General features: G+C 45.8%; 1 protein-coding gene across 1 annotated transcript; it reads right to left on the reverse strand.

The window, feature by feature from the left end:
* Positions 1–7,985: 7,985 nt before the first annotated feature.
* Positions 7,986–84,648, reverse strand: LOC119162291 (uncharacterized). Its single transcript, XM_037414743.2, has 5 exons — positions 84,548–84,648; positions 63,650–63,711; positions 54,152–54,262; positions 17,241–17,354; positions 7,986–8,216 (listed from the first exon to the last, which is right to left on the reverse strand). Exons 1-5 carry the CDS (start codon positions 84,634–84,636, stop codon positions 8,104–8,106), a joined length of 489 nt encoding a protein of 162 aa, XP_037270640.2. The 5' UTR covers positions 84,637–84,648; the 3' UTR covers positions 7,986–8,103.
* Between the last annotated feature and the right edge of the window lie 47,949 nt (positions 84,649–132,597).

Raw genomic sequence — 132,597 nt, forward strand, 5'->3', positions numbered from 1 at the left:
CCGTTATGCCCTTTGGCCTCTGCAATGCGCCTGCCACTTTCGAAAGGATTATGGATACCGTCTTGCGAGGTCTGAAATGGAAAACGTGCTCTGTTATTTGGATGACATTGTGGTATTTTCAAGCGACTTTGGGACCCACCTCAGCCACCTCGAGCAAGTTCTTACGTGCCTTTCCACAGCGAGACTTCAACTTAACTTGAAGAAATGCCACTTCGGCGCTCGCAAGCTTGTAATTCTCGGCCATGTGGTTTCTAAGGACGGCATTCTCCCGGACCCTACGAAACCAAATGCAGTCGCGGCGTTCCCAAAGCCAACCACCATCAAAGAGCTTCGAAGCTTCATCGGCCTATGTTCTTACTTCCGGCGCTACGTCCGCAATTTCGCCTCCATTATCGCCCCCTTGACCAATCTTCTTGTCGGAAGTTCTGATTTGTCAGCGTGGTCGCAGGCGTGTAATGATGCATTTCAGGAACTCCGACGGCTCCTCACCATACCTCCCATACTCCGACATTTCGATCCGTCTGCTCCAACGGAGCTTTATACGGACGCTAGTGTTGTCGGGCTAGGGGCCATACTGGCCCAACGCAAGGAGGTCTTTGACGAGTACGTCGTTGCCTATGCCAGCCGCACCCTCAGTAAAGCCGAGAAGAATTACAGTGTAACTGAAAAGCAGTGCCTCGCCATTATTTGGGCACTCGGAAAATTTCGGCCTTATTTATATGTACGTCCGTTTGATATTGTAACAGACCACCATGCGCTTTGCTGGTTATCTTCACTAAAAGATCCTAATGGTCGGTTCGCTCGTTGGGCATTGCGGTTACAGGAGTTCGATATCCATGTTATCTACCGTTCTGGCCGGAGGCATTCCGACGCCGATGCCCTGTCACGTTCGCCATTGGCTTGAGAGCCTGCCGGCTCGCCTATCTCGACTAGTGCTGCCTTGGCCATCAGCATTTCGGACATGCCTTCCGAGCAACGCAAAGATGCTTGGATTTCTTCTCTTTTGGACTTTCTCTCAAACCGGACGCCCGCTCCAGTTTCCAGGACGCTTCGCCGTCAAGCAGGAAACTTCGCTATTCGGGATAACCTGCTTTACCGCCGAAACTACAGCTCGATCGGCCGTAAGTGGTTGCTCGTCATCCCCCGACATCTGCGCTCTGACATCTGTGCCACGTTCCACGATGATCCGCAATGTGGCCACGCTTGTGTGTTAAAAACATACACCCGCTTGCAGCTACGGTACTACTTGCGCGGTATGTACCGTTTCGTTCGCCGTTACGTAAGGTCTTGCCTTACGTTGCAGCGACGCAAAATGCCCACTCAACATGCCATAGGTCCCTTGCAGCCGTTGCCATGTCCAGCACGAGCTTTCAAGCGTGTCGGGATCGACCTTTACGGTCCGCTTCCCTATACTTCGAGTAGCAACCGCTGGGTCATTGTCGCTATCGACCACCTAACGCGGTACGCTGAAACAGCTGCGTTACCTTCTGCTACCGCAAAAGACGTTGCGTGTTTTATACTGCAAAACCTGGTTTTAAGGCATGGAGCACCTCGGGAGTTACTAAGCGACCGCGGCCACGTTTTTCTCTCCGATGCCATCAAAGCGTTGTTGAGCGAGTGTCGCATCATACACCGCACTACCACAGCCTATCACCCGCAAACTAATGGGGTGACAGAGCGTTTTAATCGTACACTTGGGGATATGCTGGCCAAGTACGCTTCATCCGACCAGTCAAATTGGGATAGCATACTCCCTTTTGCATACTCCCTAGTATAGTATACCAGGTAAAAACACAGTATACTATAGTGATGGGCGACTTTAATGCAAAGGTAGGGAAGAAGCAGGCTGGAGACCAGGCAGTAGGAGATTATGGCATCGGTACTAGAAACGCCAGAGGAGAGCTACTGGTAGAATTCGCAGAACGCAACAATTTACGGATTTTGAATACCTTCTATCGAAAACGAGAAAACCGCAAGTGGACATGGAGGAGCCCTAATGGCGAAAATAAGAACGAAATAGACTTTATAATGAGTGCACACCCTGAAATCGTGCAGGATGTGGAAGGGATTGGCAAGGTACGATGCAGTGACCATGGAATGGTACGGTCTCGAATTCGCCTAGACTTGAAGAAGGAACAGAAACTGATACGCAAGAAGCCAATCAATCAGCTAGCACTGAGAGGGAAAGTACAGGAATTCAGAGTGTCACTGCAGAACAGGTACTCGGCTCTTAGTGAGGAAACCAACCTTAGCGTAGATACAATGAATGATAATCTGACGAGTGTCATTACGGAGTGTGCAGTGGAAGTTGGAGGCAGGCTAGTTAGACAGGACGCTAGCAAGCTTTCCCAGGAAACGAAGAACCTAATTAAGAAGCGTCAAATCATGAAAGTGTCAAGTACAACAGACAAAATAGAACTGGCAGAGCTTTCGAAGTTGATTAATAGACGTAAGGTATGCGATGTAAGAAGGTATAACATGGAGAGAACTGAACACGCTCTGAAAAACGGAGGAAGTGTCAAAGCATTGAAGAGGAAACTTGGGATAGGCAAAAGTCGGATGTATGCACTAAGGGACAAAGAAGGCAAAATAACTACCAATATGGATAGGATAGTTAAAATAGCGGAGGAGTTTTACAGAGGTCTGTACAGTAGCCGAGACAACCACGACCTTAATACTATAAGAACTAGCAGTAACCCAGATTGCACCCCACCAGTAATGATAGAAGAAGTCAGAAAAGCTTTGAAGAGCATGCAAAGGGGCAAAGCTACTGGTGAGGATCAGGTAACATCAGATCTGCTGAAAGATGGAAGACAGATTGTGTTAGAAAAACTAGCCATCCTGTTTACGAGGTGTCTCCTGACGGGAAGAGTACCAGAGTCTTGGAAGAACGCTAACATCATCTTAATACATAAGACAGGAGATGACAAGGACTTGAAGAATTACAGGCCGATCAGCTTGCTCTCTGTAGTATACAAGCGATTTACAAAGGTAATTGCTAACAGAGTAAAGAAAACATTAGAATTCAATCAACCAAAGGAACAAGCAGGAGTTAGAACAGGCTACTCATAAATTGACCACATTCATACTATCAATCAGGTAATAGAGAAATGCTCAGAGTATAACCAACCACTATACATAGCCTTCATAGTTTACGAGAAAGCGTTTGATTCAGTAGAAATATCAGCCGTCATGCAAACACTGCGGAATCAGGGCGTAGATGAAGTATATATAAACATTCTGGAAGAAATGTACAGGGGATCAACTGCTACCATAGTGCTTCATAAAGAAAGCAACAGACTACCAATCAAGAAGGGTGTAAGGCAGGGGGACACAATTTCCCCAATGCTATTTACCGCGTGCTTACAGGAGGTTTTCAGAAGCGTAGAATGGGAACAGTTAGGAATAAGAGTCAATGGAGAATACCTTAGTAACCTGCGCTTCGCCGATGACATTGCATTGCTGAGTAACTCGGGGGACGAATTGCAACTCATGATTACAGAGTTAGACAAGGAGAGCAGAAAGGTGGGTCTTAAAATTAATCTGCAGAAAACGAAAGTAATGTACAACAACCTCGGCAAGGAGCAGCGCTTCGAGATAGGTAATAGTGCACTTGAAGTTGTAAAAGACTATGTCTACTTAGGGCAGGTAATAACCGCAGAGCCGAACCACGAGGTTGAAGCAATTAGAAGAATAAGAATGAGGTGGAGCACATTCGGCAAGCACTCTCAAATTATGACAGGTAGATTGCCACTATCCCTCAAGAGGAAGGTATATAACAGCTGTATCTTGCCGGTACTTAGCTACGGAGCAGAAACCTGGAGACTTACAAAGAGGGTTCAGCTTAAATTGAGGACGACGCAGCGAGCAATGGAAAGAAAAATGGTAGGTGTAACCTTGAGAGACAAGAAGAGAGCAGAGTGGATTAGGGAACAAACGGGGGTTAAGGATATCATAGCTGAAATCAAGAAGGAGAAATGGACATGGGCAGGGCATGTAGCGCGTAGACAGAATAACCGCTGGTCATTAAGGGTAACTGACTGGATTCCCAGAGAAGGGAAGCGGGTTAGGGGGAGACAGAAGGTTAGGTGGGCAGATGAGATTATGAAGCTTGCGGGTATAAATTGGCAGCAGCAAGCACAGGACCGGGTTAACTGGCGGAACATGGGAGAGGCCTTTGTCCTGCAGTGGACGTAGTCAGGCCGATCATGAAGATGATGATGATGACTCCCTTTTGTGACATATGCTTACAACACTGCAACGCAAAGAACCACTGGATTTTCGCCTTTCTTCCTTCTTTATGGACACGAGCCATCATCAACAATGGATACCATTCTTCCTTATCGACCGGACCCTTCAGAGATGACTACCGTTTCTCGAGCAGCAGCACAGGCTGAAGAATGTCGGAAGCTTGCTCGTGCGTTCACGTCACATGACCAGACGTGCCAAAAACATCGCCACGACGCGTCAACCACGCATATGAGCTTTGCTTCGAACTCACTGGTGTGGTTATGGATTCCTTCTACTCCTCCAGGGCTCTCCCACAAGCTTTCGTCCAGCTACCATGGCCCTCATCGAGTTGTACGCCGAACATCCCCTGTCAACTACGTTGTCGAGCCGCTGGATGCATCTCCGGACAAGCGCCGTCGGCGAAAAGAAATCGTACATATCTCTCGGCTCATGCCATACCATGACCCTTCTGTGTACACCTGTCCTTAGGTCGCCAGGATTGCTCCCTCATCGGCCGGGGGTGATTGTAACGAGGGCAGTGGGCATGGAGCTCGAGTATAAAAAAGAAGAAGACTTGCTGTGATCGCAGGCTTGCGTTCAGTTAGCCCTTGCGCTAAATAAAGCTCTCCTTCGCCGAGTCATTTCCTGCTTGTTCAACAACCCGTTTCATTACATACTCCGCATCGGCTGAACGTATTCTCTTTCGTGCGGAACCTGCAGTCGGCTGGACAATGGTCTTTTTTGTCACACAGGAAACAGCGACTTGCAGGCTTCTCCGTGTTTTTCGCGGACTCCGGCATGGACACCGAAGGTCCCAGATCCTTAGGAATCCATTTTCTTCCTAAGCTTGTGAGCGCGTGTGTTTCCACGAAGTTATTGGCAGTCTCGCACAGTGAACTCAGGGTTTTTCAACTTCTTTCCTTTAGAAAGATTCTGAGTGTCAGAGAACAACCCTTTAGGAATTGCTCCCTTATCATCAGGTCTCGCAAGCCAGCAAAGCTTGTCTCCGTTTTTCTCATTTCAAGCTAATGGCCAAAGTAGCCCGGGAGTCTCGCAGCATACTGCAGACCAGTTTCGTTTTCTTCGAACTTCGCTTTACGAAATTTTTTAGGTAGCTATCCGAAGTATAGCGGAACCTCGGAAGAAGCGCCGCTTTCAGCTGATCATAATTCACCGCATCTGTTGATTATAACCGGGCTATGACTGTTAATGCTTTAGCTGTCACGCATAGGCTAAGCGAAATAGCCCACTTTCACGCGGCCACGCTTGACACGTTGCGACCCGCTCAAATCGCTGCATGTACGCGGTGAGGTCATCCTCAGCTTGATTGAAGTGCGGAATCAGTTTATGAGGACTGCAGACCTCTGTTACTTTTCTGGAGCTCATGCTGGATTCTCCTTGTTCGTCAGCCACCATCGACTGTACCCTGTTTGTGCTCTCTTGAAGTCGAAGCTTCAGCTCGAGGATCTTTAGCTCTTGTTCCTGCACCCTCTGCTGCTGCTCTAACAGCTTCTGCTGGCGCTCCGCGTTTTCTTTCGTGAGCTCGCGCTCATTAGCACGCTCATCTCGAGCTTCAACGCACTCTCGTTCGACCCACTCTCTAGGCTCCTCGTTCTCCAACCCGACCTGTCAGCCAAGTTGTCAGCCAAGTGCAATAATTTTTTCGCTAACCATGACAAAGGCTCTCTCAAAGTCATGACTTTAAATTTTAATAAGCCATCCTGGCATAGAGTTGCCAAATGTGGTGTTTCTTGGGCCTTCAGAAGCAGAAACTCAAAACAAGGACAAGAAAAACATTTATCGACTTCACACACAAAACAGTCACAACACTGTGGCTATCTATACAACATACTGGCTCTATGATCAACACAAGAACTCATGATCAAGCTTCCAGAGCCCTCATTTTCTGCGTTATTCGTAAGAATATTGTAGTTTTAGTACGCAAACACCGAATAATTAATATTCAGATTACGCTCAGTACGCACATTCTTCATTATTCGCGAGCTTACGCTTGCACGAGTGATAATGCCAAAAGGTGCAATCGCTGCTGTAGAAATAGACGCGTTCTCCCGATGAACAGACTACCGAAGGCCAACGACACTTATTACCGCTATGAGTACAGCGCGCTTTGACTGTACTTTGACCTATTTAGTTTTCTAGGAACAATTTCGCCTACCAGTGAGGCTCCTTTCTACCAGAATGACAGCCGCTTTCTTCATAGTCACCGTTACAGGACAATACAATTGATCTGACGCGTTTTATATATGAACATGTTCTCTCGATTATGAAAAATGGTAGCAAACCAGTGAGTGTAAGAGTAACCTATAATTTACGCCAGCACATAAACAGAATAATAAAGTAGTAACACCTCCATGCACTCGGCACACGCCTATGTACGCTATATTCCACAACAATGTCACTATCATCGTTGTTGCTGCTGTAAAACAATAATTTGGTATATCAAAACAGCTTCTTGAGAACAAGCAGAAACTGCATAGCGTTCTTTGTGCCATCATGGTAAGGCAACTGAAGCTCATGTGGTTACATGTCAATCCGCTGCCTGGTGGCAAGCTGAGCAGCGACTACCATTATTTGCAGACATAACAAGTACACATCGCCGTCAGCTAAGTGTCTGCAAAGCTGTTCTGATAACTAAGCAGCTAAATTAAAAGATGATATGTTATTCGGAAGTAAGCTAAGTCACTTTTGGATAAAACTTTTGAGGCCCCGCAACGATGGTCTAGTGGCTAAGGTACTCGGCTGCTGACCCGCAGCTTGCGGGATCAAATCTCGGCAGCGGCTGCGGCATTTCCGATGAAAGCGGAAATAATGTAGGGCCGTGTGGTCAAATTTGGGCGCACGTTAGATAACCCCAGGTGGTCGCAATTTCCGGAGTCCTCCACTACGGCGTCTCTCATAATCATATGGTGGTTTTGGGGCGTTAAACTTCACATATCAATCAATGAATCAACAAAGCCAATCGTTAATAAGATATTGGGCACATTCAGAAACTTTCAAGCGCAATTTTCGTGCGTATGCATTCGCTTCTACATTGAGTTTGTGCGTCACAACACAAGTTTGAATTCATCGAAGTATTTCTAGATAAAATTGCGAAGTATCGCATCGGATAAATTTTTTGCGCCAGTATCTTCTATGTGTATCTCCCATGCTGTTTTCCCGAGTATCTTGCATTGCATCACGATACACGTTTAAAGTATCTTTGCCCAACCGAGCCTGCTCAACTGGTTGAGCATCAGACGCGTTATTTGCAGGTGGCTGATACAGTCCCGGTCGGCATCCCAGCTCCGTTTCCTCGAATTTAATTCCTTCACATTGATTTCTTTATTACTAACACTGCCATTTCTTATACCTTTCTTCGCTTCATTGCCTCTTTTTGCTCCTTGATATTTTGTCTTACAAAGAAAAGGAATCCTTACAAGTCCCCTTTTTTAATTTCTAAAAAGCTTGACATGACTTGATTTGAGGCCACCGCAATGAAAGGCAACACTCAGTTTTTGCACCATGGTTGCGCGATCAAGATTATAGCAGCAGTTTCTAAAGCCCCCTGTTTTCGTAGCTGCACTAAGAGCAGCATAAACACTAACAGGGAAACATTATGCAACTGCGATTGCTTGACTATACACGAGTATGAGAGGCAATACACGAGCACATCCAGGCACAGCATCATTCTAAAGTAATTTTGCGTGAATATGGCTGGAGATTAGCGTTTAGTAAGTGAAAAAAATGACGCAATGAAACAAATGTACTGTATTTTTTGCATTTTGCTCAGCAGTACAGTTGCATTGGAAACACCAAGGCAGCCGTAATATTGCACCGTGCATCTATCCGAAGAAGTTCCAGCACGTCCTTGATTTATGGTACACGCCGGCACGTACATTCCCCATCTATGCACTGTCCTTTGGCTCTGCTGGGCCTTCCTGGATATTTTTTCTGGCACGCTCCGTTACACTCCTGCTGATCACAATCTGTAAGAGTCACAAAAAAAATTCTTAAACATGGGTATGGTTTTCCAGAATTGTCAAACTAAGTGGCAAAAAGTGGCGAAGTGCACGTTGTAAAGGGTACTTTTTAGGCAATACGGGTTTAAATAAAAACTTTTTTTGAAAGTCATGCTCCCGTAGTTTTATCACACATACCCTACGTCGAGATGTCAATACACTGGGACACAGAAATGACATTGATGGTGCTAATTAAGAAACGGAACTGATATCACGAGCAATTAATTTTTTAGAACTTATCATCATGGAGTCTTGAGGGCCAATTCGAAACATCGCCCCCAGAGAACAGGAAACGTAAACTCTGTTGTAACTTGATGTAACAGGGAAATGACAAAATTTGAGTCAAGCTGCAGCGAAGGAGAATATGTTCAGAAAATACTTTAATAGACTGGTTATCTTTTGGGTGCACTGTGTGGTGCATATTTGTTTTTTATTTAAAGGCAGAGGCGACAAACGATTTTGCGTGCCTTCAAGAATAGATACCACAGCGTCTGTCCCCGAGTTTTATGTTTCACAGAAAATGGAAAGGTTCTACTTGCCCTTCCTCTGCTTTCGCACAGCTTGGAAGAAACAGCAACACTAAACACCCCAAGCAAAACTACGGCGAACCGCTCCCGCAAGTGAGATGGTCGGCCGTTTTTCACGAAGATAGGGCCCGAACATATCGTCACCTCCTTTTCAATTTCATTTTTACTCTAAAAATTTTATACAGGGAGGAGTGGCATGGAAGAAAAATTTGTCACGAGCGCCTCGTGACCTTGAGCACTCCTCTTTTCTTCTCTTTTAACACGAAAGTGTTTCATGCGGGGTTCCGCTGACGGCTCTAGTAACCTATTTCCGTCACGCAAGTGACTTTGAAAATATATACTAAGAGAACGCAAAGAAAAATACCAGAAGGCAAGCATTTGTCCCGTGGAATACAACCAGCAGCCTCTTGATTTTCAGCACGCGGTTCTAACTAGTACACCAAAGAACACACGCTAACGGCAAGCGCTTTATATACACCGTAGGAAGCCAAAGCAACGCATGGTGGCACTGCGACTCCGGACAGGCAGTGCCATCTCTGTCAAAAAAGTGAAAATAAGGAATGTATATCATACGTTTCCTTTTACCGCAAACGCACTGCCGCCCGCTTACATGGTCGTGAAGAGAAAACGTGGTGCGTTTGAGTCAGTTCACAATGTACCGCCTGCAGTGCGGCTTCATCAAGATCTCTGAGCTAGACAAGCACTTCCGAGAAGCGAATATCACAAAAGGATCAAGTTCCTGATGGTCAAGTTTCGTTAGTCAAGTTTCTGATGTGGAGCAGGCGACAGAAGATGAGGACACCCGAGTCACTGCGAGATGCATTTCTCAGGTCCGTGACATTAGCACGTAGGTAAGTCACATTCTGTCGACATGAAGCCGCGTACTCTATTGATGTGTTGCATTGACGTTTATGAAAACCACATAATTGTTGCTTAGATGTAGTATCTAGCCGTAGCAGCTGTCTACTGTCATGTGCAAACATTTGCAGCCGGCTAAAATAAATAAAAACTAAAGGCATACGGTCATTGCATTAAAATGTCCGAGAAGTTTAAAAGTTATGTCTTTTCTGTCGTGGAAGCAAGACGCACCGATTTTGCCGTGAGGCAGCAAGCTGAGCTTTAACCACTGCAAGTCAAGTTTAAGTGCTCATCTCATTTTTTGGGGGGCTCTCGTGTTATGCTCGCTCTATCATTCACGAACGCGGCTGTGTTGGCCGGCTGCGATTTGCCGCGGAAACGATACAGCTTCACGCATTGAAAGCATCTCTTGGTGTTGTCTGCATTATTGTAGCAGCCCACTACACAACAGCACTTTAGGCCTCGCCAACGCTTCCGTGGGGCTGCTTCTTCCATTGCAGAAAGGCAACTTCGCACAGCGAGCGTCTCCTTTCAGCGCGCCAAGCTGTCAGCACGGCACCTTACTTGTCCGCACTGACTGCAGAACGCGTTCCGCGCGTGTCGCAAGCGATTTCGTTTCGGCGAAACACACAGAATCGCGTACGCCCTCTCCCGCGCCTATGCTCCCTTCCGCGGAGCTCGCCACCAAAGCCATGCCCGGCGTTGTCGTCGCCCCGCAACCTTGAGCTTTGGTTTCTTATACACCGTTTGACACTCCTCAGAGCTTCGAAACTTTAGCGCGTGCTCATTATTAGTGGCGAGATAGCGTGATGGGCTCACGCTGGGCCCACTCTAAAGGTCGTCGCTCCACGAAGCTCCGATTTCATCGAGCGTGTTCTCATCTGCGCGCGCGCATGTCAGACTCATAATTCGGGAGAGGACGAATGTCGCTTCACACGCTACCCTGGCCGCCTTTAGAAAAGGCTTGTCTCGTGTATATTTTTGCAATCGTTTCGTGCGTCTTTGTGTTTGACGGGCGTGCTTCATGCATTGAGCTGAGGCGGTTGTTAGTCCGCGTTCGTTCTGTGTATGCTAATTTCTCGCGGGATTTCTGCTTGAGGTGTGCGCTGCAAGCTTCGAGCTGCCTGTCGTTCTTCATGTGACTTAGCAATTTGTTCCTGTCGCTGAAACAGTGCAAAATGAACGCTCAACTACCTCTCTAAAGACACGTTTCCCTTTAGTGTCATACTGATAACTATATAGGGGTATCAGCCATGTTTTTTTTTCTTCGAATGCGCAACTTAGCGGTGCGATTTCATGCGCACGCGTGGAGTAGTCATGGCCTCCCGTGCCGGCTGCAAAAACAGGAAACGCGGACTGTGTTGGTGATGGTAAAATAACAGAATACCTTATACTATAGGCCTGTGACGCAGAAATTTTTAGCCTGTTGTGTCATTTGCAGAGAGAAAGGAAAGCGATTTTCAGCTAACTTTGAGAAACTACGGTAGCATGAATTCGAAACGTGCTCTGTGTCATAATATTTTGCTCGCGTGTTCGCTGCAGCCACGACTACCAATCGGCAATGCTTCCTGAGCATGCTCAAAAAGTGTTACAGAAACCTTTAAAGTGCAGAGCACTCTAGGGGGTCAGGCTGTCGTACGATATTGCAGTCACTTGGCGAAAGGCTGGCACAACTACGTAGCGCGTAGCCAGTTGTTGCATATTGAGCGCGCACTCACGCCAAGGGTAAGACTTATTCATCTTATTCTTCGAGCCCCTTGATGATGATACCAAGTGCGGACATTGCTTCTATGGCAGGGAAACAAGATAACGCAAACCACGTACACAAATTTAAAGAGGAAACAAGCAAGAACTAGAAAAAGATGAAAGAAAATCAAGAACAATAAACAGAAGAAGAAAGAAAACAAAAAGAACGGAAAGTGAAACAAAAAAGGCTGCCCAGCCCATCACTATTATTAGGCTTGGCCTTACTAGTGAGTAGCTGCCTTTGTTTTCATGATAAAGTGCCATCAGCAACCCTTCAAGTTTGCAGAGATGACGCCTTGGCAGCAATGAAAAGTTTGGAAGAGTGTCAGCCTGGAGACGTACGATCAATGGCTCTGAAAGGGAACGACTCTTCCGTGCGACAGCTTACGTAAAGGGACTCCTCAATTAGGTTATGATTGCCAAATTCCTTCGTCGAATTTTCTTATCGCCCCAGTACATAGTAAGTGATTCTCAGCGCACATCCAGACCTGCAGTGTTCGAGAACCTTCAGGACTGTAGTAGATCTATATGTTAACATTCTTCACACTACACGAACTTTACAGATAATTCTGGAGCCTACATACTGCTAGTGATGATGCTCGAATATTCGACGGCACATGTATAAATGCCGACGCGCTTCCCCGCTTCTCAGTTGACCGATGGCCGATGCTCTGTTCATCACTATCAGTGCCAGTGTGTAGTGCTGTAATCTCACTTTGCGTTCACCGGTCACAAGTTCTGCCGAACAAACAGTTTCATCTTCGTCGTACAGCCTGGTTCCTTCATCGACGTTGCATCGACGTGGCATTATGAAACGAATTTACTTGTGCTTGATTATTCCCGAGAGTTTTGATGTGAGCACATGTGATTAATACTTCCGCATTGTCTAAGAGATGCATTATAGTTGTGTTACAGCGATCAAACCAGCCAAGTGTGTATGTTTACGTGATTTTTGTACTGCCTGAACTGGGGCTATAATTTTTGTTGTTTCTAACGCTTGACTCGGAGTCGGTCCTTGAACACCAACCGGCGTTCACTAACGCCCTAAATTGTCGTACACCTCAATTGTCCCTACTTTTTAGGTATCCTTTCGGGGATCCAATACGCAAGCCCTTAGAATATGCCCGTTGAATATGCCTGTCTAGAATTCTCCGGGGCCGCGACAGTGACCAGATAACAGAATTATCAAGTGAAAAAAAATGCCGAGGAGTGCCAAAGCTGTGACGTTACAGACTTGTGTGCCATCTGCTGTACTTTACACGGGTGCTTCCACTTCGCTGCACTGGTTCAAACAAATGATAATGCTACGTGCCCTGCCAGGGAGACCATGCTTTTACCGGTATTGGCGTCGAAGGAATGTGACCATGAGCATATATTCCTGGACGTGAGCTAGTGGTGGTGGAAAACCGTTTTGTTGTCTATCAATTCACATTGGACGAAGGAAGTTCTAGTACTACATGTGGTCACATTGATCATAATCGCAATGCACATCTCTCACACCACACATTTTTCAGATCTTCGCTGGCGTTTTCACTAAAGCTTATCGTGATAATTCCGCATAAAAAGCCACGCTTTGTTTCCGCACAACGATGTACAGATAAACTCGCTTTAAAATGTGTGTTGTGTGCTAAACATGTCACAGCAGTTATTACAAGCCCGTGAAGCCACTTCTGTAGTTAATTTCATGTCAAGTTTTTGTGTGATTTTGCCTTGTACACATTTTCTTTATTTTTATACAGTGGATATAACATCTAGAGGGAAATCATATGCACCAAATGAAAGATGAACTTAAAGCCGGCAAAAATCTAACTCCCAATCGTCGAACATGCTTGCCCACCCGGGAACAGGGCACGCGTTGCTCGCCTCGGCAGCGCTTGTGAATGGCGGCACGTACGCCCCATTTTCTATGTCAACGGCTACAGTCTCAAACACTGTGCAAGTGGAGATGATCGCTGGCTTCATGTGCTCTTCCACCTCGTGCAGAACGCGTCAGCTCACATTGTTCTAATGAATCGAGAATCAATTTAGCGTGCTTACGCACGTCCCTTGGTGCTGAAATTTCAGCACTATGAAAGCCAGTATTCGCGCTCGATAAATAAGACGAGTCCGTTTTTGCTTGCGCGTGCGTAAAATAAATCTCACTCACTTAGATAGTCAGTCAGTGTTTGCTGACAACAACAAGTACCGACATAACTGAGGACATTACTTACATTTCAGGTGTGCATCGGCAAACTCGTTTTTCGCCTCTCGGACAAAGAGACAGCTTTTTTTGCGTTACTTTTTTAGCCCACCCAGATGAATGACAATTACCCTTTCTGAACTAAAGAGGCAATACAATCCTTTATTGAAACGCCTCGAAGATTACTCAGAAAAGTGTTACAGGGCCCCTTTAAGAGCGGGACTTTTTAAGATTTTAATTGCGACAGGTTGGGCGAAGAGGAATTATTATTATCATGAAGGAGAGTCAGAGAAATATTCTAGAAAGAACAAGAAAATTAAAGAACGCTATCTTCTACCTTCCATTATGGGGGCAAGGCTCAGCGCCGTAGAAAGAATGGGAAGTGCGAAGGAAGGCAGTGACAACTGCATAGTAGAGCACCATAGGGTATCTTGTCGCTCCAGGCAGGGAGAATGAAGCGAAGGCGTTCGTATATAGGGCGTCGAGGTCCTCAGGAGCCGCAAATTCGAGAAAGGCTTGCAGGGCTGGTATCCTAGACCATGCGAGAAAAAGAATATCCTCCACAGTATTTACAAAGAGACTGAGCAGGCGGTAGCGGTACACCACCTCGCATCGTTCACCGGCCAAAAGCAGTACAGGAAGAATATATGTGCTCCCGAATTCATCACGAACCAGTACGCGCTAGCTGTGGTCTCTGCTTTAACTATTGTTTCGCTCTCACAACACGTGCACCTATTTATCCGGCGTTGAACGTAGTAGCGACTGTGGGAGAGTCTGTTACGTGACTGAAAATCATGTAAAATCAGGTACGAACTTGTCACGGCACTAGAAGGACGTGACATTACGTTTAGAAGAGCCAAAATTTTGAAAAATCAGTCCAGGTATTATGTACAATCTGTGTTTTTCTGCTTCCAAATACCATCATGACATCATGTAACATCTAGTTACGTGACTGAAACGACGTAGCATCACATAACAACACGCATATGTTGCATGATAAGAGGTTTTCACGTGACACGTTCCTGTCGAAGCCGCATGACACGTGCATAGTGTGAAGGGCCGACAAAAACCGCAGAACAGCCAAATGAAGCCGTGCTATGTGCTACTAGCAAAACAAAGGTGGCATCTTCAGCAGAATCCTGACAATATTAGCAAAACTAGCTCCACGGTTGGTTCCTGCGCTGTGCCAGTATAGTACAAGCTGTGCACTCTCGTCAGTCCAAAAAAAAGAAGAAAAGAAAACGCCAGACCTGCGTGGAAGGCGCAGCACAGTTACAGCGAATGCTAGAAGAGCGGCTTTCCAGAGCCTTTTTTAAACACTCATTTGGGAACTGCTGCAAGAACACTTACTTGGCACCCACTACGGCATTAGGATTTAAAATTGCTGGGTATTTCACCGGCATTCGCTATGCTATTTTTTGTCATTATTCTGCGAACCAATGTATCCGCTAAACACTTGCAAGGACATTTGTGCCAATTGTTCGAGCAGTGCCTGACAACAATGAGGAATTATGCCTCAATTGGGTCTGGACCACTGTTAATAGGTGATCAAAAACAAGCTATTGTAGTTAATTAGAGCATAGGACAACCCAGTCGTTAGACTTTTCGCATTGTGTGATGCATAGTTCTTCCTTTGCAGTTTCAAAACATTTTATTACTCCTATTAACGCGATTTCTTTCCTGACATCAAGCCTATCTAACTCAAGTGTGCGAACAAGTCCCAAGCACCGGCGTGGCTCAGTTGTAGAATACTGGGCTGGCAAGCAGCGGACCCGAGTTTTAGCCAACCTGTGTCCTTGGTATAGGTTTTTTTTCTTTTATTTCGCGATAGTGGTTACGGGCACCGGTGGTGGTGGTGGCGGTGGCGGTGGACAACTATAGACACCACGCGTGTTCCGAGTTTAGATCTATAACAGCTTTCGCTGTAAAACATTCTATTGGCATTCACGCCTGAGAACTCTAAAATTGATTTTCCATGTGAGCAGGAATCAAACCGTTATTACGCTATCAAAAGGTTTTTTTTTTTGTAAAAAAGTGCTTCATGTTCGCATTAAGCCGAAAGCCTTCACTGGCTGGGCTGGCACTTCCATCCGCGAAACTTGCGCGAATCATTGCGAGGCACTGCGAGACCTTGCGAGGCATATTCTTAGAAGACCCCGTCAAAAAAACTAATGGCACTTGCGCCTTGATGGACTCACATCACATGACTTCATTGTGAAGTCACATATCGTAAAAACTGGGATGCCGTCATGGTGTAACGTCATGGCGTAACTATCTCATATTGTCAATAATTTAAATATTGGCAGTGTTGTAGGCCGACCTATGACCAATTGATTGCATAAAACAATTGCGCATAACCACGTGATATGCAAAACGCTTGCAATGAATATGACCTCGGAGGCCGTATGACACCAAGTTAAAAAGCGAAAAGCTTTCGAGAGAGGGCGGAGAGGTGGGGTAGATGGGTAAAGAAAAAAAACAAAAACATTGTGGCTTTCGACTTTTGAGCGACCGAGCTACTCTTTTCTTTCGCTATTGTATAAAACACTTTTTAACTTCCTCAAAGGGCTTCTGCAACAATTTCTGAACCTCATTGCAAAACGCTGCCAATTGTTACTCGAGGAATGAGAGAGCATGTGAGGCAAACATTATAGTGCATGCAACGCGGGGCCTAGAAAATTCCGTTGAATCTGAAAGTCAGCATGAAATCTTGAAATCACCCTCTCACCTCTCAAAACATATTGCCATGGACAATAAATCTCTGCACCCCAAACTGAAAGTTCACGGCTATTGGCTGACCAAAAGACCGTCAGTTGCATAGTAGCCGTGGCTGCAGCGGAATGGCGCGACGTGCCCGCGCACTCACTCACTTCAGCGTGAGTTACAAGAAGAGCCATTTTAGCCGTGCCTTCCAAGGAAAAAATTAGGCTACATTCCATGACGCGTATGTGACGTAACATTTTTCTTTCGTGCTATCCCTGCCATATTTGCTTCCATCGCGTTGTTCAGGATGAAATATTAGGTAGGGCATGCAATTCTAGCGTGTGACAACCCTCCGTCTCCGCTCGCTCGTACTTGACGGATTCTGGAAATTTTAGTGGCAATAATTGATTCGTAAGGCAGAAGATCTCCTTCAACGAAACCATACAGCGGTTACTTGTAAAATTGTTGCAACAATTTCTTGAGTTACAGAAAACATGATGCGCATGCAGCCGTATGTCAGCTGCCGATGTTACCTGCCCTGTCGTATTTTTCTGGCATTTTTATATCCATGTGCCCTAGATGCACGTCTTATATACGAGTACACGAAAAACAAAAAGTGGCTCAGTTTTCGCAGCGATTTCGCATTGACGCTTTCATCTCTTTTGTAGAAGAACAGATCGGAAAATCTGCAACGCTATCTTCAGTGTGACGCAGGTTCAACAACATCACTTACAAGTTTTTCATTATTGCAAATATCGTTTGTACAGAGTACCAGTTCAAATAAAGTCGGGTGGTCATAACGAATCTTCACTTTGCGCTTTTATCAGAAGCACTTGCATAAAAATGCTCGAACCATTGACTAACCGAGAATAAAAGAAAGAACATTTCTCCCAGATATATATATTTTACCCAAGTAGAGGTAGCAAATGGGCAATCACGCTTGACATCGGACTCACTAGGAGAAGACAACAGACTTACCATCTTCAATAAGACAAATGCACTGTGTTCGCTGGCACGTTCCGTTTGCGTTTGGCGCACGACGTTTCCTCGCTTCGTCCTGGCAACGCTTTTGGCATTTCACCGGCCTGCACGCTGTTAGAGCAAAAAGAACACTGCTAATCAGTCAGCTCTAGCTCATCGTGAACTTCACTATGTACAGGGTCTTTCAAGATATTTATTTATTATTCTCTAAAACCTACAAAAGGTGCTATTTGGTAGCTATCTCCATAGTTGCTTTTTTCTGTAGCGGCAGGCATTTTAAGAGGGTTCAAGGCGCCAGTTGGAACAGTAATTAGGAAACCTGAAATATTTACCTTTTTGATTATTGCAGCTACGTCGTTAAGTCAAATGGGAGAATCAGAGTCCCTCATGCGAAGAAATCATTGCCACTTGAATTTTTTTAAGTGGCCTCTATTATTAACAGTGAAATAATAAAGTTCCCGTGAATTCTGCGGCAATACCAAAACGCGAAAGGGCGCAAGTGTCTTATTCTTCTGAGACGTCCGCAATAAGGGAGCTTAGATATATCAACCATGAACCAACTTTGTTGTGCGGGTGTGTGGGCTTCGATTGCAATTACAGCACGCATGAAGCACATTCGTTAGCGAAAGAGCAAAAACTGCACCCCTGTAACCACTGTTTTGAACAGTGACATTACCGTAGCCGTCTGCTTGTTGCACTCATCGCACCTTTGGTTTCAGTTTCGCGGTAGAATTGCCGAGAATTTCATAATTTCGCTGTTATTACTAGAGGCCGATTTTCCTAAATCTCAAAGTGGCAAAATCTTCTTCCCATGAAGGACTTCAATACTCTCGCTTGACTTAACTCCCCAACTCCCCTAAATGAAAAGTTAATATTTTAACTTTCTTAAATGCAGTTCCAAATGGTGACTTCAAATCATTCACCGTAAACAAAAATATACCCAGCTGGGAGGAATCGGGAAATGATGGGCCCGCTCTGCTCCGGTGGCTTCACTTAAACCTGTTTGTACCGAAGCAAATACATTTGTTTTCCACTGTTTTTTCTCCGGTGGGTGCCGGACGAAAAAAAAAAACCGCGAAAACGGAGCCAATCTCTTAATTATTCTCCCGTGGTTGCTCCGGAAATAATCTGGCACATCGCTTTTGCCCATGTGGATGCTCCCGAATCGCTCCGGCTCATCGCTCAATGGCATTAATTGGCTGTTCGAGGAGTGACGTAAGCAGCCTCGCCTCCGGGAGGCCGTACCCCGCAAACCAACATGGCGAAGACCAAGCCGGTACCATGAGGATTGTGCGAAGCGTTCGGCCGCGTTCGGGAAAAAGAAATCGTTCTGTGCGCCTTCTGGATATCACAAGCGACTACAAGCATTAACGAAGGTTATCATCGACAGAAGGCAGTTGTGCAAACGGTGATCGTGTGATGGTTCCTGGCAGCGAACGACACGTTCTGATCCCCCGAGTGGTGAGAGACTCGGCGTTCGCTGGTGCGGTGCGAAATTGGCGAGTGAGCTCTTCTTGGATTATCTGTATCGTTTGAGTTATATGTCACGTAGTGCTGAAATAGGTAATTTTACCTTAATGAGGAAACAGGTCATAAAAGGCTAATTTTACAGGACGTCAGTGAACGTCAGCTGAACTTTCAATAATGCATTGTATGGCATAGGAGTCTTTTTCTTAACATAACTTCGATAATTTTAATCACACCACTCTGGTATTTAGAGCACTGATTAGATATGCAATGATGGAAAGTTTCATGGTTGTTGGTTGATTCCATAAATAGGTAATAATTGCAATACGTAAATCTAACTGACTAGAAGACTTTTTGGTATTATCACAGAAAAGCGGTAATATTTGCTCACTTTCCATATTAACAAACTCCGGGCCGAGGTCTACCACTGCGTATAAATTATTTAAATCTATCATGCATGCTGTACTATTAAAACATGAATAACTGAAATCAGTCCAAATTATTTTTAAATATAGTGAATTGAGCAAGGTCAGTTGGTCTGGTGCAGACTTTTAGAACTTATACACGCACCAATTTTGGTCAAATTTTTTTTATTGTATAAGCGTTATCTCAAATGTTAAATTTCGAGGGTCGTCTTTCTTTTAGAACAAGAGAAGGAAGAAAGCAGCTGACGAGACCAGTGGCAAGTAATGCGTAAAGAAGAAATGGTCGGGTCGCTAGGTCAAACAGGTTGTAGATCATAGAAGAACCGAACGTTGGGCGAGTAAGTATTTCAGTGTAGATGAAGTTTCGCGCAAAAAAGGAAAAGAAGAAAGAGAGCACAGACAGGCACAGCCTCTGCTCTTTTTTTTCTATATTTTGTGCCAAACGCCATCAACAAGGGTTGCGGGACGCCCGAATTTTCTGTGCAAGAGGGTGTGTGTGTGTGAATAGTTACTTCAGCAGACCGCTTGACCGCACAGCTCAACGTAGGACGGAGGGGCATGGTTAGGAAAGTAAGAGAAAAAAGGGATTGATTGATTGATTGATTGATTGATTGATATGTGGGGTTTAACGTCCCAAAACCACCATTTGATTATGATAGACGCCGTAGTGGAGGGCTCCGGAAATTTCGACCCCTGGGGTTCTTTAACGTGCACCCAAGTCTGAGCACACGGGCCTACAACATTTCCGCCTCCATCGGAAATGCAGCCGCCGCAGCCGGGATACGAACCCGCAACCTGCGGGTCAGCAGCCGAGTACTTTAGCCACTAGACCACCGCGGCGGGGCAAGAGAGAGAGAGAAAAGGGAGGGCACCACCGTCTCGAAAACTAAGCCGTGTTGTCTGTGTTCTTCACGGGAGAGAATAGTGCCACGCTGCAGCATTTTTTGTCTCTTTTCAGTCCCGCTAGCATGGCCGTCAATGAAGGTTTTTTTTGGGGGGGGGGGGGAGAGTCAAGTTTTTGCGACCAAACAGGTAAAACTGAAAATGTTGGCGGTCCTGCCCACCTTCTCGCCGAAAAGGAAAACGCTTGTTTCTGTCTCTGTCTTATGAACAGGGCTCGAATAACAGGAGCAACAACGATGACCTGTGAACAGGACAAGGGAAAAGAGAACTCCTCGAATCCTGGTAAACTCGTTGTGACGCCTCTATGGATCACCTCCTTTCATGACCTCCGACGTTTGCACGAACCTGTAAGTTAGGTAAACTGGGCGACCTTCCATTATTTCTACCAGTATATGATGAAAATGTAGTTGGCATAGGCGGCATGATGTTAGCACCTTTTATCGCTAAGATATTTTGTTACGTATTGATGAAATTTTCTTTATTTTTGTCATTGAGGCTGTTCGTTTTGAAGCAATACATGATCATGCAATAACTATACTTTGAAAAATGCTCACTACAACAAGTAGCAAAACAGAGTGAACCACACTAATTAAAAAAAACAAAAATAATGAGAACTTTTCTCAAAGATTACTTTTCAAAGCAGAATGAAGGTACGCTTTTTTTAAAAAGCAAGCCGCAAACATACAAACTGTCAGGGTATAATTTGCTTGAAGTATGACGATGAGCGCAAACTAAAATGCACGTGTATTATCAGCAATACTGTCTGATAAAACTAGGAAATGGTCTGGGGAGGCATTCCCGATGTTGTCTTCAAAAGTACAAAATTGGCTCATTTTAGTAAAAAAAAAAGCGCTTTGAAATGTTTAGCAGGAGTACGGCTATCAATGTAGAAATACATAGGAAGCTTTCGTCTGCTTTGAATTTTGTTCGTGTCACGTATGCGCGTTTTTATGGCGTACTGGCTGTCTGACCCCGGAGTAGAAAAATCAACTTGCTGATATTGAACGCCAGTTCTGTGTTTCTGTGTGTGGTTGGTTTACGAGGCTGGTTATTCTTCTGTACTGGGAGACTCCACAGAATATAAAGAGTACCCGTGGCTTCAGTGTAATCAGAATTCGTGGCGCTCGCATTAGTTTCAGTTTCCATGTGCAGACATTTCCATGTGCAGATTCCATGTGCAGAAATCTATCTATGGGCATGTATAGATTTTCATGTGCAGTTTTCTTGTGCATTATTTGCAGTTTTCATGTGCAGAGTTTCCATGTGCAGTTTCCATGTGCAGTTTCTAAGTGCAGACATTGCAGGTCTGTGTTTGCCGAAAAACTCGTATTTGGTTACTGTTGATGTGTCTTCATGTTATACAAATACTCCTCATGATGACGGCTTAGCTGCATTACAAAACCTGTACACAGATCAAAGACAACCTGACACCCCACATATTTCTGCCATCGCAACTTTGTCGAGGATGGTCCTGGAAGTAAATTCATTAAACTTTTACTAAGAGTATTTTTACAAATTATCGAGACCGCTATGGGCATCCGAATGGCACCCAATTATGCAAACATATTTATCAGAAAGCTAAAATTCAAATTTCTTGCACAAATTTCCTTGAAATCACTCTTATACAGAACATATATATAGACGACAACTTTCTTATTCAAACCTACAGCGAAGATGAACCTCTCATTTTTATTGACACTTACAACGCTGTACATCCAAACATACATTTCACACACACCTACTCGCAAGCAACCGTAACGTTTCTTAATATTACCATAACAATAGAAGAAGACAAGTTCTCTACAACCCTATATCGCAAAACCAACGGATCGACAACAATACCTCCATTATCAAAGCGATCACCTGCGCCACTGTAGAAACAGTATTCTGTACAGCCAGTTTAAGCGAATCCGATCAAGAGACGCTGATTTTGGCACTAGTTCACAGAAGCTAAAACTCCTGCTCTATAAACAAAATACCCCACAAGTATAGTTGATGACGCCGTTCAGAAAGCTAGAAAACTAAAACGTGATGACATACTTATAAATTTTGGCACTAGTTCACAGACGCTAAAACTCCTGCTCTATAAACAAAATACCCCACAAGTATAGTTGATGACGCCGTTCAGAAAGCTAGAAAACTAAAACATGATGACATACTTATAAAGCGACCACCGCAAGAAGACCAGCAACAAACAAACCCACGCTTAACTTACAGCACAAGCTTCCCCAATGTAAACGAAATCGTTAAATGACATTACAACATTCTGGAAAAAAGTGAACGTCTAAAATGCGCATTCCCATCCACTCCTTGCGTCGTTTACACACGACCAGGCAACCTAAAAAAGAACTTGTCCACTCTGAAATCAATACTTCACCACCTAATAAGTCTGGCTGACCTTGTTCAAAATCACGATGTCGTGTATGTAAAACGAAGCGAGAAACAAACAAAGCAACCAGCACACAATTCAAGTTTTTGATTACCATATGAGGAAACCTAACAAGTGACTCCTCTAATGTAGAATACCTACTCTAATGCAACGTGTGCAGTAAGCAGTACATCGGACAAACAAAAACACCATTTAGGATTTGTTTCAATAATCACAGAGCCCATGCAAAGTCAGCCCCAAGTCTACCTGTGCCAAAACGTCTCAAGCTTCCTGATCATGCATTCGACAAACTACCAGTATCACTCTTAGGAACGGCATATAAATCAAACCGAGCTCATGAACGCCTTTAGAAACGGGATTTAAATCAAACGGAGCACGCGAACAACGAGAATCATAGCTCACCCACCAATAAGCAGCTTAGACAGAAAAATAAACGAAAATACGGGGACCTTTTCAGCAATTAAAGCATAAGAAAACAATAACGGCAATAGTGACAATAATAACAGAGTTCACGGCACTGCAGCTGGGACGGGAACTGGACATCTGAAAATAATTTAAAGTGTAACTACTCTTCCTAAGTACAGCTGTCGTCTGTTTCTGTTGCTATTTTACTATCCAATCTATTGTACCAAGCATGACATGACCAAAAGCAACCCTGTGCACCACCAGGAAGCCTCTACTGCGTTATCCACGAGCGGGCCAGAATTGATGTTGCATCCGCTTGCAGCCTCTGCGGCAGTGCGTGGTGCCCCTTTTTCAATGACCAGACGTCCACAAGGCACGGAGTAATTAAAGGCGTAATCATATTAAAAAGCTCTTTTTACACATTCGAAACCGTCACCGCTATGCGGCGCCGTCTGATTGGGAACAATACGTTATTGGAAGGAAGTATATGCAGACCACGGACATTTTAAAGGTGCTCGTCGGAAAAAAAAGGCGGAAGGGGCCGGCCAAGGGGGGGGGGGGGCGAATTAATTCATGTTTTCATAGCTTTTTTTTTCTTTTTTTCCACGTACACTCTTTCATCTATTATTGTATAAAGCTGAGCAGCAACAAACTGTGCCCTCATTCTTGATGAAGGCCAAACTCTGGCTGAAACACCGAAATAAACCACGTTGTGACTGCTCACGGATCGCGGAAAGAATGTACTAGAGTATAAATAAATAAATAAATAAATAAATAATATATATATATATATATATATATATATAAATAAAGTATATATATATGTAAATATATATATATATATACTTTCTTTTTTCACACATGTTTTTCATCATTAGTGGTCGTCATCTTCATCTGCTGTAGGAAGTTGGCTTGCCTGGGTTCTGGCCCTAATAAAGGTTGCCTTCACCGTTGCATCACAAGGGGTGAAGTGTGCTCTGCGATCTTCCGTCTTCTCCCAGCCGACTCTACCTCCTGGAGCTCCGCTCAGGTCTTCGTCTGTGCCAGGTGTCCGGTAACATGCCTCAAAATGAGCCAACCGGTACTTCTGCGTCTATCTCCATGGCCCCGGATACCACGGCCTATCCATCGCGCACCAACATGATACGCCCACGCTCGCCGGACTTCGAAGTGAAGCTGCGGAAGATTGGTTGAACCAATTCAATTGAGCGAGTTCCACTAACGACTGGGACGATCCTACCAAGCTTTGCCGTGTTTCTTTCTATCTGACAGGCGTAGGAAAAACATGGTTTGATAATCACGAAATGGACATCACGGACTGGACACAATTCAAGCAATAGCTTCGCCAAATCTTAGGCACCCCGGTGGTTCGTTCAGCTCTCGCGCAGAAGACACTGGACGCTCAAAAGCAACAATGCGGTGAGTCTTACACCCCGTACATAGAGGATATGCTTGCTCTCTATCACCGTTTCAGCACGTTCATGTCCGAATCAGAATGGGTTCGCCATCTATTGAAAGGGATCGGCACGGTCGCGTTCAATGTTGGTCATGCATAACCCGACCACAGTCGCTGACGTTGTTGCCATGTGCCAACGCCTAGAGGAACTTGAGACCCAATGGTTACCATTACACAGCCCTGAAAACATCACCATGACTTTTACCTCATTGCGTGCTATGATCCGGACAAATATACAGGAAGAGCTGCAATCTTTCGGCCTTTTAGTGACACTGAGTACACCTCCCCCCTCCAACACTTCTTAGCGCAAAGTTATCAAACAGGAGTTGGTGTCCATGACCGAGCCAGCGTATGCAGACTATCCGGTACCTCGACTCCAGCCGACGTATGCACTTGTCCTCGCTGGTTCACCACCCTTCGTACAACCGATGCCTGCGCAATTGACGCCTGTCCTACTGGCTTCGAAAGCTCCGAGTGCGCCTAGGTAGCCCTTTGACCCACCATGGCGGCCACCTCTTCCGATCAGTTATTACTGTGGCTATCGGGGCCACATTGCACGCTTCTGTCGGAAGTGTGAGCAGGACGAGCGTAGCGAATTCAACGCCTACGGACAGGATGATCGGACAAGCGGGTCCACTTTCCAGCACTGTACTTGATCCGCCTCTACGCCACTCACCACCGCCAACTGCGACATCTGAGCCAACGCCTTCGTACCACTCTACTAGACACCGCTCACCATCACCACTCCGCAGCTCCACGTCTCCATTGCAACCTGTCTCGCAATTCACCAACCAACGTCCGGAAAGCTAACCTCTGCATCTTTTGGAGAAAAAGCTGCATCGAACGAAAAGACAGAAACTCCTCCAGTGCGTTCATATATTACGATGTCTGTTTAAATAGAAAGCGTGTACGTGGACGTTTTATTAAACACAGGTGCTTGTTTGCCTGTGATTGGTCATTCTTTGTGTTCACGTCTGCAAAAAGTCAACAACCCTTATGATGGACCTACACTGCTCGTTTCTAAAAGGGGCGCCATTAGACTTGCCGCTATGTGCACCGCTCATGTTTTCATTGATGGTCTTCTCCATTTTGTACAATACGCCTTGCGGAGTTCGTGTGCCCACCAGCTTATATTAAGCTGGGATTTTCTGTCTATGGTGAACGCTTCCTTCTGCTGTCGAGAAAATGTTGTTAATATGATGAAAGCTGACAATGTCCTTTATGCGAATGACAAGCCCGTTTTCTCACTCGCTGCGGAAGATACCTCGCTACCTCCCGGTCATAGCGAATTTTTACCGTCGCTTCTAACGTGATCGAATCTGGTGACGTGTTTGTCCAACCATCTGCTCACTGTTTCGCAAGAGCTATAGCCCTTGCTTCAGGTCTAGTGCAGTTTCACAATGGCACCGGACTTCTCTACACTAGAAACCAGACGTCTGAGAAAATTCTCATTTTTAAAGGCACCCCAACGGCTTGCGTTACCGAATCCCAGCCTGTCTCAGTTGTTCCGCTTATGCCAACGTGTTCTGACCTTCCTTCTATTGGACGTTAATTATGAGTTCCTGTTCTTGCTGTGAATATTAGTCCAGAGCTGACCTCTTCACAGACAAATGAGTTGCTTGCCTTGCTACAAAAGCATAGGAGATTGTTTGATGCCCATTCCTCATCTCTGTGACAGATGTTCATTATCACGCATCGTACCCAGACAGATGATACAATCATTCTACGCCATCGAGCATATAGCGTCTCTTCATCCGCGCGTGACGTCATTGAAGAAAATGTAGCTGATATGCTGCAACGGAACATCATACGTCACTCCGCAAGTCCTTGGTCATCCCCTGTTGTTTAAGTAAGAAAAAAAGATGGCTCCGTGTGATTTTGCGTAGATTACAGGGAACCTAATAGGATTACCCGCAAGGATGTTCACCCCATGCTGCGCATAGACGGTGCTTTGAAGTCACTGCAAGGTGCCGAGTACCTCTCAAGCCTAGACCTGCGTTCGGGTTACTGGCAAATACCCATGCACGAGAACGACAAAGAAAGGATAGCGTTTTCAACACCAGATGGACTGCACGAATTCAACGACATACCATTAGGCCTTTGCAATGCTCCAGAAACATTTGAGCCATTGATCGACTCAGTCTTACGAGGCTTGAAATGAAAGGCTCACTTGTGCTATTTATACGATATCGTTATTTTCTCGTCAACCTTTCTTCAGCACTTGCAACGATTGCACGAAGTTCTCACGTGCCTTGCAACCGCAGGCCTTCACCTGAACACCAAGAAGAGCCGTTTTAAAAGGACGACAATTTGAGTGTTAGGCCACATCGTAAGCAAGGACGGTATTCGTCTCGATCCAGACAAGATTTCCGCTGTTCAACACTTCCAGCGTCCTGAAAACGCCAGAAATGTGCACAGTTTCCTCAGGCTCGCTTCTTGTTTTCGCCGATTCATTCGAGACTTCACCTCAATTGCTTCGCCATTGCACAAGTTGCTCGGATCAGGCGTCGCCTTTGTGCAGTCTCCTGAATACCAAGTGGCGTTCGCCCAACTGGAGTGTGCACTCACATCCGAACCGGTCCTCTGTCATTTCGACGAAACCGCGGCTACGCTCCTGCATACAGACGCTAGTGGTCAAGGCATTGGTGGTATTCTCCTACATCGAGAGAAATCTTCACTTGAGAAGATCGTCGCATACGCGAACCGTGCACTGACCCCTGCCGAAAAGATTTATACCATCACTGAACAGGAGCGCCTAGCGGTCGTGTGGTCAATACAAAAGTTTCGATCTTATCTCCACGGCCGCCACTTTACTGTGGTTACGGACTATCACGCCTTGTGCTGGCTCTCGACACTCAAGAACGTTTCCGGCTGCCTTGGTCACTGAATTCTTCGCTTACAAGAAAATGACTTCACTATTACATACAAGTCGGGAAACAAGCATCAAGACGCCCACGGACTTTCGCGTTGCCCGCTCCCTTCGGAGCCACTTAACAAACCCATTTTTGCAAACTCGAGGAGTTTTCGGCCGTCCATTTCCCGCATGTTTCGTCCTTAGCTACTCTGCACCCAACTTCTCCAAGCGAGTGTGGTTTGTTGTTATGCCACCAACGTGCTGACCCTTACTGTCGCCGCCTAATGGACCGTCTTGACGGGACATGACGGCTTCTAACGCCCGTCTTCGCCGACAGCTGGCGCAATTTATGCTCGACAACCACGTCCTGTACCATCATATGTACCACCCTGATGGTCTACGCTTGGTGCCGTTCTACCTCGCTCTCTTCGGGCTCAAGTCCTCAAGACATATCACGACGACATATCTGCTGGACAAATAGCTTTCCACAAAATGAACTACCACATAAGATGTCACTACTACTGGCCGCGCTTGTCCACCAGTGTCACGAAGTAGTTGACCTTGACCTGTATGGTCCGCTTCCTATGACTGCCACGGGCAATCGATGGATAGTTACAGCTGTCAACCACCTGATCCGCAACGCCGAAACAGCTACCGTGTCTTCTGCATCCGCTTCGGAAGTAGCTGACGTTTTCCTTCGAGCAATAATCCTTTGTCACGGATTAATAATCCTCGTGTATTCCTGAGTGACCATGCAAAAGTATTTCTTTCAGAACTTGCCGAAGCAGTGCTCAAGGCATCCGGCACTACACACAGAACAAGCTCCATCCTAAGACGAACGGGCTGACTGAGCGCTTTTATCACACCCTGTCAGATACGGTAACCATGTATATCGAACCTAACCACAGAAACTGGGGCACTGTTTTGCCATTTGTCACTTTTGCCTTTAATACCTCTGTACGGCGAACAACCGGGTACTCACCGTTCTACCTCGTCCATGGTCGCTTCCCCTCTTCTTTCCTCAATGTTTCGTTCTTTGCGCTGTGACACAATTTTTATCCTGAAATAAAGAATACGTGTCTCGTCTAATTCATCGCCGCCAGCTGGCCCGCGTCAACACTGAAGCCAAGCAACAGGATCGCAAGCTTGAATATGATGCCTCTAATTGTGCCGTGTATTTCAGCCCTGGCGATGAAGTCCTCCTAGTTACACCTATTCGCACTGCTAGCCTGAGCTAGAAGTTTAAATTACGTTTCATTGGCCCCTACACTGTCTTGGAGCAAACGTCTCCTGTGAATTATCGCGTGGCGCCCGTTCTTCTGCCAACAAACCGCCGCTGCGAGGCAGCAGAAATAGTTTATGTATCCCGCATGAAGCCTTCCACATGGCGTTCTTCTTCGCTTTAAAACTGCGGCCAAGATCTGCGGTCAGGATGGCCGCTTTCACGTGGGGGAGGAGAGTTGTGTAGGCATTCATTAGACACATCCACTTTCTTCCCACATGTTCATCATCATGAGTGGTCGTCAACTTCATCTGCTGTAAAAACGTGGCTTGCCTGGATTCCGTGCCTCGGATGCGGTCATCCGAGGCACGGAATCCTGTCATCCTGTCGACACTTCATCCTGTCATCTGGCTTGGCCTAAGAAGGTTCCCTTCACCGTTGCATCACAATATATATATATATATATATATATATTGTGTTTCTTGTAGTGCCCTTCGTTTGTGACCAACTACAGGGACGATGTTTAACAACGAGAGATGACTGTCGCACAAGCGCTCTTGCGAAGTGGTCCGCTGTCAGTGGCTATGTCTTCGTGATGGCCCTTCCTCTCCATACCAGCCACTAAACGAACATTTCCCACTCCCTCTCTTTCGTTTTCTTCTCTCGTTTCTTGTGTACACATAAACGAGAATTACCACGAAAACTTCCTCTTTTTATAAAGGTCAGGCTTTCACCGAAACGTCGACGTAATAACTGAAGCTCGCTTGAAGTGCCACCTCTCGTACTTTTGTCAGACGTGAACCAAAGCCAACCACTTCCACTGTACATTGTCATGAGGTCTTGACGTGAAACAAGGCGGCAGTTTAGACAATCAGGCGCAATTTTTATTCGGGCTGAACTTGTGGCCAACAAATGGAAAGTAAAATTAAAGTGATACACACTGGCACTGATAGCGGCGAACACAGCATCGGCCGTCAATAAACCGATAAACGGCGAAGTGCGTCGGCATTTATACGCTTGCCATCAAATGTTCTAGCGTTATTGCTATTGATGACGAAGCTTACAGAATAATTTCTATAGTTTGTAGAATGGGCGTGATCTTTTCGAAACAATCTACTACAGTCCTGAAGCTTCTCGAAGACAGCAGGCGCGGTTCGTGCTGAGAGAATACGTAGTGTAACGGGGCGATAACAACACTTGTGAAAAGGAACGTGGCATTGCCCCCCTCGAAATAATGTGTCGTCTCGATGCTTTAACAGAAGATGAAAGTACAAGTACAAGCAATAAATTACGATACGGCAGTAATACAACAAAATACACTGTTTCAGTTCAATAACGTGCATGAAACGGCTTGTCGAGCGTGACATGAACGACTTCAGGTCGCGATCGGCGTCGTTGAGAGTTCGTGATGCCGCCGGAAACAACCTCGTAATCGAGTGGGCCGAGAGGTCGACCCAACCTGTACGGTACGAAGTACCGTCGCAGAAGCTTTTCACTTAGTCCGCGTCGGCCTATCGGCGTCCTCACCCAAACATGTTCCCCTGGCAAGTAATCCACGAAGCATCGTCAAAGATTGTAATGGTGGCTGTCGGTTGTCTGTTGGTTCTTGACACAGACGCGGGTGAGTTATCAGGCTTCTTCAGAGCGCTGAAGGTACTCACTCACATTGAGGTTTTCTTCATTGGTGACTTTACGTAACAAGGCGTCGAGCGTCGTTTCCGGGCTCCTTCATAAACAAATTTGTATGGAGACATTCGCGTCGTCACCTGCACCACCGTGTTGTATGTGAAGGTCAGGTACGGAAGGATGGCGTCCCACGTCTTGTGTTCGATATCGAGGTACATTGCCAGCATGTCGGCGATGGTCTTGTTTAGCTGCCTGGTGACACCGTTGGCATGTTGGTGGTACGCTGTTGGCCGGCGGTGGCTTGTCTGGCTGCATGCGAAGATCACTTGAGTTAGGTCTGCAATAAATCCCGTTTTTTTGTCGGTGACGATAACCTACCGGGCGCCGTAGGATGATGTTCTTGACGAAGAATTTGGCTACCTGAGATGCATTGCCTTTGGGCAGTGCTTTTTTTTCGGCATAGTGGGTGAGGTAGTCAGTAGCTACCACGATCCTCTTGTTTCCAAAAGCCGACGTCGGGAACGGCCCCTGAAGGTCCATACCGATTTGCTGGAACGGCCGGCGACGTGGTTCAATGGGCTGCAGAAATACCATTGGCCTTGTAGGCGGTGTCTGGCGTCGCTGGCCGTCCCGACATGTCCTCAAATAACGAGTGGCGTCAGTGGTTAGGACGTGGCTAGTAGTACCTTTCTTCCATCCTCACGAGCATGCGAGAAACACCGAAGTGCCCTGCCGTCGGATCGTCATTCAGGGCCTGCAGGAGGTCTGGCCGCAGAGCTGAAGGCACGACAAAGAGGTACTTGGCTCGAAGCGGTGAGAAGTTTTTTTAGAATACCATTTCGCAGGAAGAACGACGCAAGTGTGTGCTGGAATACCTTCAGAACTGCGGTGGTCCTGCCTTGGAGGTATTCTATTAGGGCCCTAAGCTCTGGGTCGGCCCGCTGTCATTCAGCGAAGTCGTCGGCAGTTGTCGTTCCCAAGTAGACGTCACTCGCGTCGTCGGGTGGTAGTGGGTCGACAGGCGCACGAGAGAGACAGTCGGCGTCAGAGCATTTCCTGCCGGGCTTGTAAACGACGGTAATGTCTTATTCTTGAAGTCTCAGGCTTTATCGAGCGACGTCTTTCAAGGTAGCTAGCCAACACAAGGCGCGTTGGTAGCTCACAACTTTGAAGGGCCTGTCATAGAAGTGGGGTGAAATTTCAACGTAGCCCACATAATGGTGAAACACTCTTTCTGTGTTGCGGAGGAATTAGCTTCCGCTTTGGATAGCGATCGGCTGGCGTAACCAATAACCCTTTCCAGTCCGTCAGGCCTCTGCAAAAGAACGGCGCCGACACCTACGCTGCTTGCGTCAGTGTGTATTTCTGTCTTGGCATATTCGTCGAAGTGGGCAAGTGACGGAGGCGCCTGGAGGCGTTGTTATAGTTCCTGAAAAGTGTTTTCTTGCGGTGTTTCCTACTTCAACTCCACATCAGCTCTGACAAGGTTAGTGATCGGATCGGCGATGCAGGCGAAGTTTTGACGAACTGCCTGTAAAAGGCACACCGGCCCAGAAAGCGGTGCACTGCCTTCTTGTCAGTGGGCGGTGGGAAGTCGGCGATGGCAGCTGTTCCTTGCAAACTTAAACATACTCCAGAATTGCTAATCACTTATCCAAGGAACAAGAGCTCCTCATACACAAATCTGCGCATTTCTGGCTTCAGGGTGAGTACAGACGTCCTCATGGCTTAAAGTACAGCTTCAAGGTGCCGTAAATGCTTGTCGAAATTTGAGGAAAACGCGAAGACGTCGTCCTAGTACACAAGGCAACTCTGCCACTTTAATCCTGGCAGTACTTTATCCATAACGCGTTGAAACATGGCAGGTGCCGAGCAAGAACCGATAGGCATCGCGTTAACCTTAAAGAGGCCGTCTGGTGTTATAAACGCCGTCTTTTCTCCGTCGCTTTCGTCTACTTCAATTTACCAATAAACAGTCTTGAGTAATACCGACAAAAAGTACTTCGTGTTATTGAGCCGATCCAGTGCATCGTCTAGTCGTGGGAGAGGACACACATCGTTTTTTGTTATTTTGTTCAGGCGGCAATAATCGACGCACAAACATAGTGTTCCATCCTTCTTCTTCACTAATATCACAGGGGACGTCCATGTACTCTTGGACGGCTGGATGATGTCATCTCGTAGCATTTCATCAACTTCTCTCTTTACCGCCTCACGTTCTCTCTCGAAACACTGTACGGACTAAGACGCAGTGGTCTGGCATTTCCCTCAGTAATGACGCGATGCTTCGCGATTCACGTTTGCCGAGTTTTGGAAGACGCCAAAGAACAATCTTCTTATTGCAGGAGCAGGGTCTTGAGGTCTTCTTGCTTATGGTACGGAAGGCTGAAATTATTGTTGAAAGCTAAGAGAGGGGCTTGGTTCCTCTGAGCAGGTTCCGCTGAAGCAGCGAGGGCGAAAGGGCTGGTGGCTTCCACAATTTCTTGGATGTATGTGACCGTCGTACATTTGTTCACGTTTTAGTACTCATTGCTGCAATTCGTAAGCTAACCGTTGCTTCGCCTCCCCGAAACTCAGCAATTTCTCTTTTGACGCAAATATTGAGAGTGACCAACAGATGCTGACTGCCTTCAACGACGCCTTCCATGTCAGGTGATTTCGGAGCGCCGACTGAAATAATGACGCTGGAGCGAGGCGGAATGGTGAGTTGTTCTTCAGGCACATTCAAGGCGTGGTTCTCTGACGGCGTGCGCGGTGGTAGTGCTTTTTTCTGTGGATGACGTTCTCGACATTGTTCTCAGGTTGATGACTGCACAATGGAGGCATATTAAGTCCATGCCAAGAATGACATTGTTCGAGCAACGCTGTTACACTACGAATTCGGCCGGTAATGGTGGCTCTCACTGTGCAGATTCCTGCCAGTGTTACCAGATGATCTCCGGCTGTGCGGATTTCTTGGCCTTCCCAAGCTGTCCTAACTTTCTTCAACTTTGCGGCGAACGACCCAGTGATGACAAAATAGTCGGCTCCAGTATCTATGACAGCGGTCACACTGTGGCCGTCGATAAGAATGTCGAGGTTGCTAGTTCGCCATCTCGCGTATCAGTTAGGCCGTGGCGTCGGGTCACGTTGGCGTCGGCTAGATCCGCTGCTTTCATGTTGCGTCGTCAGGTCGCCTTCGGTAATTGAGGCTTGATAGTGAGGACTTTGCCTGGTTGGCATCGTGTTCGGAAAACTCCGTCATGGCGTCGTTGTCAGAGGAGGATCTTCGGTAGTTCATCGCGCAGCAACCGCATCTCCATTGGTTACTGCCCTTATTTTTCCGGAGGCCAGGAGACCGCCCCGCGTTGGGCCAGGGTATAGCCGATGGTGCGGTGACATATGGCGGCTGGGTGACGGTGAACGGGAAGGACTTTGTGGTGTTCATTGCGTTCCTGATAGGTATTCGGTGATGTCACGTGGTCATTCCCCTGGCCGTGGACGTGGTGCATTGACGGTGAAGCCACGCAGTTTCATCTGTCGGTACTGGCAGCGACGGTAGGTGTGGCCAGCTTCTCCACAGTGGTAGAGTAGTGGGCGGTTGTCGGGCGCCCCTCTAAACGTCGGTTTTACTTGTTGTGTAGCGCTGGCCGAGAGGAGAACAGTAGGGCATGTGTGGTGGTCGCTGCGGTGGCGTCTGGCGACGGGAGTTTCGCGGTGCGGTGTCTTGGTGTGGGCGCGGCAGCTGGACGTACGGTAGCAGCGGGCTGCAGCAGCGTAGCTGATAGCCGGTGGCTGCGGCTGTTCTGGCTGAGGAACACCCCGTGACTGCTGATTCTACTCACGTACGGCTTCAGCAATCGACGCCACTCCTGGCTGTGGCAAAGAAAGCTTTCGGAGCTCCTCTCGCACGATGACGAATAGTTTTGCGCAGGTATTCGGAGCCAAGGGCTTGAACAGCTGCAAAGTCTGGAGTCATGTGACTATTGTACTGTCTGGTGCACAATTTTAGCATCTTGTCAAACCTGGTTGCTTCCTTGACGACTTCTTGGACTGTCGAGGGTGGGTTCCGCATCAGCCCAGTGAAGAGCTGTTGCCTAACTCCTCGCATGAGCAGGCAATATTTCTTGTCCTCGGGCATATTTGTATGTAATGGCGAAACAGTTTCGTCATTTCCTCAATGAATAGTGCAGTGCCTTCGTTTGGCAGCTCGATGCGGGTTTTGAATAAAGCCTCGGCCCTCTCCTTACGGACAAAGCTCGTGAATGTGGCGAGAAACTTGGTGCAAAATATCTCCCACGTTGTTAGCGTTCATTCTTGATTTACAAACAAGGTACGAGCTGCGTCCTCCAAAGCGAAGTACACGTGTCGAAGCTTATTGTCAGTAGATCAGTCATTGAAAGCAGTGACTCGATTGAATGCTTCAAGCCAGCTTTCTAGGTCCTTGATTTACGATCCGCGGAAGGTTGGCCACTTCTTGGGCTGCCGGAGATTAATTGGGGCAGGCTGCGTGGGGGTGGTCATCATCGCCGCCGTCGTTGTCGTATGTGATTCGAGGCTGCCTGTTTTTATTCAGGAAGTGGTCCGTACTATATACTACTGTCCCCGCTGCTTTTGTGTGCACGCTGTCCAGAGTTGGCGTTGCCGTCTTCCTTGCCCCTTGTGCTGAGTTCACGGCTAGAGGGGGGCACCCGGTAGATCAAAGAAACAGCACCTCCACCAGATGTCACAAAGTCGTGACGTGAACCAAGGCAGGAGGCTCCCTGATCAGATGATACTCTATTCTCTGGCTGAACATGTGGCCAACAAATAAAAAGTAAGAATAAAGCGATACACACTGGCACTGATAACGGCGAACAGAGCATTGGCCGTCGATCAACTGACATGCTACATAGCGCATTGGCATTTATGCACTTGCCATCGAATGTTCTAGCGTTATCCCTAACGGTGACGCAACATCGAGAATAATCTGTTTAGTTCGCGGAGTGGGCATGATCGTATGAAAATAATTTACTACAGTCCTGAAGGCTCTCGACGACCGCAGGTGTGGTTCGCGCAGAGAATATATAGTGTAACGGGGCATGAACAAAACTTGAGAAAAGGAACGTGGCAGTGTAGATATTCATATTGTAGGCATCTATTACACGCTTCATTCTCATCTGAACAGCAGTCAATCATGATCATATGTTCTGGCTGACAATCATCATCGTCTTGACACGAGTGCTTTTTTGTCGGGTCCGTTGCGCTTGTTCGTTCTTGAGTTCACGACGAATAAACCTCGTTACAACCGAGTCGTCATACGTGGTGGAGGTGGATTGACGTTCCCAGTACCTCTCCTTACAACGCCTACTCGCCGGAGCTCCGTTCAGGCCGCCGCTTGGACCCTCAGTCCGCCAACATGTCTCAGAGTGAGTGGGTGGATGCCCTCTCTGCTGCCGTCTCTGCGCCGCAAGCCGTCACTGCGCCGCAAGCCCCTCCTCTTTACATCGTAAACCACCAGCGTGACCCTCCGATCTTCGCTGGTCTCCGCGGCGAAGATGTGGAGGACTGGCTCGATAACTACGAGCGAGTAAGCGCAACTAATCACTGGGACGACTCTAACAAGCTCCGCCGAGTATCGCTTTATCTCACGCGCGTTGCCAAGACATGGTTCTTGAACCATGAGATCGACCTCACCGACTGGCCTGCCTTCAAGCAGCAGCTTCGCCAAGTATTCAGCATGCCAGCCGTTCGATCTGCTCTAGCTAGGAGGGCCCTAGATACTCGCCAACAACATCCCGGCGAGTCATACACATCTTATATCGAGGATGTCCTTGCGCTTTGCCGGCGCGTCAGTTCTTCGATGTCCGAGTCGGACAAACTGCGCCACATCCTGAAGGGCATCGGAAGCATTGCCTACAATGCCCTTGTTGCCCAGAACCCTTCCACTGTCACTGACGTCGTCTCTACGTGTCAGCGTCTCGACGAACTTGATTCTGTTCGCCTTCAGTCAGGCAATAGTGAACACCGTACAGCAGACCGGGACCTGCTTGACATGATACGGGAGATCATACGAGAAGAACTTCAATCAATAGGCATCTCACAACCTTCTCCATCTGTCACACAGCCGTCAAGCATGGCCCTCCGTGACATCGTAAGGGAGGAACTAACATCATTCACCGGTCCAGCCTACCTCCAATCACCTCCGTCTAGCCCTCCAACGTACGCGCAAGTTGCGGCCGCGCCTCCTCGCAACGTAAACTCTACTTCACCGCTGCCGTCATTCACGCCGGTCGCTGCTGCACCACCGGTCCACTTCCGGCCAATCCCACCCGACCCTCCGTCAGTCCACTTGAGTGCGCTATCTCCCGGTGCGCTGAACGCCCTCTATTACCCGCCTTGGCGCCCGTCCCGCCCAACATGCTTTTACTGTGGATATCGTGGCCATATATCTCGCTTCTGCCGCAAGCGCCAGCAGGACGAGCGTCGCGGGTACGACATGCGCGAACGGGACTTTTCCAGAGGGGATTCTTACGCTCCGCGTTATTCATCTGGACAGCAGCAGTCTCCATCTCCGCCCGCGTCGACTGAGACGCGGAACACTTACCGTTCAAGCCGACGCCGATCACCTTCGCCCTTCCGTCGCTCCTCCTCTCCTCTTCGGCCAGCCTCCTTTACTACTGACAACCGGTCGGAAAACTAAATGATGCAGTTTTCGGAGGAGAAACTGCATGTAACAGTAGGACTCATATTCCTCCAGCACGCCCGTTCAACATGGTTTCTGTTACGGTAGAAGGAGTTCTCGTGGACGCTTTGGTGGACACCGGTGCTACAGTTTCTATGATTAGGTATGATTTGTGCAAACGCCTGAAAAAAGTAATGACACCTTATAATGGACCCAATCTAGTCGAAGCCCAGGGGAATGCTATCCGCCCTTTTGCTCTTTGTACTGCTCGTGTGTTTATTGATGACATTTTGCATTACATCGAGTTCACTGTGCTTACCCGGTGCTCTCACCAGCTAATTCTAGGGTGGGACTTTCTATCTTCTTCTTCAGCCGCTATATGTTGTGGTGAACGGATTCTGCACCTAACTAATACGGACTCCATGTTCGACGAAGGCGTCTACAAGCCTCTACGCCTGTTCGCTCGCGAAGATCTCGAACTACCGCCACATCAAGAACGAATTGTGACCCTGATCTCTAAGGACATTGACCACGGTGACGTCTTGGGGTCCCCTTCGTCGACTTTCGTCGCAAAAGGCACAGCCCTTGCATCAGGTGTCGTACGCTTTCACCATGGCTCCGCGCTCGTGATTTCTACGAATGAAACGCCAGAGAAAGTTCTCCTGCCAGAGGGCACTGCAGTAGCCTGTGTTGTGGATGCTGAGCCTGTCAGCGTCGCGCCACTTAACCCTGCCTCTACCAACGACCGTTCTATGAGTAAGCCTGTCTCATCCTCTCCCTTCACAGCTCTTATCAGTGATGACTTAACAGATATGCAGGCGCAGCAGTTGCTTGCGTTATTAACGAAACACGCCGATTCTTTCGACACCTGCTCCTCAACGTTGGGCCGAACTACCACTGCAGCGCATCGCATTCAGACGTAGGTAACATCTATTGTACATCGCCGCCCGTACCGCGTGTCTCTCGCTGAGCGAAAAATCATCGAGGAAAACGTCGCTGACATGCTCCAACGAAAAATAATTCGTCCATCAACTAGCCCTTGGTCATCCCCTGTTGTTTTGGTACGAAAAAAAGATGGCTCCGTGCGCTTTTGCGTTGATTACCGGGCACTTAACAACATCACACGCAAGGACGTATACCCCATGCCACGCATCGATGACGCCCTTGATTCACTGCAAGGCGCCGAATACTTTTCAAGCCTTGATTTGCGTTCGGGATATTGGCAAATTCCCATGCACGATGACGACAAAGAAAAAACGGCATTTGCAACTCCCGATGGCCTATACGAATTTAACGTGATGCCTTTCGGGCTCTGCAATGCGCCCGCGACGTTTGAACGCATGATCGACACCGTCCTGCGTGGTCTGAAATGGAAGACGTGTCTCTGCTACCTAGATGACATTATCATCTTTTCATCAACGTTTTCTCAGCACCTTAGCCGCTTAGATGACGTCCTAACATGCCTCGCCGGTGCGGGTCTGCAGCTCAACACTAAGAAGTGCCGTTTCGCCACCAAATCCATCAAGGTTCTCGGTCATGTCGTCAGCAAGGACGGTATTCGCCCTGACCCCGAAAAGATCGCTGCCGTCTTTCGATTTCCATGCCCCACAAGACTTAAGGATTTGCGAAGTTTTCTTGGCCTCGCATCATATTTTCGTCGCTTCATACGAAATTTCGGTTCAATAGCTGCGCCACTTCACAAACTACTTGCATCTAATGCACCCTTTGTGTGGTCCGAGGAATGTCAGTCGGCGTTTCACCTATTAAAGAAAGCTTTGACGTCAGAGCCTGTACTCTGCCATTTTGATGACACCGCCCCAACACTCCTGCATACCGACGCCAGCGGCTGCGGTATAGGTGCTGTTCTCCTCCAACGCGATAACTCTGGACGGGAAAGGGTCATCGCATATGCTAGCCGAGTGCTAACTTCTACCGAAAAAAACTATACCATCCCTGAGCGGGAGTGCCTCGCTGTGGTTTGGTCCATACAAAAGTTCCGTCCTTATCTGTACGGCCGTCAATTCACCATTGTAACGGACCACCACGCCTTATGCTGGCTTTCTACAATGAAGAACTTGTCCGGACGCTTGGGTCGTTGGATTTTACGCCTACAGAAGTATCGGTTTGAGATTATTTATAAATCGGGCAAAAAACATCAAGACGCCGACGCTCTTTCTCGTTGCCCACTGCCTACGGCGTCGTTCGACACTCCAGCTGCCACCTCCAACGACACCAGTGCGGACGTGACTCCCACTTCTGTTGCCTTGCTCGCCTCACTGCACCAACCGCCAATTGACAATGAACAACCCTTCAGTTCTCGCCAGCAGGCTGACCCGTATTGTCGGTGCATTATAGACCACCTTTCAGGAGCTTCGCGTCCACCAAATGCACGCCTTCGTCGACAACTCGAGCACTTCAAGTTTCAGGACGGTGTGCTGTATCGTCACATATATCATCCTGACGGTCAACGCTGGGTACCTGTTCTGCCACGCGCTCTTCAACATCATGTACTTAACGCCTTTCATGACGATTTGACTGCTGGCCACCTAGGCTTTCAGAAAACCTACGACCGCATTCGAAGCCGCTTTTATTGGCCTGGGATTTCTACCAGCGTAGCAAAGTACGTGGGTTCCTGCTCTCCATGCCAACTTCGCAAACTTCCGACATCTCCCCCGGCTGGTCAGTTACAGCCAATGACGTGCCCTACAACACCTTTCGAGGTCGTCGGTGTCGATCTTTATGGACCCCTTCCTGTTACTGGTGGTGGAAATAGATGGATAGTCACCGCCATAGACCATATGACAGCTACGCCGAGACAACTTCAGTAGCTACTGGTTCAGCATCGGAAGTGACTTCGTCCTTCAGGCCAAATACTACGTCTTGGTGCTCCTCGTGTACTTCTGAGTGACCGTGGAAAGGTGTTCTTATCACAGCTTTTAGGTGAAGTTGTTCGCGTTTCTGGTACCACACACAAGATGGCGTCTAGCTACCATCCTCAAACAAACGGTCTGACCGAGAGATTTCATCGAACCCTTGCCGACATGATCGCCGTATACATTCAACCGGATCACAGAAACTGGGATAAACTTCTACCGTTCCTCACTTTCGCCTACAACACCGCTGTTCAGCGCACAACCGGCTACTCACCGTTTTATCTCGTTTACGGACGTTCACCTACTTTCTTTATCGATGTTTCCTTCTGCACCAGCAATGGCCCTATATCACCATCTTCTTGCGAAGAATATATTTCTCGCCTTGCCCAGTGCCGCCAGCGCACTCGTATGAACACGGAAGCTACGCAACAAGCAAGGAAGGCCGTCTACGACACCTCTCATCGTGTGGTATTCTTCCAACCGGGTGACGAGGTGATGCTATTGACACCAATTCGCACATCTGGTCTCTGCGACAAGTTCCAGCCTCGATTCATCGGCCCATATGTTGTTTTAGAGCAGACTTCACCTGTCAACTATCATGTGACGCCTCTTGTCGTGCCAACTGACCGCCGTTACCGCAGCACCGAAATTGTACACGTTTCCCGCATGAAGCTTTTCACACGACGTTCCTCGTCACCTTGACTACCCGCCCGCAGCGGCCAGGCTGGCCGCTTCCACAGGGGGGGAATCAGTGTAGGCATCTATTATGCGCTTCATCCTCATCTGAACAGCAGTCAATCATCATCATATGTTCTGGCTGACAATCATCATCGTCTTGACACGAGTGCTTCTTTGTCGGGTCCGTTGCGCTTGTTCGTTCTCGAGTTCACGACGAATAAACCTCGTTACAACCGAGTCGTCATAATATATATATATATATATATATATATATATATATATATATATATATATATATATATATATATATATATATATATATATATATATATATATATATATATATATATATATAAATATATATATATATATATATATATATATATATATATATATATATATATATATATCGTAAAGACGTTTATTCTCGGACACTGATGCTTGACACCGACAGTCAATGGGGGACCGACTCTCTGCACGAGCTGCTATTCTTGTTGCTAAAAGGGTGACGACCCACTAGAAGGCGCTGGAGAGGACAACCCACTGTTCGAAGGCTTCGCCACAACTACCCCGGGTACGAAGAGGGAGCCGCCTGGCGACCTAACAGCTGGTTACTATGAGCGGGTCGTGGTAGTCCTTGAGGCACTCCACGTTGACAATGTCGCGCCCTCGACGGCGCATGTCCGCAGATGGTTTGATGGGTTCAATCAAGTAATTTACCGGGGAAGTACGTTCGACGACACGGTGAGGACCTTCGTAACGGTAAGGACCTTCCTAGGCCATGTCAGTGGTAGAGATCCAGAGCCAGACGAGCGCTCCATGGAGGAACGTGGGCGCAGTAGTGCTGGTGTCAGTGCGAATGCCTTTTTGGCGCTCTTAATCATGCGCTGTAAAAGTCTGTGCAAGCTCTCAACAGTTTTCAGCAAGCTTGGCTGTAGCAGAAGTAGGCGCCCACACGGACAGTTCTGGCTTGTACGGTAGTATAGTGTCACGGGGTCGTGACGTTGCCGAAGACAGGAGACTTCGTGTTGGGATTTAACTGTTTATTTGGGCGAACCTGGCGTCTCTCATAATCATATGTGGTTTTGGGACGTTAAACCCCACATATCAATCAATTATTTGGGCGAACCTGTGCCCGGTAAACGGAAAGTCCAATTACAGCAGCAGTCTCGCACAGATAGCAGTCTCGGACTGATATCGGCGAACGGAGCGTCGGCCTTCGATCAACAACTGACAAGCGGCGAAGCGCGTCGGCATTTATACTCTTACCGTCGAATGTTCTAGCGTTATCGCTGGCGGCGGCGTAGGTTCCAGAACAATCTGTACCGTTCGCACAGTGGGCGTGATCTTATCGAAATGATCTACTACAATCCGGAACCTTCTCGAAAACTGCAGGCGCGGTTCGCGCTGAGAATGGTGTGGTGTTTTGGGACGATAACAAAAACTTGGGAAATGGAACGTGGCATTGCCCCCCTCTGAAAAAAAGGCATCGTCCCGATGCCTTAACTAAAGATGAAGGTACAATAAAAATGCTAGAAAGTACAATGAATAAATTACAATACAACTATAATACAAAAAAACACTGTTTCAGTTTGTTAACGCGCATGAAACGGCTTGAGGCGCGCGAAATGTACGACTTCAGGTCGCGATCGGCGTCATTGAGAGTTCGTGATGCCGTCGGGGACAACCTCGTAATCAAGTGGGCCGAGACGTCGAACCACCCTGTATGGTCCGAAGTACCGTCGCAGAAGCTTTTCACTTAGTCCACGTCGGCGTATTGGCGTCCACACCCAAACACGTTCACCGGGCTGGTATTCCACGAAGCGTCGTCGAAGGTTGTAACGGTGGCTGTCGGTCGTCTGTTGATTCTTGATACGGAGACGCGCAAGTTGTCGGGCTTCTTCGGCGCGTTGAAGGTACTCGCTCACATCGAAGTTTTTTTCGTCGGTGACGTTGGGTAACATGGTATCGAGCGTCGTTGCCGGGCTCCTTCCGTAGACCAGTTTGTATGGAGATATCTGCGTCGTCTCCTGCACCGCCGTGTTGTATGCGAAGGTCACATACGGAAGAATGGCGTCCCACGTCTTGTGTTCGACATCGACGTACATTGACAGCATGTCGGCGATCGTCTTGTTAAGCCGCTCGGTGAGGCCGTTGGTCTGTGGGTGGTACGCTTTCGTCCGGCGGTGGCTTGTTTGGCTGTATGCCAAGATCGCTTGAGTTAAGTCGGCAGTGAATGCCGTTCCTCTGTCGGTGATAAGGACCTCCGGGGCGCCGTACGTAGGACGATATTTTCGACGAAGAACTTAGCTACCTCGAATGCACTGCCTTTTGGCAGGGCTTTTGTCTCGGCGTAGCGGGTGAGGTAGTCGGTAGCTACCACGATCAACTTGTTTCCGAAAGCTGACGTCGAGAACGGCCCCAGTAGGTCCATACCAATCAGCTGGAAAGGTCGGCAAGGTGGATCAATTGGCTGCAGAAGTCCCGCTGGCCTTGTCGGCGGTGTCTTGCGTCGCTGACAGACCCGGCATGTCCTACATAACGAGTGACGTCGGTGGTAAGACGTGGCCAGTAGTACCTTTCTTGTATCCTCGCGAGCGTGCGAGAAACACCGAGGTGCCCTGCCGTCGGATCGTCGTGCAGGGCCTGCAGGAGTTCTAGTCGCAGAGCTGAAGGCACCACAAGGAGGTACTTAGCTCGAAGTGGTGAAAAGTTTTTTCACCGCTTCGAAAGGAAGTGCGACGGGGCGGCATTTTGGCGTGGACGGGGAGGAGCGTTACGGCGCACTGCAGCGGCGTAGCTCATAGTTTCTGGCTCGGGCAGCGGTGTTTGGGGAATTCGAAGTGATTGCCGAACTTCTTCTCGCACAATGTCGGCGATCGAATCCACTTGAGGGTGCGCCGAAGGCAACAGTTTGCGCAGCTCTTCCCGCACGATCGCTCGGATTGTTTCACGCAGGTTGTCGGAGTCACTGGTTTGAGCAGCAGCGCATTCTGAAGTCAGGCGACGATTATACTGTCTGGTGTGCATGTCAAGGATTTTTTCGATGGTGGTCGCCTCGGATACAAATTCTTGGACGGTGTTCGGTGGATTCCTCATTAGTCCGGCGAAGAGCTCCTGTTTTACCCCTCGCATGAGGAAACGAACTTTCTTCTCCTCAGGCATGTCTGGGTCAGCGTGACGAAATAGGCGGGTCATCTCCTCTGTGAAAATTCCAACCTTCTCATTTGGTAGCTGAACCCGGGTCTCTAGTTGAGCAGCGGCCCTTTCTTTGCGAGCGATGCTCGCGAACGTTTGCAGAAATGCGCCGCAGAAGACATCCCACGTTCGGAGCGTGGACTCACAATTCTCTAGCCAGGTCCTTGCGGTGTCTTCCAGGTAGAAGTACACACGACGGAGCTTTTCTTCGTTGTCCCAGTGGTTGAGGGCAGCCACACGGTCGTATGTTTCTAGCTAGGACTCCGGGTCTTCGAATGATGACCTATGGAAAATTGGTGGTTCCCTGGGTTGATGTATGACCATCGTGGGCTGGGATGCGGTGGTTGTCATTGTCGCTGCAGCCGCGTTCGTGGCCTTGGTCTTCCGCGCCTTATCTTCTAGAAGCCCGTACTCCGGTGGTAGCCTTTGCTGTCGGCGGCTTGTTCGCTGCTCCTGTTTGGCGTCGGCGTCTTCTCCGCGACGTGGGCTGGGTTCACGGCTTGACGGGGGCGTCCGGTACATGATCGAAGCAGCACCTCCACCAGAAGTCACGGGGTCGTGACGTGGCCGAAAACAGGAGACTTCGTGTTGGGATTTAACTGTTTATTTGGGCGAACCTGTGTCCGGTAAATGGAAAGTCCAATTACAGCAGCAGTCTCGCACAGATAGCAGTCTCGGATTGATAGCGGCGAACGAAGCGTCGGCCTTCGATCTACAACTGACAAGCGGCGAAGCGCGTCGGCATTTATACTCTTGCCGTCGAATGTTCTAGCGTTATCGCTGGCGGCGGCGTAGGTTCCAGAACAATCTGTACCGTTCGCACACTGGGCGTGATCTTATCAAAATGATCTACTAAAGTCCGGAACCTTCTCGAAAACTGCAGGCGCGGTTCGCACTGAGAATGGTGTGGTGTTTTGGGACGATAACAAAAACTTCGGAAATGGAACGTGGCAATAGTGTCGATGGTGTGCGACTGGTGCCTTCCATATAATAAAAAGAAAGGTGAAAAGCCAGTAGTGCTCTGAGGGGTGGTGTTATATGCGCAGGTGACGAAGTGTAGAATGGCATCCCAATTTGTGTGATCGGCGGCGACGTACTTGGAGAGCATGTCGCCGAGCGTACGGTTTAAGCATTCAGGGAGGCCATTCGCCTGTGGGCGGTAAGCAGCAGTTTTGCGGTGAACAACGTTGAACTCTTTGAGAATGACTTCGACGACTTCAGGCATGAAGACGCAGCCTCGATCACTGAGCAGTTCCTGAGGTGGACCGTGTCGCAGCATGAATCGTTGGAGCAGCAAGGAGGCCACATCGCTCGCTGTAGCCGTGGGGAGAGCGGCAGTGTCGGCGTATCGCGTAAGGTGGGTGGTCCACAGCAACAATATATATATATATATATATATATATAGAGAGAGAGAGTAAATATACTGAAGAAGCTCTTTGAAGTACCAAACGTACTTCAAAGAGCTAAGACACATATTAGCGGTTGTGTTAATTGTATTTCTGACTGTTTCGACCGGTGGACCGGTTTTCGTCAGGGTTTAAACAGAATACTTGTTCGCAAACCCTGATGAAGACCAGTCCACTGATCAAAACCACTAGAAATAAAGAAAGAGAGCCGCTAAGTTGTGTCTCACCTTTTCCCATATATATATATATATATATATATATATATATATATATATATATATATATATATATATTGTGGGCATTTAGTATACCAGTCCTCTTCATCTGTACATTATCATCATTATTATGTATTGCCTATGCATCCTCATCGTTGTCACGTATCATCATCATCTTGGTTCGTGCATCTCCGCTGTCGGCTGGCGGTTCCTCGGGCCTAATAAAGGTCTTCCAAACCAAGACTTCATACGTGGTGGAGCGTGCTGTTAGATCCCTCGTCATCCTCTCGACCACTCTACCCCCTGGCGCTACGTTCAGGTCGCCGCTTGAGCCAGGTGTCCGGAAATATGTCACACCAAGAAGAGGTCGGTGCTCCAACCGTTCCCACTCCGCCACCGCGTGCCGCGCCTTTTCACGTCATTAACAGCCCCCAGCGTGAGCCCCATCCCTTCGCCGGTATGCGCGGGGAAGATGTGGAGGAATGGCTGGACGATTTCGAACGTGTCGGCGCTGCTAACTGGTGGGATAACACCTACAAACTCGCTTACGTGTCATTCTACCTCACGGGTGTCGCGAAGACGTGGTTCCTCAACCACTACATCGACATCCCCGACTGGTCCGCCTTCAAAGATCAGCTTCGGCATGTCTTTGGCACACCGACCGTTCGTTCGGCTCTCGCAAAGAAAGCTCTCGCGGCTCGGAAACAGCACATCGGCGAGTCGTATACATCCTACATCGAGGATGTCCTTTCACTTTGCCGCCGGGTTGAAACCCCATTGACAGTGTCAGACAAGGTACGCCAGCTTCTTAAGGGGATTGCACCCGTCGCATTCAATGCCCTTGCAATCCAGAATCCAGCTACTGTTGCTGACGTTGCGACAACCTGTCAGCGCCTCGAAGAACTCGAGTCTATGCGCCTACAACCGGACAGTGACGCGGCCCGTATTACGGCAGATCCAAACCTACGAGACACAATAAGGGTGATTATACGCGAAGAATTAGAATCATTGGGATTCACACTTCCTTCAGTGTGTCCGATGCAGTCTTCTTCAACGTAATTGCGGGATGTCATCAGGGAGGAGCTCACGTCCATGACCCACATGGCCCACCTGCAGCCCACTGTCGCGCGTACTCTCCCATCGTTCTCGCATGCCGTCGCCGCACCATCAGGCACCGTCAGCTCAACGCCGCCGCCACCAACGTACGCGTCGGTTGCTGCCGCACCTTCCAGAAGCTTTCCCACGAGCTTTCCATCACCACCGCCTGAGCCATCATCTGTCCCTCTCACTGCTCTCTCTCCCGGTGCATCTAACACAAGCTACTACCCTTCTTATCGATCGACTCGCCCTACGTGCTATTATTGTGGCTATCGTGGTCACATTTCACGCTTTTGCCGCAAGCGCCAGCAAGATGAGCGCCGAGGGTACGACATACGCGAACGAGACTATACCGCAGGAGCCTTGTACCAGGGCCGTCGTTATTCGTCACCGCCGCGTCGGTCTCCATCTCGGCCAGCATCCGGTGAACTGCGCAGTAGTCATCGATCAACCAGACGCCGTTCACCATCGCCCTACCGTCGCTCCTCTTCTCCTCTTCAGCCTGCTTCCCTCGCTTCTGATCGGCGTCCGGAAAACTAAGCGATGCAGTTTTTGGAGGACAAACTGCATTCCAAAACAGTACTCCAATTCCTCCAGCGCGCCCTTACAATATGATTGCAGTCTCAGTACAGGGAGTGGACGTTGATGCTTTGGTGGACACTGGGGCTGGGTTTTCTATTATTCGTGCTGATTTGTGTACCCGTCTTCGAAAAGTCACGACGCCTTATGATGGACCAACACTGGTTACAGCCCAGGGAACAATGATTCGCCCTTCCGCTCTCTGTACTGCCCGTGTGCTAATCGACGACATTCTTCATTATATACAATTCGCTGTGCTATCCCCGTGCTCCCACGAACTCATTTTAGGCTGGGACTTTCTTTCATCTGCTTCCGCGGCTATTTGTTGTGCACAACGTGTCGTCCATCTTACTGACACAGACCACTTGCTTAGTGACGAAACCTACAGGCCACTTCGACTCGTCGCTGCTGTAGACATCGAGTTACCCCCAAATGAACATCACTTAGTCACTGTTTTGTCCAACGACGTTGACTCTGGTGACATTTTGGTCACTCCATCGCCCCGTTGCCTCAATAAAGGCATAGCTCTCGCATCAGGTGTGGCTCGCTTCAACAATGGATCAGCTGTCCTCGCTGCTACGAACACCACACCAGATAAAATTTTACTGCCGCGGGGCACTATTGTCGCCTGCGTTGCCGATCTGGAGCCTGTGTGCGTCGTGCCTCTTACCCCTGCCTCCCCTAAAGGCCATCTTGGAGATCATACTGCTTCCTCGTCCTTTACAGCAGCCATCAACAAGGACTTGACAGACTCACAGAAGCAGCAGCTGCTTGATTTGTTGCAAAAGCATGCAAACTCTTTTGACATTCATTCATCCAGCCCGGGTCAGACAACTGCTACAGCACATCGTATTCAGACCGACGGAACATCCATTGTGCATCGTCGTCCTTACCGCGTCTCCCTAGCCGAACGGAAAATCATTGAGGAAAACGTAGACGATATGCTGCAACGGGAGATAATCCGACCCTCAACCAGTCCTTGGTCGTCTCCAGTGGTTCTGGTGCGTAAAAAAGACGGTTCCGTACGGTTTTGCGTCGATTACCGAGCACTCAATAAGATAACTAGGAAGGACGTATACCCCATGCCACGTATCCACGACGCCCTCGATTCCTTACAAGGTGCTGAATTCTTTTCAAGCCTCGACTTGCGTTCCGGCTATTGGCAAATCCCCATGCACGAAAATGACAAAGAAAAAACGGCATTTGCAACCCCGGACGGCCTATACGAATTCAATGTTATGCCGTTTGGTCTATGCAATGCGCCCGCAACTTTTGAGCGCTTGATTGACACCGTGCTGCGTGGCCTGATATAGAAGACTTGCCTATGTTACCTCGATGACATTGTTGTCTTTTCGTCGACGTTTCCTCAACATCTGCAACGCTTGGACGAGATCCTGACTTGCCTTGCGGGCGATGGTCTTCAAATTAACACCAAGAAGTGCCATTTCGCCAGCAGATCTATCAAGGTCCTTGGTCATGTTGTGAGCAAGGACGGAATTCGTCCAGACCATGAGAAAACTGCTGCGGTGCGTCGCTTCCCTCGCCCTGAGAAGCCGAAAGATTTGCGGTTTCCTTGGTCTCGCCTCTTACTTTCGGCGATTTATACAAAACTTTGCCTCCATAGCCGCACCACTCCATAAGCTACTTGCTTCTGGTACGCCCTTTCAGTGGTCTCAGGAATGTGAATTGGCTTTCGAGAGGTTGAAGAGTGCCCTCACGACCGATCCTGTACTTTCTCATTTTCACGATGGTGCACCGACCTTCCTCCATACGGACGCTAGCGGCCACGGTTTAGGAGCCATCCTCCTCCAGCGCGACAACTCTTCGCGAGAGCGAGTCGTTGCGTACGCCAGCCACGTCCTCTCCGCAGCCGAGAGGAACTACACGATCACCGAGAAGGAGTGCCTCGCCGTCGTTTGGTTAGTGCAGAAATTTCGTCCCTATCTTCACGGCCGCCATTTCACAATTGTGACCGACCACCACGCTTTATGTTGGCTTTCGACACTCAAGAACTTGTCGGGACGCCTCGGCCGCTGGATTCTACGCCTACAAGAGTATGATTTTGCCATCGTATACAAGTGTGGCAGGAAACATAGTGACGCTGACGCTCTTTCTCGCTGCCCACTACCAGCGACTCCACTCGGGGTTTCCGCAATCAATTCGCACAAGCCGCCCTCGGAGTCCACGTCTACGGCGGTTTCCTCTCTCGCCTCTATGGACCAGCTGCCTTCGGACGACCCGCACGATTTTTCTTCTCGACAGCTGGCTGACCCATACTGTCGACTTATTATAGGCTACCTCACTGGCAGTTCCTGTTCACCTAATGCGAGGCTCCGTCGCCGATTCTCGCAGTTTAAGCTGGACAACTCGGTGCTGTACCGCAAAATTTACCATCCTGACGGTCAGCGCTGGGTTCCCGTTCTACCCCGATCGCTTCGGTCTGAAGTCCTCAGAGCACTTCATGACCATCCGACGGCTGGTCACCTTGGTTACCACAAAACCTATGATCGCCTTCGAAGTCGGTTTTATTGGCCAGGTATTACCACTAGTGTAGCTCGGTACGTTGGGTCCTGCACTACCTGCCAATGTAGAAAACTACCCACATCTGCTCCAGCCGGTACACTACAGCCTCTTCCATGCCCAGCCACACCATTCGAAGTTGTAGGCATCGATCTTTATGGCCCCCTTCCAGTCAGTGCTGCTGGAAACCGATGGATAGTAACAGCCGTTGACCATTTGACACGCTACGCCGAGACGGCATCTGTCACTACCGGTTCAGCTTCTGCAATTGCCGACTTCATCCTCCGAGCCATTATACTGCGTCATGGTGCTCCACGTGTATTGCTCAGCGACCGTGGAAGGGCCTTCCTTTCACAACTAGTGAACGAACTTCTTCGCGCCTCTGGCACAACTCACAAGACTGCCTCTAGTTATCATCCCCAAACTAACGGCCTCACTGAGCGATTCCACCGCACTCTTGCTGACATGATCGCCGCCTACATTCAACCAGACCACAAGAACTGGGATGTAGTTCTACCATTCATCACTTTCACCTACAATACGGCTATTCAGCGGACAACCGGCTACTCACCATTTTACCTAATATATGGACGCTCCCCTACTTCTTTGCTGGACGTCTCCTTCTTTACCTGCCATGCGGATTCATCTCCATCCTCTTCAGAGGAATACGTTTTGCGGCTCGCAGAGAGCCGCCAACGTGCTCGTATAAACACTGAAGCCCGACAGCAAGACAGAAAGCTGGTTTATGATGAATCGCATCGTGCTGTATCCTTTCAACCTGGAGACGAAGTGCTCCTTTTGACGCCTATTCGCACACCTGGTTTGTGCGACAAGTTCCAGCCACGATTTATCGGGCCGTACACAGTTCTTGAAGAAACTTCACCAGTAAATTATCGCGTGACGCTACTTGTAGCCCCAGCAGATCGCCGTTATCGAACTACTGAAGTCGTCCATGTCTCCCGTATGAAGCCCTTCATGCGACGTTCTTTGTCCCCTTGACTTGCCGCGGCCAGGCTGGCCGCTCTCACGTGGGGGGAATCAGTGTGGGCATTTAGTATACCAATCCTCTTCATCTGTACATTATCATCATTATCGTGTATTGCTTATGCATCCTCATCGTTGTCACGTATCATCATCGTCTTGGTTCGTGCATCTCCGCTGTCGGCTGCCGGTTCCTCGGGCCTAATAAAGGTCTTCCAAACCAAGACTTCATAATATATATATATATATATATATATATATATATATATATATATATATATATATATATATATATAGGCAGGCATGGTGATTGAGTGGCCGTAGCGTTGCATATAGTCCAGTAGATCCTCCGTGAGCGGTCACAACGTGGTTTATTTTGACGTTTCGGCCTAGAGTCTGGCCTTCATCAGGATTAAAGGTACAGTTTGTTGGTGCTGTGCTCAGCTTTATACAATCTCAAATCAGAGGGAAAGGAAAGAGGAAAAAAAACAGAAAAAAGAAAAAAAAGAAAAGAAAAAAAGAAAAAAAGAAAAGAAAAAAGAAAAAAGAAAAAAAGATAGAAAGATAAAAAAAGAATATAAGGTGGACTCCCCTCGGGTGCCCCCCTTCCACTCTTGCATTAGACCATCTTCCATTAGGCCATGTTTGCATTAGGCCATCTTCACTTCATACCTACGCCGTGCGTGCTTATCACTTGATTATAGCAAAAAAGCGTCCCGTGAGAGCTACATGGGAAGTCCGAATATGGTGCCTATATATACACGGTGACAGAACCCTAAGTGTGCAAGGCGGGTGGTAAGCTGGGGTGAGTGCAGCAATATTACGTGAAAGTTATGTGGATGTTTGTGTACTGTAATCATTATTGTGTCCTTCGAGGCTAATGCAATTAAAATTGTGCATGCGCATTGCACGGCTGCTGATGTAATTTTTTTCTCGGTTGATGTAGAAATTTACTGCCATTCTGACCTGAAAATGTTCCCCCATGTAAGTAAAAGCCCCACCTGGCACCATGCAAAACCCGTACAGATGGGGAGTAAATTTTTACTCCGCCCGGACGATGTAGAGGACAAGTAATTTACTCCCAACTCGGCTTATTTTTGTTTGCAGTGTAGGTGAGGCTCAGGCTCTTGTCCTGAAGCTTTGTGCATACTAAATCAATGTTTTTTTTCGTTTAGCTGTGAGTCCAAACTGTGGCTTGATTAGACGCTTCCACGTGTTTCTTAATTCTTAGGCCAGAGCAAGTAATTCGTTGCCTAAGCACACTGAGTTTTTCAGTACAGCAATTTTAAAGATTCCACGGTCAAATCAATATCACGCCTGTGCTTGCAGGCATCCCATTTTATTATCGGGTATTGTGGCATTCACGGACATCAGTTTTTTTTCTTTTCATTTTTTACCATGATTGATTATCAAGTTGTTGTCATCAGGATTCCGAGAAGAAGATATTTGGTGTTTACAAAAATATAGAAGTTGCTTTACTGTGAGCCAAAACACGTGGTTTCACCACAAATAAGTTTTAGCTTTTGATAAAGTGCGCGTCTCGAAAACACTGTTTTGCCGCAAATTTGCAGGTATTCATGCGGCCCAATGTGTTGATGTGCCTCAATGAACTTGACTCTCAATTTCGTGTTGCCCACAGATCGAAGTTCTTAGGCTGAATGACAATTTCTTTCTATTACGATAGCCAGCATGCTGCTCACTAGAGCGCAAACAACGTTGCAGTGAATTGAGCACACTGATGTTCATCTTATAGGAAGCCAAAGCAACGCATGGTGGCAGTGCAACTCCAGGCAGGTAGCGCCATCTTTGGTAGAAAAGTAGAAATTGGGGATGTAGATCGCGGTTTTTCCTTCGCTTCAATGCGCAGCCGCTCGCTTACGTGCTAAGGGGTAGACACGGTATGCAGTGGGTGTGGAGAGGAAGAAGAAACTGCCGCACACTTGATAATGTTCTGTAAAGGGCTTCACCCTATAGTTCAGGATGTGGCGCAAAGTTTTTCAAAGTTTAGGGACAACGAGGGCAAAATAAACTTTAAGCGGGTAGAACTAACTAGAGGAGATTATCTGATTGGTGGCTAAAGTTAAGGCACGAGTGAAAATTAAACCCTTCACTACAAAGTACGAATCCTCAGCCTAACTATTTAAAGGAAAAAAAACCTAGTTTTTGGTTCATTGAGTATTACGGCTTGGTGTCGCTAGCCACCGCCCGATCTAAAGGGTACAGCCATATCCATCCATCCATCCATCCATCCATCCATCCATCCATCCATCCATCCATCCATCCATCCATCCATCCATCGTGCTCGTGCAGAGAGCGCGCGCTGCAATTGAGTCACTTCACAATGTACCGCCTGCAGTGAGGCCTCACAAAAATCTCTGAGCGGGATAAGCACTTTCTAGAAACGAATTCAACAAAAGGAGTAAAGCTCGTCGGTCAAGTTTATGATGTGAAGCAGATGACGGAAGAGGAGGACGCCCGAGTCACTGCGAATTGCATTTCTTGGGTCCTCCCTGATAATACCGTGTACGACGTATGCCTCGAGGTAAGTTTCATTCTGCCGACATGAAGCCGCGTACTCTATAGATATGCTGTGTTGTCGTTTATGAAAACCATATAATTTTTGTTTTGATGTGCTATATAGCAATAGCAGCCGTGTACTGTCATGTTTAAACGTTGGCGGCGTGCTGAAAAAACAAATAAAAACTAAAGTTGTACGGTAATGGCGTTAACTGTCCGTGAAGTTTCAGTCATGTCCTGTTTGCCGCACATCACTCGCTGACGTCGCCGCGAAGCACCAAGCTAAGTTTAACCACAGCCAGTCAAGTTGAAGTGTTGATTCCGCGGCGGTGGTCTAGTGCCTTAGGTACTCAGCTGCTGACCTGCAGGTCGCGGGATCAAACCTCGGCTGCGGCGGCTGAATTTCCAATGGAGGCAGAAGTGTTGTAGGCCAGTGTGCTCAGATTTGTGTGCACGTTAAAGAACCCCAGGTGGTCGATATTTTCGGAGCCTTCCGCTACGGCGTCTCTCATCATCATATCATGGTTTGGGGACGTTAAACCCCCCATATCAATCAAGTTGAAGTGCTCTCCTTTTTTTTCCCGGCTCTCGTGTCATGCTTGCTCTGTCTTTTGCGAACGTAGTTGTGTTCACCGGCTATGACTAGATGGTAAACTGATACAGCTTTACACGTGGAGACTGGCCCTTGGTGTTTTCTGCATTGTTGTGGCAGGCAACAACACAATACATTGGGCTTCCCTAACGCTTTCGTGGGGCCGCTTCTTCCATCGGGGAACGGCAACTTCGCACAGCCAGCGTCTCGTTTTAGCGCGCCAAGCTGACGGCAGGCCACCTAAGTTCCCCGCAGCAACTGCAGAACGCGTTGCGCGCGTGTCGCACGTGCTCCCGCTTCGGCGAAACACACTCACTCGGCTATGACCTTTCCCGCGTCTCTCCTTAAGTGTTCTGGAGCTCGATGCCAGGGCTAGGCGTGGCGTTGTCATCTCTCAGCAAACTTGTGCTTCTGTTCCTTATAGCCCCACCCCTTTTTTCGGAGCACCAGTACAATGAGATGGTGCGTGCAATACGTCTTGTGGCAATCATGCTATGCTTTACGATCTGAGATGCTGTATGCACGAGAGCTACTTCTCATCAGCACCATTATTCCACACACAGTTTGTTGTAGTCGCTAAGTGTTTCTACCCCTCTCTTTCAATGTGGGTCTGGTCACACTGCACCACAACTGCTTCATTCACCATCTGATGCTTTGTACAAGTGATAATACTACTAAATCTGAGAGCAATACTTTGCTTAACATTCGTTAACGTCATCAATACTTTGTTCTAGTGACAAAACTGGCTTCTTGCACACGATCATGATAACGGGGCCAACTACACTGATGCCCACAACAAAATATGCGTAGAGCTCGTCGCATCAAAAAATATATGAGAAAGTGAATGGATTGGTTGCTCACGTTCTTTGAAGAAGCACTTGCAAGCCGCATACTCGCAGTGGCCTGTCACGTCCACGTAATCGTTGCCCAACTGTGCTTGGCAAAGTCTCTTGCAACCTTCATATGTACACGCTGCGAAGACCAAAAAAAACGAGTATCAAGTTAAGGCACATAAGGCATTGAAAATCATTTACGAGCCTGACCATACTTTCCAAATGTTCGGTACCGTTTTGTGTTGTGAAAACACTTACCGAGCGCTTACAGTCGCCTAATGATAAGAGTTAACAATAATGGCTAAAAGGAGAGATCCACATTGTCAATTTCGCATGTTATATCGGATGCCACTGCTTTACGTGCTATACTGGGTAACAGCAAACAGCACGTGCCCTTCCTCTTAGCCTACTTTGGTAGGTTCCTATTTGAATATTTTATAATATATAGAGTGTGACACCTCCACTGTAACTCACTAAACGCTAACGCTAATAAGATCTATAACGAGCTGTTGAGCTACATTGGCTCACCAGCGTGCGTAAGAAAGGTATGAATGCATGTATTGTTTTCGTAAGCGTCAGACGGCATAGGTATGGCATCGTTTTCTTTTTAGCGTTTGGGAAGTTCTTTTAACAAGAATGTTTAAGGTCAATTTTCAAGCAATTTGTGCTTTGCAAACAGAGAAGCTGGGACGTGAAGAAATTCAAATGTGGTTCTAATTCAACTCGCCTGCCATAAAATTCTTAACGAGAAGTGAAAAAAATTGTTTGCGACTTTAACGCTTTGACAGCTCACTGTCTGATTACTCTGAAATGGAAGCGCAAAAAATGCCCAAGCCTACAGTCACATTTATGCTAGCATCATTCATTACGACGCGCATGTTTCAAAGCGCCTCATGCCGCTCGCCTACTAACTGAATAAACTGGCGCTGAATGGCGGTAAATCGCAATAAGAACGCCTTCTTCACCACCCGACCCCGCTCAGACAAGCATACACAAGCTTTTGACGCTCCACGCGTCTCGTCATCACCCAGATTTCCGTGCTGCCTCGCGTCGCCCACGTTAATACCAATCTCTGAAGAGCAGCACAGTCTGTCGGTACATACGGCAAACCAGGATGGTAGCTTGCTGGGCTACTTGGCTCGTTTAAACATGTGTAGCAGTGCCTAAAACTGATTGATTGATTTGTGGGGTTTCACGTCCCAAAACCACCATATTAGTATGAGAGAAGCCGTAGTGGAGGGCTCCAGAATTTTGACCACCTGGGGTACTTTAACGTGCACCCAAATCTGAAAGTACCTAAAACTAGAAAACACGTTACGCACAGAGAGTAAGAGCACTGATTTCCAATGTTTTCATTCCACCGCCGATAACAAGTGTAAATACATGCTGTAGTGACCGGGGTTTGCGGCACCGGAGATTCGGGATCAAGATGTCGAAGCAGGAGGAGGTTGAACTTCGCAGAGAGGGTATATTTACATTATTTACATGGCATGGGCTCTCTCGCCCGAAGGTATACATTGAAAGCTCTATATTGAAAAAGGCAGTCGATTGAACAAGTTCCGTGAGCAACACAAAGCAGCCGGCCAGGGCTGAATAAAGACAGTGTCATATCCCCAGATCCCTAGATCGGGGATTATGTCCATCCGGAACTCTTCAATAACATGTGCCGCAGCACACACGAGTGTAATTATGCCAGCACTGCCCCCAACAAACACACATGCACACTAAGCAGCCCGGCAGGGCTGAATAAATACAGTCTCATCTCACCAGATCTCTACATCAGGGAATAAGTCCATACGGCACTCTCTAATAACATGTCCCGCAGCACACACGAGTGTCATTACCCGGCACCACCCCCAACGTAGACACATATATAAACCGAAGACGTGTATGGTCCCGGCAATGCTGCCTCCTCTTGATAATCTTGCTTCCAGCGAATGGGGTGAAACGTGTTTGTCATCTTGCCACTTGCGTCAACCACCCTAGCTTTGTCAAACGGTGATCGATGTCTAGGCGCCTCCGAGGCGCCATACCTGGACATCGGGTACTGATTTGAGCGTCGGCGGCTCATCATTGGGTTGCCCGCCAAACGCAACAGCTCGTCTACCGGCGGGAAACTCGTGACCTGAGGCTGACCAGCCATACAGGTTGCCCGAAGCGCCGTTGTTTGGTGGCAACATTCATGCCACTGCCGATGACGCAATACGGCAACCTTCAATCATTCGTGGGCCTTTCTGCCCAGAGATTTCACAGAAATGCAAACAACCATAGGCACGGGAGAGCACCCTGCCCACATTGAGACACATGAAGTCTAAAAAATGTTGCGAAAAGAACATTTCTTAAACAGTAAAACTAAAGCGCAAAGCAGCAATCAAATCGTTTCTCTGAGTTTTTGCCAAGCTCCCAATTGCTATTCGAAAAGAATCATCTTATCAAATTGCCTTCAAGGAAAAAAACTCCCAATTGATGCGCTCTCCGTCACATACTTGTGTGCCAGCGTTTGTTATCTGCTGTAAACTACCAAGCCTCATACTCATAAAATAATGCATTTTGCGTCACGTTATCTTTTAGTCCCCAAAACTTTGTGCCTGCCAAAGCTAGTCGTCAGTTGCGTTTGAGCTGACAAAGAGAAAGCTGTCATGCTGCACAAGCATCAGGATCATCCACATTGCACGTCCGCAAACGCACGCTATAGCGCTACTGTGTGGATGAACATCTAATTAACTTTCGCTTGCGGTTACCACTCTTCTAAAACATCTCCCCGCTTGCTTAAACTCCGTTCGAAAGTAACTCTTACTCGACAAACGCTCCTAGGCGTGTCGTTATGCAACAGCGCAGCGCGTAGCCTTTTAAACCGAAACATACAAAGCTTTAGAAATGAACAAAATGTAAAATCAGTTACCTAAACACTGTTCAGTAGCCAATATACTTAAACTGTTGCAAAATAAAAACTAAAAGAAGAGTCCAAACAAAATTTCAGGACATAAAAATAAACAAATCTTCTAACAAGCTTTTCCGAACGCTTACTGCTGTCACTCTCTTTTGAGACGAACGCGTGGCGGTCGAGCCTTGTGTGCCTTTCTTGGTGAACGGGAAAGAAAACAACTGAAAAACCGATTTGTTTCACCACCGAGCCCCGCTAAGCTACTCGCTGGTGACCTGCATTGCTCTCCTCGCTCGGCTACTTCTTGCCAGCCAGCGATCTTGCACTGCCCTGTCCCATCAAACGTGCCATGAATATAACTACAGAACGGTGACGGCCCCTTTTCTTCTTCCTGCATTTTGGCCAACGCATCCTTCTTTTTCTCATCATTCGGCAGCTCGGACGCATGCAAACCAACTTCGTCGCGGATGGCAAAGACCTCATTCTGCTTACTATGCCCTTTTCTTGTGTTTGCATGATCGCCCATCGCGCTTTTTGTTTTCATCTGGCAGTTCGGACACAGGTGAAGTAACTCCGGCGCCGATGACAAACGCCTAATTCAGGTAACTGCCTCTGAACGTTTACTACCTTTCTTCAAGTGGGCTGTGCTCATTAAAGCACTTTTCGGTTTACAACGCTACTTCTGTGGACACTTCTTTTTAAGGGGCCTTTCTGAGCCTGCCACTCGTACCTCTCGCTCTCCAGTGCTCTCCCTGGATTCATTATCTATCTTGTATTTGGCGTCTAAATAATTTGCGCACAAATTATCTTCTCCATCACTCTCCAGACTGCCGGACAGCCTAACGCGTCTCATAACACTGAAGCTGTCTTTTTATGACGACGCTAGCTCACATTCAAGGAAGCTACCCATAACTGCATTGTCCTCACCCATCTCTATCATAACTTCATCTCTTGAATTCGCCCTGGTGTCAATGACAAACGCGTCAAAATTCTCTTGAACACCGCATGCAGGACCTACTGTTGCGATACTCTCACGTGAACCAGGCTCACCTACCTGGGAGCTGTCCACAACTACTCTACCCAGCGCTACTTCCGTACACTCTGCTCGCCCGACGCTGGTGTTCTTGCCTAGCGGGTTTACATTTCTTTGGACTCCGTGGGCAAGATTCCACATCGGGACACCCTCAATTTCTGTCTGTGCCAGGCTGTGTACAACTACCTTAGCTGTTTTACTAGAATTCCCTGACACAGCACTTCACCACATTTACTATGGCCTTCGTCAGCCTCTCCTCTTATCTCAGCTGTGAACCTTGGTTCATACGTGAACCTATTGCCACTTTCGTAGTTTCTAGCTTCTCCTGCGGTTCCAATTTGCACCGCACTCGGTTTATTTGTTAATCTACTGTTACCCTCATAGTTGCCAGCTTTTCTTGCGGCTCCAATTGGCACCGCACTCATTTGTTCCTGGCACTTCTCGTGTGCCACCTGTACTGATTGACCAGTCCTGCAAGGGCTGATTGCAAGCAGCCTGCAAGGGCTGAATAAGTAAAGTCTCATCTCCCCAGATCCCTAGATCGTAAAATGGGTCCATACAGCATTGTCCAATAACATGCCCCGCAGCACACACGAGTGTCATTATGCTGGAACAGCCACAACAAACGCACATACACAAATCAAACATGTGTAAGCTCCCGGCGATGCTGCCTCCTTCGGCGAATCTTGCTTCCTGCGAGCAGCGTGAAACGTGCTTGTCATCTCGCCACACACGCCGACCACCTAAGCTTCGTCAAACGGTGATTGCGGTCTAGGCGCCACCGAGGGGCCATACTTGGACATCTGTTAATGATTTGAGCGTCGGTGGCTCACCAGTCAGAGGCGCACAGCGGGGTGGTCCGATGTCCATAATAGGTAGAATCTCGTCATTTTGGCTTTTACGACGGCACGAATACGCCACGTGTCGCATCTCTGCACGGACCCAAAGGACAGCGGTGCTCCGTAGAGGTATTTCAGCCACGCAGCGCCCAGCCGCGCAGCGCCCAGTACAAGGAAACAGCCGGGCGTTTTGGCACTGCTCCTTATCTCCACAAAATGAGGCATCTGCCTTTCTTCTGTTTTGGTGACCGCGGCAAAACGGTGGCCCTCCAAACGCAACAATGCGCAGAGCCAGTGGATAAATAAATAAAGCCAAAGAAAAAAGCAATCTGCAATTATCAGTGAAATAAAACAGCTGGAAGCCAGCGCTCTTTCCTCTCTGTACGTATCATCTTTTCTACTTTTACGCGAGGTTGCATATGCTGTAAGGAAAACGTTGTATGTTTGGCAGAGAGACTTGGGCTAGACATGTATATGTTTAGCGCAACCCAGAAACTCTATAAACAACTTAAGAGCTGCTCACAATTAAGACGTTCTTTATTGTACTAATTAAAAACGTCACTGGAGTAATCAGCGCACAACTCTTTTACGACACTTTGTTACGCAATTCAGTTGAAGTCCGCGCTTCGAGCTTCCACACGCTGATGAGCACATGACGAACCATTCGAAGCGGCATGGCGAAGACGCCTGAGTTGAGACAAACCAACCAAGAGACTGCAGACAGGCAACGCCACCAGTCGACACCACGATTGATAATGCCCAGATGGCCGATGGTATTGTTACCACAAACTTTCCAAGAAAATTTACTACAGAGAACTCCGACGCTGTTGTGGTGCAGCCACCATGGGAATTGTGATATAGTACACAGACTTGCCTAGTCTGTGTTTCCAGCTTTGAACGCAATCGTGGCTTTCTTGTAGCAGCTTGAATTTTGTTTAGGAGAAAAGAAATGATAATTGAGGAATTCCTCAATGTGGTGCAGTCGAACTGCTCACATATTGCTGAACCCATTGTGACGAAGTGGAGGCAGGCAGCACGGAGCCACATGGAACCAAAAGAACCAAGCTTACACAAACACGCGTATTCTCCCTCATTTTCATGCTGAATGAAGTGCTGTAAGGTGTAGCTCCCATAGACACTAGCGCCAGAGTTGCCTGTATCGAATTTATTGGAACTTTATGATTGTCAAGGTCTAACCACGTGTACCTACCGCAGCGTGTCAGCACGGGGCTTTCTTAGGTAAGGTTCCTATGTATCTTTGCGAAAGTACCATCTATTTTTTAACCAAGCCGCCACGCCCCGCAACCTTCTCTCCCGCCTCACGCGCCACCAGTCGAGAAAGGCCACGAAATCACGGGTGCTATCAACGTGTCATGACATTAGCGTGACATGTTATCAGCCTGCATGGTGGCCGTTTGGGAGAGGATATAGATAACGTATGAGCCCTTGGGGGAGCAGGGTTGGCCACTTAAGAGAGGATATGGAGAAGAGTGTGGGTACCTGTTTCGACGCGCCGCCACGAGCTCTTTTTCTATAGAGGAAGAGAGAGAGCGAAGCGGCGTGCCCACTCTCTTAGAAAGAGGGCGTGCCACCACGCCAAAGATTCATTGCCGTGCTGCAACAGGTGTGCGTGAGCCCCGCAGCGATGGTCTAGTGGCTAAGATACTCGGCTTCTGACACGCAGGTCGTGGGATCAAATCCCGGCTGCGGCGGCTGAATTTCTGATAGAGGCGGCAAAGTTGTAGGCCCATGAGCTCAGATTTGGGTGTACGTTAAAGTACCTCAGGTGGTCTAAATTTCCGGAGACCTCCACTATGGCATCTCTCACAATCATATGGTGGTTTTGGGATGTTCAACCCCACATATCAATAAATCTAATTGTCAGTTGTGCATGATCAGACCTTTACTAGCACATAATCGTGCAGCACTTGTGGGTCCGCTGAACGCGTCACACTACTATAATTGATGTCACAGGCTGCTGAACTTCCCGCTGAGCCATAGTCTGCTACTAGTCCTCAAAAATAATTTCTTACGTTACTGACGCAATACCAGCTTAACAAACAATAATAGTTATGCACACCACGTTGTCAAGTTACGGTTATATTTCCGATTTCGACTTTCATATTACCGCTTTAAGCATGTACCGAAGCGAAGACGTTCACAAACCTACAACATTCTTCGAATATGCCAATCAAACGGTCTTCTTTGCAAGACCATGTTTCTTTTTGTGTTTTCTAACGTATAGCATTTTCTTTTGTGTCATACTTTCCTCGGTAACCCAGTTGGTCTCATTCACTCAGTGCGCCAAAGGAGACAGGGTTCTAGTAAGACCAAGCTCGCAGAGTCAATGTGGGACGGCAGATAAAGGTTGCGCCTACGAGCTGTGCTGTTGGGCCCTCCTCAATCTATCTTGCTATGGCAGTGGTGGTAGTGCTGGTGATGTTGCCGCAGGCAGGGCTAGGCTTGTAGACTTGGCTGGCAGTTTCTCTCTCTGAGAGATTCATCCCATGTACTTCAACTCACGAAGCAATGCTTGATTGAATGGGGGGGGGGAGGTTTAACGACCAAAAACGACCATATGAATATGAGAGACGCCATAATCAATGATTTTGACCACCTGTGGTCTTTAACAAGCGCCCGAATTCTGAGCACACGGACCTACAGCATTTTATATTCCATAAAAAATGCAGCCGCTACAGCCCGGATTCAATCCCGCGACCTGCGTGTCAGCAGCAGAGTACACTAGCCACTAGACCACTGCGGCGGGGCTAACCAAGTAATGCTAAATTCTGTCTCTCGTAGAAAACATAAAAACATTTTAGCCGCTTCTTTTCACATCAACCGCACACCTACCGGAAACACAGTGTTTGCAGCACCCATGACGAAACCTCTATTTCTTCGTTCTGCCCAGTCATGTCTTCCTTTCAGACCACAAATACTTTCATGACCATACGCGTAGCTGTGAGTCCGCAACTTCACTGTAAAACTGGGAAGGAGCGGCCTGGACAATTTAGGAGCATACACTAATCGCGTTTTTATTCTGAAGCTTAAGGCTGACTCGGCCCGACTAAGCCCTTTTATTACCCAGGGCTAATTGTGCGTATTCCACAAAGAGTGAAAATGGCATCCAATGGAGTATTTTGGTAGTTGCTGGTTTATAGGTGCTGCTATTGTCGGTTGTCTTGAAAGTGCTTCGTTGGCTAAGGCATCTGTACTTTCATTGCCACTGACAATAGCATGTGAAAATCTCCACTGAAAAGTTATAATGATGCCTTTTATGGCTGCGTACTTTAGTGAGGCTAGCGACTGGCAGCACAATTCACTCCTGGGAGTCCCTAGAGCTGGTCGTTGCATTGCCGACTTGCAGTTCGATAGAATTACAGTTTCTTGAGTAGGTTCGTTCTTCAGTTGGCGAAGAGCTCCAGCGACAGCTGCGTTCTGCGCAACCACAGAAGAAACTACGTGGTGCAACCGGCCATACCATGTAGCTCCAAAGATGGGATCGATTATGCCACAACACAGCTTTTATTGTCAGTACTGACGGAGTTATTCATGAATACGCGAAAATTGTTGGAATACTTCATCTCCAAATGCTCTAGAACCAGGAGGTGCTCTTCAGTAGAAGGTGTAATTGGCTTGGATTGCAGTCCATGTATGCTGAGGGCGCAAATAACGTCTTTGGGCGTTCAAGGTAGGTCACATTGTTACCTGTTTATTGGTTTGTGACACCAAGAACATTTACAGTATTTACCGCAGCAGGGAGATGGCATCAGTACCTGGTTCGAAGTCTTTTAATGTGTGCTCTTCCTCTGATGGACGCAGGAAGTCATGAAATTTGGGTCAGTAGGGCTTTAGATGCCAGAAGATGTAGTGGTGAGGACTGGATTTCGTGTATGGCTTTTCAGCTTGATACAACCTTAGGAACTCCCAAAGACAAGTGGAGACTTTTCGCCTGTATAAGCTCGATTCATGTAGAAGCTCGAACAGACACATAAGTCATAGTTGGTGCACAACTCTGTCATTTACTAGGGTGTTATGCAATACGAGCCAATACTTGAGTGATTGCCCCAGCACATACAGACAACTAACATGAGGGCCAGAAGTCACTGTAATGTACGTATGAGAGGTAGTCCACAACTTTCCTTCATGACAGTGTGCTGCCCAGAGTCACCTTGGCAAAGGTATGCAAGCAGCATATCGTATCGGCTGTCTTTGTTAGTATAACTGATACCATGAGTGGTCTTTTGTTTTTACCCCGAAAAAAGGACACAGCGTTCCAATGATTCAATGATCCCAGTAGCTTGCAAGGAGTTATTCAGTTTCCGTTATTAATGAAAAGGTACAAAGCAGCGCTGAAATAAAAACGTACCTAGATATACAGCACCGCGCCTGACGCAAGGAAGCCATGCTTACCAGTAATTTTTGATGGTCGTGATGTGAACGTATTATTAGTCTTCGACTGCATTAAAGAAGTCGTCCAAACTAGAAATTTTGGTTACATTGCTAGTTTACGCAGTAAGAAAAATCACCTCTGCCAACCTTGGTTCACACGCACCTTCACGCTGTCGCCTAGTGTTATATCACTTCACTTATTACAATACCACTTGGCGTGACCACTTTAGGTCTCTTACAATAGAAAAAAAACAATTCTAGGCAGCTAAACATTGAGCCCAAACATTACAAGTGCCTAAAAGTTTGATACCTGATTCATTACTGTCAGTAAATTGTAATTGTATCGCCGAAATATGTCTTATTAGCAGAATTTCTTACTTGTGGTATTTTCGGTTGCTATAGTAGACTTCATGGAATTCTTGAGTCTAATTGTGTGTCCCCTGCATAAGTACAAGAACACAAAATGAGCCACAAAAGCAAGAAATAAAGTATTGAAAAAGGACACGAAGGCACTTGCGTTTTTTACAAAGAGCTGCTACAGTTTTAACCTCAAAGATGCTATTCATTGCAAAAATACGTTCCTGCGGTGCAAAGAACAATCATCATCATAGAGGAGTATGTGCCACAGAACGTGTACAAATCCCATTACGCACTGCTCCAGCTTGGTAAATACAATTCCTGATACTTTAGACAATGAATACATTGAGAACATCAGAAGAAGCAGAAGTGCAGAAACAACGATATAAATAAAAGTAAAACGTGAATTCATTGGCGGAAAAAAGTCTTCACCAGGAGGTATTCGAACATGCGGGAGCTCGCTCCGACGAAGCGCGTACTAACCCCTTTCCTATTAAGAAACGCAAGTGGATTGTAGCATATCCAAGTATAGTACACCATATTAGAGCTTCGCATAGTATCATAACCTTGTATAGTGTAGTATAGAACCGTGTAAAAGTGAGATAGGAAACAAGTGAGTGCGAGGAAGCGAGATGTTATGATGAGAATGAGGAATTAAAATAAACGAGAGCAAAGTGTAGCCAAAAATAAAAAGCGGGAAATGCGGAAAAGGGCGAAAGAGAGATAAATGAATGGCAGAGAAAGTCGTGCAGAAAAAGAAAATATGACATAAAGATGGAATATCTTATGTACGGTGTAAATAGATGATATGCGAAGCACGAATGAAGAATCACCACAACATTATGACGCGCTTGGTTGTAGTACTAGTAAACACAAGTAAAAATGTTGTCCGCAATCGGGTATCTCGATAAGTTGCAAACTTTTTTATAGTCGCGTTACGATTGAACCACTGACGTTTGCAATACCATCTCAAGCAGTGGTAGGTATGCAAATAAAGCCGTACTTGACTTCCATCTCATTATTGTTTTGTTTGCGCCTGGCATTTGTGTTTCTCATCCATTCACGTCACGTATTCTCGAATTCGGTATATGTGAACCTACCAAAACGGCCACGAGCGCACTATGAGTGTAGCGTGTAGTCATGTTTCATGGCACGCATGTGATGATTGTCATGTTTGGACATGTTATTCACCTTCATCGTCCATTCACGTTACGTATTACCGAATTAGGTATATGTGAAGCCAGCGAAACGGCCGCGAGCGCTCTATGAGCGTAGCATGTACTCATGCTCCTACATGACACGCATGTCAGTATTATCATGTTGAAACAAGTCATCTACCTTTGTCATGCATTCACGTCACACGTTACCAAATTTGGTATATCTGAAGCTAGCGAAGAGGCTGCAGCGCATCATGAGCGTAGCGTGTAGTCATGACTACATGTCATGTATGTCATGAATTTCACGTTAGGATCCGTCACTAATGTTTGCCATGCAGTCATCTCATACCATACCAGCTTTGCAATATGTCATGTGAACACAACCTTCACTAGATCAGCAAGACCAGGACATGTAAATCATGACAATTATGACATACACGTCATGATTTTCATGTTAGGACGAGATCATTTAGAGTTGTCTTACATTCATGTTACGCCATACCAGTTTTCTTATAGATCCGTTTATCGAAACGGCCAGCAGAGCTAAAAGTCGTAAGCTGCTAGATAGATAGATAGATAGATAGATAGATAGATAGATAGATAGATAGATAGATAGATAGATAGATAGATAGATAGATAGATAGACTCAATTTCACCGAAGTTCACTAAAATCCTTCGCATTTAAAAACTTAAGCTGGTGGAACACGAAGGCGCAAACTGAACTCCGTTTGGAGGGAGCGTCTGTTTGAAGAACATAAATTAGGATACGCGCAAAGTCAGAGGCACTTGGAACAAACCAACTAAACTACGAGCTAAGGATCTCCTCAGCTTACACAGTGACTAAGATGGTAGGGAAGAACTGACTGACTCAATCTTTCATGGAATATACCCCATCCTGCTTTTGTTGACTAGATTCCAAAGTACTTTCGTCCTTGTTTCACCGAAACAATATTTTTTGTCTTTATTAATCTGCATCAGTGCATTGCCAGAGTCTGCGATGGCACATACCGGGAGCTACGCTGCCCCGCCGTGGTGGTCTAGTGGCTAAGGTACTCGGCTGCTGACCCGCAGGTCGCGGGATCAAATCCCGGCTGCGGCGGCTGCATTTCCGATGGAGGCGGAAATGTAGTAGGCGCGTGTGCTCAGATTTGGGCGCACGTTAAAGAACCCCAGGTAGTCGAAATTTCCGGAGCCCTCCACTACGGCGTCTCTCATAATCATGTAGTTTTTTGGGACGGTAAACCCCACGAATTAATCAAATCAATCTGGAGCTACGCTAAACTCAATTTTTTCACATCAGGGGTTCATAATATATTTGAACTAGACCCGGGAAAGTTTTAACCAGCTCAGAATATATGGCAGCTAATATGACGGTATGAGAGCCGAGATCAGTCTGTCTCGTACATCAAAAAAGATTTTGTGAGGTTGTGGATTCCTGTTATGACAGCAACCAACAGGTGAATACTTTCCGCAGCTGCGGGCCCCAAAGCTAGTTTTCAACACATTCCTCGAAGGGCATGAACCTGCAATAGACTGCAGGAGCTCGTGGCCAGGAGCAAACAATGGCGTTGTCGGACAGGTTCTGCACCAATAAACCAACAAGACAGGATAAGTCAAAGAAGTCTGGCACCCGACAAGGTACTAAGTGAAGCACGGTGTCCACTGTGCAAATTTGTAGTCGCCTTTGCACTTTTGAAAATATCGCAGCTGCACTTCCAGCCGGAGCCACAAAAACAGGTACGTGCTCCTAGGAGTTAATTGCTCTGTGATTGGCCACCAAAACCTCTGATGTCTTATTCTGTGCTCTTCTCTCCTCGCCTGCAGAGTCCTGAGATGCTGTCCATTTCCGATGGAGGCGGAAATGTTGTAGGCTCGTATGCTCCGATTTGGGTGCATGTTAAAGAATCCCAGGTGGTCGAAATTTTCGGAGTCCTCCACTAAGGCGTCTCTCATAATCATGTGGTGGTTTTGGGACGTTAAACGTCACATATCAATTAGATTGTCAAGCCTGCATTGTATCCATCCGCGCCATTGTTGCTTTTTCGCTTGCCCGAGTCTTGGGTCCACTGCTGATTGATTTTGTCATTTTCCATTCCTCTTGCTCCTAATTAGTGTTCAACTACTGCTCCAATTTAAACAAGATAATCACACAGCTCTCAGGAATCTACATCGCTGTACGTGGCGAAATTGTGGACGGACGTGGAAGAGATTTTCTGTGCATGTGCGTGCGTAGGCCGCTGGATTGGCGGTCGCCAACTTTTCGTGCGAACAAAAAAAAATGGACACCCATGCTTGCGGGCAAGCGCTCCTTCACAACTTCTCCCAAAAGCAGTTTTGCATTCGCACTGCGGATACTTGCGCACAAGTATCCACAGTGCGAATGCAAAAGTGTAGTATGGTATGTTCATATGAATTTCACAATGTTTTTGTCGATAAAATTACGGGAGGCGTAATCTTTGTCCCTACTTTGAACCATATGATCTAAAGCATAGCCTCCGAGATGCGGTGCACAGCAATTCATTTGTTGAGCAGACGACGGATGAGAGCTTGCCCTAAAGCGTGTTCTTCAGTCTAATGCGGCAGTCTACGTGCCTCAAATGATAAAAATTTGTTATGAATCGTTTATGAACTCATTCAACATTCAATTCTATTACCCAAAGTGTTGCAAACACGTGGGCGCCACAGCAGCTCCATCTGTGTGTCAGTAGTGGAGAGGCACCACATATTAGAAGTCTCAGTGCTCTACGTATAAGAGTGAATTCAGATACTGTAGAATACCATGTTCAAAATAGTGACTCCTATCTGCTAAAATAGCCTTACTTCACCAAATGCGGCCACGTTTACTAGCGTTTGAAGCTTATTTCCGCTTTTACGTTCCGATTTCTGGATTTCTCAACTTATCAGCGCATTTTTGAAAAGCTCTGATTTATACCACGAATAGTGTGGCTAAAAACAAAATCTTGCAACATGTTTTTCTATATTACTGTATGATGGCCTTTCGGTTGTCTATTTACGAGATTTTAAGAAAAATTGAAGATGGTGTTCTTTATTATTCAAATTTCAGTGGAGTACACTTTTGCCAATATGAGAAATTTGAGAAAATATAAAAATTTACATTTTTCCTACGGCAGCAATAATTTATGTACATAATGAACACACTATATCCTTAAAACGTGTCAAGTTTGAAAACGCTGCTAGCATTACTTCCGGAGAAAAAAAATGGGGAATACGTAACTTCTTTTACACTGTCGCAAAATTAGACATTTTTAAAAGTTATTTTATTAAGGTCTACAAACTTCAAACCGTATGAATTCATTTTTCGTTAGACATGCATTTCAGGTAAAAAATATCTTCCTTGAAACAAAAATATTTGTCTTTTTAAAGCATTTGCTATTTTCAAAAATGACAGGGGACGAAATTGGTGCCTCCGTGTTGGTGAAGTTTCATATTTTTTTTTCTCGTAAGTTATGCCGTTAATCATAAAACGAAGCTGACTTTCGGGCTACCTGGTGAGAGGTGCACGAAATAAAATACTGAATGAAATCTAAAATATCAACTTTTGGCGCAATGTCGATCTCTCATGGAATCACCCACTCTTTCTACTTATCATGATTATGTGATTAGGCTGTTTTCTTTAGGCGATAGGACGACACTTTTTTTTCTATTTCTTTCTGACAGTGCTCTATTTATTCGTAATCTCTAAATTAGGGATTGCGCGCTATGGCATTTTTCGTATATATATATATATCTATATATATATATATATATATATATATATATATAGGATATGGCACAACGGGAGCGTTGTCCACAAGGATGAATATTTTTATTTCCCAACAGTTTTGGGAGGGGTCCTCCCTTCATCAGGGGATGAGTTTGAGTTATACTGACATGAACTTCCAAACTTCGTTGCTGCCGCGTTCTCTCGCCTTGAAAGAAAACGGACGAAGATTAAAGGTAAAGAGCCGACCAACCCACGCGCGCCGCATGCCGACTGACCCATTAAGGGGAAACCCTTTCTTTACGCACGCCGTCACGGACCCTCCCGCCACCACGGCAACAATCTTGGGTGTCCCGACAAGCGGCGAAAACTGAACAGCCCGTGATAAGAGCCGTACGTGGACGTACACGGACAGTTGGTTTCGTTCTCAGTGTTGCCAGTGGTTCTTCCCCTTTTTTACTTTCTTTCTTTTCTTTTTCTTTTTTTGTCTTTTTTTCTGTCCCCTTTTTGTTTTTTTTCTTTCTTTCTTTTTTTAGTTCCCTCTCACTCTCGCAAACATCTTTCAAGGTGAGAGGGACGCGGCAGCAACGAAGTTTGGAAGTTCATGTCAGTATAACTCATCCCCTGATGAAGGGAGGACCCCTCCCGAAACTGTTGGGAAATAAATATATTTATCCTTGTTGACAACGCTTCCGTTGTGCCATATCCCATACCTTCACGAAGACTAACTGGCCCACTGAATTATTACTCCCACCATATATATATATATATATATATATATATATATATATATATATATATATATATATATATATACAAAATGGAGACACGTCGTGGTCCAGATGGCATGCGTTTATTCTAATGCACGCGCACTTCCTCTTCGTGGGCTTCTCCTAGAATCACCTTGTTAATGCGCTACACTTCCCCCTCCCCTCGAGAAAGACTCAGTTCAGAAGGTTCAAAATAACGCCGCAGTTTGCTAACATGCACAATGTCAGAGTTTCTACGTAAGGGTAGAACGGAGCGGTTGATCTCATAGTACACTGTTGAGACCTTACGTAGAATCTTGTAGGGTCCTTCCATGACGGAACTCAGTTTACCGTTGTTGGGATGCCATGGTGTCTCGTAAAGGACAAAGTCACCGACTTGGAACTCAATCGGAAGAAATTTTCTATCATAAATGACTTTGTTCTTATTGTGGTAGGCGATAGAATTGGTAACTGCAGTTTTTCGCGCTTCTTCGACATTTTCTTCTCGTTGTTGCAGTAGAGTAGGCTAAGATGGAATTCCATACATCAGGAAGGAAGGTGCATAGCCGGTCACGTCATGAGGTGTTCTGTTGTATTCGTCAATTACCTCCGGAAGCAGTTTAGTCCAAGACTTCTGTGGTTCGTCATTGATCTTACATCGAAATCTCGTCACGATAGTCTGGTTTGTCCACTCGTTCAAGCCGTTGCATTGCGGACGATGAAATGAGGTGAATAGTTGGTGTATACGATTATGTTTTAAAAACTGCTTGAATTTTCCTTCGGTAAATCCTGTTCCGCGATCTGAAAGGAGCTTTCGTGGTTTTCCAGAAGAAAAAATTGTTTTTAAGCATGAAATATAGGCGTCGCTGTTCTCCCTTTTACGAGCAAACGCCCATACGTAGCGAGTCGCATGATCAATAACAAAGTGTATACACCTTTTTGACGAGCCATATCCAGAAAATCCTCCAATGGTATCTATTCCAAAGATGTCGAAGGGCTCTTCAGCTAGAGGCAGCGATTCAAGCGTCCCAAACTTTTCTGTTTTCGTCTTCTTGCATCTCTGGCATGTATCACAATGCCGAATGTAAGAGGAAACATCGGTTACCATATGCGGCCAATAATATTGCGGAGACAGGAGTGACAGCGTCTTCTTCACTCCGACATGCCTAAAATGTTGATGTGCATTTTTAAGAATGGTTGGGCGTAGTTAATGGGGCATGCATATTTTCCGTAGTCCTTTGCTTTTATCGATGTTGATGTTATTTTCCAAGAGTGCGTTCCTTTTGTACGCTCATCGTTGCATGGCTGCAGGTCGTCGTGTGATAGAAGATTAACTATTGGGGCTCTGGAAAGCGCATCTGCTTCGACATTACTTGCGCCCTTTTGATGTTTGATGTTCACATCATACATTGACAGTTGTAAAGACAACCGGAAGAGACGACCTTGAGGATTTTTAGCATTCTTCAGCCACTAGAGTTCAGAGTGATCTTTTACAACAGTGAATGACTTTCCATGAAGGCATCAATGCCATTTATCAACGGCATCTACAATGGCAAGACATTCTCTTTCTGTAATAGCATAGTTCACCTCGTGATTAAGTAGTTTGCGGGAATAGTAAGCAACAGGATGTTCTTTGCCTTTGTGTTCAGGTTGTTTCGGCACTGCACCGACGCCTTCGCAAGATGTGTCACAGTACACAGTACATTGTCTCGAAGGGTCGTATATGCGAAGCACCGGTTCTTCAGTTATCCGCTCCTTCAGTTCATGAAAGGCTTGCTCGCATGCTTCTGTCCACACCCACTTGCTGCCTTTGTGGACTAGTTTTGTGAGTGGAAGAGCGATATCGCTGAAGTGGGAGATGTACTGACGGTAGGTGTTTACAGTGCTCAGAAAACGCTGGAGATCCTGTTCTCGTTTAGGTGTCGGAAATTTGAGTATGGCAGCCACATACTTTGCTTAGGTCTCACTGTTCCTTGTGAAATTTTGTGGCCCAGGTATTCAATGCTGCAGCGTGCAAATTGGCACTTTTTTCGTTTAAGTTTTACGTTCTCGGTTTTGAGAGCTTTCAAAGCGCTTAAGGTGTCGTATATGATCATTAAATTTCTCTGAGTATACAACCACATCGTCAAAGTAATTATTAACATTGGTGAGCTGATGTTTCGCTATGGCTTTTTCAAATGTAGCTGGAGCGTTCTTCAACCCAAACTGCATTATTAACCACCCAAAATGACCATCAGGCGTGACAAATGCAGTTTTCTGAACATCGTCAGGATGCATTTGGACATGCCAGTATCCCGACGTTATGTCCTACGTAGTGAAAAACTTCGCCGTTCTCAAGTGGTCAAGAATATCATCTATACGTGAAATTTGTTAGAAAGTCGGGTACCGTTTGGCATTGAGTTTCCGGTATTGAATACATAGACGAGTGCGTCCTTCACCTTTTTTTTCTGCTAAAATAACAGGTGCGGCGCAGGGCGATAATGAAGGCCTCCCAACACCTTGCTTGAGGAGAGCGTTAACTTGTTTATTGATCTCCACTTTGCCTGTGAACATCGGTATGGTGCTCGACGAATAAAGACAGCATTGGTAAGTGCGATCATATGTTTCTCAGTAGTGATGCACCCAATATATGTTTGAGATTTCAAAAATATCTCGTCATACTTGCTTAAAAGAGAGTCGAGCGCCACAGACTCATGCTCTGATAAGTTTTCTGAAGACAGGGTTCGCATCAGCGGGGCTGTAATCGTTTTCGTTTCATTGTGATGCGGAAGGTTCATATTCTCACGTGGTTGTGTCACTGACTTGCTTTCAGATTTGCAGAAAGATTGAAGTATGAAGTGCTGTCTAGGCCAATATTTAATTGCGTTCTCATGCCTCACAGCACATGTGCATAAACGTTCTTTATGACGTTCCCAATTTGTAACTGAATGTTTACGCGACCCAAAGTTCGAATGCTTGATGCAACTTGCTGGACCATGATGCTGGAGTCTCTCATCAATTGAAGTTTTAGCTGTTTGTACACATCCTCGCTGATACAAGTAATTGTTGCTCCTGTATCGAGAACTGCAATTACTGGCTTTTCGTTGATGAGAGCACTGAAGTGCATTAATAAAACTCTGGGTCGCCCTCCTCATTTCCCCGTTCAGCATCAATAGCGGACACATTGTCGTGGCACGGAAATTCCTTGTGCCAGTGAAACTGTCGTAGCAAACCAGCAGCTGAGCAGTATCTGCATTCGTTTAGCGGGGCACGCGGTTTAGGAGTTATTGTTGGCTGCTGTGGCCTGCTGAAGAGACGTAGAGCTCTTGATGCATTACTAGCGTTACGAGAAAAGGAAACTCCTCTCACTCGTTTTAAAGATGTCTCGACCCGTTGAGTAGCGGTGAGCCACTCTAATGACGAGTTGAAAGACAGTCTGGCGAGAGCCAGTTCCACATCAGGAGGAACGCCATCAGTCAGTCCAGAAGTGATGTGGCACTCTTTCAGGTCAGCCAAGGAACCCAGTCACTTTTTCTAGTCGTAGTAGTCCTTGATGGTCTGCCCTCTTTTCAGTCGGTAGTGAATGAAGAGACGGAAGGCATCTCCATCAGACGTAGCAAAGCGGGCTTGCATGTCACGCTTGATACCGTCCCATGTTGTCTCCCTATTGCCTAAAATCTCTGTCAGGTACCACTTGAACGCTTCCTTTTTAATGTATTCGCTGAAAAGACTGACCTTATCGCGGTGAGTACATGACGCCTCGGCGGCCTTCATGTCGAAACGAAGAAGCCACTTGACGGTGGGGACGTCTTCTGGTGTTCCCTTGAACTTCTGTATGCTGAGCGGAGGCTTTGGCTTAGCCATGGTACGTTGCCAAGGTCGATCCTGCCGACTTGTGCGATGCTACAAAATAGAGACACGTCGTGGTCCAGATGCCATGCGTTTATTCTAATGCACGCACACTTCCTGTTCGTCGGCTTCTCCTAGAATCACCTTGTTAATGCGTCACACACACACACACATACACACACACACACACACACACACACACACATATATATATATATATATATATATATATATATATATATATATATATATATATATATATATATATATATATATATATATATATATATATATATATATATATATATATATATATATATATATATATATATATATATATATAAACGAGCCCTTAGGTATACACTTCTTTCCCTTATTTCAATAAACGAGAGTCCGAGAGTCTCGTACTGGCAGACTTGGTGTCATTAGGTTGTAAATGAGGGACTATTAATCAGCTGCACGCTCATAATAAGTTCACGTGCTACGTGACGCCAAACATGCGCATAAGAGTGTTTTCACACTCGTCGCTTGGCTTATAGATGGCGCTGACTTTCACTCCTACTTCTAAATTCAGATATAAACCCAAAAAAGTGGATGGAGGGAAGGCCGCTGTGGTAACTCAGTGATTAGAGCATTGAACGCGTTATTCGAAGGTCGTAGGCTCGATTCCTGCTCACGGCTGGTTATTTTTTCATCCACTTTTCTTTCTTCCTATTTACATTCCATTGGTTCTAATAACTTCCCCAGTACATTCCTTGGCATTTCTGTCTGTTAGATCTCATTATTATTGTGTTAAAACACGTAAAAACGAGCCCTTAGGTATACACTTCTTTCCCTTATTATATATATATATATATATATATATATATATATATATATATATATATATATATATATGGGAATAGAATTGTCTTGTGTTTTCCTCATTTTAACGCTTGAGGAATTACCAAGAAAAAATTACTGGTTGCGCAATTACAAATAATAAGAGTTGCATATCTTTAAGGGTGTCATGAGATATGAGATTTATGAGCCCGCGTTTGAATTTTTCTTGCGTTTGAATTTGTCAATCTTCGTCTACTTTACCTTTCTTTTTATATTTACGTGTGTTTTGATAAGGACACGCAGTGAAAATTTTTTTGCTAGCTTGGTTCTTTAAAGCAGGATGCAATGCTCACGCACTGAAACAGAAAAACTTAGAAATAGCCCATGATTTTGTTTCCACCATCTGCAATTCGGGTCAAATGAGTGTAAATTTACTCAAATGCGTACATCACAGGCAACTTTATCGTTACAGCAGTCGCAACATCGCGTGGTTATTTTGACGAACTGCACATACCCGCCTATATAGTTACACAAAATAGTGTGATGTCACGTTTTAGTCCTTGAGCACCGTAGATAGTTTTACGCAAGCCGGCAAATAAAATGGTCTGATGCATTAGGACTTCCTCCTATTTGAATAAACTGGGAAACCATTTAGCTCCGTTTTCCAGAGTTCAAGGCGACATAAATATCATATTTCTTGTGCGTAATTCAACCACCTAGTGTGTACTTTTTATTGTATGATTTTACTTGAACAATTTGAATTGTGGAATAGTACTGTGTAATTGAGAAAGCTGAAAGTGTCTTGTCGCAATGAGGGTTTCGCACGTGGCTGCATTGTGTGTAAAAATGGGTAGCATAGTTTAAAACACGAGCAATACTATGGTATTACTGAGTTTCGCGAAAAAATAAAAAGACAAAGGGAAGACACCTGGACACAGCACACACTGACAACCGAAACTTTGTTGGAGAAAACAGACATTTATATGTGGTTACGAGAACACAGGTGGTAAAAGAAAATAATTAGATAAGTGGACAGATCGTAATAATAATGCGCTTTAAGAAAAGCTACCTCAGCGGCAAGCAACATAGCCGAGAGGTACGTGACACATGAATGAACAGCTTTATTTGTCAGATACGCCTCTTTATTTGCCGCGCTACCGTGTCCCCGAATCAAGCTTTAACTACTGTATCACCAAACAAGGGCGCGCAGCCGCACTCTCTACAGTTCGATGATTGGTTAGAGCATGGTTGTCCCTTTAGAGAAGCTTTGTGATTCACAGTTATATTATTGAATCCTAAATAATACTTCCCGCACAACAACGCAGTGACGTACAGTGCACGATGTCCACACTGTGAAAGAAAATGTTTCGATGTCTGCTCTTCTTATCATTTTTTCTCACCTCACGTGTTCTTGTAACCACATATATGTATGTGTGTTTTTCTTCAATAAAGATGCAGTTTTAAGTGTGCGCTGTGTCCAGGTGTCTTTCTTTGCACTGCAAACGTTTTCGCGCAACTCAGTTAAGATGAACTACCAACTCGACCAGCAGACTTTGCTTCTCAATAATATGCGTGTAAAATGCTTTAGAACTTTATGCACCCACTATGCAGTTTCGAGGGAATATGCGCAGTAACGTGTGTGCCTCTTCTAATGGTTGGCTGTCTTTAGACCACGAAGTCACGTTGGTAATAACGTGTTGTGATGCTCGATGACAATGCACGCATGTATCAAGCATTATAGCTGCGATAATAAATGTTGTGCGGTGAAACCTGTATACAGGATGCCTGTATTTGTTAAGCATGACAGTTATTTTTCTTATATTTCCAACCAAAGGAAGTTATTCATAATTTATTTCCAAGCAGACGCATAGCTGTGAGATGGAGCACTTGCTTGCCATGCAAGTTGCCTGCGTGAGCTCGATCAGCACTCAGATCCAAAAGTTTATATTTGTTCTATTTGTATTCCCTCAATTTTTGCTCATAAACAAGACCATTTTCACTCAGAGCCACCGACGCCTAAGCCGGAAATTCTGCGGAACGAGCTCCTTACCCCTGTTGCGTTAATGATGCATTATTGGCAGAATGGAAAATGGGTTACGTTTACAGAAGACATTGTTTAGTGTCCTGTTGGTAAGAAGTATAGCTAAAACCCTCCGTTTCAACGCGCATAGAGACCTATACACACCAGTTTTAGCAGTCACGCTATAGGCTATTCTTATTCACAATACTTGTACATGACAAGCTTGCATACCAATCACCTTTGACCAAAACTCATCAAGTTTGATTATCAAGTTATTTATGTTATTCAATACACACATTGTTCATACGGTCTGAAGCAATTCAATGTATTCTTTCGACTCACTTTGGACGCTCCGTCGGCATGCCAGAAATGTTTTAAATAAAAACAGTGTGGAAAATCATTTTACAAAACTCAAATTAGGTTCTTTCATGCTAATCATCATTGTCAAGGCGGAATTGATAAAGCAACATCTTTGCTTGCCCCGTACTATGTCTCAGACGATGTTGACTATAGGTTGAAGATGAGAGAAATCGTAGGCAAGACTGACGTACTTCAAAATAGTTTTTTACCAAAAGAATCAGATAATGGAACCAACGGCCTTGCAGCATTGCCTTTACCAGTACAAATTATTTGTTTTATTCCATGTTAGGATGACGGTGTTGCATTTTTCTTGGCTGTGTTACATTTTTTATTGATATATGTGTTTTGTGTTGCACATTGTGATTGAGGTGACTTTGAATATTTGTTCGGTTGACTATGTGTACTTTTTCTATTCTACTTTTATAAACGCTCCCCCAATGTAATACAGATTGGTGCTGTGGATAATGAAATAAATAGATAAATAAATAAAGTGTCGATAAATAAGCAATAAATATAAGCACAAACAATGTATCTCTTTAGGCAAAGTGGACTAACAATGACATGTGCCCCCCCCCCAAACTTCAAATATGTTGCTAAGTTGCTATTTCAGCAATTATTTCATTAGAATAACTTGAGATTTAATGAGGATATCGTGAACAAGATTGTTGAGCGAATATTTACTGCCTTTGTTATGGAGAAGATGGTGACTGCATGCAGACCTTTCAACAAACAGCCATATTTTAGCTGAAAAATATTTTGTGGGGCTATACTACATGCCGGCGACACAAGCTGAACTTGTATAGATGAATGATCTGAATAGCTATATGTAAAATTATGTATGTAAGGCCATGCTTAACCTTATAAGGATGCTTCTATATATAGCCCTATATATATGAGTGCCATATATAGACATATACAGCAACACCCATATATGGGTATATAAGGAATCAGGTGTTGATTATTTTTCACGTTCTGGGCTGGGACACGGAAACGAGAAAAAAGAAGAGCGCGAGCGAGGGACGCTGGGACGCTCAAGTGACAGCAGAGCGCTTCCGATTGCAGTTAAATAAACAAGTATTTTTGCCTTATACCTTGAAAACAGAGTTGAGTCTGGTCGCAGTGTCTGGAACGCCATCGTCTTAATATTGGTGCCGAAGAACCGGGATTGAAAACCAGGACCCTACGGACGGCTACCAGTCAACTGCAGCAGCATGGAGCGTCTGAAGTTGAAGCGGACGTCGCGGCCAGCATAGAACACGAGGATTATCAACGAGGCAAGTAAGCTCCTCGATAACGACTCTGCCTCCTATGACCAGCTCAATTCCATATATGAGAGGCTGAAGGCTAATAACGAAGATCTTGAAAACCCGAACAACGAGATTGAGCCGCATATACCTGACGAAGAGTTCGAAGTCGAGTATAACGCTGTCTTACAATACGAGGACAGTGCTACGCGCATTCTCGCAGAGATTCTCAGCAAGAAAGATCGCATTCTAAGGACATCGACCGGAACTCAAGAAACAGTTGCCAGGACGGTCGTAGCACCATGAGACGGAACTGGAGTTAAATTGCCTAAACTGATAATAGCTCATTTTTGGAGACCTATGCAAGTGGACCGAAATTTGCGAACAATTTTACCAAACTGTTCATAGTAACAATCGCATCACTGCCACATAGAAGTTTCATTAGCTGCGACTGTATCTTAAAGAAGACGCTGCATCAGTAATTGCGGGCCTTCTGACGAAAGAAAGTTGCTACATTGATGCCATCAAAATGCTACAGAAGTGATTTGGGGACAAGACGCGCCTGGAGCAAGAATATTTTGCCAAGCTACGGATGTTAAGCCTTTTCCATTCATCGACTGACACCAAAGCGCTACGCAGCTTGTACGACCAAGTTCTAGTGAATATCCGAGGCTTAGAGACTTTGGGTGTACACAAGTCATCATTTTCGTCAATGCTCTGCGACATCCTACTGCGCGCTCTTCCACGGGAGATAGCCGTGCAGTATCATCGATCATGTGCCGTCCAGTTGGCATATGACTAGAGAGCTGAAGCTACACCCGTGGAACTGGACCGTGTGCTCAACTTCCTCTGTATCGAGATGGAAAGCCTGGAGAAGAGTGATTTTAAGGATGCCAAATGACGAGAACATGGAACACTCCTGGTGGCGAGTCAGTCGATGTACTCTCGGCGTGGGAAACCGACGTCATCTGTGCTTCACAGCAACTCGGTACGAGAAAAAAAGGACAACTGCGTATTCTGCTCGTCCAGCCAGCACGGATTGAAAGCCTGCACAGCTGACTTGTCACTGACGCAGAGGAAACTGCTTTCGAACGACAAAAGGTGTTTCCGCTGCACCACCAAAGGACATCGGGCACGGGACTGCAAAAAGAGGATTTCCTGCTCCAGATGCCAAGCTCGACACGCTACAAGCATGTGCGATCTCGATAGGTGTTCGCGGAAGTCAGACTAGGCTACGAAGAACTACAAAAAAACTACGACAGTCTGCGCATCACTTGGAAGAAGATCCGTCAAGGAAGGCTCTACCACTTGCGTTTTTCTTGAGACTTTCAGAGCATGGGCCATGAACGATGACACCTGCCCCTACATACGAGGCATTTTTGATGGTGGCAGTTAGAATACTTTCGTAACTGAAGATCTCTCCAAGCACCTCAAGCTGAAAAGCGTGGCAGCAACTCGAATAGCCTTCAATGCTTTCGCAATTACATCGGACCAAGAGGCTAAGTGGCGTCGCATAGTGGATCTACGACTGTGAAGTCAGTTTTCCGACGCGGAAACAGTCTTAACTGCAATAGAGATCCCAAGCATCCGCCAAGACATCGCAGAGACTGCAACGGACGTAGCCTTCGTTGCGTCTTTCAAGAAGCTGGGAAACGATGTTGCCGATGAGCTCCAACATCCATCTATCATAACTAAGAGTGGCATCAGCGTACTTATCGGGTTCGATCAATTGTGGAAAGTGTTGACCGGTGAAGTTTCACGGTGCGAAGGCAACAAATAATTGATCGCACTGAACTCCAAGCTTGGATGGACCTTCCAGGGAAGCACATCGCACTTGGTGTCCCGACCAACTACTTCACAAATGTTGGCGTGCGTGCTAATAGCCCAAGCTACCGATTCCGGCGAGATTTTGCGCTCCTTTTGGGAACTTGAAAACATAGAAATTACGGACACGACAAACAAGCCATTTGAAATGAGCAACACCATGAGGCATTTTGAGCAAACGATTAGCTTTATAAACGGAAGATATGAAGTGACCCTCCCTTGGAAGGATAATTTCGAGCTTGCAAGCAACAGGCAAGTAGCCGTTACTCGAATGAACAAGCTTGTCAACCGTCTCGACTACAGAAAAGGACTGCTCGAAACGTATGACCGTACCATAAGAAAGTACTTGAGGACAGGACACACCGAAGTAGTCAGTGACGCACCTGCAGAGGTGACGAAATTATATTACATGCCGCACAAGGAAGTCATGCGTGAACAAGCACTGACGACGAAAATGAGAGTGGCGTTTTACGCTTCGTCACATGCCAAAGGATGCAAGTCCCTTAATGACTGCCTTGAAAAGGGTGAAAACTTATACCAAGACCTCGTGCAAACTCTGCTACGCTTCAGAATGCACCCGGTGGCAGTTATCGCGGACATAGAAAAGGCATTCCTTCAGATGGCGATTCGGGAGGACGACAGAGACGCTTTCCGCTTTCTCTGGTCTGCAGAAGATTTATCCAAGGGCAAGCTGCAAGAGTGGAGGATGACACGAGTGCCTTTTGGAGCTACTGGTAGCCCATTTTTGCTCACAGCTACTATTCTTTACCACGTGAAAAGAGCACCGGCTGTCATGGCACGAACAGCTCAAACTCTTGCCGAGTCGTTTTACGTGGATGACTTAGTCACTGGTGCCGACACAGAAGAGGAAGCCACTAAACTATGCCGAGAAGCGCGCACAATAATGAAATCAGCCGGCATGACATTGCGAAAACGGACAACAAAATCAGCAAACTTGATGCGCACGCTTGAAAATCAAGTGCAATCTATTAGTAATGAGATGTTCGTTCTTCATGAAACGTCGGTCAAGGTCCTGGGTTTGGTTTGGAATCTTGCAAAGGATAAATTCAATTTTTCGGTTGAAAATCTACTCCAGTTTTTGACAGCACAGACGAATACAAAACAATTTGTCTTGCAGTCAGCATCAAGAATATTTGACCCGTTGCGATTTGTAGGACCATATACTATTGACATACGAATATTGTTTCAGAGACTGTGGATACGAGGAATTGGCTGAGATGAAGTACTACCCAATGACCTGCAAAAAGAATGGAATGATTGGGTCATCCAGCTGCCGCAACTGCAAGACGTCGTCGTTCCTCGCTATCTGGGTGGCGGAGCAAGGAAGCCCAATGTGCTTCAGGTACATGTTTTCTGCGATGCCAGTCCAGCGGCATACGGAACAGCAATATATGTTGTATCAAGACCTGAGGAGCCGATACTGTTGATTGCGAAATCCCGTGTAGTACCCATTAAGGAGATAACGCTGCCGCGATTGGAGCTGCTGGCTGCCTTAATCGGCTCAAGAATGTTGGCATACGTGAAAACCGATTTGAGGAATGTTAAAGTTGACTAAACGATGAGGAAAGACTCCGCCATTGTGTTGTCATGGATAAAAGGTGACGTCAAAAGTGGAAACAGTTCGTAGCCAACAGAGTCAGTGAAATTAGGTGCACTACAGATCCATCAAAGTGTAGATACTGTCCTTGAATGGACAACCCGGCTGACCTACTCACACGTGGCGTGACGCTTGAAAGACTGCTGTGCAGCTCACAATGGTGGCATGGTCCCCAGTGGCTAACTAAACCGATGTCTGAATGGCCCCTACAGTTCAGCGAACTAGACATAGCGGAAGCTACCCAAGGTGAAGTTACAACAGTCCACGTCGCACTAATTACATGCTTCTCAGTTCCAATAATTGATATTCAACGATACAGCAGGCTTCAGCACCTACTCAGAGTCACTGCGTGGATTTTCAGATTTACTGACCGATGCAGAAAAAGAAGTAATCATACATGACATCTCGTGGCAACAGAATTCGTGAACGCTGAACAGTATTGGATAAGATGTGCACAAGAGCAAGGCTTTCTCGAAGAACTCACCACTTTGACCCATGGCCAACCAGTCGAGTCTACATCTCGAATCGCTGAACTACGCCCTTACATAGGCAAAGAAGGCATTCTTCGGGTTGGAGGCCGTTTATCTCTCATGCATTTCACACAAGATGTCAAGCACCCAATCATAATGCCGTCAAGCCACCACTTTTCGACACTTTCGGCAAACAGACCCCATCTTCAAGTCTTACATGGAGGAGTTAAAGATACACTTACGCAGCTTCGGGAACGCTACTGGATTTGTCGAGCTCACTCTTTGGTAAAAAGAGTGCTGCATGGCTGCAATATATGCAAGCGTTTCCGTGCGGGCCCAGGAAGTGCTGAGACTGCTCCGTTAACAAGTCATCGAGTGTCACCAACGAACCCGTTCGAAGTTGTAGGAGTCGACTTCACAGGCCCTCTGTATGCACGCACGGAGAAAGGGGACACGAAGTGCTACGTTGCACTTTTTACGTGCGCCGTATCTAGAGCCGTGCATCTCGAGCTTGTCTCGGAAATGACATCCGGGGCTTTCCTGCTGTGCCTACGACGATTTGCAGCTCGGAGATGATTACCTATGGTGATCTATTCTGACAACGCACGAAGCTTTCACAAGACATCGGCAGACATAAAGCGGCTACACCGAATGTTCTCTGAAGAGGACGTCGCTGGTCACCTCAGCACCAACGGCATTTCGTGGAAGTTTAGAGCACCAAATTCTCCTTTGTAGGGTGGATAATGGGAGCGCCTTGTACGATCAGTGAAGCTTCTGCTGCGAAAAATTATCAGCAAATCTCGTCTGAACTACGAAGAAATATCGACAGTGCTGGCGGAGGTCGAAGCAGTCGTAAACTTTAGACCTCTAACTTTCATCGAGACAGATGCAGGAGAACCTTGCACTTGGACGCCAGCCGAACTTCTCCTTGAACGAAGGTTGACTTCCATACCGTATGCGACCGCTGACGAAGTCAACAGTAATTCCAAACGATCAGACGCCATACGCAGACACAACTACAGGAAGCTGCTAGTTGAAAATTTTCGGAAGCGTTGGCAAAAAGAATACCTGTTGCAATTACGATCTGCACACTTTGCCGACACGAAATCAAATATAGCAAAGACGCAAGAGGACATCGTTCTCGTGCATGCGGACAACACACCACGCCAGGTATGGAAGCTTGCAAGGGTCACGGAAGTGTACCGCAGTGCAGACGGTCTGATTCGTTCTTGCAAGATGAAGTTGCAAGGCGGTCCCCTTGTGATCAGGCCTATACAAAGACTGTACCCACTTGAACTATGTGTTTAACTTTGAGCGGCCGGAAATATTGATTATTTTTCACGTTCTGGGCGGGGACAAGGAAACGAGAAAGAAGAAGAGCGGGAGCGAGGTACGCGGGGACGCTCAAGTGACAGCAGAGCGCTTTCGAGCGTAGTTAAATAAACAAGTATTTTTGCCTTAAACCTTAAAGACCGGGTTGAGTCTGATAGCAGTGTCTGGAACACCATCGTCCTAATACAGGTATATCATCTTGTATTAGGCCTATTTTTGGATACATCAGCAATTGGGCATATCAGCCTATATAAAGCCCATATAAAGGGATTCAATAAAGCCTTATATCACCAATTCGTGATGTAGCCATTTATGAATATTTTTATATGAGTCAATGTATAGGATTTTTTTAAGGGCTGGTACCTAAATATGACAAGCTTGTGATTCTAAACATGTCGCTTTGCAAGGTCATCACATCAAAATTAGTTGAGTTTCCCTTCTGAAAAATTTCAAGCTCGTTACAAATATACCTGTTAATATACGCTATTGCTTGGAAAGTAAGTCCGCTAAGAAACAACGGAAATAGTGGCTGCCCCTGTCAGGAAACTTCATAAATAGGCAATAAACAAGCAATTTGTTTTCAGGCAGCTGCATGGGAAGCAAGCACTCAGAGAACTTTTCCTCAGCAAGCAACCTAATATTTTTCATGTGCTTGCTTCGTCTGGTATCCAGATATCGAGAGCTTTGCATTTTCCACTGGACCTCTCTGTGACTTCATGAAAAAACGAATTGGCACCAAACGCTCTGTGGTACCAGCCACTACCAGATGCCATCATTCAATTTTTAGATCCAATTACTGCAGAAGCAGTGTTTTTCTTCCAGCGAATGTGGAAGCTCCACGTACAACATTTTTTCTCCCTTTCTTCTGAATGAATGAAAACGTTAGTGCGACGAGCTCCCCACTCTCAATTTTTTTGTGAAACCATGTTGCCACGGCTCTACCGCAATACCTTGATGCCAGGAATCGACAACAATACGCTCTACGCCCTTGCTCAGGCAAATCCGTCTGCTGACGGTGCACTCACGTATCTATGCACCTTCGGTTGTAAAGAACAACTATATTTATTTTAACCTTTTGAGCCTCTCAAAGCATACTTAAATATTTCGCTTTGAATCGACAAAAGCTATATGTATAGAAATTACAGGGCTTAATATTGTAAAAAAATAAGTATATACCTGCAGGCACGCAAGCAAACCTACCAACACTACAACTTTTGTGCTGCTTTAGCACAGACAAAGTGCTTCGTCATTGAAAATTTGCAAAAGAAGTTTGGTGATTGGTGGTCACGTTTTTGAGTATTATCCCAGATAATTGTGGAAATCGTGGCCATCACTGTAGTTTAGTGATAAATCACTGACCGCACAATGAAGATATGAATATTTTCACCTTGAGGAAATGGTTTCTTCGGTTGTATTTTCAGTTTCTTGTTCTTTCTGCAATTCAATAAAATGAATAGATGATTTTCCTGAGCGTATTACTTGCGCTGTGTATTTTGCTTGTTTACTTTAGCATTGTTTTAGTTATTTAAAAAATAATACCACTCGATTCCCCTAAATTAACGTTTTTGCCCATTTATGAAGGCCGCACACTGTTCTGAGGCTTTGCACAAGCTTTTCCACGCTGTATTTTCTCGAAGGCTGCGTAAACCTTGAAATATGATGGCTCCATGTAGGCACCAGACTAGGTAAAATAACACAAGAAAATATAAGGCTTTATACTACAGTCGCAATGCAAGCGAACTATTCAGAGATGCTCTAAGAATGCCAAACTTACTTGTGTCCCTTTATATAACTCGAAACATCGGTCATCAAGAAAAGCACGAAGAGCGCAGTGAGCATAACTGTTTTCGCCACGAAGTTCATGCTTCTATCTAGAAGCTGCCACAAGAAGATGCGAATTGGCAAGTTCATGCATCTATATATGACTGCATGCTCCCAGGTTGCTTTCACCGCATTCTCATCGTCATGCGAGCACAGGCAATCAATGATCACAATTTGATAGCTAACGCTGCAGCTGAAGCAAGAGCAAAACTAGTTCCATTCAGGCAACCACGAACAGCCTGTCGAGACACGTTTCGTTGCACAACCCTATGTGCGTGTTAAGCACTACCGAAGTGTCGAGCGCGTCATTGCCGTTAGTATGGCCGTTGCAGGCATTTAGAAAGCCTTTTGTCACTCGTTCATTGTCGTGCAAGACTTAAGTTATGGCATCAGTCGACACGGCTGGCACACCTTTTGTCGTCGACGGTAGCGCGGCTCCTGCTCTTTCACGTTAGAAGGCGGACAAAAATAAGTACGTACATCATATCAAAGCGGTGAACTGCATGCAAGCTTTTGATAATTCTTTGGTGCGTTCATTCTGGCAGGTGACTTCAAAACCAAATGTCACATTCGCGAGAGTAAAACTTTTCAAAAGCAATAAAAAACACGCTTAATTTCGCAGTTAAAGCTAGACATTGTTATTTTTGCTCACTTTATGAATCGGGCATCACCGTTCGCTTCTTAGTTTAATCAACTTGCCTCAGATTTCTAGGAAACATTACATAAACCTAAATACGGAGCTAACAGTGATTTAAACTTGATGTGCCCACGTTCCTACGCATTCACGTTCACCTTAGCAGCTTAAATATTATTCCGAGCTAGACTAAAGAGGAGGAGAGAGAAACGAATAACGGAAGCACAGAAAGGGTGACTGGGCGGATTAACACTACCCCCTTATCCAGTACCGGCTCGCTACACTGTGCTAGGTAAAGTAGTGAGGGGAAGAACACATGACAGGAAAGCCTTGTTAAAAAACACGAAAATACACCACTTAGATCATATACAGCGCAGCTCTAGCCTAGGGGGACCTTTCTTTTTTTTTGCATGGAAGATGATGGGGAGGGAAGCAGAAGCCGGTAGTTGATTCTCCTGCCGAAAAGAGCAGAAGGAGGGAGAAGGCTGGTTGCGGCAATTTATACCACTTATAGACAATAAATATGTACCTTCTAAACCTTCTGTATTATCGCATTGCCATAGCTTGATACGCCACCTCATGCTAACGCGAGTGATTCACCCAATATATCACCGACGAATCTAAGCACAGTGCCGAACCTATGTTGTCATCGTCCCTGCCTTGCTAGCAGGAAATTCGCCAGTTTTTTTGCCATAGCGTGGACTACAACAGAGCTATGGTATACCAGCTGGTATACTATTGTTGCCATTGTTGTTGTGATAGTGATCATGCGAACACTTAAGGCTCAATTTTTATCATCTTCACCTTGAGGTTCCTTTTAAAGTTTAAAGGCGATAGCATTGCCTTTATGACGTGTTTTATTGTTTACTGAAAGCACAGGAAGAAGGCCGACAACCTCGTCTCACCCCACCACAATAAATAAACACAATAAACAACAGAGGAGACCGAGAGAGTGAGAAAAAAAGAGAGAGGAAAGACAGGGAGGTTAACCAAGCTTAGGTCCGTTGACTACCCAATACTTAGGGTGGGGTAAAAGGGGAAAAATAGAAAGGAAATCTATAGAAAAGAATTACGAAAAAGATGAATAAATAGTCAGCTCAAAACTACACAGCATGGTCTCACACTGCTCTTTCACAAACGCTCATGAAATCCGGTGGCCTTTCAAAAGCACAAGAGGGCTTTCGTGGTCTAGTGGCTAAGGTACTTAGATGCTGACCCGCAGGTCGCGGGATCGAGTCCCGGCAGCAGCGGCTGCATTTTCGATGGAAGCAAAAATGCTGTAGGTCCTTGAGCTCAGATTTGAGTGCACGTTGAAAACTTAGTTGGGCGAAACTTCCGGAGCCCTCCACTACAGTGTCTCTCATGATCTTATGCTGGTTTTGGGACGTTAGACCCCACATGTCAATAAACGATCAATTTTCCAGAGGAGAGAAAACGTGGCAGCCATCTTTCGCCGCAAAAAAGCCTGTGAGGGTATTAGAAAGCAGAGTTGTCGGGATCCAGCAGACAGTGCTTTGAGGATCCTGGCGTGGTAGCCTGCGCCTAATCTTGATAGGAGGTAGCAGAAGGCTTGTACATTTTTGCGTGCGGCGCGCTGTAAGTGTGAACGCTGCCAAGTATAATCTGACCTACCTTGTGATTTCTATCTTTACACGTCCCAGAGAAAGAGAATGACTTGCATGCAGGCAGGCCTTGGAGTGAAAACACTGAGTGGCACTGAGAGACAGTGGCACTGAAAGACTGTCCATAGTGTATGCGTACGAAGCTACGTCGTTGTGCTACGGCAGATGGAATCTCCCGGGTGTCAAGCAAAAAAAAAAGAATGATGGTGCTTCGTATCCTTGTGGTTTCATGAAAAGCTGCAAGTCATATCACTATGCTGGCGCATCGCCTTAATTTTTCGCATGTTACTTTGTGCTTATCTTTTTTCTGTGGGACAATGCATAAAACTGAAATAGCGACCTTTTTTGTCTGCGAAGCGTAGAAATAGGAGGCAGGCACTGTGGCGTTTCTTTTTGCAGACAGTAGAAATGCTTGTTTGCGCCTCTTTATAGCCTAAGAACAATATGTGTATGCACCACCCATCGTACGCAAACATTACACTATAAAGTTTTCCACACAAATAACCAGAGAGAAATCTCGCGCTAGTGAGCTGCTAGATGCAAGCGAATGCTGTGATGTGTGACCCAGGCAGCACACCGGCGTTGGACAATCTTGGACACGTATCGGCTAACGTCAGCCGCAATATTGGCCCAAGCTCGTCATCTCGGCCAAGTGCAACTTCTATCGATGTAGGACCAATGTTCAAGCTGACCTAGGACCGACGTTCTGCCGTTCCATTTGCCAATAACCAGCCGACGCCGGCCCAATCTACTTATGCCAATGAAGGCCTGTCCTTTCACCGACGTAGTTGCCAACATACATCCTGCATAAGACCATTCTCAGGCCATTTTGTTGCCAATGAAATGCCATTATTACGCGACCATTCGCTTTACGACGAATATCGGCTACCAATGGCTTGCCAATATTCCACCGTTATTATTATGGGATTTTCACTACTGGCGTTCCTTAGCAGGTAAACTTTACATTACACCCCCAGAACTTCCCCTAGCAGCTTATGGCAGCCCCGTAGGAGCTTCATGGTGTAGTATACTTCAAGGCGACTGACCACTGGATGATTAGGGTTGAAACACTACACGATTCCACTAAATCATCTATTTTTCCATTTTTTCTTGCATTGCCTATCTCTCTCCCAACATGAAAGGCATAAGACTGCACAAGTCTAGTTACTGTCTAGTTTTCTCCACACATTCCGCCTCAGTTTTGCGAAAAATTGTAACATAGTCTGTTACAATTTCCATCATGTATTAGCTAAAAAAAACTAAAATAACTGCTCGGAGCAAATATTCCGCAAACAAGCAATCTATAAATAAAAATACCAGAACACAGTTTTTGTAACTTTATTGTTAAATATACCAAGTCAAACCATTTATTTTTCAGTTCAGCTATTCAAGTTACTCTTGTTCAAAAATGCAGCCCAAACTAGGAGGCGAGTTCAGTAAGGCTCAATGAGCATAGGGCTGGCCAGGGCAGCAGAGGTGGGGCGATGATTTAGAGGCTGCAGCAGGAGATGAGGCAATGACGGTGGGCTGCCCAGGGTCCTGCAAGCAGCGAATGGGCAGAAAACCAACCATCTCAGGCTGTCGTAGATCCCTGGTCTGAGGGGCAGCAGCGATCGGGCTGCAAATTATGAACACATGTGTGAAGTGCCTTTTCTAACCTCCATCGAAACCAACAAACTTCAAACGCAGAACTTTTTCAGACACCTGCATACTTGAATATAAATAAACACCTCAAAATAAGTTCTAAGCACCACAGTATAACATATATGCAAACTAAAACAAAGAAAATGATGAAAAACAATGACAGCATACGTTGTAATGAACTATTCAGATCAAATTCTATGTGACCATTATGAAAAGCAAAGAACAAATACTTCAACAGTCATTGTGCAAAAAAATCTGCCACAGACCAAAATATTTAGGAATAGGTATCAATGAATGTTGATTAAAACAAGCTTGTTTAACTAAATTACAAATAAACACAAGGTCTTTCATGATTTCTAAACATGACTTACAGGGTTGCAAGCCAGGTGAACTAGTCTGCAGCTATAGCCTATGGCTGTGTAAATTTATAACAGTAGAACAAGACACACGACCACACGAACTTTCAACTCTGGATTATTCTTGGGCACACATCAGCTAATACTGCACAATAGGATGACTGACCACCAAATAGACAACACAAGATAAAAGAATAAATGCAAACCCAATTTCAGCACTGACACTTGTGGATTATGGCAAGGCACATGCAATAATTTTAAAATGGTATTTTCAAATGCTATGAAAGATGTGCTGATGTGGTTTCGTATGTTGTTCTTTTCGCATTCAACAAACCTCCGAAATCCCACGTGCTTTTTGAGACTTGCATTGATCCGAAGTCTTGGTTTCATAGGAGACCAGGACTGGATAGGTGGCTCACCGAAAAACAGCACTTGGCACAGAGGCGCGACACAACTCAGCCATTCGCGCCCAGACGACCGGCTGCATTGAAAGCACGCACTTGTGGTGCTGCCGTGCTTCATTTTTAAACGAACAGTTCTAAAAGCCATTGCGCTAGTAATACTGCACTGTGGTTTAAAAAAAGCTGTCTGAAGACTATTCTCACATCAATAGCGATTGAAAATGGAGAGAAGCTCTGCAAAGCAGACTGAATATATGCATGTGGCATTGAAGAGAGAGTGTTGTGCAGGGATGGTAACTCCCTCGTGATCATTTTCTGGCTGGGAGTTTGTGCTATGGTAGTACCGGATTATATGCCCGTGCGGTGACGATACTACACTGCGCACTTCTGTAGTAAAAAGAAGAATAAGTAGTGGCTTCGGCATCACTTTTTTTTGCGGCAAAAGTACATCTTGTATGCGGTATATATGTACGTGGACGTTGATAAAGCAAACCACTGTGACAGCATAGCACGGGTGGTGTCGCCGTCTTATGCTTGACAGCGCGGGATGAATCTCTGACCACAATGGCTGCATTTAGATGGGGACGAAATCTAGCAAGAACATCCATGAACCAAATGATATGTGCACATTGGAGAACACCAAGCGGTCACAATCTCGGTACGCACCCTACAGCGTACCTCAGAATGATATCTTGTTGGTACATTAAAGCCTGGCAATTATCTATGTTGAACAGACCTGTTCAATTTAGGCCGACACAGGCAAGCGGAAAAAACTGAAATTGTGTGTTAGGTGAACTAAACAACAAGTAAACATCAAAGAGATTTGATACTTCTCTAGCAACGCATAAATTCCGATGTTACTTAGCTACAGCAGCAAGGGAGAAAAACGCTAACCGAATTGGCTGGCTCCATAAAGCTAAGCTTTGAGTAGTCCGCTCCTTTGTTCGTAACAAGAACCCTGTCTTTTGCACAAATTAAGTTAAAAAGAGGCAATTCAGCAACGAGTTTGCACCGTGAGAGTATCTTTTATAACAGTTCAGAGGCGTATGAACGTTGCCCTTCATAATTGTTGTGGGCAACACAGCTTTCCTTTACACGCAACTGTTTACAAAAAAATACTACCTGCCTATCGTTTCGTTCACTACACACAGTGGCATCAGAAAGAGTTTGATGGTGATGGTCAAATGGAGAAACGCATGGAAACTTAGTTAGTCTTAAAGTTCACTACTCTACGCTCATCGGGCAAGATGAAAAAAAAATTACAATGCCGTTTGTTGCATGATATGCTCGTTTCATTTCCGGCAAAACACCATTTAATCTAGACTGTTTGACCCTGGTTTGCACTGGTGGCTGTCTTCACTATCGAATTAATATAGCAGAGACGAGCCATCTGGTTTAGAAATGAGCGCGAAAGCACTAGAAAAGAGAGCGAGAGCAGAATTTCGCTCGGCTGACCACTTGGATGCAACGCTGCCTCCTCTTTCTACATTTTCCCTTTCCTCTATACGTCCTGTTTTTAACATACTGTTACGCTTGAATACGCAGCAGTACCACCAGTGTCCTTTGGCGTTTATTTAGAGAGATATATTTCCTTAGTGCGTAGGGCACGTTTCAGAAGGAAGATATAACATTGATTAATATGTGCGGTTTAACGTACCAAAACTACCATGTTATTGTGAGAGACGCCGTTGTGGAGGGCTCCGCAAATTTCGACCGCCTGGGGTTCTTTAACGTGCACCCAAATCTGAGCACACAGGCCTACATCATTTAGCCTCCATCGGAAAAGGAAGATATAGCAGAGAGATAGGACAGAAAACGCACTTACAGCTAATTTTATTGCACATATGGCGGGAGTATATATACGGTCAAGAGGGCGTAGAGATCACGCACAGAAGAAAGGACAAATGATGGCGCATGCGCCAAAACACCTAATTCTAGTCTTAAAATGACAACTTGACTGAAAAAATACCTGTATTCATTATCCGACAGATTCACAGATATCTTTTTAGTTAAGCTGTCATTTTAAGATTGGAATAACGTGGTCTGGCACATGCGCCATCATTTATCTTTTGTTCTGTGTGTGATCTCCTCACCCTCTTGGCTGTATATATTTTCCCGCCATCTGTGCAATAAAATTGATTGTAAGTGTGCACTCTGTCCTATATCTCTGCTATATCTCTCCTCTAAAACATTGTCTGCGCACTAAGGATGTACATTTCTCTCAAAAAATGCAATACCAACCAGCCCAAGTAACCACTCCTTTGGTTTTGTTACGGTGATGCGCGCACGCACCATCTCTACCAGCCGCCACTCTCGTCTGCGGGAGCAGCTGAGAAGTGCGCGCTCTCACCGCCAGGGTGGGCGTGAAAACTCCAGCGCTGGTTGCCTATACTAGCAACGTTTAGGATTTCATGGTGTGGGTTCCGGAGAAAATACCTTCGAGAAGGATAACTTCGACATAGCAAACATTTAATGATCGCTTTACCTGGGATGAGTGAGAGAAGTCAAACCTGGTAGGCCCATCATCAGCACTATGGGGAGGACCCTAAAGAACTGGAGATAACCGGATTGTGAAGACGCAGTTTTGTATTCAATTGAATCCACTAGGCAAACAAGGTATCTTTGATGTAAAACATTTTGATTGAGGAGGTACATGTATGAATAAATTTTCATACAACTGGGAGGTTGCTAGAACAAAAACCAGCTGTAGATAACTCAATTGAACTTTTGATAGTGTAACTTTCTGCTAACCCTTTTTCCCAATTATATTCAGCCAAAAACAACTTTGTCACAAAGATGCCCCACACGATGTAGAGTCATTTGGCCAACCTCATCTCCCCATCTCAATAGAGCCATTTGTATTAAATATGCGGATCAATAGAACACTCCGTAGTGCGAGGGAAGGTTTTATGAACGTTCTGCCATTATGTATTTGCCTTTATATTGACGATTCTCCAACAAGGCAAAAAACATGAACAATCTGTCACAAAGTAACCCCATTTCACGGTAGCATGGGTCTTTTGATATCTCAGTTAAATTCACTGCATGTCTTCGGATCATTCTGCCGCAGAAATATTATGATAGCCCCTGAATCGGGCACAAGAAAGGAATCATAATAACGCTACGCCATGCCCCAAAAAGAACTAATGACTGCTGTTGAGGCGCTACAACACGAGGTCAACGACAAGGCCAAGTTCAACGAAGTGGTAGGACTAAAATGTCAGTGAACCTCTGATGTATAACTTAAATAAAATCAAATATTGCTTCAAAGCAGTGTTTGCAGTGACTGTTGTTGCACCAGCAGTTGGCAATATTTTCTTAATGATACACTAGAGAGAACCAATGTCTCAGTTTAGACTGACATGCTGCACACCGAGACCTCTCATGCCACAAGTTCATTATCAGCAGAGAAAATTAGAGTTGAAGTTTATTTTTTAATTTTAAATAATGAAAATGTACGGTAATTTCGCAACATTGGCTTGTAGAATATTTCTGAAACTTTGTATCTTAGGTCCATCACACCCACAGATGACAGTGTATTTATTTTGATGAATTATTATTTACGTAAAACCCAGTACACGTATTTGAGTTTTATGATGTCACGTGCTTTCGCGCGAGAAGATCAAAGTGGCATCTCCACCCACATTTTCTTTTCGTGCGTTTTCTCACTTACCCAGCGTCGTTTCGTGGCACAAGTGGTATTTCCTGAATTGAGAAATTGTACTTGTTTAATACTCGAAAATATTTTGGGTTTTAGTGTCTTTTAAAGGTGTACCGAGACAATTTCGAGACATCGCGAAAGGGACACTTTTAGTTTCCTCTGTACGCAACTAGTATTACCACTTAGAACACAATAGTCAGCCAGCATGCATAAGGTAGTTACTCTGATATTAAAGTTTTCATTGCAGAGTATTGGCAACCAATAGAGCGGAGAATATGGTGATGAGTCAACAAGGTTACCCCGAGTTCTCAAACGGAGTTTCCGTGCAGCCTAAATCACAGAGGAGGAGGAGGAGGAAAGGAGAAATAAATGAGGAAGGACAGGGAGGTTAGCCAGTTCTCAGACCGGCTGGCTACCCTGTACTGGGGAAGGGGGTAAAGGGTATAAAGGATGAGAAAAAAGAGACGTTGTAAAAAAAAGAAGAAAGAAGGTCATCAGGCGATCCACGACGCTGTTTACAGTCTGTCTCTAAGACCACTTGCCCGCAGAAAGCGCAACAACGCTCTCAATGCCTTGCGTGCAGAGGACGGTCTCGACCAGTGTCCTAATACCTTTTCTTCCGACAATTGGCGATTGTCTCTTCTATCTAAAGGTTTAGACAGTTCGTTTCGTGGCACGCTGAAGCGGGGACACTCGCAGAAAAGATGGGAGAAAGTCTCTGCGCAGCCACAGTTGTCACATGTCGGGCTTCTGGCTATTCCGATTCGAAACGAATAAGCATTCGTAAAGGCCACCCCAATCCACAGACGGCACAAAAATGTCTCCTCTGCTCTGGTTGTTCCTGATGGAAGACGGAGCTGTAGGTGTGGGTCCAAATTATGAAGGCGGACGTTGGTGAATGCCGGTGAATTCCAATGAGCGAGTGTAAGTTCTCGTGCAAGTGGTCGAACCCTTGCAGCGGCGTCCATTCTTGATGATGGTATAGCTACACAAGGGGCATCATCATGAGCAGTTTGGGCTGCTTCATCTGCACGGTCGTTTCCATCAATGGTGCAGTGGCTAAATCACAGAACTCACTCTCACCGTCAATAGGGACAATGCACTCATCGTTTATATGTACTACAGACAGATCGCTTATCTGCCAATAGTAGTAGCAATGTCACACTGCCTTGCCATGTTACGGAGAAACCACCCACTTGATATCAAAACTGAAAGTGTCTTTTGAAGGCAGAGGTAATAAAAATTTATGCAATGCTTTCCCGCGCAACACAGAGCTCTCTTAGAAACAATGTCGCTACTTCAGCTAAAAGCATCACGAAAAATTTCTGCCTACAGCGCTTTTTTTTTCTTCGGGTGCAATAAAAATCATCATCATCATCAGCCTAACTACGTCCACTGCAGGACAAAAGCCTCTCCCATGTTCCGCCAGTTAACCCGGTCCTGAGCTTGCTGCTGCCAATTTATACCCGCAAACTTCTTATTCTCATCTGCCCACCTAACCTTCTGTCTCCCCCTAACCCGCTTCCCTTCTCTGGAAATCCAGTTAGTTACCCTTAAAGACAAGCGGTTTTCCTGTCTACGCACTACATGCCCGGCCCATGTCCACTTCCTCTTCTTTATTTCAAGTATGATATCCTTAACCCCCGTTTGTCCCCTAATCCACTCTGCTCTCTCCTTGTCTCTTAAGGTTACACCTACCATTTTTTCTTTCCGTTGCTCGCTGCGCCGTCCTCAATTTAAGCTGAACCCTCTTTGTGAGTCTCCAGGTTTCTGCTCCGTAGGTAAGTACCGGCAAGATACCGCTGTTATATACCTTCCTCTTGAGGGATAGTGGCAATCCACCTGTCATAATTTCAGAGTGGTTGCCGAATGTGCTCCACCCCATTCTTATTGTTCTAGTTACTTCAATCACATGGTTCGGCTCCGCGGTTATTACCTGCCCTAAGTAGACATAGTCTTTTACAACTTCAAGTGCACTATTTCTTATCTCAAAGCGCTGCTCTTTTATAAGGTTTTTGAACATTACTTTTGTTTTCTGCAGAATCTTTTTAAGACCCACCTTTCTGCTCTCCTTGTCTAACTCCTGAATGAAAATATATTAGTTTTATTGAGAACATCTTCTTATTCTCTGAAGTTGTATTGTTCCCCTGCGTCTCTGGCGAGCCTTATTGCATATGAAAATGTTTCAAATTTTTCATCGGCACTGAAGATTGCATCTGGGATTGTGGGGGCTTGGGGTTGTTTTTTATTTCTTTACTACAACGACTCTCCAAAACTTTACTACAACGACTTTCCAAAACTGTATCACTACATGCTCTTTCATGTTTCTAAATTTTGTGTGTTCATTTTGAACAATCATAATTTTCATTTACATTCTTATTACTGTTGCTATTACTTCTGCTATTTTGAGTGCTATTCACACCTACTTGTGAAAATTAGTGACCATACCTATTATGCTTTTACTTTCACTTTTTTGAAGGACCTATTTCAATAAACACAAAGTGTGATACTTTGAACAAAATTCTGCAAAATTTATCATTTTCATGGGCACTGGCCCCCGGCTTGTGGATTCAAAGTAAACGTTCCCAAATTTATTTTTCTCAGAAAAAAAAAAGATTACGTTGTCTGTCATTTTGTCAGCCAGTTAGTGATGGATCATGTGGCCGAGCCTTCTGAACTCGACGCACAATGGTACATGTGTGCAGAATGGAATACTTATAAATTTACTCCTGTTTTGAAGTATCAGAAAGAGTTCTCATATATGCGTCCTACCATGTTTCTACTGCATTGGTACCACCAGGAAGTGCGACAGTATAAATGAACCTCAGCATTATTTGAGTGCTCTAGCCTCATTTTCCAATGAACGGCGGCAAGTTAGTTTTGAACGAGATTGCAGAGATAGGTAGAAGTACAGCCTCCTTCCTATACACAGGCCCTAAAAAAAGCGAGCGTGCGCCTCCAGATTGGCTGCAGGTAGATATACTCGGGACAAATAAAAGAAACAATGACTTGACTTAGATTAACAAACTGTAGTGTGAGAACTCTAATTCTACAAGTTTCACTGTCATCATTTCATTATTAGTAAATACAAATCAAGGTCAAAATTTCAATGTTAACTTTCGTGCTTAAACAATTTCCAGGGGTGCAACAGCCGAACTAGAATTTGCAGCAATTTTCGGAGCAGCAAAATGTTACTTTTGGAGCACTAAAACTCAAATTCGGAGCAGGTTAAAAGCAAAAATACATTCATTTTTTTTACCACGAAATACCTAATTTGGAGCAGCTTGAGAAAGAAGGCTTAGACATATATATCTATATATATATATATATATATATATATATATATATATATATATATATATATATATATATATATATATATATATATATATATATATATATATATATATATATATATATATATATATATATATATGTGTATGTATGTGTGTGTGTGTGTGTGTGTGTGTGTGTGTGTAACGTAAGTAGATATTTACTGAAAGTAGAGGCTGAGGAAGAAGAAGTCAGAGTAGAATAAACAAGGCGTATGAGCCAGGCCACGTCGCCAATATATCATAGCGTCACACGAGTCGACAGGATGAAGACCTCCCAGCCACTTCATCAGTGTCTCATCGTCGACACAGTTCTCCACAACACGCCCTGACCACACATCGACTGCGGAATCATCTCCTGGCCACAGACAGCAACCAGCACCATGCCAGAATCATCGACTGACCTTCCCATTCCCAAGTACACCGGAGCAGCGGATTTTTTTACCACGAAATACCTAATTTGGAGCAGCTTGAGAAAGAAGGCTTAGACATATATATGTATATATATATATATATATATATATATATATATATATATATATATATATATATATATATATATATATATATATATGTGTGTGTGTGTGTGTGTGTGTGTGTGTGTGTGTGTGTGTGTGTGTGTGTGTGTGTGTGTGTAACGTAAGTAGATATTTACTGAAAGTAGAGGCTGAGGAAGAAGAAGTCAGAGTAGAATAAACAAGGCGTATGAGCTAGGCCACGTCGCCAATACATTGGGGCCCTTGCTATTCTTGTGTTACATAAATGAAATTGTAGATGTAATTAAGCCAACCGTCCAGATTCGTTTGTTCGCAGACGACTGCGTTTTATTTCGTGAAATTCATAACAAACATGATCAAATAGAGCTACACAAAAATCTAGACTACATATACAAATGGTGCAACAAATGGGGTATGATTGTAAATACAGAAAAAACAGTTTCCATGTGTATAACTCGAAAAAAGTATCCCCTTCACTATGCTTACTCCCTTGGATCATCTACACTTAAACAGGTCAATAACTACAAATATCTAGGTGTTACGTTCACTACTAACCTGTCTTGGAATTCACACATTGAAAACATTTGTGCATCTGCTTTCAGAAAATTATGCTTCCTGAGACACAAGCTCCGCAATTCACCATCAAGTGTAAAACTTCTGTGTTATCAATCCTACATTCGACCAAAATTGGAGTACGCATGCGTAGTGTGGGATTCCTACACCAAATGTAACATAGACAAATTGGAAAGAATTCAGAGAAAAGCAGTTCGCTTTATATATTCTAAATTTCGTCACACGGATTCTCCATCTAAACTAATGTCAGCTAACAACATTCCACTACTTCAGTCTAGAAGAAGGCAACTGTGCTTAGACTTCTTGAGTTCCTTGCTTAACCATAGAGTTGCGATTGACCCTTCATTGTATTTAACCCCATTGTCAACCAGATATACACGACATCACCAACCAAACTCTTTTGCACCATATTTTGCTAGAACAGATATATATAAATTTTCCTTTTTTCCGCTAAGAGTGTCTGAGTGGAACACCTTGTCTGAGTGCGACCGCCCTGCATAGTATGTATGTATGTCTCATAGTGTGTATTTGTTGATGTAGCACTGTATATATTTCCTCATCTTACTCACTTTGTTATTTATTACGTTCGTGATCAATCTTAGTCCTCTGTTTTTGTGATTCCTGATTGCCCGTCCTGCTTGGACAACGTTTTGTAGTCTGCAGTACGAATATATATATATATATATATATATATATATATGAGATCTAACAGACAGTAATGCCAAGGAATGTACTGGGGAAGTTATTAGAACCAATGGAATGTAAATAAGAAGAAAGAAGAAAGAAAGATGGATGAAAAAATAACCAGCCGTGAGCAGGAATCGAACCTACGACCTTCAAATAACGCGTTCGATGCTCTAATCACTGAGCTATCACAGCGGCCTTCCCTTCATCCACTTTTTGGGGTTTATATGTGAATATAGAAGTAGGAGTGACAGTCAGCGCCATCTATAAGCCAAAGAATGAGTGTGAAAACACTCTTATTCGCATGTTTGGCGTCATGTAGCACGTGAACTTATTATGAGCGGGCAGCTGATTAATTGTCCCTCTCATACAACCTAAACACACCAAGTCTGCCAGTACGAGACCCTCGTTCAATGAAATAAGGGAAAGAAGTGTCTACCTAAGGGCTCGTTTTTTCCGTGTTTTAACACAATATTAATGAGATCTAACAGACAGTAATGCCAAGGAATGTACTGGGGAAGTTATTAGAACCAATGGAATGTAGATAAGAAGAAAGAAGAAAGAAAAGTGGAGGGAAGAATAACCAGCCGTAAGCAGGAATCGAACCTACGACCTTCGAATAACGCGTTCGATGCTCTAACCACTGAGCTATCACAGCGGCCTTCCCTGCATCCACTTTTTGGGGTTTATATGTGAATATAGAAGTAGGAGTGACAGTCAGCGCCATCTATAAACCAAAGAACGAGTGTGAAAAGACTCTTATTCGCATGTTTGGCGTCACGTAGCACGTGAACTTATTATGAGCGGGTAGCTGATTAATTGTCCCTCTTATACAACCTAAACACACCAAGTCTGCCAGTACGAGACCCTCGTTCAATGAAATAAGGGAAAGAAGTGTATACCTAAGGGCTCGTTTTTTCCGTGTTTTAACACAATAATAATGAGATCTAACAGACAGTTAAAACACAGAAAAAACGAGCCCTTGGGTATACACTTCTTTCCCTTATTTCATTGAACGAGTGTCTCGTACTGGCAGACTTGGTGTGTTTAGGTTGTATAAGAGGGACAATTAATCAGCTGCCCGCTCATAATAAGTTCACGTGCTACGTGACGCCAAACATGCGAATAAGAGTGTTTTCACACTCGTTCTTTGGCCTATAGATGGCGCTGACTGTCACTCCTACTTCTATATTCACATATAAACCCCAAAAAGTGGATGGAGGTGAGGCCGCTGTGATAGCTCAGTGGTTAGAGCATCGAACGCGTTATTCGAAGGTAGTAGGTTCGATTCCTGCTCATGGCTGGTTATTTTTTCATCCACTTTTCTTTCTTCTTTCTTCTTATTTACATTCCATTGGTTCTAATAACTTCCCCAGTACAATCCTTGGCATTACTGTCTGTTAGATCTCATTATTATTGTGTTAAAACACGGAAAAACGAGCCCTTAGGTATACACTTCTTTCCCTTGTATATATATATTTATATATATATATATATATGTGTGTGTGTGTGTGTGTGTGTGTGTGTGTGTGTGTGTACGCCATTTAACATTCTCTTAATATGCACAGTGAATATGGGCACTGCTGTTTCAACAAAGTAGTAATTTCTTTAATCACCCCCTCAGCAAACAATGATAAGGTCCACATTAGAAGTCACCAGGCCTGTGAAATCGTTTGAGAATTCAAATGTGGATTTCCCAAGATGGTGACCTTGAGATTCGCAAAACTGAAAAAAAAAACTGTTTGACTTCTTACAGCTGCAGAGATGCCATATTGTACTCCAAATATTTTGCCAGTAACTTTTATAGACATCAGCGAGCATATTAGTTCTCACAAATATGTCGCGTATAGATACATCAGTCATTGAACAAAGTGTGCAGTGTCTAGAGACTACAACTATAAGCCTCTTTTAAATATTATAACGCTTTTTAGCAGGCCACCCATGTGCAATGGCGAAGGTAGCTTAAGTGATGTTTCTGCACAGGTTAGAACAAGACCAAGAAATTTTCAAACCACAACCACCCTCCCCCCTTCCATTTTTTTTGATGAGGGGATTAGGTTTAGGGCACAACTTTTCGGCTTGTTTGCAAGGCGTGTTTGATCAGATAAAGTAATAATGACATGCGCCAATTGGCCTCGCAATGGCACCGGATATATATCGCATATGGCGTTGCTATGGCAACTGACGTGGTCACGGCTAGAACTAAAGCTGGTAGTGTACAATCTCGATATGCTGAGAGTTTGTACACTTCCACCTTTAGTTCTTAAAGAGTCCTAACATGCCATGGCCACACTTGCTGACAAGAAAATTCATATTTCCAATGAAGTGTTGCTGGCTACGGCAGCACATCTTTTGTATTGTAGTTGCGTCGTCTCGCCGGTAAATATCTGATGCGGTCAGCAGACCGACAGGCAAGCGGCGTTTTTACTTCATCAAATCGATCGAGTTTTGCGAGTGTCTTGACCTAATGAGCAGCTATCTTACACTGTGCTTTAGGGTTATGGTCTGCCCGCATAGATTGATGATGCAAACTACAAGTCGCTAAAATGGTCTCCATTTCTCGCTCAATTGGGGCAAATGAGAAAATTTTGAGGCTGGTCGGGCATTTTAGCACAGCGTGGCGCAATTTTGGCAAATTTCATGGTTTCGCACAGCTTGGCGCACAAATGAGAAATTTCATCAAGTTGGCGCAATCATCGCAGGAGTTGCACCCCTGCATTTGAACATCACGTACCAAATTTCAAAATGTCTTTTTCGTATTTTCACGACAGTGGCTCAATGAAATTTTCCAACCATCGTATGCTAGGCCTAGCACCCACTAGACACAATGTACTTCATTTTTATTGAGTAGAAGCTATGTGGGACTCGCCTAGTAGACGCCTTCAATATTTCGTATGTCACTGTGTTTGGCACGGCAATCTCAGCGTAATCTCCACCCAAATTTTTCTTCTTGCATGTTTTCTTCGTTGCCGAGCAACATGTCGTGGCAAAAGAGGTGTTTTTGGCATAATGAAAACGGTTACTAAAATGCGAAAAAAATGTTTTGCTCTTTAGTGTCTCTTCAAGGAGAATGAAAGCGTACTTCACTTTACGACAGAACTGCTGCAGGAATAAAACCTTCAGTTTTTATACCTAAGGCTAACGCCTTACTCAAACTGCGGTGATACGGCTGAAACTAAAGTGGGAGCAGTTTTTGGAGCAGCGAAATTTCAATTTTGTAGCAGTTAGCAGCCTTTACTAAGTTGTTCTGGGAGCCTAAAATACCAATGTTTAGCAATAGGGGGGCACCAGTGCATATTTTATTTAGACTACAATACACATTCCACTGAAACAGATTTTGAAGGAAGTTTTTGAACAGATTATGGCTAGGTATGAACTGCAGTACTTTTTTACATACCACACATGTGACCTATCTAACCCTCGTAACAATTGAAATAATATCTAAAAAAGGTTTTGCTGAAAGCTAGGTTTTGTGGAAACGTTAAAAAAACACACATCACACTCAAAAATAAATTTAAAAAATATGATTGCACAAGAATCTTAGTGAGGTAACAGTGATATTTCGCTCTAAAAAAGCCTGACATGATAGCGTCAAGAGGTTTTAACAAACAAAAGCATGCTGCACTGGCGTTCACACAATCTCATGCAGGACCACCTCCTAGAGTGCAGGGCGAGAGCCTAGAAATCTCGCCGCGTAAACTCTCTCATAAAGCAGGTGCTTATGGCACTAAGTGATACAATAGTGATACTGATAACGCCTCTCCACATGACCAACCACGCGCTATTAATATAGCACAAGTTGGCCAGTTTTATATTTTTTTAATATCTACAGGTCATCATCGTCGATGAATAACTCCCAATAATACATCGACTTGTGATTGTTGCCCGCGCTGCTCCGTGACTCACGTAAAGTGCTTGCGCACCACAGGTGAAAAAAACCCTGTCCACGCAAACAAAACGCTGATCGTAGAGAGGCAGGTCTTATTGCAAAATAAGAAGAAGAAAAAAAAGAAAACGAAGTCACACTGCCGCCGACCGAAACACTGATTGAGATAAGCCAAAAGCTCGTCTAGCCTAGGGCCAGCACGCATGCAGCGACACCTCTTTAAGCACTTGTTGCGTGTTTCAATTACAAAACAAAGCAGTGGCTAATCCTCGTTAATTAAAACTGTGCCAAGTGATTGCCGATACCTAATCAGTCACGTATAAAGCGCCAAGCTGCCTGTTACTATCGTTTACAATGGTTTGAACACTTGTTTTGTCTCCGCCGCTTCACATGTAACCAAGTGTTTCTCTATACCTACAGACACTGATGTGCGGAGTTCATTTGCGATGGCTTTTGAAATGCAAAATGCATTGAGAACTCGCCTGTCTAAATAAATTAGTAGCTAATGGGTGTAAAGCGAGAATATGTTGCACACATTCTGCCACTCACGATACCCATTTAAAGAACCCATGTGCACGTGCCAGAGCATCCGGGAGACGCGTCGGATGCAAAGAAAAAAATGACTCCACGTTTACAGTTACTCGTTCACAGCAAACACGTACTCGTAGGTGACCGCATGCAGCAGCGTCAACATGAAAGCGACAATGCCTAGAGGAACCCGCTATGCACGACAGAGAACTGCAGAGTCAACCCCGCTATGCTTGCCACCCAACTCGGTGGTTTTCGCTAGCCGACAGTGGCGCTAGAACACAGAGCCTTGCTTGTAGAAGCAGCACGCTCGATGCACGGCCTTACATTTTTGTGGGGTCACGCATATTTGCTAAAGTTTAAAAATTATGGCAGCACCATGGAAGCCTCTGTCACCAGAGATGGAAAGTGAGAAAAACACAATGGGTGCGACCTATTAGTCAAACTTGCCATTTTTTCCCACTGAAGCTGAGGTCGGCATCAAAATTCTACCTTTCGAGGCTGTTTCAGAGCAGTTCGGTGCAATTCTCTTGATTACTTTGCTTTTCAAGCAGCTTGGCGCAAAAAAACTGAAATGTATCAAAAATGCGCAATTTGAGCAGCTGTCTCACTCCTTACCAATGCATGTGTGTTGGCAGTACAGGCCCAGGTCGCACAGCCTCTTTTGCCTTGCACATGAGCTTATTGTAAAGGGTTCAAAGATGAATTGGCTGCATCTTTGGTACAGGAGGCTGTGTGCAAGTAATGTGTCCACAAGGTATTGAGCAGTGGTTATGCTCAGATCCAGAGGCTTCCAACAGCAGAGTTTCCAGATTATGTGATCACTAGATCCTGCGAAAACGTGGCGAGATGGATCAGACATTTCAGCAAATGCGAAGTCTGTGAGAAAAATCATGGAAGCTGCTTTAGCCTACTGTCCTACGTTCAAGTTCTTTATTGATACAAGCTCTTGTTAGTACATAAAAATACACAACACTTGTGACACTTGTTCACAAGATGGCGCAAAATTAAGAGTGTCGCATCCAGATATGATGCGTCAGTGGTATGTACGGCTCTCAAGAAGCTGGGCAGCACTTGCATACTTGTTAAGCTCGGAGACAAAGACAAAACCAAAAAAAAAGGTGAATGTGGTCAGAAACACCGAAGCTCCTCCATTCCTTGTGTTACAGTAGTAGTGGAAAAGATGCCTCAGTCATGCGCCAACAGTTATATTGGTCAGACTGGTAGGTGCATGTTCGATTATGGGGGCACCAGAGGAAATGCGAAAAGAATATTCGATTATCAAACTTGTTTGCTTATTGAACACATGTCACTGAAAGCTACTGCTTAACAACATCAGGGGTGCAACAGCCGAAATACAACTTGGAGCAATTTTAGGAGCAGCAAAATATTACTTTTGGAGCACTAAAATGTAAATTTTGAGCAAGTTACAAGGAAAAAAATATGCGATATTCATCACTAGACACCAAATTTCGAGCAGTAAAAAAAAGAAGGTTTACATTTAGAAACAAGATATGTATAAAACCATTCGACATTCCCTAAATTGTCCAGTGTACATGAGCACTGCTATTTCAATGAAAGTGGTATTTTGAACCACCCCACTGAGCCAACAATAATAAAGTCCACAGTAGCATTTGCTGTGCCTGTAAAATCACTTGACAGACTCTGCGAATTTAAATATGGATCTGCCAAGCTTGCGAGCATGAAGTTTGGGAGATTAATGAAGCCGAAGAGCACAGGTGGTGAAAAAAACAAACAAAAAAAAACAAGTGCACAATTTAGTTTGTTCTTTTAGGGAAGCAAAAAGATGATACACTGCTCCAAATTATTTCCAGTAGCACATTTAGACATCAGTGATTGCACTGATACTCATATTTAGGCACCGTACAACCGCATGAGTAAGTGAACATTATGTACAGTGTCCCGTAGCCAGGGGTAACAGCTTCTTCCAAATCTCACTACGCTTTTTTGCAAAGCAATGGTGTAAAATGGCGAAGGTGACCTATTCAGGATTCCATGCACGGGTTAGAATCCCAAGCCAAGAAATTTTCTAATCACTACACCTCATCTTCCCCAACTTCCCATGTTTTTTTTTCCACCGTGGGGTTAGGTGTCGCTTCGGCTCTCCCTTGAAGGCGCGTTTGAATAGGTAAAGTAACAACGGCGTGCACCCGTTGACCTTGCGACAGTACCGCAGATGTCCATCGCCAGGGCCGTGGCCGGAACGACGCAACTTCAAGACAAAAAAAAAAGGGGGGGGGGGGCTCACAGCTTTCAATGAGATAGAAAGTGTCCAGTTTTTTTAAGCTTTATTCACAAACTGTGCGATATTTCACGGCAGCTCTTGGAAGATTAATAGGTTTTCGAAGCTTACCATGTTTTCGCCTGTATATCAAAACAGCATTGAGAGGAAGTGACAGTGGCTATGGGCCCATCCTACAGACGTAATCTAAAAGCAAATAACCCTGTGAGCTGAGGTCGCAGATGGCAGAGGCGTTGCCATAAATTTTTTTCGAAGGGAGCGCCACCTTGATTAGATGGTTCCAAGCTGGGCAAGTAGATGGGGTAAACCGTTATTTTCTGCGCCCCTAATTACCATAGGAAAATATTGGGAGGGCAGAGGCACGGGCCTGGTGTGCCACCCCCTGGCTACACTACTGGTGGATGGAAACCAGTGTGGTCGAGTACATACAAGAAGAAGGAGAGCCGGGGAGGAGGGTGGGAGTGGCACAGGCTTCTGTTAGGTTACTTTGGCGAGAGAATTAGCTCTAACTGAAGCGGCACATCTATGATGTAAGAAAAAAGGTTTTGTTCAACGTGCTGGCCAAACACACAGAAGAACCTGACAACGAAATAGACTGGAATAAGGTGAAATTACCAAAATAAAGGGAAAAGAATTGGACTTCCGCGCTATATCTAGAATATCTGACAATTCAGACAACAACGGGGCACATTCTTGAAAGTGATGACAATGACAGCAACTTCTCTTAGATATACACACCTACATCCTATTTTGAAATATATATAATTGGACTGTTCGAACATTCATTATAAGTTATGACAGGGCTCCCGTGCGGAAACTTAAATGTTCCGCTTTTATGCGAGCATTCAATGTCGGTGTTCAAGTTAACCCCATAGTTGAATAACAACCACAACACAAAAAGAGAGAGGTGACAGTGGCACTGCAAGCCGCCGTGAGGGTACCCTCACGTGTGTAGCGCACTGTGGCATGCCGCCGGTAACTTTTGCTGTCTTTCCGGATTGTGTAGTCTGCAGAAGTCTGCACACATGAAGCCAGAGCAAAACAACGCTGTTCGAAAATGAAGACACTGCAAAGTCATGGTAAAAGCACACATGCCACTTCCAGCTTTTCTTTGCCAGTGCGAGGTGAGATCACGTGACCCAACCCTGCATGTCCCAGCGATTGCAGCACTCGCGCCTCCGGTGGTGGGCCTCACGCCCAATATGTTAGGGAACCTGCATGACCGACCCTTGGTACACTGGACGGTGCAGCAAGCAATAGAGGAAGACAAGAGTGGTCGGTGCAGGGTGAATCAGTGGTCGAAATGACAGTGACGAGAGACTTTTAGAAAACAGTCAACCATAGATTCTTGGCTCTCTAAACTATTTGTAAGTAGTGTATATAAACATCTTGTATGTTATAGAAACCAAATCTCAGTAATTGCTGAATCAAACCCTTTTATAACATACTCTGTCCTGTCGTGCGAGTTTTGGTTCATGTTAAACGATAACTGGCAAAACATTAGAGCTCACTCAAACTCATGTATACATACTTCGCGCCTGGGGCTCATTCTGACCCACCAGAAATTTCTTAAATTAGACAAGCTCCGCCTCAAGCTCGCTAAAATATTACTCACTGTTGCTCACTCAACCACATGGCCTAATTTGAGTATGAGCGAGTATCGTCTAAGTCAACTGATGGGTGAGTTGCTGACCCAAGGTGTCAAGTTAGGGAGATGATCACAAAGCGCCCAAACTTAATAGGCTAGAATAAATCGATCGATCAGATAGATACTACACAGACCGACTGACAGACAGAGATGGTTAAGGTGCTTTTAGTTCGCTAAAATGCTCTGCTTTAAAGAGCAGGCGGCTACCAGAATCTCAGTTCTTAAGGGAAGCGTCACTTTGAGACTTCAGCTTTTCTGGTTTTTATGAATAGAAAGCACTTACGAGTCATTTTGAAACTTGCCACTCTGTACTAGCACTGCTGTATCTTGCCGGTACTTAGCTACGGAGGAGAAACCTGGAGACTTACAAAGAGGGTTCAGCTTAAATTGAGGACGACGCAACGTGCAATGGAAAGAAAAATGGTAGGTGTAACCCTAAAAGACAAGAAGAGAGCAGAGTGGATTAGGGAACAAACGAGGATTAAGGATATCATAGCTGAAATCAAGAAGAAATGGACATGGGTCGGGCATGTAGCGCGTAGACAGGATAACCGCTGGTCGTTAAGGGTAACCAACTGGATTCCCAGAGAAGGCAAGCGGGTTAGGGGGAGACAGAAGGTTAGGTGGGCAGATGAGATTAAGAAGTTTGCGGGTGTAAATTGGCAGCAGCAAGCACAAGACCGGGTTAACTGGCAGAACATGCGAGAGGCATTTGTCCTGCAGTGGACGTAGTCGGGCTGATGATGATGATGATGATGATGATGATGATGATGATGATGACTAGCACTGCTGTCCAAGCGATAGCCGAAACACTGCCCTAAACAAGCCTTGGTATGCAAACCACAGGCCAACAGCACGAGAAAAAAGGAATTTCTTGTTATCATGGAAGGACGACAACACTTGCTAGGCTAAAAAAAGAAATAATTGGAAAAGTGAAGTGTTTTTCAAACATGCGACAGCGTTTTACAGACCTTGTGTAGAATCTGCTGCCATCTAGCAGACAGCGAGCGCATTTCTGCAATGTTGAAGGCTGGGCACGCTCCACCTGTGCAGGCACGGAATGTCCATATTAACGTGTGGTGGCAGATAGGGACGGCACTGCCAACAACTTTTCGTGTGCATTGTTGCTCAGATTGAAGAAACTGGGATGCTAAAAAATATTTGCAGGAAATCAACCGCTTTGTTATTTGACTTGCTCGTGGCTGACGCGAAAGGCCAGATCAGTTGCTCTTTTTGCTGCTTACAATTAAATGACTGTTTATATTCTTCGTTCTATTCAGATGTGGGACAGCATATGCACTCACCTCAGCACATTGTTTCATGCCATGCCAGAATGAAACAGTTTTTGCACCGTGTGAACGCAGGCATAGAAAAACCGGCCTTGTGCACGAGCTCTAAAGCTGCCTCATGGCTACTCATGCTTGCCTCTGCTTCTTTACTTCATTACTTTGCCGATTACATTGCGATAATAATTACGTATTAGCCTAGTAGCTTCTGCATGTCATCGTTTCTCATCTAATGGACTGGTTATGCTCGAACATGTTGCTCACAGTTACTTGTTTATTGTGGAGTTTAATAAGGTAACATTTCGTGGTGTGGTTTGCACACGTATTGCTTCACTATGTGTGCTTTTCAAGCATTTCATGTGCTCTTTCAGAGGGGGCGGCCGATTTTAGAAGGGCGACCCGTATGCTGTGACCCTTCGCCTAATATTATTTTTTTACACCACAAGAAGAGCAAATATGTTATCCTCCTTCATGAAATATCTTGTATCCACCTTTGTGTGTCGTAAAATGTTAAAATATGTCTCAAGTGCGTCAACACTGTTCAAAACTGAAAAAAATGCTGTTCTGGCAAATCTATGCGTAAACAGTGTGAGCGCACCCACAGTTAAGGGTAACATATTTGGCCTTAACTGTGGTTTCGTAAATGTTCAGTAGGCGATACACAACTGCCCTGCGGCAAACGGCGTGAAATTGTAAGGTGCAAATAAGCCCTGAAAGGGATGACTTGAACCCAAATTTTGTACACCTACTGTGCTGTTTACGAGCACATGCCCCCCCCCCCCCCCCCCAAAAAAAAAGGGTATTAAATGAAATACCAGCTAATCAGCACGTACTTTATGGTTACGCTTTTCATTTTTCTTTTTCACGCAAAGAAGACTAAAAGTTTGAAAACTTTTACTTCTGTGTTAATGCTATATATAGCGTATGTTGATGACTGCAGCAGCAAAGCATTATTTATTTGAAATATAAAAAAAGAGTAAAAAGTTTCATTTCAAGTTGCATGTGCGATAAATCGAAGGGGCTATTTTGTAAGTATTTTATCTAGAACAGGGCAGACATGAAACAAAAGAATGAAATGGAGCCACACTAGATTGGTCAAGGCAATTCTCATGGTCAAGACATGAGAATAGCCATGGAAGGTGCATAGAACGGGTGGAGGCCGCATTGCGTTATTAAAATGCAGACAAAATGGCATCCAAACAACATGGATTCAATTGAAATGAAGCGCTTGAGCCCAAAGAAATGAATTAGCCTGTTTTGCACCTCACTTACGATAATTCTGCTGCGAAAATCACAACAAAATGACTCCTCTAAATTGCAACATCACCTAGCATCTGCTCAAGACACAAATTAATGGCTGCAGTCATCCCAGTCTGCAATCTCAAGCTTTGAAAAACAACACGTGCCAATATTGATGATGTGCTGTATTCATTTTATATTTTTACATATGCTGAAAGGATTTCTGAATTCTCTTAGCTTGCCAACAAGTTTTTTGATCCCTTTTGTTCTTTCATTCTATCTCCTCCCATTCTGAATAAAACGCTTACTAATTAATCCCAACGTCGACGTAGGTCGTTTCTAGTAAAAACGCTTTGCAAAGGTGCAACAGAGCTTCCTTAGCCCCCAGCTGTGTCTCGCTATAGCCTCTTCTCAGCCGCCCTGTATTGTTCCTCATGAATAGCAAATAACTAAAGCAATCCTTATCTAAAATCCGGCGACCACTCCGGTCCAGTTAAAGGGCCCTAAACTACCTCCTATAATTTTTTTCAAACGTTTGAGGTAAACACGTGCATCATATGCAAAATGCTGCATGATCAATGATTCTCCACGTGGCAGTGCAACAAGCCGCCAGTGCTCCACAAATTCTAAGAAACAATCCCCCTATACCTTTCGGGCTGGCACGTGACATCAAGAAGCTGAATCTGACGTGCAGAATAAATATGCTGTTTTGGTCAAGCAAGCACCTATGACTTCTTGTTAACCTGCAAGAAGCTGCCCACGCCACTCGTCGTTTGTCTTGATGCCCGCATGCATGCACGTGCTTGCAAATCAGGTACTGTGGTTGGTAGGACAGGGTTCATACCGACACTATTCGTATAAGCATCGGCTGGCAAAGCAACAGTGATTCGCCAACAAGCACACAGTTGACAGAGGGTGGAGTCGCGATAACGGTAACAAGAGAGTGTTTGGTGCAATCTGTCATCCATGATGTATGCCGCGCAAGATTGGGAGAGGTGCTCGGAAAGAGGGCAAAGCGGCTTTGGGAGAGGTACCAACGGAGGGTAGTGAAAAGAATGAAAGGAGTAATTACTGTGCTTAGATAAGCAAACGCATCTAACTCTGCTATTACAGCACCGTTTCAAAAAATTTAACTGCTTTATGGTTGTTGTGCACTTGCGCACAACTTCTTCACCACAACTGAATTTCCTTTTCTGGATGGTTAAATACTGCATCTCGCGTCTGGTGGCAATCAGTATAGCACATATTGCGTGCCAACACTGTTCAGGTATGAAAATAATTCTTGGTGTATGGCTGTGAGATTGGTGGCCTCAAAATCAAGTGGCAAATGTTTAGACCAGCAATGCTATTTCGACTGAAACGCACTGTAAAACGTGGTACTCTGGTGCAGCTTGACATAATGTACATTCATTTTATTAGGGTAGTGCAGGAAACTTAGTTTAGCACATTCGTGCGCAGAAGCAGCATCACTCGATGAGAAATGGGGGCGTTTACATTATTAAGACCACGCGAAGCTAACACCAGGCAAACATAGGAATTCAGATGAATTATTACTTGAAATTTTATATTTTGTTTCTGACTCGCCACGAGTGAATTTTCAAAACGAACTGAAAGGTATAGTTGGGCTTGCAAAGCAAGAAAAAACGAAAAAGTTACTCAGACCTCCTTTTGTTGTCTGCCAACCTAACCCCGCTAGTAGCAACATAATCTCCACCATAACTTTCTTTGCTGCGAAGTAACTGACAGAAATGTTGATGCTACTTTTATTTACTCGTATTGATTTCACAAAGCTTTTAAACGTCACTGCTCACTATATCTAATGTAGCTAGCAAGTTACACAAGCCTTGTCTAGCATACTAACCTTCCACACAGAGAACTGCGTCTAGTTGCAATGGGCCACTCTCCACATAATGGCCACGCTGAACCCACGGCAGACTGCAGCAGTTGGCCTTGTTTTAGGTGCATCGTAAAGATGCGGTTATGCCAAATGGTGCAACATGTGCTACGTGTATGTACCATATAGCTCACACTGCCTATCTACTGCACAAGTTTGACACCCAGTCACATAAAATTGGCATTGGTGACAGGCAGGCACTTTTCTAAAAGATACCCGAGACACAAGCAGACGACATAGGCTCCCGTCATGTTGCGGTAAGCTTGATGATGATTATTTGTGCGGTTTGACGTCCCAAAACATATAATTATGAGAGACGCCGTAGTGGAGGGCTCCGGAAATTTCGACCACCTGAGGTTCTTTAACGTGCACTCAAATCTGAGCACATGGGCCTACAACATTTCCGCCTCCATCGGAAATGCAGCCGCTGCAGCCGGGATTCGATCCTGTGACATGCGGGTCAGCAGCTCAGTATCTTAGCCACTAGATCACCGTGGCGGGGCTTGCGGTAAGCTTACACAAATTGCAAATTAAAAGATTACCTGCACTCTACTTTGTACCCTCTAATTGAAAGAAAAAAGATCAATCACTCGGGTCGCACGCACGCGACTAGCCGCAACTGTTCATGCTACTTACTCACCGAATACTCGCACACTACGGTGAACGGTGGATTAAGCTGCACGTGACAGGTTTGAACAAGAAGGCACCTGTACAGAAGAACAGTAACTTATACTCACAAATGTAATCTGGCTTGTCGCTGGCGTTGCTGAGGCAGCTGAAATTTTCTTTTCTCTGCCCAGAACCTGGATTACAAAATCAGTGTTGCCAGGTCTTGGTAAGGAAGCGTCGACAAAAATCACCTGAAATGTGGCCAGAGAAGTATTTATTCACAACAAAACTAAAAATGATTTCAAGCCTGCTTAACAAAAGTAATCTTTAGCGCTCAGAAAGGCAGCGATAATGTAGTCAACCAGCAAATGTCAAAATCTACTGTCGCTCAGCTTGGCGAGCTGGTATCACGACCAAGGTCGTGATTGGCGCAAAAGAGTGTGAAACGAATTTTTTTAATTAAGTAGCATGCAATTGATAGCTTTTATACAGCACCAGCGGTCTGTATAACCAACAAAACAAGCGTACTACTTCTTACGACTGTGCTAAGCTTCTGTTGCATGTCACACGGACACCTATGATAGCGGTGGAAATAAGACGGTCGCGATGTGCGCATCGCAACTTCCGACTCTCAGGCCGTGATTAAACTAGCGTCTGCGCCAAACGTTTGCGTGATTCTGCGCCCCACACAACCTGAGTGGTTTGATCACGACCAAAAGACACCGTTACAAATTATCAGCAAAAAAATTCAGGCGATCCTCAAAAAATCGCGAAACTCAGCATCAGCTGATCCAATTGCAGCATATATTTTATTTCAACATGCCGAAGTTCTGGACGGTGTGCAGCTGCAGCAGTCTTGAACTCGACATGCGTGCAAAGCCATGGTTGTGCATGTGAAAATGACGGGTAAATACCAAGCGAGAATGACGGCCGTGAAGAGACGATGAAGCGCACAATTTTTGTCCTAATTAAATTAAGTGGCAGTGTAAGGTGCTAGGCATTGCCACAAGGTTGGTTTCAAACTATACAATTCAACACAATAGTACCGGTTCAGCCACAACATGGGTTCGACGCTTCACCCAGAAATAAACACTGGCTGCGCCCTTGAAACGTGACCAAGCATGGTCGTATGTGTGTGTAGTTGTAATCTCGGATACACCTCGCTCTGATTGTGGCATACGCCAGACCACGTGAACACAATACAGCAGCTCGTAAAATACAATAACTAAGCGTACACACGTGCATGCTTCATTAGTAAACAATGTGCAAAGCCATAACAGTCCACCTAAGCCTGTCTACTATTAACTTATCGCTTCTCGGCCTTTTGGCTAAGATCAAAGTGGCTTGACCGCTCTGCACTTCCTGATCTTCGTAGAGGCAACCGGATACCCGTCCGGTTACAGCGGAGTCTTTCTCCCTCGCTCTTATTCACCCCCTGTCCACTGCTGCTACTCGGATTCGGCCGTCTCTTGCTGCCTGCCTGCTGCCTTGGTCCTGCTGCCCCAGGACCTGCCGTCCTGCCGTCTGGTTGTGCCTGCTGCTTGGTCCTGCCTGCTGCCTGCCGGTGCTGCGCCTGCCGTCCTGGTCCTGCCGCAGCCGCACTCGTGGGCCTTCCTGGCCCTGCCATGGTCGCCGTCGACCACCCTGTCCTCGCCGAGGCCCCCTGACCCTCACGCCTAGCGTGGCAATAGGGTCATGGCCTCCGGGGGTCCAACCCTGGACTCCAGCGAGGACGACTGCGACCCCCCTTGGCAGGAGCGCCAGCCAGTGCGCAATGGGAGTACACTTGTAGTGAACTTCCCCGTGCCACCTGCCATCGAGTGCTGCGAGCTCGGCTGCGGGGCCACTTACAACCCGGCCACATGGACCTCTCGGCGGCAGTCCCTGGAGCGGCACCTGGAGGCGGAGCACAAAACCAGAATAACGAGCACCTCGTACATCTGCTCGTTATGCTGCGACGTCCTAGGCCAAAGACCGATGGCCCATGTTAACAAATGCCTGGCCAGCGTTCCCACCACCGCCCCTCCCCAGCGTTTCCGGCACCAATGCGAAAAGTGCCCAAGGTCCTTCCCCTCAAGGAAGGGCCTTCACAACCACCCACAGTGGTACTTGAGGGAGGAGGCGAAGCAGGCGAGGCAAAACGTCGCCGCAGGTGCTCCGCCCCGACAGCCGCCCACCAGCGCCACCGGCTCTACCAGCCCCCACCAGCAGGCCTCGCCCGGACATGCCGCCACTCCGGGGACGCCCTCAGTGGTGGCCCCCTCTCCCTTGCAGAGTGGCGCCGGCTCTTCACCGGGGGGGATGGACCAGCAGCAGCAGGCCACTGCCTCATCCGCCCAAGCGCCGCCGCATGACCCTATTCACAGGAGGTCCTGCCTACCCCCTGCCAAGCGGCGTCGAGGATTCGGCGGACGGCCCAGCTGACCACCAGGCAGCACAACCGAGCTCCCCCTCAGACGAGTACTCCAGTCCTGCAGAGGGGGAGCTTCCAGAGCAGACTACGGGGCGAGCCATTGGGAGCCCACCACCACCTTCTCCCGAGGCGATGACACCCCGCAGAGTCGACCGGCACAGCGGCAGCACGTACGGCACCCAGAAGGAAGTGGCCGACACTGCCGGACCAGAGAGTGCCTGGGTCTTAGCTGAGATGACGGCGGAGCTGCGGGCACTAAGCCGGTTGCCCGTATCTGAGGAGGAGTGGGCGTGGTTTGAAACCATCCTGGACCGCGCAGAGGCAGCCATTACTGACCATCTAAGGCTGCCCAATCGGGACTCGCGCCAAACACCACCTCGGCGCGAGATTAACCCCGATAACCCCTCCCAGATACAGGCTCTTTACAGGAGGAACCGGTGCCGGGCCGTCCGGCTGATTGCGGAGGGCCCTTCGCAGCTCTGCCCCATTGACCCAGGCACGCTTCACGGCTACTGCACCCGCCTCTGGTCCCCGGCAGCAGTGGACACGACAATTCTCAAGACGCGAGCCCCTACCAACGAGGAATTGGACCTTTGCCCCTTCTTGGACGAAGAGGTCGCAGCTCAGCTCCAAAGGTGCGAGAGTACAGCTCCGGGAGAGGACTGCTTCTCTTACCACCACTGGAGGCAGGTGGACCCTGAAGGGCGGTACCTTGTGGCGGTTTTCAACGTCTGCCTCAAATACCGCCGCATACCCCGGAGCTGGAAGTCGACGAGGACGATCCTCATACACAAGAAGGGCGACCGCGAGGACCCCACAAACTGGTGACCCATTGCCCTTGGTCGAACGATCGCCAAACTGTATGCCGGGTGTCTCACCACCCGGCTGCAGAGGTGGTTGGGCGACCATGCGGTACTGTCCAGGTCTCAGAAGGGCTTCCTGCCGCACGATGGGGTGTTCGAACACAACTTCGTGCTGCAGGGACGCCTGAACGACGCCAGGGCGGGAGGTGGGGAGCTGTGCGTGGGGTTCCTCGATTACGCCAACGCCTTCGGCTCGGTCGCCCATCAGGCCCTCGTCGACGCTGTCCGCGGCACCGGCGCGGGGGAGCCCTTCGCGGAGATCGTGGAGGAACTCTACTGCGCCAACACCACCTGCGTCGTGGCAGCGGACGGCACCACAGAGGCCATCGCCATCAGAGCGGGCCTACGCCAAGGCTGTCCCCTGAGCGGCCTGCTGTTCAAGCTGGTGGTGGACCCCATTATCAGAGCGGTGCAGGGAGGCGATAGGCAACACAACATCCTTGAATACGCTGATAATCTGACGCTGCTCGCCGGGGATCCCGCCACCTTGAAGCGCCGCCTCAACGTGGTGACGGCCCTTTCGGACCCGCTCGGGCTGCGACTGAAGCCTGCCAAGTGCCGCACCCTCCACCTGTCCGGGCGCTACCCGGTGGGCACACGGCCCACCACTTTCACCGTAGGGAGCGTCCCGGTCCCGGCACTGGCGGACTTCGAAGGGCACCGGTTCCTGGGGCGTCCTGTGGGGTTTCGGGTGCTACCGGATCAGACGACGGTCGACGAGGCCATCCATCTCGGCAGACGGCTGCTCTCCTCCATGCTCACCCCATGGCAGAGGCTGGATTCCATTAAAACATTTTTGTATCCAGCCCTCAACTTCGCCATGCGGGTGGGCCTTGCCAGCAAAGGAGAGTGGCATCGCTTGGACGAGGAACTTCGCCCGCTGATCAAGAAGACCCTGTACGTGCCGGCCAGAGTGTCAAATAGTATGTGTACTGGAGCGCACATGCCGGCACTGCAGGGATCCCTCTTGCGGAGGAGCTCAGCGACATCTGCCGAGTGGATGGGGCCTTCAAGCTCCTGTCGTCGACCGATCTTGAGTTCCGGGAGCGAGCGAGGGAGGAGCTCTACCGGGTTGTGTCGAGGCGGCTGAGACGACCGGCGGACACGTACGACACCGAGGCCTACCTCTCAGGCGAAACGGAGGGTGACTTCTGGCAGACTGCGACCCTGCTGCAGTCTGTCTGGACGGAAGCACGCAAAGCCTCCCGTCGCCTGTCCGTCGCCTGGGAGCTTCTGGACACAGGCGACCTGCTGGTTCGGGGAGAACCAGCAAGTCGGCATCCCCGGCTTGCGACCCGACCTCGTCCTAGCCTGTGGTGAGGAAGCCCTGATCCTGGACGTCTGCTGTTCCTTCGACAACCGCATGCAGGCGTTCCAGGAGGCTCGGAGGGTCAAGGAGGAGAAGTACGCCCCTCTACAGCGTCATCTCCTCCAGCGGTTTCAGCGCGTCTCCGTCGACGCCATCGTCGTTGGCTGCCTCGGCTCGTGGGATTCGGCCAACGATCGTGTCTGCCACAGGTTTTGCTCCAAGAGCTACCTGCGGACCATGCAAAGACTTTGCGTGTCAGACACGATCGCCGCCTCTACGAACATTTACCGTGGCCACATAGGCGTTGTGCAAATAGTTTTTATTCGAGAAGCGATACCGCGTTTTTTTATTGTTATACACTTTTATCCATACTAAAACTACAAACACTTTTTAGCCTTTTTTGTTACCTGTTGTTATTTATACACGTTTTATTGCCGTTTCTTGTTACGTTCTGTAACCATTTATGATGTTTGTGAACTAAGAATAAATAAAAAATTCTACTATTAACTTAGTCCTAACAACATTACATCTATACACTCTGTAAAAGTACCTGATTATGATACCAGCGAACGTATAAGCAAAATGAGCGCTAATTTTCAGCATTTCTGACAGCTTAACCGCTAAGGAAAGCTCTGCATCGGTGCGAAGCGATCGGGCAAATTATGACTTGTGTTTTAAGGCATATCAATCGAAGCTGCTTCTTTTCGTTGCAACAATATTATAGCACACTACATTATCACTGTTTTATATATTACACCGCAGAGCCACCACAACAATATGGGATGGTTCTTTGAGAAAGAACTCTAGTCTCAGGGCTCTGGTGACAGCGAAACAAAGAAAAAATAATTCTACATATAGCAACTCAACCATGAAATTGATGTACTACATAAATTATATTAGAAGCACTATCTCAATTCGGCTGCAATTCAAAAGAAATTTCGAGGCAGCCATATCAAACTACCCATATATTTACAGACTTTACCTACTTCACTCAGCCCAATGTGTGCTGTGTGTTGGTGTTACTGTGTTCCGCGAATGGTGCTGAAGTCTAAATCAGGATGCTGACGACATACCACCAACAGTCAACTGAGCCTAGCTGTTTCAACCCAGCACCTCACATTCGTATATGATGTCAGATATATGATGCAGATTTCCTCCGAAATTGGCCTCATGTGGTTCAACCATCAAATACTTTAAGAAGATGTGTAGATTTCAAATAACATATTGATAGTGATACCGTTCATCGTGTCTGATACGTATGCCATGCGGCATGACAAATTCCAGACATACATTTTAGCATTTTCCCCAGCCTTGAATTCTGTCATGCTTGTCTCAACAACCTACTCATCGTGAGTTCATTAGGTAAGCACAGTTCACATCTGAACTTTGTAATCCAACATCTGAACAAGGCACACTTGTCAGCATAAGCAGGTGTGCATTTGATTTCCGAAAGCTCACCTGTCCTATCCTCGTGTTCTCCGCATCCAGTATTCAGCTCTACCCAGGCAGATTTATAGGTATTGAGAGCTTCCCATCTCCGAATACTAGATGCTGATAAGCCCTACAAGCTCATTCGTCTTATTTTTGTGAACTACGTACTATACCCACATTTTGTACCATGGTGCCAGGCCATTATACATATTCCCTCCACTTCTTGCTATTGGTACACAGAAATACTACTATATTGAGCTCCCTTAGACCACGAACTCCGATAAAAACATTTGGGAATCAACAGATGCTTGCACGACAGTATATGCTATTTCCTGAATATCAAATAAGAGTTCCACTATACATCATCGTACGACATCTTAAATGCAATTTGTGCTATATCACAGACTCGTCAAAGGAGTACATATGGCAGCCAATCAGTTCCCTGACATGCCCTAAAATCTTATGCCCACTATCTGAGCAGTATCACAGCATTTTTTGTGGAGACTGAAGCCAATATATCCTCAAAAATATCAATGTATCATGTGGTTGGCCCTGCAAACATATCCAGCAATGTGACAATGTGACTGAATCTTGAAATGCTGCAAAGCAATCTACTCAGGTGGTACGTACACCCACCTGATGCTATACTACAGCTTATGTTATTTGCCACAAAAAGTCTTCGGATTTTCTGTCTACTTGGGTGTATGTGAAAGACTCTCTAATTTTAATATACCTAATTGTTCTAACAAGTGGGCATAAATGGTAAGTGCTTATGTCATTACATTATTACATCGCAGAAATTATGTGATTTATTTGTCATTGAATATGTGAGTACATCTCTTATTGGCACATGTTACACTCCCTCAGTTACTATCGTTGCATCCATATTCCCATGAAGTGCAGCAGATTTCAAACATATCCGAAATTTATCATAGGAGCTGTCAACATTGTCATTTATGCCCTGTCACATAGCCCAAACAACATGTTCACCTGTCCCAGAGAAATATACACCTTAAAAAAGTGGCGACTGGTTGACATGACAACAAATTCTGCCATCTTCAAGAAATATAAGCTTCCACGCTGCTAGACTTTTAGTGGTGCAGGGTCGTTTGCCAGTAACAGGAGACATATCAGCTTCAACACATGCTGTGACCCAGGAACTGACCAATTATGGCCACTTGCAAGCACAAATAGGCATATTACTGGACTGTATTTCATTCCCGTACACGCGGAAAATCCAAAGGCTTCCCCTAGCAGATAACGTAAGGTGTATGGCATCACGCAGGTTTACGTACCACCTGTGTCGAATGCTTTGCAGCACTTCAAGATTCAATCACATTGTGACACTGCTGAATATGTTCGCAGGCCCGACCACTTGATTCAGCGACGTTGCTGAGGATCTTACCGTGTCATTGACTTTACTGCTGCTTTGCAAAAGACAAACTTGAAGGCTTGTGTTGATTGCATGGTTCAGCATTGGGTAGAATATATTCTTACTCCAAACATTTCTATGTCACGCACTGTTGCTTCTGCTTTTGTAGCTGCTGGCTGCAATGCTCATGTCATCCTTGGTCCCAACAAATAGAGAAAGCCAATATGAACCGACAGTATTCCACCAAGCCCTACCTCCCAATGAGCAATGGAAATGATGAAACGTATGTGCATGATATTCAAGGCAGACATTGGTTGCAACACTGTAAAACTTGCTTTAGGCGTGACTGTAGGTCTACCCAGTGACCATGTTCTTTTACTCTGATCGACACGAAACCCACCTTCCTGCCAGTGACTACACATCTCGTCTACGTTACAACAAAAAGAAAGGTTCTACCTATAGCTGTGAAACAGCGCATTGGAAGGCACATATGGTAGCAATGAACTAGACTCTTGTACATGCATGCATAATGAAATGGTATGGGCTAACCATCTCTCATTGGTATCATGCTGCCAACTTTAAAAAAACCTTTCTCTCAAGTACATTTACTGAAGCATTATGAAAATAAGGCATATGATTCGCTTCCTATGCTGAAGTCATCATCAGTGCAAAAATGGCCTGGAACAGCAAAAATATCCCACTTGCATAACATCAACAAGCATTCCCCACAATGCCATGAATAAAATTGCATGTTAACTGGTTGTCAAGTCAATCTAGCAAATAAACCATTTACGAGCACCATTTCTTCAGGCAAAGTGAAAATAATTTTTCTGTGTTTTACGCATTTGTTACATCTGAAATAATAATTTATGTGCGAAAAAAAGTGCCCTATTGAATTTGTGACACCTGAGTTATGATGGCTACAAAAATTATTGAGTAAGAGCTGTAATTTTATCATATGATTTATTAAATCTATGTTTTGCAAGGGTTTACAAATGTGCTAGTTCTCGAGTTCCACAAAACAAAAGTAAGAATGTAATTTCAATTTTTCGATTGCCTGGTATTTGCGCTCAAGTGCTATGAAAAATAAAGTGTAACTTCATGTTTGCAGTGAGCTTGACCCCTGACCAGACCTCACTTAAAAAAGGTTGAGGCACTGTTCTAAATACCTGAATTTTCAATCAGTTGGAATAAAAGATGGTGTGGTCATGAATCTTGAGCTTTGTTTCATTTGTAGATCAACAACTAGTGGTCGTAAAACATGCTTGATTGTCTTTCTTAACTCATTCACATCATAAAAGCGCTGAAGCTTGTAAAGCCACATTTGCAAAAATTAAAAATTAAGACCGTGCATGTGCCGCTCAGCAGCAAAAAGCAATATTCACATTACCAATGTGATGAAGGCTGTGAACCCTGTCGTACATCAAACGGTCCTCCAAAGATTTTGAGAGGTATGCTTGGTCATAACTCTGACATGGTTTAGTATAGAACTATAAGATCCAGAAAGCTTGAATAGGACTGGCAGATTAAGTTGGTATGGATGCATGATATTAGAACAGTACAACGATGAAGAGTAAAAACAAATGAGCCACAGGAACACAAGTTCCGATTCGTGGCTGAGGTTTATTAAAAATTACAAAACAGATATATACTACATCCACATGGCAATACGCAAATTTCACCAGCAATACCAAAAAAATAAAAAAAACAAGTTGTACACAAGAGTGAAGGGTTTGTTTACCCTTCAGTATCATGGAAAGAAAGCTGATGCATGATTGTTCTCAATTTTGACTGTACCTTCTCAATTGGTTCCTTTTTCTTTTCAAAATATCATCACAGGACAAATCGGGAAGCCAGTGCTCACGCACGATACTCAAAAGTCTTTTTTCCTCCTTTGTCGTGCCAATTTAAAAACCAGAAAGCTGACTGGATCTCAAGATTAATTATAGTAGTTCTTCCCCTACTTCTTTATGTGAAAATCCACTAGTATGAGCTCTTTTCGACTCCGCTGTTGCCGTAATTGTTGTGTATCTTCTGCCTGAGTAGTTATTTTTAGTCAACTCTAGCCCACTGAAATAATGCTGCTATTCAGACTCCCGGCAGCCTTAGTGCAGTCAACTGATTTTGTCGCTCAAAGTAAGTCAATGCAGCAAATTTTCCTGCAGTTCACTGAATCAAACACACATTCAAGGAAACTCAACTAAGAGGACAGCTAGTGATGGCATTTTTCATATTGAAAAAGTTGTTTGGAGCAAGGCGCAGCATTAGATTTTAAGAAAAACCTTATAGATGAAGGAACATGGGATCCTTATCTATATACATTTATTATTATTATTAATAATAATCATATTAATAGTATTATTAATAATAATATTAATGAACATGAGAGCCGAGTAGACAGAAGCTATACAAGAAAGCACGTTGATTTTCATTCTCTGATTAGCTTCGAAGCCGCACTTTAGCTTAAGCATGCCTGGCTTTATACACTCATTGCCTGTAGAAAAATAGTAGAAACACAACACAGATGTTCTTCTATAATATACACAGTGTCATTAGAGCAACAGTTTGTTTTTTTTATTTCTAACGCAGTTCAAATTTTAATAATTAAAAGACGTCTCAAAGTTTACATGCCTCTCTTACTGATATATATGTCTTTCATGCCTTTCATTAGGCACAACTACTACACTAACATGTCAACGTGAATATAACAAATGGCTCAGACATGTAAGGCGGTTAAAGATGACCATGGAGGCCATTGCTCATTTATTCGAAGAACACCATCTGCATGCAGCCCCACCAGTGCCCTCTGTCTTCTTTAATTTGAATACACTCCCAGCAACGATGAAGGGGGTGAGCTTATTAGAGAGAAATTTGGTGAGACGGTTTCTATAAACCTGGAAGCAAGAGTATTTTATTCACGTAAATATTAGTTGTGTGTGTGTATATGCCCCTGTTTCCCATCATGGCGATAGGCAGCAGGTCATCGGAACATTCTTATCGTGTTTGTGAGGTCGAGATTTCAGTTGGGAACGTGGAGTTGTCGCAGTGTTCAAGATTTATTTCGGCATCCCCACTAACATAAGTTTATGATTGGTGGTTGACGTGTTCATTGTGTCGCATTGCAGTCTGCCTTCGTGTCTCGTCCACTTGCAGTCAGCACTTTTGAGGGTATGTACAAGAGTTGTACTGAAGCCATTGTTAGGAATTCAGGTCCAAGTATCTTCCATCAGTGCATAAGAGCCGGGTTTGAGTAATGGCTTTCTTCTCCTTCAGTGTGTATTCCTTTTAATGTTCTTGTGCAAGGAAGGCATTAAAGGTAGATTTTCATGACTTTTCACTGCTGTGCATGAACTGCTGGCATGCATGAAGGGTTTTTTTTTGTTGTGGTGTTGTCTCTGTCAGGGTCACACAGCCTCCTGCTGTTTTATACTTCGCTTTGTAGGATTGCTCTTTGATTGCTTCTTCTGTACTTTGTACTATTATGAAAGCAGGTACTAGCAGGTGTTCACTGTGGTGCTTTTATTTGATGTTCCACATACTTCTCGTTAGATTCATTTGCACACAAAGCAAGAAGTCAAAGTATGGTGGTAACATTTGCTTTGAGTTTTCTGTTGTTCCTATTGTATTTTAGCCAGGGTCGGTGCCTGGATTGTTCTATACCGGCGGTGCACCCACGATAAGTGAGGTTCTTCAGGAGGAGCAGAGAGGCGGAAAACTTGGCCATTGTGTTACGACTATGTTTCTCTTGGGAACATAGTCGTAACACATAGTCATAACACAACACAGGGGTCAGACAAAAATTGGAGGAGAGGGGGGGGGCTTCCAGTGTAGCCTCCCTGTGCCTACCCTGACACCACTTCCGATTCCAGCCTGTTTCATTTGACTGCTGATGACCTCGTGTGTCAGCTCTACCTCGTGCACTCATTGTTTGTCAGTTACTTACTCGCCTTAGCAGTTGAAGGTGGTTCATGTGATGAAGACGAACCTCCGTTGGTTCTCGTTTTGTCATTTTCTGATGGCGTATCCTGAGTATGTCTTCTCAGTGTACTCTTATTTTACTTGGCGGGAAGATCAGCAACGTTACAACCTTGAACTCTTAGCATGTTTTTATGGAATGTACAAGTAATCGCTGCTCTTTTCTCCGGCATTCCGTTTCGGATGGTTGGCACGTCAGTATTTCTCCTCTCAGCTGGTGAGTGTTTTGTAAGACTTCGTCACTGCAGCCTCCTGGTACTGGATGCAGTGCTCACTCAGCCAGCCTTATGGGCAAAGCAGAAAACATGAAAAGTGTGGACTAATCACTGCAGGTGTGCGCTTTCTTAGTGGCGGCTGGTGTATCTATGCAGTGGTGATGTCCTGAGTATGTATTACTAGCTCGACAGTCAAAGCCTCTTCTTTTAGTTAGGTGCAAATCACGTGCGAAGGTTACTAATAACACTTGCTAAGACTATAGCCCCTTCCGATGTGAATTATGATGCACTGTCAACAAATGCGGAAAATTCAGATACCACAATCACAAGGCACTCAAAATTTCATTCCAAGAAAGAAAATGATCTATTTTTTGTGTGAGCTTGAGCAGGCCAGTACAATTTCTATGAAATTAAATACTTCATCATTCTGCTTTGAGTTATATTTAGTTTCGATATAAAAAGAATGAAATCATAAGCTCCTGATGTGTGTGCATTTAGTTTTCCATTGCATTAATTTCAGAAGAAGAAAAGCAACACTTGACGTTGGTTTTAGAAGACGAGTTGAATGACCCGTCATAGATAACAGTTCCTTCACTAGAGTGGTTAGGTACAATTGTGCGCAGCAGACTGAGGTCAAGTCAGGACATATTGACTAGGGAGAAGGTTCAGTTCATATAACGAACTCTGCATTTTACTCTGTTCTGACCTCAAATTGTAAAAACTAGCATAAAGAAATTGCATACACAAATGTCGCCACTGATGCTAAATGGTTATATTTGTTTCTCTTAGAAAAATGTTTCCATTTGAAAACAAAAGGTCGCATAAACCTTGACAAAATGCTTGAACATGGGCCATGGACTTATAACCTGTGATACAGGTGGAACTTTGTGTGGTGGAGGGATAGGGGGATGACGTCCTTGGTCTTCAGTGCCAGCAAGTCGAGTATGTGTTATTTCGTTCTCGGTTTTCATTGCTGAAAATTTCAAGGGTGGGCCATTTGCCCAGTGTCCCATTCCTTGGCTATACCACTGCATTAACTATGAAGCACACATCTTGCACTTTTGCGCCTTCAGTGGCTCATCAATTAAACTGTCTCTCTGGTGGACGAGACCAATTCAGCCGTTAATAATACAGATAAGCTAAATATTTTGATATGTATGTCAAAATAAAAGTGAAAAAGGTCGTTTCAGTTTGAAAAGCCTTGAGAAAACATGTTCATATACCACATGAATATGAAAACCAATGAGAACTTTATGTGTGTAGAGAAGTATAAGTCACAAAGATATCAAAAATGGGAAGAGTGATATGCACGAGCTACTTTATCCAACTGAGCCGTTCCTTGTTTTTAGTTCTGTTTGGCTCTCCAACTGAATATAGGACGTCCTGAAGACACATACACCACGAAATTGCACACAGAGTATGTGATAATTCAGACAAATGAACTAGTTATTTGCTGATCAAATCAATCCGCTTTGCTCTTCGGCAATGAGTCTGGAGAAAGGAAACTATAAAAATATGACTGAGCTAGATTGAGAAACACTGTGAGAAAGAAACTGCGAGATCTCACAATCCAATTATACAAAAAATGCACAGCTGCTGACAACACAGGCAACAGTCTTCAGTACTACAAACAGTCACTCACTCGTAGCTTAAGATTTATTCATATTGTCACGGGGTCGTGACGTGGCCGAAGACAGGAGACTTCGTGTTAGGATTTAACTGTTTATTTGGGCGAACCTGTGCCCGGTAAACTGAAAGTCCAATTACAGCAGCAGTCTCGCACAGATAGCAGTCTCGGACTGATAGCGGCGAACGGAGCGTCGGCCTTCGATCAACAACTGACAAGCGGCGAAGCGCGTCGGCATTTATACTCTTGCCGTCGAATGTTCTAGCGTTATCGCTGGCAGTGGCGTAGCTTCCAGAACAATCTGTACCGTTCGCACAGTGGGCGTGATCTTATCGAAATGATCTACTACAGTCCGGAACCTTCTAGAAAACTGCAGGCGTGGTTTGCGCTGAGAATCGTGCGGTGTTTTCGGACGATAACAAAAACTTGGGGAAATGGAACGTGGCATTGCCCCCCTCTGAAAAAAGGCATCGTCCCGATGCTTTAACTAAAGATGAAAGTACAATAATAATGCAAGAAAGTACAATGAATAAATTACGATACAACAATAATACAAAAAAAAAACACTAGTTCAGTTTGTTAACGCGCATGAAACGGCTTGAGGCGCGCGACATGGACGACTTCAGGTCGCGATCGGCGTCGTTGAGAGTTCGTGATGCCGTCGGGGACAACCTCGTTTTCTGTTTTCTGCGGCGCATTCCTTCAAACGTTCGCGAGCGTCGCTCGCAAAGAGAGGGCCGCTGCTTTATTAGAGACTCGGGTTCAGCTACCAAATGAAAATGTCGTCATTTTCACAGAAGAAATGACCCGACTATTCCGTCATGCTGATCCAGACATGCCTGAGGAGAAAAAAGTTCGTTTCCTCATGCGAGGGGTCAAACAGGAGCTCTTCGCGGGACTGATGAGAAACCCACCGATAACCGTCCAAGAATTTGTAGCAGAAGCGACCACTATCGAAAAGACCCTGGACATGCGCACCAGACAGTATAATCGTCACCTGACTGCAGACTGCGCTGCTGCTCAAGCCAGTAACTCCGGAGACCTGCGTGAAACGATCCGAGCGATCGTGCGGGAAGAGCTGCGCAAGCTGTTGCCTTCGGCCCAGCCTCAAGTGGATTCAATTGCCGACATTGTGCGAGAAGAAGTTCGGCAATCGCTTCAAATTCCCCACGCACCGCTGCCCGAGCCGGAAGCTATGAGCTACGCCGCTGCACTGCGCCACAACGCTCCTCCCCGTCCACGCCAAAACGCCGCCCCATCGCACTTCCGTCGACAGACGCCACCGCCGCCACCACCCCCACCGACGTCATACCGTTCGCCAGCGGCCCAGCGCAGTGCACCAAGGAAGACTGACGTCTGGCGCACCCCTGACCATCGCCCGCTCTGCTACCACTGCGGCGAGGCTGGACACACATACCGCCGTTGCCAGTACCGACAGATGGGACTGCGTGGCTTCGCCGTCAATGCACCGCGTCCACAGCCAGGAGAACGACCACGTGACATCGCCGACTACCTGACAGGAACTCGGTGGACACCACGAAGCCCTTCGCGTTCGCCGTCGCCCAGCCGCCGCACGTCACCGCACCACCGGCAGTACTCTGGCCCAACGCGGGGCCGGTCTCCTAGCCCGTATCCGGGAAACTAAAGGCAGCAACCGGTGGAGGTGCGGTTGCTGTGCGACGAACTACCGAAGATCCTCCGACGACGACGACGCCGCGACGGAGCTTTCCGAACACAACGCCAGCCAGGCAAAGCCCTGACGGCGAAAGCTCATTTACCGAAGGTGGCCTGACGACGCAGCATGGAAGCAGCGGAACAAGCCGACGCAGCCGTGACCCGACGCCACGCCCTAACTGTAATGCGAGACGGCGAACTAGCGACCTCGACGTTCTTATCGACGGCCACAGTGTGACTGCTCTCGTCGATACTGGAGCCGACTATTCTGTCATCAGTGGGTCGTTCGCCGCGAAGTTAAAGAAAGTTAGGACAGCTTGGAAAGGCCCTGAAATCCGCACAGCCGGAGGTCATCTCGTAACGCCTGCAAGAATCTGCACAGCGAGAGTCACCATTAACGGCCGTATTTATCCTACAGACTTCGTAGTCCTACAGCGTTGCTCGAGAGGTGTCATCCTTGGCATGGACTTCTTATGCCTCCATGGTGCTGTCATCAACCTAAAAACAAAGTCGATAACGTTATCCACAGAAGAAGCACTACCGCCGCGCACGCCGTCAGGACAGCATGCCTTGAATGTGCTGGAAGAACAAGTCACCATTCCGCCTCGCTCAAGCGTCATTATTTCAGTCGGCGCTCCTAAATCACCTGACTTGGAAGGCGTCGTTGAAGGCAGTCAGCATCTGTTGGTCACCCGAAATATTTGCGTCGCAAGAGGAATTGCAGAGCTGCGGGGAGGCAAAGCAACGGTTTTGCTCACGAATTTCAGCAATGAGTACAAACATGTGAACAAAGGAACAACAGTCGCATACATCGAAGAAATTGTCGAAGCCACCAGTGCTTTCGCCCTTGCCGATTCTGCGGAGCCTGCTCAGAGGAACCAAGCCCCTCCCCTAGCTTTCGACGTCAATCCCAGACTGCCGAACGCTAAGCAAGAACAGCTCAAGGCCCTGCTCCTGCAATACGAAGATTGCTTTTCGTCGTCATCAAAAATTCGGCAGACCCCAATCACGAAACATCGCATCATAACCGAAGAAATTGCCAGACCACTCCGTCAGAGTCCGTACAGGGTTTCGACGCGAGAACGTGAGGCCATGAAGAGACAAGTTGATGAAATGCTGCGGGATGACATTATCCAGCCGTCCAAGAGTCCATGGGCATCCCCCGTGGTGTTAGTGAAGAAAAAGGATGGGACCCTACGTTTCTGCGTCGATTATCGCCGCCTGAACAAAAACTTGGGGAAATGGAACGTGACAATATATATTGCCTATCAATTGTGAGGACCAGTCCTAACACCAGCTGTCAAATGATCCCACTCATGCTCTGGAGATTACAGCAATTTGTAACGTGCACGTCCATTGATTTCTCTAAAGACAGCCAGCTGGCCTGAACCACCCCACTAAACGGAAAATTAATAAAGAACAGCGAGTGTGAAATAAAACTCTCTACTTTACAGGAAAAATCTTGCAAGATCTGTGCAGAGCACTTCCTTCTTTCCACAGACTTTAAAAAAAGCAGGAGGGAGGGGGCGGAGAGGGGTCTGTGGTTCTGTATTTGATAAAAGAACACGACAACAAAAGCATGCGTGTTTCTTGTTTACTATACATGATTTAGCCTGCGTGGTATGTCTTCCATGCATACGCACATATGAACTCACGGAACCGTTTTTTTTTTGCATGTCGTACTGCAGGTTCAATTAAGTCTACGTTCTGCATGGGCTAGCTGATGTTTTGGCTACAGTAGAGCAATGTGTATATATCAAAATAATAAACAAAGAAAACGTTCCACAACAAAATTGTAACTCGCGACGACCCATGGAGACAAGGTGCCCGACGCCCACGCAATCCACCGCCCCGCCGCGGTGGTCTAGTGGCTAAGGTTTTCGGCTGCTGACACGCAGGTTGCGGGTTCAAATCCCGGCTGCGGCGGATGCATTTTCGATGGAGGCGTAAATGTTGTAGGCCTGTGTGCTCAGATTATGGTGAAAGTTAAAGAACCCCAGGTGGTCGAAATTTCCGGAGTCCTTCACTATGGCGTCTCTCATAATCATATGGTGGCTTTGGGGCAAATACCCCACATATCAATCATTCATCGCATGCACTCCACCACACTTTACAAACCGCTCGCTGCAATGTTGTAGATAATTCGTGTGGTCATTGCGATACAGAATGCGAGCGTCAGTGTGTGTGTCAGATTACGGCAAATGCGTGTGTTGTACGATTCATTCACCGTAACGCAACTGATAACTCCAGTTCCCACACGTCAAGTACTTGTGTGCCGTTAACTGGTGCAGCGCTGTGAACGTGAAAAAAGCAGATCGGTCGTGGCGATAGCATAGCAGGACACATGATACGATACACTTTGCGTCCGATTTCCACAAAATCGAAAGCGCTTGGCGTGGAATCGCCAGCGTGAGGCGACGAAACGAACGCCGGCGCAAGCGCGCGCCGGGTCACGTCGAAGTGGGTCACGTACGGCAGTGGGTCACGTACGGCAGTGGCACCCGCGGTCACTTCATCCCACAGATCTGCACGATTTTCATCTGGGAAAGCACCGCATCAGACGTCCGACAGGCGACAAACTCGATAAATGTTTATCAGTAAAATAGTCTACCTTGCGCAACTTCAATCAACAATCATACATATCAACTAGGTGTGCATGATTTAAAGACAAAAATATATTATTTATGTGCCCGGCGTATTACGCTCTCGAACTTGAAAAATCGACACGTTAGTGGGACTACAGCAGCGCCAAAAGCAGCAGACGCAGAAATCAGCGCATACCGGTCCAATGTTATGCCAACGAAGTTGCCTCTTTAGCTGACGCCGGCAATAACGTTCGAACGACGGGCCAATAATGCAAGCCTGATTGCGTGGCTCCGCCCATATTGCCTGCTGGTTGTAAAACTCGGTGCAATGTGGCCGTTCTAATACGCTGGCACATCCAATAATGGTGGGAAGTTTTGAATGCTGGTCCAACTCCCCGTTCTATTCGGCTCGCACAGCTATTATTGGCGGAACGTTGTCAATGCTGGTCCGACATCGCCGTTCTATTCTGCTGGCTCAGCCATTATCGGCGGTACGTTGTCCATTCTAGGCCATTCTCGGGCCATGAACTGCCGATCTATCCCCAATCTTGGGCCATTGTTCTGTGCTGCCTGGGGAACTTCGAGCCTGACTCGGATTGAATACCTCGAAGACGCGTCTGGCTTCACATTAAAATGGGTGATTTCTTACTAGAATAGCACGAGATAACCTATTTATGTTTTGCCTTTGCACAAAAACGTGTTTTAATTAACACTCAGAACGTCTGCGTCAATGTACAATTTTCGGAAGCGTAAGCGTAAAAAAAGTAATGGCCACTAAACTTGGCAGGCAGATGACAAAGCGAGCCTTCCCTCTGCCACTTTCTGTTGTCGGTTTTGTTTTTTTGCTTTCGCCAATTGGTTGCTCTAGGGTGAGCGTTTTTTTATTTAGATTATAATACGCGTGAACAATATTCGCTTATAAAAGTTATGTTTTCGAGAAGCTTTATTCGCGCAGTCGTGTCCAGTTTTCAGCCGAAGCCTCGCTCAACACCAGCCAACACAAGCCTCGCAGACACATATACCATCAGTACCAGTGCTCCAACAAGATACCTTAAGAAATTCGCATAGACGGTGGTGCCAGATAGCCCTCTAAGTATTTTTGTAAGAAACTGTATGCATTACACTGTGCACTTGCGTATTTCAGCATGCTTACCACTTTCGCTGAGAAGGTTTGGTTTCAGCGTGTATTCACGTAAGTTTTGTCGTTTGACTGTACGTCTCGTGTCATCCCTGTCTTCTGCCGCACTTCGTGTGCAGTTTAGATTTTGCCCGTGTAATGTAATGATGACTATCTCAAACTATGTGCAAGTTCTATGATCTTGAAATAGCGGGTATGCCATAAAGTGGCCACGAACTACACCATGTTCATACAAAAACGTGCCCCCAAGTCAACAAATAAAATTAATTATCGAAATGATGGTAACTTGTTGCAACAGTGTCATGTAAACTGCGCCAGAATATTTAGGCCTTGGCATGGAGTTTATGTGTGAAAAAGACCAGAGTCTTACTGTAATAGGATCCTTATAATGAAAAAGTTTGGCAGATCCCACCTACAGTGGGAAAAGAATGAGGAAGAAATAAAAGGGAGAAGGCAGGGAGGTTAACCAGAAAGACATCTGGTTGGCTACCTTACACTGGGGGACTAGGGAACGGGACAAGAAAGATGAGAAAGAAGGAAGAGGGGGAAAAGAAAAAAATGGGGGAGCGACTGACAGTAATTTCACTGCAGCATGTAGAACTCTACCGCATGTCAGAGGCGTTCACACAAGGCGGTCTTTCTCGGGAAACACAGCACGGCTTTCACTGCCTTGTGGACTGTCGAGGCATGTGGACGTTGCTGTAATAGCACCTGTACAGAAAGAGGTCGATCATCCAGTCACCGCATTACGTTGGCAAGTACTGGTCTATCTGAGGCAAATCGAGGACAGTGGCACAGCAGGTGTTCGATATTTTCGTCGGTGCCACAAACATCGCACGCCGCACTGTCAGTAATTCCGATTAACGCGGTATAAGCTTTAGAGAAAGCAACTCCTAGTCAAACGCGATAGAGAAGCGCAGCTTCACGTCGATGTAGGCCGAGTGTAGGCCGGAGTTGTAGTGAAGGGCCAAGCTCGTGCAGTCTTGTGCGTCGTATGCTTGGTGTGTCCCACTCAGTCAGTGTGAGACTGCAAGCCAGTTGACGAATCTGCCTTGCCGCATCCACTCTTGAAAGCGGAATTGGAAGGCTGTTTGCTTCTTTATGTGAGGTGCGAGCAGCATGATTTGCAGAATAATTTTCGCCTATACTACTATTCCCAGGTAACCAACGAAAGACGATTTCGTGGCCTTTCTTTAATAAAAAGTGGTGAAGTTTCACGGTTTGGTAGGTCAACTTGTCATGGCATCCACGTCGGAGAACTGATAGCAGGCACTGTAACGCTGGTTTTGAGTCAGAAATCACGGCCCTTTTACCTGGTCTTTCTTCCGAATGGATCAATTCCAGTGTACTGCGCAGAGCCTCGAGTTCTGCCGTCGCTGACGTTGTCACATGTGAAACGTACAGTGGGAATCGATGATACGCGAAGCACGAATGAGGAAAGTTTCTATGGTACTTTAAAATCTGCATAACGTTACCACGTGGACGTAAATTATGCCGTACACGAATAAAAATATGTAGGGTTAAAAATACCATATATACGCATATATTTGTATGTACAATAATTCATTTACTCATGCACACTATCATGTTTTAATAACATGCCCAGTTTTTTAAAAAAAAAGACAAGCTTATTTTGAACAATTTTACAGAAAAAAACACCTTTACACCAAATGTTAATACTATGAGAAAATGCGATCAGCCCCATAGAGGATGTTTTTCGGTTTTAGAAGCCGCAGATCTTTTAAACAAACTGTAAACAGAAATCTGTTTTCACCTCACGTTTTAACTCTAATATTAAAATCACTTAGTGTCTGGCGCATCATAGCCATTGTTGCTTTTGCGCCATAAAACCTGCCATGACTAACTATCATGCACACAGTCTTAGTGTTGCAATACAATCGTTCCGCCTCAGATTTCTTCATTTTAAGAGAAGAAATGGGCCCTTAACAAGGAAACGCAAAACTATGACATATAATGCATGCAAACATGCCAGTGCTGAGTCACCACCAGCTTTAGCTGTCGTTCGACTAAGTTATAAAGAAGAGCAAGTTTGTGTGAATGCCCACGCTCATTACTTTCCCCTTTCATGGTAACAGCCGCTTCACCGCAAGCTGGTTTGTGGAACGCCTGTGGAAGGGTTTGAGGCGAGGAATGCATACGGTCTCTGTCGCGCAGGCCATGGGCCATTTGGGGAATCTATACGGGTAACATACTAATTCACCGTACTGGTATTTGTTATGGCTTTGTATGAATCATAGTGCAGAGATGGAAGCTTTTCTCACGCAAGGGCTTGTGTAGGGGCCTCAAAAGAGTTCAACGTCACCATGATGGTAGAGAACGATGTGCTGAGGGGTGCATGACGAGTTTTCGGCTCCTGCATGGCGGGGTGTTAGGTTTATGCGGGCTCAAAAGTGAAATAGGAGAATACGAGACGGAAGTTGGTCACAAATTAAAGTTGAATTTCTGTAGCTCTTGAAACCAGTGATGTGATTATGAAGGACGCTATATTATAAATATAGGCCTAACTACAGCTTTAACCAGGTTCTCGCTAAATGCTGGCATTAGTAAAGACACTAGACGTAAAATGTCTGGATTTTGGGCAATATGTAGCACGTTTACTGGTACCTGATTAGGAGTCTCATCA

This window comes from Rhipicephalus microplus, chromosome X (assembly GCF_043290135.1).
Source record: "Rhipicephalus microplus isolate Deutch F79 chromosome X, USDA_Rmic, whole genome shotgun sequence".
Lineage (NCBI taxonomy): Eukaryota > Metazoa > Arthropoda > Arachnida > Ixodida > Ixodidae > Rhipicephalus > Rhipicephalus microplus.

What these genes read in the sequence shown, in the direction of transcription:
- LOC119162291 (XM_037414743.2), bottom strand. Translation starts at nt 84,636, where the DNA reads ATGAACTTCGTGGCGAAAACAGTTATGCTCACTGCGCTCTTCGTGCTT. An exon ending in AGTTATATAAAGGGACACAA is followed by an intron (nt 63,712 to 84,547) that starts GTAAGTTTGGCA and finishes GTACTTATGCAG; the next exon opens with GGGACACACAATTAGACTCA. An exon ending in CATTTGTCTTATTGAAGATG is followed by an intron (nt 8,217 to 17,240) that starts GTAAGTCTGTTG and finishes TGACTCTTACAG; the next exon opens with ATTGTGATCAGCAGGAGTGT.